We start from the raw sequence: 121,896 nt of genomic DNA, 5'->3' as shown, positions 1-121,896 counted from the left end.
GTTATGGTTAGGGACTACAAAAATCCTAACAAAGCAAGCTGGACTCAGGCAACTGTAAAACAACAACTGGGCCCGCGTTCGTATTGTTGTATGTTGGCGAACAATAACAGAGAAATAAAACGTCACCTGGATCAAATTAGAAACCAAAGCACTAACAATCATACATCGCCTAATGCGAAAACACCTGATGTCGAAAGCAATTGTTCAGTAGATGACAATTCCAAAACCAACAATGAACAAATAGTTTCTCAACCAACACCCACCAGGAGAGAGTTGAGACCACGTGAGGCAGGGAAGGTAGTAAAGCGTATTTAACAATAAAATAATATAAAGAAAGGAATTATGAAATCAAATTATGTACAAATTAAACACTGAAACAAATACTAAACAGATTAAGAAGAAAGAAAAATACGAAATCACATAAATTTTATATACGCTAATTAGATTAAGTACACAAATCAAATTGTTATAAGAAAATAGATTTGTAAATGACATGTATATTAAACATCTAAGGAGAGGCGTGTTAGGTATTATATTAATATCTATATACGGTCACACCATCCAAGGGATATAGAATAAAAGAGAATCTTGAAGACAACGCGTGCTTAAGTCTGAGTGTCAATACACTACACTTATAAAATACACGATGGGTATGTCCTAGGCATACGGTACGCCTGGCTATACAGGTGATTATCAATAAGGGTTAGTTATAATACATAGAATAGCAATCAATAGCATAGGCAATAGATAAGGCCTCCTCTCTCTGGTTCGCTCTCCTCCATGGGAGTGCGATTAAACATTACAAATTTCGGTTTAAACAGTCTTTGTTCATTTTGGTGTGTGGCGGGTCACGGTGGGGCAGCCACAGGCCACTTGTTTTGTTTTTATACCCGATACTCAAAATGAGTATTGGGGTATATTAGATTTGTGGTAAAAGTGGATGTGTGTAACGTCCAGAAGGAATCGTTTCCGACCCCATAAAGTATATATATTCTTGATCAGCATCAATAGCCGAGTCGATTGAGCCATGTCTGTCTGTCCGTCTGTCCGTCCCCTTCAGCGCCTAGTGCTCAAAGACTATAAGAGCTAGAGCAACGATGTTTTGGATCCAGACTTCTGTGATAGACTTCTGTGATCGCCCCCACAAAGGACGAAAATCTGTGGCATCCACATTTTTAAAGATACGATAAAACCAAAAACGCAGAATCGTAGAGGATGACTATATGTTCTAGAGTGTAAAATCTCAACCAGATCGTATAATTATTACAGCCAGAATCAAGATAACAATTTCATTCTTTCTCGCTCTGTCTCTATCTAACACAGGTTTCATGGTCGGCTTTGCCAATTGCAAAATATGAGTTCAAGGATCTCAGAACCTATAAGAGCCAGAGCAACCAAATTTGGTATCCACACTCCTGTGATATCGGACCTTGACCGTTTCGTGTCCAAATTTCGCCACACCCCCTTCCGCCCCCGCAAAGGACGAAAATCTGGGGCATCCACAAATCTCAGAGACTATTAAGGCTAGAGTAACCAAATTTGGTATCCGCACTTCTGTTAGATCTCACTACAAAACGTATATCTCAGAATTTCGCCCCACCCCCTTCCGCCCCCACAAGGGACGAAAATCTGTTGCATCCACAATATTGCACATTTGAGAAAACTAAAAACGCAGAATCATAGATAACGACCATATCTATCAGATTGCTGAATCTGGACCAGATCAGATAATTTTTATAGCCAAAAGGAACAAATAAATTTGCACTGGCTACGCAGCGCCCGACGTCACGCTCAGACTGATTTTCTGTCTCTCTCGCACGCACTCTTTGTCGTGTCGTTTAATATTAGCAGCGTCTGCCGGAGGAGAGCCATACTGACTTAGTATCGGGTATAACTGTAGAGTTGCGGTGTCCGCAGCAACTCACAACGTTCCCCCTCGTTTTGGTATATATTTTGCTGCTTTCTTAATTTGGTTTAGCCTTCTCTTAGATGTCCACTGTGGTGGCCTGCTGAATGGCGTTGTAACTGCTGGCAGCACTTCCACTGACACCGGCACCAGCACCGGCGCTGCATTTACGTGGAAGCACTTTAGGTGCTGCACCTGCCACACCACCACCACCCGCACCTGCACCACCGCCCCCATCGTAGTTGTGATTGTTGTTTTGCAGGAAATGCTGCTGATCGGCGTCGGCCACCGAATGAGTCAGCTCATACAACTCCAAGTCGTCGTACTCTGAGATGCCCAGAGCTCGTGTGGGAGCATATTGCAGATCATTGTCTCCATCTTCTTCGTCATCTGTGTGCGGGTGATTCTTATGCCTGGTGCTCATGGCCACGGCAAAGTCCTCCAGGCTGCGCTTGACTGCCGCATCCGAGCCAGTACCCGAATCCTTGCTGGACAGATGATCCTGCTGTGCCTCTAAGTCGGTTTGCTGCAGATAGCTGAGCGTCAGACCCTGCTCCAGGCAGCGTTGCTCATACGAAGGCGTTGTGGTCACAATAAGTCGACTGTGAGCCCCCCCCTGGCTATCGCCGCATCCCAGATCGAGACTGCGCGGTCGCAGTTGCGCTGGCTGCTGCTGGGAAGGAATACCATCTAGAACAAGCTGGGACTGGTGGGGCCTCAGCATGGTGCGATTCAACGTTGTCAAATTGGTTTGATCCTTGTCCAGAGTGGAGTGCTGACTGGCGTGGGTGCGCGCTGCCAGCCGTTCGGCAGCAAGGCTCAGCAGGAACTTTCGCTTCTGGTAGCGCAGGGTGCACCAAATGATGCAGCAATCGACCAGGACGCAGGTCACAGTCAGCAGGACTATACCCAGCAGCAGAACATCCCAATTGAGATTCTCCTTGACCACCACCAGCTCCGACTGCAGGGTGAGAGTGCGCGAATTGTCCGTAATCTCGCAGCGATAGTGTCCCGCATCATTCGATTGGGCGTTCAGAATCACGAGCAGTTCCTTGCTGCTCGTAAAGTAGTAGCGCTCTCCTTCCGCCGTCGTTGGTGAGATGTCGATCGGCTTGTTCTCCTTAAACCATTCGCGGTGGGGATGCTCCAGCTCCAGCTCTGCGTTCGCTGCCTCACTGAGGCACTCAAGCACACACGTGCGCCCGACAACCACCTCCTGATGCACCAGGGGAATGGAATGCTGTGGCTTGTCTATAGTAGGGAAAGAAACATCACTAGGAGCCCCAAAAGCAGATGCTTTGCCACATGTACCATTCACCATCAGCGTGGCGTTCACCTTGATCTCGCCAGCAGCGCTCTCCGCCGTGCACGTGTAAATGCTCGAGTCGCTGGGCTTGGCGTTGGTTATGAGAAAGGCGTTTTCCTCGCGTATAACTTGAAGGCGACGCTCGGTAGCCGCTGGGAAATCAGTGGCCCCAAACTTTTGCAGAGCTATCTCCGGCATAGGGTCTCCACTGGCGGAGCACACAAGTCTGGCTGTTTCGCCGGCGTCCAGTGTGAGGTTAGAAGGCACGTGCATGAAACTGGGATGAACTTTTAAAGAGAGAACATTACGATTATTGTGAGTGAAACCGATACGATTATGTGGCATGTGGTACTTACTTCCTATGGATATCTTGAACTTTTGCGCATAGGTCGTCCCAAAGGCATTGGAGACCACACACTGAAAGCGTCCTGCACTCTCGTAGGTCACATTGGTCAGCCGTAGATATCCATAGATGCTGGTCTGATTGGTGCTCTGGTCGTGATGGATTTGAGTCTCTGTGCTGGCTCCATCGTGCAGGGCCCCTGGACGCTCCTGAATGTGCTGATTGTCGTGGCGCCACTTGATCTTTAGCTCATCGGCGGCCGCCAGTGAGGCGGCTGTGGGAGAGCTGGCAATGCATTCCAATGTGATGTTGGCACCCTTCACGGCCAACATATTGTCCGGCTCCTGTTTAAGCTTTGGTTTCGGCGAGTCAGCTAGGGAAATTTTAGCTTTAGATTATTGGATTCGGTGAAGAGGCATTGGGTTTAGGCATCTACTCACCACATATCAGCTCCGAGTTGGTCAGTGTGAGCAGCTGACGATCCAGCAGATGCTCGGGATAGCCACAGACCACGGTGGCCAGTAACTGGGGGGCCTGCATGGCAAAGTGACTCTGTAGCCACTGGCGGAACCAAATGAGCTCGCAGTCGCAAATGAAGTTCAGGGACTTGAAGATCAACTTCTGCAGTCGGCTCGAACGCATTCGGCTGGATGCTGGCGAGAGCATTCGAGCCTAGATTCAGCAGCTCCAAGTTATTAAGGCCACTGAGGGCTTTGCCACTGATCTGTTTCAAATTATTGCCGTGCAGATCGAGGCGTCGCAGCTTGCGCAGGGCCTTGAACGGTGCAACGGCACTCTGATCCTCAATGATCCAGGTCAGACGATTGCGACGTAAATTTAATTCCTCTAGATTCTTAACGCAATCGAAGGTGTTTTCCTGTAGATACTGCAGTTTGTTGTGGGCCAAATTGAGCTGCTTCAATCGCTGCAAGCAGTCCAAATGCTGCGGCTTGAACTCGCTGATGGAGTTGTGCGACAGATCGAGGGACTCTAGAGACTGAGTAAACTCCCAAGTGTCCAGCTCGATGCGGGAGATAGAGTTGTTCGACATCGAGAGGTAGTGCAGCTTTGTCAGGTTGAAAAGGCCCTGCCGGGAGAGCGAACTGATTTGGTTGTGATCCAGCTCGATGCTCTCAATGTTCCGCATGACATAGAAGACGCCGTCCTGCAGCGATCGGATTTGGTTTGACTTTAGCTGAAGCCTCTGCAGCGATAGAAGACCCCGAAACGTGGACCAGTTAATCTCCAGATGATTGTAGCTAAGTGCGCTATCCCTTCTAGCCGCCTATAGCGATAGCTCAGAGGATTCCACCTGACACAGCATTTTACTGATCTTGTTTTTACCAATTCCAATAAAAACAAGCGTCCTGCATCCTTTTGCCAGTAAAAACTGATAAAATCTATATAGTATTTATGTTTTTATATACTTTGAATAATGCATCATTTAATTAACATCCGGCTTCAATTTAATCCAATTGTAATCCAATGATTTCGTCAAAGCCAATTAATCATAAGTCAAATAAATTTCAATTTCAAACAAATAGTACGAGTAGATTATCCATTATCAAAATATCCATCGATGGTACCTGTGGAGATAATGTTTTTTATCCCCAATCGGCCGACTAATTATTTCGAATTAAATAAAACTCTGCGCAGAAATAAAATTACGATATGTTCTTTAACGACATCCAAATTGCAAGTGTGGCTTGCCTGCCCTTTACATTGCCGCTCCGATCGCTAAGCGCAGCTTCGCTCGGCCGACGTCGGTAGGCAGACGCAAAGCGGTGATAGCGAAGAGCGAGCTGGCAGAGAGCGTTTAGCAGGGCAAGCAAGCGCAAAGCTTTAACAAACAAATGAGTGACATAGACATAAGTAACAAACAAAATAAGCGGCTGAGGGCTAAGAATTAGGTGCTATTTGGCAAGCAGCTAATCGGCTGGGTTCTGCCCCGAACAGTACCCACTCCCACCCCACTCTACAGAAGTCCATTTCGTGGATCGTAGTGTTGGGTGTGGATAGACTTACAAAATTACTTGTGGTTTAGTTAGAGCTAAACTATGGGCTATTTACAGAATGAATAATGTGAGAGTGTGTGTGTGTGTTTTATGTTACGCTTAAAACTCGGGCAATCAAAATAATAAATAATATCACAAGCGAAACAAAATTATAAAATACACGATGGGTATGTCCTAGGCATACGGTACGGCTGGCTATACAGGTGATTATCAATAAGGGTTAGTTATAATAGGTATAATAGTTAATCCATTTAAATGATTTATTTCATAAATTACGAAGACACTGGTATGTTTCTATAGCTGTCATACATAGAATAGCAATCAATAGCATAGGCAATAGATAAGGCCTCCTCTCTCTGGTTCGCTCTCCTCCATGGGAGTGCGATTAAACATTACAAATTTCGGTTTAAACAGTCTTTGTTCATTTTGGGGTGTGGCGGGTCACGGTGGGGCAGCCACAGGCCACTTGTTTTGTTTTTATACCCGATACTCAAAATGAGTATTGGGGTATATTAGATTTGTGGTAAAAGTGGATGTGTGTAACGTCCAGAAGGAATCGTTTCCGACCCCATAAAGTATATATATTCTTGATCAGCATCAATAGCCGAGTCGATTGAGCCATGTCTGTCTGTCCGTCTGTCCGTCCCCTTCAGCGCCTAGTGCTCAAAGACTATAAGAGCTAGAGCAACGATGTTTTGGATCCAGACTTCTGTGATAGACTTCTGTGATCGCCCCCACAAAGGACGAAAATCTGTGGCATCCACATTTTTAAAGATACGATAAAACCAAAAACGCAGAATCGTAGAGGATGACTATATGTTCTAGAGTGTAAAATCTCAACCAGATCGTATAATTATTACAGCCAGAATCAAGAAAACAATTTCATTCTTTCTCGCTCTGTCTCTCTCTAACACAGGTTTCATGGTCGGCTTTGCCAATTGCAAAATATGAGTTCAAGGATCTCAGAACCTATAAGAGCCAGAGCAACCAAATTTGGTATCCACACTCCTGTGATATCGGACCTTGACCGTTTCGTGTCCAAATTTCGCCACACCCCCTTCCGCCCCCGCAAAGGACGAAAATCTGGGGCATCCACAAATCTCAGCGACTATTAAGGCTAGAGTAACCAAATTTGGTATCCGCACTTCTGTTAGATCTCACTACAAAACGTATATCTCAGAATTTCGCCCCACCCCCTTCCGCCCCCACAAGGGACGAAAATCTGTTGCATCCACAATATTGCACATTTGAGAAAACTAAAAACGCAGAATCATAGATAACGACCATATCTATCAGATTGCTGAATCTGGACCAGATCAGATAATTTTTATAGCCAAAAGGAACAAATAAATTTGCACTGGCTACGCAGCGCCCGACGTCACGCTCAGACTGATTTTCTGTCTCTCTCGCACGCACTCTTTGTCGTGTCGTTTAATATTAGCAGCGTCTGCCGGAGGAGAGCCATACTGACTTAGTATCGGGTATAACTGTAGAGTTGCGGTGTCCGCAGCAACTCACAACGTTCCCCCTCGTTTTGGTATATATTTTGCTGCTTTCTTAATTTGGTTTAGCCTTCTCTTAGATGTCCACTGTGGTGGCCTGCTGAATGGCGTTGTAACTGCTGGCAGCACTTCCACTGACACCGGCACCAGCACCGGAGCTGCATTTACGTGGAAGCACTTTAGGTGCTGCACCTGCCACACCACCACCACCCGCACCTGCACCACCGCCCCCATCGTAGTTGTGATTGTTGTTTTGCAGGAAATGCTGCTGATCGGCGTCGGCCACCGAATGAGTCAGCTCATACAACTCCAAGTCGTCGTACTCTGAGATGCCCAGAGCTCGTGTGGGAGCATATTGCAGATCATTGTCTCCATCTTCTTCGTCATCTGTGTGCGGGTGATTCTTATGCCTGGTGCTCATGGCCACGGCAAAGTCCTCCAGGCTGCGCTTGACTGCCGCATCCGAGCCAGTACCCGAATCCTTGCTGGACAGATGATCCTGCTGTGCCTCTAAGTCGGTTTGCTGCAGATAGCTGAGCGTCAGACCCTGCTCCAGGCAGCGTTGCTCCTGGAGCCCCCCCCTCGCTATCGCCGCATCCCAGATCGAGACTGCGCGGTCGCAGTTGCGCTGGCTGCTGCTGGGAAGGAATACCATCTAGAACAAGCTGGGACTGGTGGGGCCTCAGCATGGTGCGATTCAACGTTGTCAAATGGGTTTGATCCTTGTCCAGAGTGGAGTGCTGACTGGCGTGGGTGCGCGCTGCCAGCCGTTCGGCAGCAAGGCTCAGCAGGAACTTTCGCTTCTGGTAGCGCAGGGTGCACCAAATGATGCAGCAATCGACCAGGACGCAGGTCACAGTCAGCAGGACTATACCCAGCAGCAGAACATCCCAATTGAGATTCTCCTTGACCACCACCAGCTCCGACTGCAGGGTGAGAGTGCGCGAATTGTCCGTAATCTCGCAGCGATAGTGTCCCGCATCATTCGATTGGGCGTTCAGAATCACGAGCAGTTCCTTGCTGCTCGTAAAGTAGTAGCGCTCTCCTTCCGTGGTCGTTGGTGAGATGTCGATCGGCTTGTTCTCCTTAAACCATTCGCGGTGGGGATGCTCCAGCTCCAGCTCTGCGTTCGCTGCCTCACTGAGGCACTCAAGCACACACGTGCGCCCGACAACTACCTCCTGATGCACCAGGGGAATGGAATGCTGTGGCTTGTCTATAGTAGGGAAAGAAACATCACTAGGAGCCCCAAAAGCAGATGCTTTGCCACATGTACCATTCACCATCAGCGTGGCGTTCACCTTGATCTCGCCAGCAGCGCTCTCCGCCGTGCACGTGTAAATGCCCGAGTCGCTGGGCTTGGCGTTGGTTATGAGAAAGGCGTTTTCCTCGCGTATAACTTGAAGGCGACGCTCGGTAGCCGCTGGGAAATCAGTGGCCCCAAACTTTTGCAGAGCTATCTCCGGCATAGGGTCTCCACTGGCGGAGCACACAAGTCTGGCTGTTTCGCCGGCGTCCAGTGTGAGGTTAGAAGGCACGTGCATGAAACTGGGATGAACTTTTAAAGAGAGAACATTACGATTATTGTGAGTGAAACCGATACGATTATGTGGCATGTGGTACTTACTTCCTATGGATATCTTGAACTTTTGCGCATAGGTCGTCCCAAAGGCATTGGAGACCACACACTGAAAGCGTCCTGCACTCTCGTAGGTCACATTGGTCAGCCGTAGATATCCATAGATGCTGGTCTGATTGGTGCTCTGGTCGTGATGGATTTGAGTCTCTGTGCTGGCTCCATCGTGCAGGGCCCCTGGACGCTCCTGAATGTGCTGATTGTCGTGGCGCCACTTGATCTTTAGCTCATCGGCGGCCGCCAGTGAGGCGGCTGTGGGAGAGCTGGCAATGCATTCCAATGTGATGTTGGCACCCTTCACGGCCAACATATTGTCCGGCTCCCGTTTAAGCTTTGGTTTCGGCGAGTCAGCTAGGGAAATTTTAGCTTTAGATTATTGGATTCGGTGAAGAGGCATTGGGTCTAGGCATCTACTCACCACATATCAGCTCCGAGTTGGTCAGTGTGAGCAGCTGACGATCCAGCAGATGCTCGGGATAGCCACAGACCACGGTGGCCAGTAACTGGGGGGCCTGCATGGCAAAGTGACTCTGTAGCCACTGGCGGAACCAAATGAGCTCGCAGTCGCAAATGAAGTTCAGGGACTTGAAGATCAACTTCTGCAGTCGGAGCATGTGCTCGAACGCATTCGGCTGGATGCTGGCGAGAGCATTCGAGCCTAGATTCAGCAGCTCCAAGTTATTAAGGCCACTGAGGGCTTTGCCACTGATCTGTTTCAAATTATTGCCGTGCAGATCGAGGCGTCGCAGCTTGCGCAGGGCCTTGAACGGTGCAACGGCACTCTGATCCTCAATGATCCAGGTCAGACGATTGCGACGTAAATTTAATTCCTCTAGATTCTTAACGCAATCGAAGGTGTTTTCCTGTAGATACTGCAGTTTGTTGTGGGCCAAATTGAGCTGCTGCAATCGCTGCAAGCAGTCCAAATGCTGCGGCTTGAACTCGCTGATGGAGTTGTGCGACAGATCGAGGGACTCTAGAGACTGAGTAAACTCCCAAGTGTCCAGCTCGATGCGGGAGATAGAGTTGTTCGACAGCGAGAGGTGGTGCAGCTTTGTCAGGTTGAAAAGGCCCTGCCGGGAGAGCGAACTGATTTGGTTGTGATCCAGCTCGATGCTCTCAATGTTCCGCATGACATAGAAGACGCCGTCCTGCAGCGATCGGATTTGGTTTGACTTTAGCTGAAGCCTCTGCAGCGATAGAAGACCCCGAAACGTGGACCAGTTAATCTCCAGATGATTGTAGCTAAGTGCGCTATCCCTTCTAGCCGCCTATAGCGATAGCTCAGAGGATTCCACCTGACACAGCATTTTACTGATCTTGTTTTTACCAATTCCAATAAAAACAAGCGTCCTGCATCCTTTTGCCAGTAAAAACTGATAAAATCTATATAGTATTTATGTTTTTATATACTTTGAATAATGCATCATTTAATTAACATCCGGCTTCAATTTAATCCAATTGTAATCCAATGATTTCGTCAAAGCCAATTAATCATAAGTCAAATAAATTTCAATTTCAAACAAATAGTACGAGTAGATTATCCATTATCAAAATATCCATCGATGGTACCTGTGGAGATAATGTTTTTTATCCCCAATCGGCCGACTAATTATTTCGAATTAAATAAAACTCTGCGCAGAAATAAAATTACGATATGTTCTTTAATGCGTGACATCCAAATTGCAAGTGTGGCTTGCCTGCCCTTTACATTGCCGCTCCGATCGCTAAGCGCAGCTTCGCTCGGCCGACGTCCGTAGGCAGACGCAAAGCGGTGATAGCGAAGAGCGAGCTGGCAGAGAGCGTTTAGCAGGGCAAGCAAGCGCAAAGCTTTAACAAACAAATGAGTGACATAGACATAAGTAACAAACAAAATAAGCGGCTGAGGGCTAAGAATTAGGTGCTATTTGGCAAGCAGCTAATCGGCTGGGTTCTGCCCCGAACAGTACCCACTCCCACCCCACTCTACAGAAGTCCATTTCGTGGATCGTAGTGTTGGGTGTGGATAGACTTACAAAATTACTTGTGGTTTAGTTAGAGCTAAACTATGGGCTATTTACAGAATGAATAATGTGAGAGTGTGTGTGTGTGTTTTATGTTACGCTTAAAACTCGGGCAATCAAAATAATAAATAATATCACAAGCGAAACAAAATTATAAAATACACGATGGGTATGTCCTAGGCATACGGTACGGCTGGCTATACAGGTGATTATCAATAAGGGTTAGTTATAATAGGTATAATAGTAAATCCATTTAAATGATTTATTTCATAAATTACGAAGACACTGGTATGTTTATATAGCTGTCATACATAGAATAGCAATCAATAGCATAGGCAATAGATAAGGCCTCCTCTCTCTGGTTCGCTCTCCTTCATGGGAGTGCGATTAAACATTACAAATTTCGGTTTAAACAGTCTTTGTTCATTTTGGGGTGTGACGGGTCACGGTGGGGCAGCCACAGGCCACTTGTTTTGTTTTTATACCCGATACTCAAAATGAGTATTGGGGTATATTAGATTTGTGGTAAAAGTGGATGTGTGTAACGTCCAGAAGGAATCGTTTCCGACCCCATAAAGTATATATATTCTTGATCAGCATCAATAGCCGAGTCGATTGAGCCATGTCTGTCTGTCCGTCTGTCCGTCCCCTTCAGCGCCTAGTGCTCAAAGACTATAAGAGCTAGAGCAACGATGTTTTGGATCCAGACTTCTGTGATATGTCACTGCTACAAAAATATTTCAAAACTTTGCCCCTCCCACTTCCGCCCCCACAAAGGACGAAAATCTGTGGCATCCACATTTTTAAAGATACGATAAAGCCAAAAACGCAGAATCGTAGAGGATGACTATATGTTCTAGAGTGTAAAATCTCAACCAGATCGTATAATTATTATAGCCAGAATCAAGAAAACAATTTCATTCTTTCTTGCTCTGTCTCTCTCTAACACACAGGTTTCATGGTCGGTTTTGCCAATTGCAAAATATGAGTTCAAGGATCTCAGAACCTATAAAAGCCAGAGCAACCAAATTTGGTATCCACACTCCTGTGATATCGGACCTTGACAGTTTCGTGTCCAAATTTCGCCACACCCCCTTCCGCCCCCGCAAAGGACGAAAATCTGGGGCATCCACAAATCTCAGCGACTATTAAGGCTAGAGTAACCAAATTTGGTATCCGCACTTCTGTTAGATCTCACTACAAAACGTATATCTCAGAACTTCGCCCCACCCCCTTCCGCCCCCACAAGGGACGAAAATCTGTTGCATCCACAATATTGCACATTTGAGAAAACTAAAAACGCAGAATCATAGATAACGACCATATCTATCAGATTGCTGAATCTGGACCAGATCAGATAATTTTTATAGCCAAAAGGAACAAATAAATTTGCACTGGCTACGCAGCGCCCGACGTCACGCTCAGACTGATTTTCTGTCTCTCTCGCACGCACTCTTTGTCGTGTCGTTTAATATTAGCAGCGTCTGCCGGAGGAGAGCCATACTGACTTAGTATCGGGTATAACTGTAGAGTTGCGGTGTCCGCAGCAACTCACAACGTTCCCCCTCGTTTTGGTATATATTTTGCTGCTTTCTTAATTTGGTTTAGCCTTCTCTTAGATGTCCACTGTGGTGGCCTGCTGAATGGCGTTGTAACTGCTGGCAGCACTTCCACTGACACCGGCACCAGCACCGGCGCTGCATTTACGTGGAAGCACTTTAGGTGCTGCACCTGCCACACCACCACCACCCGCACCTGCACCACCGCCCCCATCGTAGTTGTGATTGTTGTTTTGCAGGAAATGCTGCTGATCGGCGTCGGCCACTCGGTACTCTGAGATGCCCAGAGCTCGTGTGGGAGCATATTGCAGATCATTGTCTCCATCTTCTTCGTCATCTGTGTGCGGGTGATTCTTATGCCTGGTGCTCATGGCCACGGCAAAGTCCTCCAGGCTGCGCTTGACTGCCGCATCCGAGCCAGTACCCGAATCCTTGCTGGACAGATGATCCTGCTGTGCCTCTAAGTCGGTTTGCTGCAGATAGCTGAGCGTCAGACCCTGCTCCAGGCAGCGTTGCTCATACGAAGGCGTTGTGGTCACAATAAGTCGACTGTGAGCCCCCCCCTGGCTATCGCCGCATCCCAGATCGAGACTGCGCGGTCGCAGTTGCGCTGGCTGCTGCTGGGAAGGAATACCATCTAGAACAAGCTGGGACTGGTGGGGCCTCAGCATGGTGGGATTCAACGTTGTCAAATGGGTTTGATCCTTGTCCAGAGTGGAATGCTGACTGGCGTGGGTGCGCGCTGCCAGCCGTTCGGCAGCAAGGCTCAGCAGGAACTTTCGCTTCTGGTAGCGCAGGGTGCACCAAATGATGCAGCAATCGACCAGGACGCAGGTCACAGTCAGCAGGACTATACCCAGCAGCAGAACATCCCAATTGAGATTCTCCTTGACCACCACCAGCTCCGACTGCAGGGTAAGAGTGCGCGAATTGTCCGTAATCTCGCAGCGATAGTGTCCCGCATCATTCGATTGGGCGTTCAGAATCACGAGCAGTTCCTTGCTGCTCGTAAAGTAGTAGCGCTCTCCTTCCGCCGTCGTTGGTGAGATGTGGATCGGCTTGTTCTCCTTAAACCATTCGCGGTGGGGATGCTCCAGCTCCAGCTCTGCGTTCGCTGCCTCACTGAGGCACTCAAGCACACACGTGCGCCCGACAACCACCTCCTGATGCACCAGGGGAATGGAATGCTGTGGCTTGTCTATAGTAGGGAAAGAAACATCACTAGGAGCCCCAAAAGCAGATGCTTTGCCACACGTACCATTCACCATCAGCGTGGCGTTCACCTTGATCTCGCCAGCAGCGCTCTCCGCCGTGCACGTGTAAATGCCCGAGTCGCTGGGCTTGGCGTTGGTTATGAGAAAGGCGTTTTCCTCGCGTATAACTTGAAGGCGACGCTCGGTAGCCGCTGGGAAATCAGTGGCCCCAAACTTTTGCAGAGCTATCTCCGGCATAGGGTCTCCACTGGCGGAGCACACAAGTCTGGCTGTTTCGCCGGCGTCCAGTGTGAGGTTAGAAGGCACGTGCATGAAACTGGGATGAACTTTTAAAGAGAGAACATTACGATTATTGTGAGTGAAACCGATACGATTATGTGGCATGTGGTACTTACTTCCTATGGATATCTTGAACTTTTGCGCATAGGTCGTCCCAAAGGCATTGGAGACCACACACTGAAAGCGTCCTGCACTCTCGTAGGTCACATTGGTCAGCCGTAGATATCCATAGATGCTGGTCTGATTGGTGCTCTGGTCGTGATGGATTTGAGTCTCTGTGCTGGCTCCATCGTGCAGGGCCCCTGGACGCTCCTGAATGTGCTGATTGTCGTGGCGCCACTTGATCTTTAGCTCATCGGCGGCCGCCAGTGAGGCGGCTGTGGGAGAGCTGGCAATGCATTCCAATGTGATGTTGGCACCCTTCACGGCCAACATATTGTCCGGCTCCCGTTTAAGCTTTGGTTTCGGCGAGTCAGCTAGGGAAATTTTAGCTTTAGATTATTGGATTCGGTGAAGAGGCATTGGGTCTAGGCATCTACTCACCACATATCAGCTCCGAGTTGGTCAGTGTGAGCAGCTGACGATCCAGCAGATGCTCGGGATAGCCACAGACCACGGTGGCCAGTAACTGGGGGGCCTGCATGGCAAAGTGACTCTGTAGCCACTGGTGGAACCAAATGAGCTCGCAGTCGCAAATGAAGTTCAGGGACTTGAAGATCAACTTCTGCAGTCGGAGCATGTGCTCGAACGCATTCGGCTGGATGCTGGCGAGAGCATTCGAGCCTAGATTCAGCAGCTCCAAGTTATTAAGGCCACTGAGGGCTTTGCCACTGATCTGTTTCAAATTATTGCCGTGCAGATCGAGGCGTCGCAGCTTGCGCAGGGCCTTGAACGGTGCAACGGCACTCTGATCCTCAATGATCCAGGTCAGACGATTGCGACGTAAATTTAATTCCTCTAGATTCTTAACGCAATCGAAGGTGTTTTCCTGTAGATACTGCAGTTTGTTGTGGGCCAAATTGAGCTGCTTCAATCGCTGCAAGCAGTCCAAATGCTGCGGCTTGAACTCGCTGATGGAGTTGTGCGACAGATCGAGGGACTCTAGAGACTGAGTAAACTCCCAAGTGTCCAGCTCGATGCGGGAGATAGAGTTGTTCGACAGCGAGAGGTGGTGCAGCTTTGTCAGGTTGAAAAGGCCCTGCCGGGAGAGCGAACTGATTTGGTTGTGATCCAGCTCGATGCTCTCAATGTTCCGCATGACATAGAAGACGCCGTCCTGCAGCGATCGGATTTGGTTTGACTTTAGCTGAAGCCTCTGCAGCGATAGAAGACCCCGAAACGTGGACCAGTTAATCTCCAGATGATTGTAGCTAAGTGCGCTGAAAAATACGTGAATCAGATAGTTAAGATCTTGGGAAAATCATAATTCATCAGCGACATCAGCTTACAGCTTCTTCAAACGGTTAAGATTCTTGAACACGCCCACCGGCAAGCTGTTCAAGCGATTGTTGTTCAGCTCAAGGTCCGTCAGGTTGTTCAGTGCCGCAAACGAGTGCTCATCCACATTGGCTATCTCATTCCAGTTCAGTATTCTACAAAAGGAAATGAGTTACGGACTGCTTTCACTGCTGGTACACTCCTTGGACACTCACAAGTGCGCTAGGCGCGTTGACTTGGGAAAAGAGTTGACCTCGATGCTGTGCAGCTGATTCCTGGACAAATCCAGGGTCTTGAGCATGGGCAGTACTGCCAGAGCCTCGCTGGAGATGCTTCGTATTCGATTGTTGGCCAATATCAAGTGCTTGAGTCCAGTCAGCCCCGTGAACTTGGGTATCACCTCCAGCAAGTTGCGTTTCAGTGTTCTGAACGAGAGAGCGATTAAGGTTAGTGAACACTCTAATAAATGGAGAGTAATTGCGAGAGTAAACACTTACACCTTCACCAGATTGGACAGATTTCGCATATCCAGGACGGTCGTGTCGTTCAGCTTGTTATTCGCCAGATGCCTGGGAAGCGGGAATAGAGATATAACTTAATTGATTGCATTTTTGCGAAAATCCCCGGCTTGACGAATGCACTTCAATAACGCCATAATTATCGACGCGTGGCAGCCGATAAGAAACGAACGAAACAGCTTTTGCATAATTTTGCCATGCATTAAATTGATTAAAAGCGCGACGATAAAATCGCAGCCCCCACCCGAAAAAATGTGAAAAATGGGAACAAATTTCGTGGCGAGGGTTGTTCCACACACTCCAATTTATGCTGTTGGGGGTGGTGTTTGTCATTTCATCCCCCCTACGTGGCATAGATAATAATACTAACAGAGTCTGAACATGGTTGGGAAGGGCGGGCACCCTCTCCAGATGCAGCTTATCACAGTCGAACAGGATATTCTGGCACTTGCACTCCTTGGGGCAGTTGATGTTGTTGTGGTTCGCATTGGACGCTGCCGCGGCGGCTGCCAGTTCCTTCTCCGCCTGCTCGTACTGATCGCCATCGTCCGCCACGAATCCGTTGGTCTCCAGCGAAGCGAATTGAATGGACGAGAGCTGCTGGGGAGATGTGGCTGATGCGGCCAGTGGGACATGCAGTGCGGCCAGATCATCATCATCCATGTCCACTTCTCCATCGGATTCGTCCTCGTGCAGCGAGAGGAAGTGCTGGCGGGACGAGGCGAGGCCGAGATTGGTGTAGTCCCCACCTCCTCCTCTCGCTCCTGCGCCTGCACCATTCTTGGCCAGCATGGCAAAGAGCTGTTGCTGCGGCAACTGGTTATTGTAGGAGGCTCCGCCCGACTTCAGGAAGGCCGCGCCCAATCCACCAGCGGATGCTGTCGAAGGCGGCCCCGACGCCGATGCTGGCGCCTGTGCGGAGCTTTGACAAATTGTGCTCGCTGTTATCAGTAGAATGTACGTAATTAGCAGTAATTTAGTGATTTTATTGAAATCATTGGTTGTAGAATAATTGCAATTATCATTATTGCGACTCGTTGTTGCTGCTTCCCTTGCTCTTTCTGCTGTTGCTTCTGCTTCAACGTCGTCATTGGCATTGTCGTTGTGTTTGCGTCGTCTGCGTCGTCGTCGCCACTTCGTGCCCAGCAGCAGCGAAGCAAGGCCTGACAATACCAGCAGCTTTCCACTGCCACTGCCTCGGCCACTGCTTGTAGCATTGTTGTCGAATATACTCCAGTTCTCCTGCTGCTGTTCTACTCCATATTTTATGGCCGAAACGTCCATTTTGCTGTGGTTTTTATTAAATTCGTCAATTTCCAAATGGGAGGCCACATTCAAAGAGCCGTTATTCCTGCGAATGTCACTCGGCGACGCTGGCACGGACCAGTGTTGCGAAGCATCGTCGGTTGTCCGAGTGCTGCCGAGTTATCCCTCGCATGATGTCGTCGCTGCAAGGAGAAAGGAAGGAAAGGAGCACATTGAGCGTCAATTAAAAAAATAACAGAAATTTAAATGGTGCAAGGTCTCTGGCACTCTCTGGAAAAGGGTGGGGCGAAATTCTGAGATATACGTATTATAGTGAGATCTAACAGAAGTGCGGATACCAAATTTGGTTACTCTAGCCTTAATAGTCTCTGAGATTTGTGGATGCCCCAGATTTTCGTCCTTTGCGGGGGCGGAAGGGGGGGTGGCGAAATTTGGACACGAAACGGTCAAGGTCCGATATCACAGGAGTGTGGATACCAAATTTGGTTGCTCTGGCTCTTATAGGTTCTGAGATCCTTGAACTCATATTTTGCAATTGGCAAAACCGACCATGAAACCTGTGTGTTAGAGAGAGACAGAGCAAGAAAGAATGAAATTGTTTTCTTGATTCTGGCTATAATAATTATACGATCTGGTTGAGATTTTACACTCTAGAACATATAGTCATCCTCTACGATTCTGCGTTTTTGGCTTTATCGTATCTTTAAAAATGTGGATGCCACAGATTTTCGTCCTTTGTGGGGGCGGAAGTGGGAGGGGCAAAGTTTTGAAATATTTTTGTAGCAGTGACATATCACAGAAGTCTGGATCCAAAACATCGTTGCTCTAGCTCTTATAGTCTTTGAGCACTAGGCGCTGAAGGGGACGGACAGACGGACAGACAGACATGGCTCAATCGACTCGGCTATTGATGCTGATCAAGAATATATATACTTTATGGGGTCGGAAACGATTCCTTCTGGACGTTACACACATCCACTTTTACCACAAATCTAATATACCCCAATACTCATTTTGAGTACCGGGTATAAAAAGAGAAAAGGAGAAGAGGAATGTATATGCAACAAAATATATACATACATATAGTGACATGTCCATAATTCCCCACATCCCATACACATTATGTTTATGTACAATTCATCCACCCCATCCACACAAGTAACAGGACCCCACTAAAGAATCAATAACTGTTTCTTCCCATACTCCAAGCTAGGGCCCCCCATAATATAAACAATGGACCACATTGTTTCATCAACATTAGAACCACGCCACTCTCGAGAAATCGATTCTTTAGAATCACGCCACTCATGAGGACCAATCAAAGCAAGACATAAAACCAAGGAGTATCACATTCCTAGCTCCGTCATGTAATGCAACACCGATCGCCAGCAGTGGATGCCTTTCATCAAAGCCGACGCATCCCCAAATATCGATCCAGGCACGTACGCCACCGACACGAAGATGCAGCCGAGGACAGCAACGCCCGAAGCCAGAGTCGGGAGTTCCAAGAGAAGGGCTCATGGAAACTAGCCAGCAGCAGAGAGATCAGTTCCGTTTGAGACAAGCAGACCCAAAGTCAAGTCGGGGAATTCATTTAAATCTTGTGACATAAAGATATTTAAGTTGTAAAATAAAAGTCTTTTTTAAAAAACTTAAAATCGAGTTGCGGATATTTAACTGGCGCAGTCGGTAGGATTTCGTTTAAAATTAACTCCTATATTTCGGTAATGGTCAGCTTGTGTAATTTCTAATTACTGTGATCACGTAATCCCGGAATCGTTAATAAAATTGTGAAATCCGCCAAAGAACCTATGTGTTACGAGCACATACGATTTGCAAAACTAAAATTAAGTGAACTGAAGTAAGCGGAGATAGTGATCCACCAAGAACAGTGAAACACTAAATACAAAATCAAAAAACTTACAAGTGAACCAAAATAAAGTTAAAAACTACTGAAAACAAAACAAAACCCAATCAACACCAAAAACATGGCGTTACCACCACTATCATTGAGCGAAATCCACTTGAACCAGGCACTGCTGTCGATCAGACAAATACCTGCCTATGACGGTTCATCTGGACAGCTAAGCTCATTTATCAAACGAATCGAATATGTATGCGGATTATATCCAACTGAAGATCTTCGCCAACAAAGGATCCTATTTGGAGCGACCGAGATCCAACTGTCAGGAGAGGCACAACGCATATCGCAAATGATACAACCCAACACGTGGCTCGAACTGAAGACGGCGCTGATCAACGAGTTCAAAAATCACACACCATATGAAGAACTCTTACGACAACTATACACCACCAGATTCAACGGCAGTCTTCGTAAGTTTATAGAAGAATTATAGATAAAAGCATTATTAATAAACAATAAGCTAAACTTAGAAAACATACCAGAAAATAATGTCATTTATAAAAACGCTTTGAACAACACAATTAAAGATGTCATTACTCGAAAACTTCCTGACAGAATGTTCATGACCTTAGCAAGAAAAGATATTACCACATTGTCTAATCTTAAGAAGGCAGCACAAGAAGAAGGATTGTACGAAGCTAGTACAACAGATTCAGGTACAAATAAAGATCAATCGAAATCGTCTCAATCAAATCGAAAGAATGTTGGAAACTATTATCCAAATTATAATACTACTAACTATCACAATCAAACTCAGAGTTCATCTGGAACAAATCAGACTAATCGAACAAATCAAAATCAAAATTCCCAAAATCCTGGATTATACAATGAGTTCAAAAATTCCTTGAATCAAGGTAGGGCTCAGAATCCATTCAATCAGCAAATATCTCAAAACCAAGCTAGTGGGAGTGGACCCAACCAACCTACTAAAAGAGGGAGGGAGAGCCAGAGTGGCCAAACGAAGATGGACGTAAATTTTCATCAAGCCGCCTCGGAAGAAACCGAGGAGGACCCTATATAAACATTACCATTAATAAAAGAATATTAAGGTGTATCGCTGACTCGGGATCATCGATCAACATCATGAAAGAAAATTATACAGATTCCGAGATAAAAGACATACCATCAATGGACCTGTCCGTTTAACTAAGAGTATAATGAGGAATGCGAACAAAAAAAGTCCGTCCGAACAAAAGTTCTACATACATAACTTTTCCGAAAATTATGATATTTTATTAGGAAGAGAATACTTGATGGCAAGTAAAGCCGTCATCGATTACAGAAATGACACTGTAACACTAGGAGCTAGGTCGTACCCAATCATTCAGAGTGGAGAAGCTATTGAAGCCGGCAAGACCGCACAGAAGTGCACTGATCCCTCTACAAAAGAAGAGAAGATCGCACCTAAGTGCCTTGACCCATCTCCAGAGGGAGATCAATACTTCGCTTCCGCTCTAGACAGTGAATTAAGGGAATGTAATCAATTAAGATTGGAACACTTAAACGACGAAGAGAGGGAAGAGTTAAAGAAGGTCTTATATGAGTTTAAGGATGTGCAGTACAGAGAAGGTGACAATTTGACTTTCACAAGTACAATCAAGCACGAGATCAAAACTCAACATGAAGACCCGGTCTACAGACGACCATACAAATATGCCCAGATACATGATCAGGAGGTAAACCAGCAAATCAAAGATATGATCAGGCAGGCAATAATTCGAAAGTCGAATTCTCCTTACTGCTCGCCCATATCTATGATTCCGAAGAAGATAGATGCTTCAGGAAAGCAAAAATATCGAATGGTAGTAGACTATAGAAGTCTAAATGAAATAACAGTTAAGGACAAATTCCCAACTCCACGAATGGATGAAATCCTAGACAAACTAGGTAAATGTCAGTATTTTACGACAATCGATTTAGCAAAAGATTTCCATCAAATACCCATGGAACCTAGCTCAATCCCCAAAACTGCGTTCTCCACTAAGCATGGACATTACGAGTTCACTCGTATGCCTTTTGGGCTAACCACTGCCCCAGCTACCTTCCAAAGATGTATGAACCATCTGCTAGAAGAGTTAATCTTCAAAGATTGCTTTGTATACTGAGATGACATCATTATATTTTCCACTTCATTGGAAGAACACTTGTTGTCACTAAGGAGAGTATTTGGAAAGTTGAGAGACGCCAACTTGAAGCTACAAATGGATAAATGTGAATTCATGAAAAAGGAAACTGAATTCCTAGGTCATGTAGTCACTACTGAAGGAATAGTACCAAATCCAGGCAAAATCTCTGCCATTGTCAAATTTCCAATACCAGAAACGACTAAACAAATAAAGTCATTCTTAGGTTTGTGCGGGTTCTACAGGAAATTCATTCCTAATTTTGCAAACATAGCAAAACCCATGACACTCAAACTAAAGAAAGGAGCTGTCATAGACCCCAAGGAAGAGGCATTTGAGAGACTAAAAGTACTCATCACCTCAGACCCTATCCATGCGTCCCCAGACTTTGACAAAATGTTCACGGTAACAACCGACGCTAGTAACATAGCATTGGGAGCGGTTTTGTCACAAGAACACAAACCGATCTGCTACGCTAGCAGAACCGTAAATGAACATGAAATAAACTATTCAGCCATCGAAAAGGAATTATTAGCGATCGTATGGGAAACCAAGTATTTCCGTTCATACCTGTTCGGTAGAACATTCGAGATACAAAGCGATCATAAACCCTTGATTTGGTTGAACAACCTCAAGTAGCCAAATATGAAATTACAAAGGTGGAAAATAAAACTGAATAAGTTTGATTTTAAAATGAAATATCTACCAGGCAAAGAAAATCATGTAGCTGATGCCTTATCAAGGGTAAAGATTAATGAAAATCTCCTTGGAGAAGCTTCCAATAGCGTTGGTGCAACTGTACATAGCGCACAGGAAGACAATCTAAATCACATTGCTATCACGGAAAGACCAATTAACTATTACAATCGGCAAATTGAGCTAATAAAAAGCAATGAAGATAAGGTAGAAACAATTCGTTATTTTCACAAGCTAATCATCAAGATCACGTATAAGGAAATGACTAACACCTTAGCGAAGGATATAATAAAGGAATATCTATGCACCAAAAAGAGCGCATTATATTTCCATAACGAAATAGATTTTCCTCCATTCCAAAAAGCCTATTTAGAAATCATTAATTCTAACAATATAACCAAAGCTATTAAATCAAGCACGAAACTCCTAGATATTCAGAATTACGCTGAATTTAAAGAAACCATATTAAAGAATCATAAAGGCTTACTCCATCCAGGGATAGAGAAAACCGTCAATTGGTTTAGGGGAAAATACTATTACCCGGATTATCAAAAACTAATCCAAAACATCATAAACGAATGTCCTACTTGTAATATTGCCAAAACAGAGCATAGAAATACGAAGTTGGCATTCGAAACTACACCGGAAATACTGAACATCAGAGAGAAATACGTCATAGATTTCTATATGGTTGGTAACCAACAGTTCTTATCATGTATTGACGTATACTCGAAGTTTGCCACTCTTGTAGAAGTAAAAAGTCGTGACTGGTAAGAAGCAAAAAGAGCCATCATGAAAGTTTTTAACGAGATGGGCAAACCAATTGAAATCAAAGCCGATAAAGATTCAGCTTTTATGTGCACAGCATTGCAAGCATGGCTGAATACGGAAAACGTCAAAATAGAGATCACTTCCAGCAAAAATGGAATATCTGACGTAGAAAGATTTCATAAAACAGTAAATGAAAAATTAAGAATAATATCTAGCGAGGATAACCCAGAAGATAGATTCACGAAGTTTGAATTAATTCTTTATACTTATAATCATAAAACCAAACATAATACCACAAATAGGACACCAGCTGATATATTCATTTATGCAGGCTCACCTGATTATGACACCCAACTAAATAAAGTGAATAAAATCACTCAATTAAATAAAAACCGCATAGAGTATGAAGTAGATACCCGCTATAAACTATCACCTCTAGTTAAGTCTAAGGTAACAAATCCTTTCAAAAGGACGGGCGAAATTAGACAGGTAGACGAAAAACATTATGAAGAAAAGAATAGGGGTAGGAAAATAACTCATTATAAATCAAAATTCAAGAAAAAGAAGAAATCTAATAGAAGCATATATAATAATTCCAGAGAAACCGAGGAAGTTAATGGAATCGGCGAACTTCAACACAATTAAAATCCTCATCTTCCTCATAATTACCATCGTAATGGCACAGGGCCAAAACATAGAAATAAATCCTATAAAATCCCAAAACGGATATATGATATTCAAAACTGGATCGATTAACATACCTATCAATTACGAATACCATTATCTAACTGTTAATGTAACTAAAACCGAAGAACTATACCAAAATTTATTAATGCAAGCCACTAAATTCCAGGACATAATCCAAATAAAATATCTAGTAGACAAATTGCAAAGAGAAATGAACGGGCTAAAAATAACCAAAAGAAATAAAAGAGGCCTAATCAATATAGTAGGAACAGCCTACAAATATCTCTTTGGAACACTAGATCAGGAAGATAAAGTCGATTTGGAACAAAAAATAGAAAATTTAGCCAGCCATAGTATTCAAATGAATGAACTAAATTTGGTAATAGATGCAGTTAATAGCGGAATAAACGTTATAAACAAACTAAATGAAGAAAAAGACAGGAATCAACAAACAGAAATTTTGATATTCAATCTACAACATTTCACAGAATATATCGAAGATATAGAACTAGGTATGCAATTAACTAGGCTCGGTATATTTAATCCAAAATTATTAAAACAAGACTACCTGAAACAAATAAATTCTGAGAAAATACTAAATATAAAAACCTCCACATGGCTAAAATCCGATACCAACGAAATTCTAATAATTTCCAACATTCCCAAGGACATTACAAAAGTACCAATCTATAAAATCGTTCCGTATCCAGACGAATTAAATAACATGTTAACAGATATGACATACGACAAGTACTACATAAAAAATGAAGAAGTATTTGTTAAAGAAACTAGATTGAAAACCAATGACAATTGTATAAAAGGAATTTTAATGCAAATTCCCACTAAATGTCCATATTCCAAAACTTTTCAAAACTTTCAAATAAACTTTATTGAACCCAATATACTAATCACATGGAATCTTCCAAAAACAACGCTAAACCAGAATTGTGTAAACCAAGAAATAATAGCGGAAGGAAATACCATTATAAAAATCTACAACTGTTCAATCCAATTAAATGAATTTACAATATCAAACACAATGTTAGATTTTGCCCAGAATGTTTATGTCAACAACAACATAACTAAAATAAAACCACTGTCGTATGTCCAAACTAATGAAATAATTATGCAATACACCAAATATAGTAACCTATTACAAATAAGTCTACTAATTTCATTTGTCATAATTATATTAGTACTACTAAGTTATGTAGCTGTTAAATTTAAGAAAACTTCTAAAAGAGTCACGGTTAAATGTATTAACCCTATAATAGAAGCAGAAGAGGAACCAACCTCAGCCACCGCACTTGACACCCCGTCACTATACCCGAGGGTAATCGCCTAGGGACAGGCTAATAACAAACGTTGGGGGAGTGACATATCCATAATTCCCCACATCCCATACACATTATGTTTATGTACAATTCATCCACCCCATCCACACAAGTAACAGGACCCCACTCAAGAATCAAGAACTGTTTCTTCCCATACTCCAAGCTAGGGCCCCCCATAATATAAACAATGGACCACATTGTTTCATCAACATTAGAATCACGCTACTCTCGAGAAATCGATTCTTTAGAATCACGCCACTCATGAGGACCAATCAAAGCTAGACATAAAACCAAGGAGTATCACATTCCTAGCTCCGTCATGTAATGCAACACCGATCGCCAGCAGTGGATGCCTTTCATCAAATCCGACGCATCCCCAAATATCGATCCAGGCACGTACGCCACCGACACGAAGATGCAGCCGAGGAAAGCAACGCCCGAAGCCAGAGTCGGGAGTTCCAAGAGAAGGGCTCATGGAAACTAGCCAGCAGCAGAGAGATCAGTTCCGTTTGAGACAAGCAGACCCAAAGTCAAGTCGGGGAATTCATTTAAATCTTGTGACATAAAGATAATTAAGTTGTAAAATAAAAGTCTTTTTTAAAAAACTTAAAATCGAGTTGCGGATATTTAACTATATACATGTGTCGCTGTGTATAGTAATAATAAAAATTAAAAAGAATCTACAAACACAGCCAGAGCGGCGCAATATATGAAATAAGAGACTTCAAGTTGAAGTCAACCCCAGCGTCCGTCCCATATGTAGGAACGAGTGGCGGATACAAAATATCCACCACTCATTTGTTTTCTTTTTCCTATTTTCAAGGTACATAGTGGAGGGATCAAGTTACACGTTCCTCCACAGCTGCCACAATAAAGACCAACAAATAAACGAATAAACAAAACTGCTAATAAAATAAAAAAAGAGAAGGAAAAGAGAAAAAAAAAACACAGCATATCACTTTATATCAAAACAACATTGCGCACCACAAAAATCGGTGGCGAAAAAAAAAACTTTTCTATACCCTTTATTAACATGCCACTGGGTCCACGCAAATATACATTATAAACGATACACTAACCACATATATTACAGACTTCAACAATTTTAAACAAATTCCCTCAAAAAGGGGAACGACAAACAAGTAAAATAAATTGTTGTACACATTTTACCACTTTACACTTTTACTCTATTTAAGAATTCATATACAAAAAAAACGAGGGGGAACGTTGTGAGTTGCTGCGGACACCGCAACTCTACGGTTATACCCGATACTAAGTCAGTATGGCTCTCCTCCGGCAGACGCCGCTAATATTAAACGACACGACAAAGAGTGCGTGCGAGAGAGACAGAAAATCAGTCTGAGCGTGACGTCGGGCGCTGCGTAGCCACTGCAAATTGATTTGTTCCTATTGGCTATAAAAATGATCTGATCTGATCCAGATTCAGCAATCTGATAGATATGGTCATTATCTATGATTCTGCGTTTTTAGTTTTCTCGAGTGTGCAATATTCTGGATGCAACAGATTTTCGTCCTTTGTGTGGGCGGAAGGGGGTGGGGCGAAATTTTGAGATACACGTTTTATAGTAAGATCTAACAGGAGTGCGGATACCAAATTTGGTTACTCTAGCCTTAATAGTCTCTGAGATTTTTGAATATCCCCAGATTTTCGTCCTTTGCGGGAGCGGAAGGGGGTGTGGCGAAATTTTGAAACAAACTCGTCTCGGTCCGATATATTAGGAGTGTGGATACCAAATTTGGTTGCTCTAGCTTTTGTAGTCTTTGAGATCTAGGCGCTAATGTTTTACTCTAAGCAAAGCCGCCTATGCTACGTGTGTGTTAGAGAGAGACAGGGCGAGAAAAAATAAAATTGTTTTCTTGATGCTGGCTATAATAATAATACGATCCAATTCAGATTCCGCAGTCTTAAAGATATGGTCATTCTCTACAACTCTACGTTTTTGGTTTTCTCATATCTTTAAAATTGTGGATGCCACAGATTTTCGTCCTTTGTGGGGGCGGAAGTGGGCGGGGCGAAGTTTTGAAATATTTTTGTAGCAGTGACATATCACAGAAGTCTGGATCCAAAACATCGTTGCTCTAGCTCTTATAGTCTTTGAGCACTAGGCGCTGAAGGGGACGGACAGACGGACGGACGGACAGACAGACAGGGCTCAATCGACTCGGCTATTGATGCTGATCAAGAATATATATACTTTATGGGGTCGGAAACGATTCCTTCTGGACGTTACACACATCCACTTTTACCACAAATCTAATATACCCCAATACTCATTTTGAGTATCGGGTATAAAAATAATATAATAATAGAATATATATTAATATACATACAGAATAATATATACACAATACACACAATATATATACACAATACAAACAGTAATATACACACAGTACACACATTAATATATACATAAATAAGTTAAGTTCCCATTTCCCATTTGAACTAATGCTAAGTAAAGGAAAGTCAAATTTTTAATACTAGTAGTCTCTTCTGCAAATGTCTAAGGGTAACATAGTCAGCAAGACCAAGTCTAGACTAGGCCTTAGGAGCAGCACAAGCTTACCAGAAATAAGGGAAGAAGCAGAACCCCCACGGACAGTAACAATGACGGACTCTGGTAACGTAACCAACCAGTCTAGAAGCAGTAGCCCTGAAGTGGGGTTAGCGGCTAACCTAGAAACTGCTAGCACGTCCCTCAACACTTCCATCAGCATGACCCTTAACCCGACCGATATACTGGCTTTCGTGAAGCAACTACCGACTTTCGACGGAACCCCCGGTACCCTAGACAGGTTCATCACCAGCGTAGAGGAGGTCATTATGCTAATTAGGGGGACAGACCAGACACCGTATGGGTAATTGCTACTACGGACAATTCGGAACAAAATTTCAGGGAGAGCGGACCAAGCGCTAAGCAATCTTGGTACCAAACTCGAATGGGACAATATCAAACTGAATCTAAACCGCATGTACGGTTGCAAGAAAACAGAACCCATAATCATCCGAGAAATCCAAAATCTTCCTAATAACTTGCCATTGGGGAAACTTTTCTTCGAAATCACGAAGCTAAGGAGCCAACTGTTGAACCTTGCCCCCACTAATGGCCACCAGTTGGAAGGCACAAGTGCGGCGGATAAGAAAACCTTTTACGACGGGATATGTCTCCACGCATTCTTAGTGGGGCTCCGTGACCCCCTCAAAATCATGATCAGAACTAGGAACCCAGCTACCATCGAGGAGGCATACGAATGGTGCCAAGCCGAAAGAAGCTTCTATTATCAGGGGTAGATCAGGGCACAAAGTACCGGTAACAACGTAAATAGAACTAGACCATATGAAAGAAACCCCAACCAAACTTATAACACACCCAATCCTAGATGAAACAATAATTCCTCCAACTCCCCGAACTCTAACCCATTTAGACAGCAGCAGAACCAAAATCAGAATCGCCAACAGACCAGGCAAAACCCACAAAACTACCAAAATCGTAACAATTCCGGGCAGCAGCAACGCCCCAACTTCCATAACATAGATAACGACGAACAAAACAACATTAATGACGACCCAAATTTTCGGCAAGAAGCCTCGACAAACCGGTCGGTTACGTAAATAGGAAGACCCATGGGTCCACACTTCCGTATATTCTCCTAAACCCGTTCAACACCAAATCTCCCTTAAAATTCATGATAGACAGCGGCTCTACCTTTTCATTTATTGACCCAAGTTTTGCCAAGGAGCACAGTATCCTGGAATTAGGTGAGAAAATCACCATTACAACAGTTCTACAGAGCTACACTATAGAGAATAAAATTGTTCTCCCCATGCCGGCCGAATTAAACGAACCTGACAACCTAAGCCTACTACTTTTTAAATTCCACCCATATTTCAATGGCCTCTTGGGCATGGACTTTTTAACAGCCCACAAAGTAAAAATAAACATGGAAACATTTAAATTTGAAACACCACACGCTACCCTCGACATCTTCACCGAGATTAATCGGGCATCGGACTTCCTTCTAATACAACCACAAACCATAACCCGGGTCAACCTTCCAGTTGACCTCAATAAGGGAGACTTTTTCTGCAATTCGGCAGAAATAGACCCTAACCTTTCCATTTCGGGAGGCCTATACACAGCCACGGACAGTACTAGTTTTCTCGAGATAACCAATAACTCGGACACGGAACAAACTTTCCACTTGGACCAGCCGTTAGAGGTAACCCCCTTTGATGAAGAACATTATGACCAAGTACGTAGCACTGCGTTACGGTCGAAACCTCTCTGCGAAAACGCACAGTTTCTTGAATTTATTCAAACCAGCCACCTAAATACGGAGGAAACGAAAGGATTACGGAAAGTTTGCATAAACTTCCGTGATCTTTTCTTCGCCTTTGACCTTCTCTAACACAGTCAAGCACTGTATTCCCACTACGGACAACTTACCAATTCATGTCAAGACATATAGATATCCATATATTCATAAAGAGGAAGTTCGAGAACAATTCACGAAAATGTTAGAACAAAACATTATAAAAAATAGTTATTCCCCTTGGGGAGCACCTGTCTGGGTGGTCCCAAAGAAGTCCGATTCCCCGGATAAAAAGAAATGGAGATTGGTAATCGATTTTAGAAAGCTAAACGATAAAACCATTGCGGACAAATATCCCATACCCAACATAAATGACATCCTAGATAACATAGGCAGGGCCAAATACTTCTCCACCTTGGATTTGGCAAGTGGATTTCATCAAATTGAAATGAACCCCAAAGACATGTCCAAAACGGCATTCTCAGTCGAAGGAGGGCATTACGAATTTACAAGAATGCCCTTCGGATTGAGAAATGCCCCTGCCACCTTCCAAAGAGTAATGGACAATGTATTGGCAGAGTTAATAGGGGATATCTGTCTAGTATATCTTGACGATATCATCATTTTCTCTGCTTCCCTTCAAAAACACTTGGCGGACCTGAAATCTGTCTTCCAAAAATTGCGGGATGCTAACCTAAAACGAGGGGGAACGTTGTGAGTTGCTGCGGAGACCGCAACTCTACAGTTATACCCGATACTAAGTCAGTATGGCTCTCCTCCGGCAGACGCCGCTAATATTAAACGACACGACAAGGAGTGCGTGCGAGAGAGACAGAAAATCAGTCTGAGCGTGACGTCGGGTGCTGCGTAGCCAGTGCAAATTGATTTGTTCCTTTTGGCTATAAAAATGATCTGATCTGATCCAGATTCAGCAATCTGATATATATGATCATTATCTATGATTCTGCGTTTTTAGTTTTCTCGTATCCTCAATATTGTGGATGCAACAGATTTTCGTCCTTTGTGGGGGCGGAAGGGGGTGGGGCGAAATTTTGAGATATACGTTTTATAGTGGTTTTGGTTACTCTAGCCTTAATAGTCTCTGAGATTTGTGAATATCCCCAGATTTTCATCCTTTGCGGGGGCGGAAGGGGGTGTGGCGAAATTTTGAAACAAACTCGTCTCGGTCCGATATATTAGGAGTGTGGATACCAAATTTGGTTGCTCTAGCTTTTATAGTCTCTGAGCAAAGCCGGCTATGCTACGTGTGTGTTAGAGAGAGACAGGGCGAGAAAAAATGAAATTGTTTTCTTGATTCTGGCTATAATAATTATACGATCTGGTTCAGATTTTCAGTCTAGAAGATATAGTCATCTTCTACGATTCTGCGTTTTTAGTTTTCTCGTATCGTCGAAATTGTGGATGCCACAGATTTTCGCACTTTGTTGGGGCGGAAGTGGGCGGGGCAAAGTTTTGAAATATTCTTGTAGCAGTGACATATCACAGAAGTCTGGATCCAAAACATCGTTGCTCTCGCTCTTATAGTCTTTGAGCACTAGGCGCTGAAGGGGACGGACAGACGGACGGACGGACAGACGGACAGACAGACATGGCTCAATCGACTCGGCTATTGATGCTGATCAAGAATATATATACTTTATGGGGTCGGAAACGATTCCTTTTGGACGTTACACACATCCACTTTTACCACAAATCTAATATACCCCAATACTCATTTTGAGTATCGGGTATAAATACAACTAACCAAGTCGAACTTTCTTAGGAAAGAAATAGACTTTTTAGGACACATAGTTACCCAAGAAGGCGTGAGACCAAACCCGGACAAGATAAAAGCCAGAAAAGACTTTCCCTGTCCCAAAACCACCAGACAAAACAAATCCTTTTTAGGGTTGCTAGGGTATTACAGGAAATTCATCAGGGACTTCGCTAAGCTTACGAAACCAATAACAAAACAGCTCAAAGGGGGCAAATCGGTCGTAATCGATTCGGAGTTCCGACAAGCGTTTGAACTTTGCAAAAAGCTACTAACTAACGACCCTATATTACAGTACCCGGATTTCGAAAAAACATTCACCCTTACAACTGACGCGAGTAACTTCGCTATAGGGGCCGTGCTCTCCCAAGGCCCAGATAACGCAGATAAACCAGTTTGTTTTGCTAGTAGGACCTTGACAGACGCAGAAACCCGGTATTCCACGATAGAAAAGGAAATGCTGGCTATAGTTTGGGCGGTAAAGTACTTCCGCCCATACCTATATGGGAAGAAGTTCAGAATTGTCACAGATCACAAGCCCCTAGTTTGGTTAGGCAATTTCAAGGGTCAGAACCCAAAGCTCCTTCGCTGGAAAATAACACTTTCCGAGTATGACTACGAAATAGGCTACAGGAAAGGTTCACAGAACGTTGTAGCAGATGCACTAAGTAGAATAGAGCCAAATATCTGCGTAAATGATACCAGCCCCACAGTAACCCCTAGTATACCAACAACCAATAGCCCGTTGAACCAGTTCTCTATTCAAGCGATATTTAAAATCAACCCGATAGCTTCATGCGTGAAAACGGTTCCGTTCACCCACAAAGTTCGTAGAGTTATCTCCGAACCTTCTTTTACGTTAGAAAAAACCTCTACTATATTGAAAACCTTACTCATACCCAACAAGACTTTGGCAATCCACACTACCGACGAAATATTCAACAGTATAGAGATATCGTATTCTAAATATTTTTCGGATAGCAACATTTACAAGATTTGTAGATGCTTAATTTTCCTTGCGGAACCAGCAAACCCAGGCGAGACTAAAGAATTAATCAAAACGTACCACACGAAAAATAACCACAGGGGGATCGATGAGACATACGAACACCTGAAAAGGGAGTTCTACATACCTCAATTGAAAAACGAAATTTCCGAAATAATCCGAAATTGCGAGGTATGCCTCACCCTTAAATATGATAGGCAACCACAAAAACCGCCTTTCGTTTTACCCGAAATACCGAACGGACCATTAGATATCATTCACACAGACATCTATACGATCAACAATAATTACAACCTGACAATTATTGATAAATTGTCTAAATTTGCACAAGCCTACCCACTAACAAACAGAAACTCTGTTGGCGTCACAAAAGCATTCAAAGACTTAATGAGCCATTTCGGCTTACCCAAAAAGATAATACTCGACCAAGGTGCCGAATTTGCGGGAGCTGTTTTCAAAGACTTTCTTCAACAGTACAGTATCCAGCTGCATATAACTTCCTTCCAACAATCAAGCAGCAATTCGACAGTCGAACGCTTACACTCAACACTAACAGAAATCTATAGAATAATCCTCAATAAGAGGAAAGAATTGAAATTGACACAAGACCATAACGAAATCCTCGACGAAACCATAATAACTTACAACAATGCCATCCACAGCAGTACCAACTTGACACCTTTCGAACTATTCAGTGGACGAACACACATTTTCGATAAAACAATCCAATTTAATAACGAACATGAATACTTGACAAAACTTAACGAATTCCAAACTACACTTTACCCAGCAGTCAAGCTAAACATGGAAAACCAGACCTATAAAAGAACAGAAAAAGCGAATGAATCTAGGATAGAGGCCCCCACCGTACCAACGGGTAATCTAATATTTAGGAAGGAAAATAGGAGAAACAAATTAACACCGCGTTTCAGCACACATAAAGCCTTAGTAGACAACGGGATAACCTTACGAACAGCAAAGAAACAGAAATTACACAAACAAAAGATAAGAAAATTAACCAAAACAATCACAAACACATAAAAAAAAAAAAAAACAAACAAAAAAATAATACAAACAAAAAAATAATACAAAAAAAAAACACAAACACTAAAGTAAAAGTTTACACCATGCATTAACTACCCCTTAAACTAAACTCTTACAGACTAACGCTAGGGCATGCACAACGACTTTTGCTCGACGTTTTGGATAAGGACCAGCCGTTAATAAAGGTCAACCTGGGACCGGCTAGAGTAGTAAATTAATTTAAAAATATAAACCACGTCATCCACTTAAACGACTACGAAGTAACAGCAGAAAAACTTATCAAAGTAATCGATAACTTACCTAACGACAACGAATTCTCTGACCTAAAACTAACATTGTATGAAAAGATTCAGCAGGTGTTAGAAAGATTGAGCACCTTACTCCCGCATAACAGACCGAGGAGGGGATTGATTAACGGACTAGGTAGCATAGTAAAGATCGTTTCAGGCAATATGGATGCCGACGATGAGACAAAAATAACCAACAATTTCGCAAATATTAACAAAAATTTAGAGCTCAGCCAGAAATTTAGGAAAGAGACACTAATTAGATTTAAAAATATTACGAACCATATCAACATCGAACAAGAAGCGATCAGTAATTTCATAAACACTTACCAAAATAAAATCTCTAAAGAACTAGATTCAGAACAACACACTATACAACTTATACAATATATCAATCGAATAACTTATAGTATAGACATATTATATAATCACCTAAGCAACATAGCGGAGAGCCTGCTATTCACCAAATTAAAATTAATCCCAAAATATATCTTAAATTCAGAGGAGATTCAAAAAATTAAACAATTACTGTCACAACAAAATATTACAATAGAATTAGACCATGAAATGTATAACGTACTTTCACTGGAATCAACAACAGTAAACAAAACTCTAACTTTTAATATTAAAATACCCATGCTATCACAGGAACAATACCAATTGTACCGATTAATACCCTTACCGTTCAACAACACAAAATTTGTAATTCTCACACAATACATTATTAGAAATAAGCTAGAAATTAAGATCTTAAATTCACCTTGTATTAAACTGGGCAAATTGCATGTATGTGAAACCCCGACAGCACCGACAAATCCAGACTGTCTAATCAGCCTACTCAACAATAGCAAAGCGACTTGCAATATCATCAACGGCGGAAACCAACCGCGAATATTCGTACCAATAAAGGGTCTACTACTAATCTTCAACGCCAAGAATGTAAATATTACGTCCGATTGCATGTCAAACAAGACGTTCAGCAGCTCCATGGTCATCCACTACGAGAACTGCTCAATCTCCGCGGACGGCATCAAATATGTCGACGCTGCCACCACCATAGCAGACAAAATTAAGATCAACATGCCGCATATTCAAAACTTAACGACATTAACCTCAAATAAGGAATTGAGCCTCCAAGACTTACACCTAAATGATCTGGAGAACAGCCTGGAGGTTATCCGACTAAGAGACCAAGCAACTGCACACTTGACAGCCGTTTATGTGCTCATCGGAATCCTGCTCATAGCCACAACCCTCGTATGGATCTTCAAACGCAGAACAATAACTTTCACACCCGCTAGCCTGGACTCCGTTGTAACTCCTGCCACGGCTTCGTTGGCAATACCCTCATTGTGGCCATCGTTCCAAGTTAAGGGGGTAGGAGTTACCGATAACGGTACCGCGGCACCCCCACCTAAAACCCCTCGGGCCATGGCAATGTCCCGTTGAACGACTATGTCATTCAACCCGGACATTGTAATGTCCAGCTCAACACTTCGAATACTTTGACTGTCGCAACATTCTACTTAACGCGGCACAAACAGCCGCCTACACATTTTAACATAAAAACAACATCGAAACTGGAACCCGACATCCGGCGTAGTGCGGACTCGGCGGTTTCACATACGCTAGCCCGTTGCAACATTTTATACTTATGTATGCCTTATGTACTAAACTCAAAGCCTCTGCGAAGGCTTCCTAAGAACATAATTAATAAACTCAGAACACTTCAATTTTGAACTCAAAACCAAACAGTCATACTTTATTCAAACTCAAACACCAATCTTTGGAAAAGACAGAAATATAAACCCATACAAGAACAACCAGGACCATCTACAAGAAGGAGAAGGACGAACTGGTAACTCGCGCGGTGTTTCAATTCCCTTTTCGCCTGTACTTCGTCTCTACCGCTACCCCGCTGCCCATCGGTTTCGTCTGTTCGGCAATGCCTTCACCAGCAACGAAATAATTCTAGACTCTCGAGCCTCAGCACCGTCGAAGCGGTGGTCGCGGATCGCCGATGTCTTTGGAGCGGCACAGTGGGACCTTTGGCCGTCTCAGCTTGGTAAATTAGTTAGTGAATATGAGTTCAATAAATATTTGCACACTGAAAAAATGTTAAACTTTGAGTGCTTATATCTCCTAAACTAAAATTATCTTGAAAATTCGAATGGAAAATTCTCTATTAGATGCGTACATTAAATTTATCTAAAGCACTCATACAATTTTTTGACTATTTCGGCTGAGTCCCCACTGTGCCGCGCCAAAGACATCAGCGACCACGCTGCCCTACGGTTTCGGCACGCACACACTGACATGCTTTCACACCGACTCGACGCTGACCTAGGCATTGACGAAGCCGAGTAGCATTTCGGAGGCGAAGGTAGCGTAAAAGAGAATTGAAGTTCTAGCCCCGCGCGCCCGTACCATGAAGCGTCAAACGAAAATTTAAAAAGCATTTGTTCCTCATGCAACATCTTGATATTGTATAGTCTTCGGTTCAATGTATCTGATGGATGTTTTGTCAAGGACAACCCTTGAAACCTACACATACATACGATCCCTATAACATAACCCATACGTTCTCTTCAGTAAAAAACATATGTATCTTCGGACTCACAATACAATGAACAATTTCCCCCATGACTACTAGTCCGTTGCAAACGCTCTTTTAAAATCCAGACTCTGCAGATCCACAAGCTGCAGAGCCAAATATTGGCACACCAATTGCCATGACTTCAAGGCCCTCAGTCGATGATTCCACTAGATATAGAGGCAAAATATATATTGAGACACAAACTGCAGTGTCTTCCGCACTGGAAGCACAGAAGAAATCAAAAATCAAATCAAAAGCGCCTGCATCTGGAAGGAATAAAATGTAGTTCCCATTTGAATTTCTCCAAAGACAAGACCCTTTTTATACCCGATACTCAAAATGAGTATTGGGGTATATTAGATTTGTGGTAAAAGTGGATGTGTGTAACGTCCAGAAGGATTCGTTTCCGACCCCATAAAGTATATATATTCTTGATCAGCATCAATAGCCGAGTCGATTGAGCCCTGTCTGTCTGTCCGTCCGTCCGTCTGTCCACTTCATTGAAGACAAATACACCACTACAAAGGCAGTGAAAAAAAATACATTGTTCATTTATCAAGCGCCTAACATAAATTCTTAGGTACATTTCAATCATAACCACAAGCATATGTATGTTTTTTGTTATTGCCGAGATTTTATGCTCACACGCTCTCCTGCCTTTTTCCCGAGAGTACGACGCAATCGCACTTCGAATTATCGCTATCTTTGATCCTCGCACACCGAAGCTTTTTCTCTCGAATATAGGTTACTTTATGTTTATTTTTATTTAAATTATTTTTCCGATTTTTTGATTTATTATTTCGAGCACCGACGCGGGTTCGGCCGTTGTGTCGCGGTCTGAGACGTCAGTGTGACCGCACTTATCGATACAATATACCCGTCCCACCCAGTGTTGCCATTTCAACTTATTTTAAGCTAGATTTGGCTTATTTTAAAACCAAATAGCTTTAAATCTAGCTTATTTCCAATTTCATTTAGCTTATTTTGGCTTAAAAAAAATGTGGTACAAAACAATTTTGTTTTTAGATTTTATTGTAATATTTGTCAATCTTTATTAAGAAATAGGACAAAATTCATATTTTTTGTTGCTATTATACAAAATATAATTAAGGAGTGCAAAGTTTAAAAAAGAATAATAATTGAAAACAAAATATCAATAAAATTCAATTCTTCATTATTTTGATGTGTTTTTGTATAATTAGCTTATTTTTAAGTTTTTTTTTTTAATTTTTAGCTTAGTCTAGCTTATTTTTTTCGTCAATTTAGCTTATGGTGACTCTCAAAATCTGGCAGCACTGCTCCGACCCTCCGAAATATACCATCTTATTTAAAAAATATACCGTAAATATACTGACGAATTTTTTGTATGCAAATTGCATCATATTCCTCATTTTCTATATTCCGTGGAATATTACTAGCTATCTAGATCTTTCAGCCCTGCCCACATAGTCTTATCACATTAATGAACCTATTTTCTACTTGACTGGCTTGTTTGAAATACTTGCTTTTATTGGATTTTGCCTGAAAAAAGGTGTTAGCGAAAAAGATTTGATCATAAAACGTAAGTGGGAATGAAATGATTATTTTGATTATTCGTAGATAAACAGGGTATCTGTATTTTAGTGCGGTAAGTGTAAGTTAAATACGGCGGCATCATACATTATTTTGAATATACCAATATTAGAGCCAATCGGCGATTTTGTGATCGTTTTCCAATTTTTTATTGCATTTAGAATGAAAAATTTATTGATTCTAGAGAGCGGCAGTTAAATCCGTTGATCTCCAATTCGTTTGCGGGATAAATATCATTTGAAAAAGTGTAGTTCCAGTGTTGGAAACAACATAAAATGTAGCACAGAAGAAATCAAAAATCAAATCAAAAGCGCCTGCATCTGGAAGGAATAAAATGTAGTTCCCATTTGAATTTCTCCAAAGACAAGACCCTTTTTATACCCGATACTCAAAATGAGTATTGGGGTATATTAGATTTGTGGTAAAAGTGGATGTGTGTAACGTCCAGAAGGATTCGTTTCCGACCCCATAAAGTATATATATTCTTGATCAGCATCAATAGCCGAGTCGATTGAGCCCTGTCTGTCTGTCCGTCCGTCCGTCTGTCCGTCTGTCCGTCCCCTTCAGCGCCTAGTGCTCAAAGACTATAAGAGCTAGAGCAACGATGTTTTGGATCCAGACTTCTGTGATATGTCACTGCTACAAAAATATTTCAAAACTTCGCCCGCCCACTTACGCCCACTTACTTAAGGACGAAAATCTGTGGCATCCACAATTTAAAAGATACGAGAAAACCAAAAACGCAGAATCGTAGAGAATGACCATATCTTTTAGACTGCAGAATCTGAATTGGATCGTGTTATTATTATAGCCAGCATCAAGAAAACAATTTCATTTTTTCTCGCCCTGTCTCTCTCTAGAGTAAAACATTAGCGCCTAGATCTCAGAGACTACAAAAGCTAGAGCAACCAAATTTGGTATGCACACTCCTAATATATCGGACCGAGACGAGTTTGTTTCAAAATTTCGCCACACCCCCTTCCGCCCCTGCAAAGGACGAAAATCTGGGGATATTCAAAAATCTCAGAGACTATTAAGGCTAGAGTAACCAAATTTGGTATCCGCACTCCTGTTAGATCTTGCTATAAAACGTGTAACTCAAAATTTCGCCCCACCCCCTTCCGCCCACACAAAGGACGAAAATCTGTTGCATCCACAATATTGCACATTCGAGAAAACTAAAAACGCAGAATCATAGATAATGACCATATCTATCAGATTGCTGAATCTGGATCAGATCAGATCATTTTTATAGCCAATAGGAACAAATCAATTTGCAGTGGCTACGCAGCGCCCGACGTCACGCTCAGACTGATTTTCTGTCTCTCTCGCACGCACTCTTTGTCGTGTCGTTTAATATTAGCGGCGTCTGCCGGAGGAGAGCAATACTGACTTAGTATCGGGTATAACCGTAGAGTTGCGGTGTCCGCAGCAACTCACAACGTTCCCCCTCGTTTTTTGTTCTTTAAATGAACTCTAACATGTTTTATATTTTGTGTAATTTGTTAAGCTAGATCCCTCGAACCCTAAGTTAACCCAAAGTTACAGGCACATGCACATACACAATGCCTTGAAGGAGCGATAAAGATATCCCGCATACACACACACACATACATATAATATATATTGTACAGAATTCAAAACAACAACAAAACTATTCAACTTCGAACCGAATCTGATTTCTGAAACCGATTGTGTGTATGCCTTCGTTTTTTTGTTGTTGTTGTTGTTGTTGGTTCGGGACGTCAGTCCAAGAGTCTCGCTTAAACGAAAGCCGACAAGAAGGCAAGCCTACAGAGGTATCCTACACACTCCACACTCGACGATCCACACACTTCAAAAGACGTTGCTTGGTCGTCGGCTTAAATTGGTTTTTATTGTTGTTGCACACTATGTCCATTGTTGGTGGTGGTGGTGTTGGCCTGGGCCCGGCCTGGGCCCGGGATCGGCCCCGACCCCCGACACTCGCACCATAGCTTCGTTTTGACCATATTTCTTGTCCGTGTGCCCGCTTTTCTGTGCCTTTCTTTGAAGTCGCATTTAATTCTTCGAGTTTGGGTTTCGTTTCGTTTCCTTCATTCTTTTTCAAGCCCCCACTCCAACTCAAACTTTAGCCCCAGCCCCAGCTGCCGAGACCTTTCCGAAACGTCCACGTTGGGCTGTCTGGCCGAGGTGTGAAGAAAAGAATTTTTCTGTGTAATAATCTTGTTGCCTTTTTAAGATTTGTTGCTGCTGTGGAGCTGTGCCCGTGCCGTGCCCCCTACCCTCCCCATCTCCATCTCCTTTTTAGTGGGGACTTACCTGCAGACGTTATATTGTTGCCGTTCTTTAGCTTGCGCGATTCGTTTCAGCTGAAAAGTGGCTGGGTTTAAGGAAATTTACGCCATAAAATGCTGAAATAATTGGATACACTCGATCTCCCGATCTCCGCTTTACCCACACCCCACTGCATCCCGCTTTGAATGCATTTCAAATTGCTAATAATGAGGAGCTGCTTCTGCTGTTGCTTTTTTGGAGCTGCGACTCGACTCCATCATTGGAAGATGCTTTCGTGAGACAAGGGACATGCCATGGTCAAGTTTGGTTTGGTTCATTGCAAAAGGTATGTACAAACATATGTACCTCTGGCCATCTGCAGCAATTGCAGCAACACACCAGCACCACACCAGACACCCATCCCCACTCGGCGGCCAACGAAGCATTAAATGCATTTATTTATGAGACCACCACCTGATATGATCTCCTCCTGGCCGAGTCTGAAATGGTAGGCCAGGCAGGCCCTTGCTCGTATGCATATGATGTGGAGGTGGTACTGAATTTAGCTAGAATTCACACCTTAAGGCAAGGAACAATATATTATATGCTCAGGTAAACACAATCGTAGCTCTGGAACCATTTGGCCTTCAACCATTTCTGATGGTTCTGTTTGGCATACCTCGTCACATGTTGGATATGCTCAAAAATGTTCCCAGAGCTACAATTATGTTAGAAATAGACGATATACATACGTACGTAGAAGAAGTATCAGAAGTTGCCTTTTCCTTGGAATAAACAGAGTATGAGTTACATACATATGTACAAAAAATTACCAGTTTTCTGGGAAAAAATAGCTACATGCATTAACTTTTTAAAACTTTTTTTGGTATTGCCTCGGAACGGGACTCACTTATCGGCCAAGAGTAAAATCGTACAACTACAAAATGCATTCAACGCCTGCTGTCTGAAGGGGCTTTCACCCACTCCCGCCCCCTTCCTCTCTATCGGTTCTCCCGATTCCCCCTTCTGGTTTCGAAATCAGTCAAATGCATCGAAAAGCGGCAGCCGCAGCAGCACGGAAAAAAAACTTTGCACTAATCATAAAATCCGACATCAATGTTAAATGTATAAATGCAAAAATGGAAACGGCATGAACATCGGGGCTGAGGCTGAGGCACTCACGAATGTGGGGCCCAGAAACAGAGCCTCATAACTAAATTGCATTAAGTGTAATTATAGCTAATTAGAAAACAGAAAAACAGCGGAAAACCGAAGAAGACTGAAGACCGAAGGGGAGAGTCGGAGGAATAACTGGCACACGGCGAAAACGGTGGAGGAGAAAGGGTGAAAACGCTTTTCAGAATCGCTGCTTTTCTGGAAAGTTATTAAAATCAATGGAAATAATGCTTATGGGTTTGCGATTAGTTCCGAGAAATTCAACGCAAAAATAATTTCCGAAATACATACATAGTTGTTGAATCAGCATGGGATTTGCTGAGGCAATGGAACCGAAACGATCAATGGGGAAACCCGGAAAAATTGATTTGTGACTATATCATTCATCTTTTGTATTTGTCCAACCACACCGCTGGGTGCCTCAGGAGTTGGTAGAGGCATAGAAACAGAATCATAGACGATCGTTAAAAAGTTGGGAAAAAAAGAGAATGTATAGGATAGTCCGAGACTGCCAGAGAGAGATAGAGAGAGAGAAAGACTAATGTTTGGCAAAAGTGAATTTCCAACTTAATTAGGCAGCAGAATGTGGCATTTACTTACCTATTCACAATATCAGCACAACGGGGGTCGGGGGTTGGTGATGGTTCTGATGGTGTGTGGATGTGGGCGTTTGTGTAAACAAGAGCGCGAGTGGGATAGACAGGCCCGAGCAGAGCCTTAATGTCTGCGGCGGCAACTATTACGTCGGGGTATGCATATGCATACGAGTGGGTCGGGTCGGTGCATGTGTGAAAGATTTGTACAAATGTTCGGCTGTCTGTACCGTTCTGTTTGTCTATCTCCTGCTTTAGCGCGATGTGATTCTTCGGTTGTTTATTCGTCACTTTAACACGTTCGATGCTGAAGCTGACGCTGGCGTTGCGCGCTGCCCCGCCGACTTCTGCTGCGACGTCACTGAGCTCACCGACACACACAGCTACACAATGTATTTTTTTTCACTGCCTTTGTAGTGGTGTATTTGTCTTCAATTGCGGTGGCGGCATGCACATACACACACACAAACGCAGCCACACTCATTGACAACAACACTGCACGTAACGAGAATGAATTTGTGATTTGACGATATTTGTAGCTTTTTGTTTGTTTTCATGGATGTTGTAGTTTTAGTTTTGTTCTAAACAATCAATTTGTTCATTTATCAAGCGCCTAACATAAATTCTTAGGTACATTTCAATCATAACCACAAGCATATGTATGTTTTTTGTTATTGCCGAGATTTTATGCTCACACGCTCTCCTGCCTTTTTCCCGAGAGTACGACGCAATCGCACTTCGAATTATCGCTATCTTTGATCCTCGCACACCGAAGCTTTTTCTCTCGAATATAGGTTACTTTATGTTTATTTTTATTTAAATTATTTTTCCGATTTTTTCATTTATTATTTCGAGCACCGACGCGGGTTCGGCCGTTGTGTCGCGGTCTGAGACGTCAGTGTGACCGCACTTATCGATACAATATACCCGTCCCACCCAGTGTTGCCATTTCAACTTATTTTAAGCTAGATTTGGCTTATTTTAAAACCAAATAGCTTTAAATCTAGCTTATTTCCAATTTCATTTAGCTTATTTTGGCTTAAAAAAAATGTGGTACAAAACAATTTTGTTTTTAGATTTTATTGTAATATTTGTCAATCTTTATTAAGAAATAGGACAAAATTCATATTTTTTGTTGCTATTATACAAAATATAATTAAGGAGTGCAAAGTTTAAAAAAGAATTATAATTGAAAACAAAATATCAATAAAATTCAATTCTTCATTATTTTGATGTGTTTTTGTATAATTAGCTTATTTTTAAGTTTTTTTTTTTAATTTTTAGCTTAGTCTAGCTTATTTTTTTCGTCAATTTAGCTTATGGTGACTCTCAAAATCTGGCAGCACTGCTCCGACCCTCCGAAATATACCATCTTATTTAAAAAATATACCGTAAATATACTGACGAATTTTTTGTATGCAAATTGCATCATATTCCTCATTTTCTATATTCCGTGGAATATTACTAGCTATCTAGATCTTTCAGCCCTGCCCACATAGTCTTATCACATTAATGAACCTATTTTCTACTTGACTGGCTTGTTTGAAATACTTGCTTTTATTGGATTTTGCCTGAAAAAAGGTGTTAGCGAAAAAGATTTGATCATAAAACGTAAGTGGGAATGAAATGATTATTTTGATTATTCGTAGATAAACAGGGTATCTGTATTTTAGTGCGGTAAGTGTAAGTTAAATACGGCGGCATCATACATTATTTTGAATATACCAATATTAGAGCCAATCGGCGATTTTGTGATCGTTTTCCAATTTTTTATTGCATTTAGAATGAAAAATTTATTGATTCTAGAGAGCGGCAGTTAAATCCGTTGATCTCCAATTCGTTTGCGGGATAAATATCATTTGAAAAAGTGTAGTTCCAGTGTTGGAAACAACATAAAATGTAGTCGGCTTTGTAAGATGCAAAATGACAAACATAAGAATCAACAAAATAATGAAGCGCTTGAACTGGAGTTTACTATTAAATTTAAAAAAAATGACTAAAAATTGTAACATACAAATTTTCAACGCAACCTTCTAAACAGTGCTGAGTAATGTACGACGTCTACAGCTGTTCTTGCAATGTCTGTATTAAACTGGATTCCTAAAACGTTAACAAAAGTGGTAAAACAGTTCAGAACATCGAAATGCCTGCCACAGGCTTCAAATCCAATATATGGGGCTATGTGGCAGTCGCCTTCAACCAAGTGGATGCGGAGCGTCTCGCCAAGGTGGGTCCAAATCGACTTTGTGCCGAATGGATTGTGAAGAATGGAGGCGGTGTGAGGTTTGTGGACAACCCGACTAAGTTGTGGAAGGACTACAACTCGCTGCCGGCAGAGACGATTAAGTTTGCCATCAAAGTCGTGGATGCCACTAACGCATCCATAATGAAAATTGGACTGGCTCATTTCAAGGGATGTAATTCAATTGACACGGTCATCTTTCACAACTGCAAGCCTCTGGAAAACGATGGATTGGAAGGATTGCGGCACATCAGAAGTTCGCTGGAGCGGCTTCAAGTTTCCGGCTGCTATGACATCAGAGATTCTGGTTTGGGCGTAATAGGCGAACTCAAAAACTTGAAGCAACTGCTCATATTTGATATGCTTTACGTAAAGAACATGGATCAAGTGGCTCTTGAGCTGAAGAAGCAGCTGCCAGATTGCGACATCAAGGCCACTAAATTGGGCGTTCAGTTGACAGAGAAGTAATAAATATTGATACAACAAAATGTATGGTCGGCCTCCTTGCAAGTCGTTATGTCTCTGTGATCGAAGAGTCTAGATAAATATATTATATATTATAAATATATAATAGGTAAAGAGGTAGAGACGGCCGCCAAGCTCGCTCGGAGCCCAGCACACTTAGGCCGGTTTCGGCCCGTTGTGATAATTATATAATAATATATATATTATATATTGGTTTTGTGTAATTTTTTTGTTGGCTCCCTGGCCACTGGCGACACTGTTAGTGCTGGAAAATACTCAGCTGTAACATGGTATCGACAGCATTTTCGCCCGTCTGTCAAACGGTCATACCAATCTAGAAAACAGGACAAGTTTTGACCCCATTTTTCCAACAAAATGTTAAAAAAGGAGTGCAGTCCGAGCTAAAATGAATAAGTTGAAGTATTTATTAAGCCTGGTGACCCAGCCACGGACCATATCGAGCAGCAGTCCGAAGGAGCAGTTGCTGAACTGCCTTACCTATGGCTTATTTACAATTGTCGCTCTCTGTGCGGGCTTCCTGCTGTGGGACCTTTCGAGCAGCCAACGAGATGGATTCTTCTATGGGAAAAGGGACTCGCACACTCTGGTGCTGGACCTCTCGCACAGTCAGGAGGTGATCCTACACTCAGATGCAGACCAGCGGAAGCGCAATGGGAACTGCACATTCTGTGACTGCCTGAACATCTACAAGTGCGAGCATGATAGACTCAAGGTTTACATTTCTCCGTTGCAAGAGTTTGTGGATCAAAAGACCGATAAGGTTGCCACCCCATTGTCCAGCGAGTATTTTCAAATCCTGGAGGCAGTGCTCAAGAGTCGCTACTATACGTCGAATCCCAATGAGGCTTGCTTGTTCCTCCCAAGCTTGGATCTGTTGAGCCAGAATGTGTTTGACAAACACTTGGCGGGGGCGGCCTTGGCTTCGTTGGACTTCTGGGAACGCGGAGATTACCACATAATCTTCAATATGCTGCCAGGAAGTGCCCCAGCCCACAATTCGGTTCTGGACGTGAACACGGATAATGCCATCATATTTGGCGGAGGCTTCGATACTTGGACGTATCGGCCGGGCTTTGATGTCGCTATACCCGTGTGGAGTCCCCGCGTAGGGCATCAACATCCGCATGCTGCGGCCCAAAGAAAGTTTCTCTTGGTTGTGGCACAACTTAATGTCCTTCCTCGCTTTCTGAGAACCCTACGCGACCTGTCCTCTGCTCATGCCGAACAGCTGCTGCTACTGGGACCCTGTAATGGCATGGATCTCTCCACCCGCTGCTCGTTCTCGCAGCATCACAAACTCCTGGAGTATCCCCGTCTTCTGTCGCATGGAAAATTCTGTTTTGTGGGCAGAAGCCTTCGTCTGGGTCAGCCCGATCTGGTAGAGATAATGTCCGAGAGCTGTATTCCCGTGATTGCTATTGACAACTATGTGCTGCCCTTTGAGGACGTTATTGATTGGTCTCTGGCGTCTGTACGCATACGCGAATTTGAACTGCATTCCATAATGCAGAAGCTAAAAGCTATTTCAAATGTCAAAATTGTTGAAATGCAGAAACAGGTCCAGTGGCTCTATTCCAAATACTCAAGGATCTGAAGACGGTGACGTTGGCGGCTCTTGAGGTACTCGAGAGTCGTATATTCCCTCTTCGCGCCCGCAGCAGCCGACAGTGGAATGCAATTGCCAACAATCCCCGCGCCACCTTCAATCCGCTGTTCCTTCCTTCGTTGGCGCCCAAATCTCAGGGCTTCACAGCCGTCATTCTCACTTATGACCGTGTGGAGAGCCTCTTCCTGTTGATCCAAAAACTGGCCGTCGTGCCCTCGCTGCAAAGTATTTTGGTCATTTGGAACAACCAGAAGAAGTCACCGCCACACTGTAAGCACGGACTGAATATTTCAATGTTGATCCTTGGTATTAAATACGGACTTGTTCCACTGCAGTATCGACATTCCCATCCATCTCGAAGCCGCTGAAGATGAGACAAACCAAGGAGAACAAGCTATCGAACCGATTCTATCCTTATCCGGAAATCGAGACTGAAGCCATTTTAACCATAGACGACGACATTATCATGCTAACGACTGACGAGCTTGATTTTGGGTAAGAAAGAGCTGAACTATGATATCCTATGAATTCCAGTTAAAATCTTACGTTTCTTAAAGCTACGAGGTTTGGCGAGAGTTTCCCGACCACATTGTCGGATTCCCCAGCCGGATCCATGTGTGGGATAATGTGACAATGCGCTGGCACTACGAATCGGAGTGGACTAACCAGATATCTATGGTGCTCACCGGCGCCGCCTTCCATCACAAGTACTGGGGCCACATGTACACATATGCCATGCCAGGGGACATCAAGGACTGGGTGGACGAGCACATGAACTGTGAGGATATTGCCATGAACTTTCTGGTGGCGAATATTACCAACAATCCGTCTATAAAGGTGACGCCGCGAAAGATATTCAAGTGCCCCGAGTGCACCAACACCGAGATGCTATCGGCCGATCTGAATCACATGCGAGAGCGATCCGCCTGCATCGATCGATTCTCCAAGATCTATGGTCGCAAGCCGCTGCGCACGGTGGAGTTTCGAGCGGATCCAGTTCTCTTCAGAGACAATTTCCCGGACAAGTTGAAACGTTACAATGACATTGGCAGCTTGTAAATGCCGCAGACGCACTGATATTCCGGTAGAATAATTATGGAAATACCAAAGACTTATGGGAATAGCGCTCAAATTTAGAAAGAATCTTTTCTGTTGCATTCGAATATATCAAGGAACAATCCTAAGTTAAAACCAGCGCTAGTTGGTGCGCACTCACTGGATAGAAAACTCACATAGAAAACTGTTTTAGTTTGGAGTGATGAATCCTGGACTGGAGGACAAAATGACAAACATAAGAATCATCAAAATAATGAAGCGCTTGAACTGGAGTTTACTATTAAATTTAAAAAAAACGAGGGGGAACGTTGTGAGTTGCAGCGGACACCGCAACTCTACAGTTATACCCGATACTAAGTCAGTATGGCTCTCCTCCGGCAGACGCCGCTAATATTGAACGACACGACAAAGAGTGCGTGCGAGAGAGACAGAAAATCAGTCTGAGCGTGACGTCGGGCGCTGCGTAGCCACTGCAAATTGATTTGTTCCTATTGGCTATAAAAATGATCTGATCTGATCCAGATTCAGCAATCTGATAGATATGGTCATTATCTATGATTCTGCGTTTTTAGTTTTCTCGAATGTGCAATATTGTGGATGCAACAGATTTTCGTCCTTTGTGGGGGCGGAAGGGGGTAGGGCGAAATTCTGAGATATACGTTTTATAGTGAGATCTAACAGAAGTGCGGATACCAAATTTGGTTACTCTAGCCTTAATAGTCTCTGAGATTTGTGAATATCCCCAGATTTTCATCCTTTGCGGGGGCGGAAGGGGGTGTGGCGAAATTTTGAAACAAACTCGTCTCGGTCCGATATATAAGGAGTGTGGATACCAAATTTGGTTGCTCTAGCTTTTATAGTCTATGAGATCTAGGCGCTAATGTTTTACTCTAAGCAAAGCCGGCTATGCTACGTGTGTGTTAGAGATAGACAGGGCGAGAAAAAATGAAATTGTTTTCCTGATGCTGGCTATAATAATAATACGATCTAATTCGAATTCTGCAGTCTAAAAGATATGGTCATTCTCTACGATTCTGCGTTTTTGGTTTTCTCATATGTTTAAAATTGTGGATGCCACAGATTTTCGTCCTTTGTGGGGGCGGAAGTGGGCGGGGCGAAGTTTTGAAATATTTTTGTAGCAGTGACATATCACAGAAGTCTGGATCCAAAACATCGTTGCTCTAGCTCTTATAGTCTTTGAGCATTAGGCGATGAAGGGGTCGGACAGACGGACGGGCGGACGGACGGACGGACAGACAGACATGGCTCAATCGACTCGGCTATTGATGCTGATCAAGAATATATACTTTATGGGGTCGGAAACGATTCCTTCTGGACGTTACACACATCCACTTTTACCACAAATCTAATATACCCCGATACTCAAAATGAGTACAAAAATGACTACAAATTGTAACATACAAATTTTCAACGCAACCTTCTAAACAGTGCTGAATAATGTACGACGTCTACAGCTGTTCTTCCTAAAACGTTAACAAAAGTGGTAAAACAGTTCAGAACATCGAAATGCCTGCCACAGGCTTCAAATCCAATATATGGGGCTATGTGGCAGTCGCCTTCAACCAAGTGGATGCGGAGCGTCTCGCCAAGGTGGGTCCAAATCGACTTTGTGCCGAATGGATTGTGAAGAATGGAGGCGGTGTGAGGTTTGTGGACAACCCGACTAAGTTGTGGAAGGACTACAACTCGCTGCCGGCAGAGACGATTAAGTTTGCCATCAAAGTCGTGGATGCCACTAACGCATCCATAATGAAAATTGGACTGGCTCATTTCAAGGGATGTAATTCAATTGACACGGTCATCTTTCACAACTGCAAGCCTCTGGAAAACGATGGATTGGAAGGATTGCGGCACATCAGAAGTTCGCTGGAGCGGCTTCAAGTTTCCGGCTGCTATGACATCAGAGATTCTGGTTTGGGCGTAATAGGCGAACTCAAAAACTTGAAGCAACTGCTCATATTTGATATGCTTTACGTAAAGAACATGGATCAAGTGGCTCTTGAGCTGAAGAAGCAGCTGCCAGATTGCGACATCAAGGCCACTAAATTGGGCGTTCAGTCGAAAGAGAAGTAATAAATATTGATACAACAAAATGCCGTCTATGGTCGGCCTCCTTGCAAGTCGTTATGTCTCTGTAATCGAAGAGTCTAGATAAATATATTATATATTATAATTATATAATAATATATATATTATATATTGGTTTTGTGTAATTTTTTTGTTGGCTCCCTGGCCACTGTCGACACTGTTAAAGCTGGAAAATACTCAGCTGTAACATGGTATCGACAGCATTTTCGCGCGTCTGTCAAACGGTCATACCAATCTAGAAAACAGGACAAGTTTTGACCCCATTTTTCCAACAAAATGTAAATAAAGGAGTGCAGTCCGAGCTAAAATGAATAAGTTGAAGTATTTATTAAGCCTGGTGACCCAGCCACGGACCATATCGAGCAGCAGTCCGAAGGAGCAGTTGCTGAACTGCCTTACCTATGGCTTATTTACAATTGTCGCTCTCTGTGCGGGCTTCCTGCTGTGGGACCTTTCGAGCAGCCAACGAGATGGATTCTTCTATGGGAAAAGGGACTCGCACACTCTGGTGCTGGACCTCTCGCACAGTCAGGAGGTGATCCTACACTCAGATGCAGACCAGCGGAAGCGCAATGGGAACTGCACATTCTGGGACTGCCTGAACATCTACAAGTGCGAGCATGATAGACTCAAGGTTTACATTTCTCCGTTGCAAGAGTTTGTGGATCAAAAGACCGATAAGGTTGCCACCACATTGTCCAGCGAGTATTTTCAAATCCTGGAGGCAGTGCTCAAGAGTCGCTACTATAAGTCGAATCCCAATGAGGCTTGCTTGTTCCTCCCAAGCTGGGATCTGTTGAGCCAGAATGTCTTTGACAAACACTTGGCGGGGGCGGCCTTGGCTTCGTTGGACTTCTGGGAACTCGGAGATAACCACATAATCTTCAATATGCTGCCAGGAAACGCCCCAGCCCACAATTCGGTTCTGGACGTGAACTCGGATAATGCCATCATATTTGGCGGAGGCTTCGATACTTGGACGTATCGGCCGGGTGTCGCTATACCCGTGTAGAGTCCCCGCGTAGGGCATCAACATCCGCATGCTGCGGCCCAAAGAAAGTTTCTCTTGGTTGTGGCACAACTTAATGTCCTTCCTCGCTTTCTGAGAACCCTACGCGACCTGTCCTCTGCTCATGCCGAACAGCTGCTGCTACTGGGACCCTGTAATGGCATGGATCTCATCACAAACTCCTGGAGTATCCCCGTCTTCTGTCGCATGGAAAATTCTGTTTTGTGGGCAGAAGCCTTCGTCTGGGTCAGCCCGATCTGGTAGAGATAATGTCCGAGAGCTGTATTCCCGTGATTGCTATTGACAACTATGAGCTGCCCTTTGAGGACGTTATTGATTGGTCTCTGGCGTCTGTACGCATACGCGAATTTGAACTGCATTCCATAATGCAGAAGCTAAAAGCTATTTCAAATGTCAAAATTGTTGAAATGCAGAAACAGGTCCAGTGGCTCTATTCCAAATACTTCAAGGATCTGAAGACGCTGACGTTGGCGGCTCTTGAGGTACTCGAGAGTCGTATATTCCCTCTTCGCGCCCGCAGCAGCCGACAGTGGAATGCAATTGCCAACAATCCCCGCGCCACCTTCAATCCGCTGTTCCTTCCTTCGTTGGCGCCCAAATCTCAGGGCTTCACAGCCGTCATTCTCACTTATGACCGTGTGGAGAGCCTCTTCCTGTTGATCCAAAAACTGGCCGTCGTGCCCTCGCTGCAAAGTATTTTGGTCATTTGGAACAACCAGAAGAAGTCACCGCCACACTGTAAGCACGGACTGAATATTTCAATGTTGATCCTTGGTATTAAATACGGACTTGTTCCACTGCAGTATCGACATTCCCAGACAAACCAAGGAGAACAAGCTATCGAACCGATTCTATCCTTATCCGGAAATCGAGACTAAAGCCATTTTAACCATAGACGACGACATTATCATGCTAACGACTGACGAGCTTGATTTTGGGTAAGAAAGAGCTGAACTATGATATCCTATGAATTCCAGTTAAAATCTTACGTTTCTTAAAGCTACGAGGTTTGGCGAGAGTTTCCCGACCACATTGTCGGATTCCCCAGCCGGATCCATGTGTGGGATAATGTGACAATGCGCTGGCACTACGAATCGGAGTGGACTAACCAGATATCTATGGTGCTCACCGGCGCCGCCTTCCATCACAAGTACTGGGGCCACATGTACACATATGCCATGCCAGGGGAGATCAAGGACTGAGTGGGCGAGCACATGAACTGTGAGGATATTGCCATGAACTTTCTGGTGGCGCATATTACCAACAATCCGCGTATAAAGGTGACGCCGCGAAAGAAATTCAAGTGCCCCGAGTGCACCAACACCGAGATGCTATCGGCCGATCTGAATCACATGCGAGAGCGATCCGCCTGCATCGATCGATTCTCCAAGATCTATGGTCGCAAGCCGCTGCGCACGGTGGAGTTTCGAGCGGATCCAGTTCTCTTCAGAGACAATTTCCCGGACAAGTTGAAACGTTACAATGACATTGGCAGCTTGTAAATGCCGCAGACGCACTGATATTCCGGTAGAATAATTATGGAAATACCAAAGACTTATGGGAATAGCGCTCAAATTTAGAAAGAATCTTTTCTGTTGCACTCGAATATATCAATGAACAATCCTAAGTCAAGACCAGCGCTAGTTGGTGCGCACTCACTGGATAGAAAACTCACATAGAAAACTGTTTTAGTTTGGAGTGATGAATCCTGGACTGGAGGACACACCTACAAATATCCATATTAAAAGTTGATATTATCGTAGAAAAGAGTTTAATTTTAATGATGATTAGCCCAAGGCTAGCACGACTGCACGAATGGGATTCGTTTTAAGCGGACTTTCGAAATTATTAGGCGTGGAAACAGTGATGAGAATATTTTAAATGCTAAGCTAATATCAATACGATACTTTTGATGCTCTGTTTTTATAGACTAGGCTTCGTTTATGGATGCCAAATACTCTTTGTAGCGTTGTTCCTGTTGCTGCTGCAGTTTTTGAAGCTTTTTCACTTGTCCTTTGCTAATCTCTTTGCCTTCCTTGTCGAGAGTCGGCAGGCCCTTGGATCAGATTTGAGTTAATTAGAGAATGCAAATTCCAGCTTTGATTCATGTTTAACTTACATTCTCATCGAAGGCCGAGTACTTTTCCGTTTCGCCAAGGAACATCTGCTTGGGATTGACGCGACGCTGCGCATTCTTGGCTGCTGCGGCTGCGGCAACTGCCTGCTTCTTTCGTTTCTTCTCAGCTGCTTTCTCTGCTTCGGCGGCCAGTTTTGCCTCCCGTTTGCGCAAAAGCGAGTCGCGATCAACCAGCTTGACGGCAAACTTGCCACCATCTTTGTCCTCGAGTCGGACTCCCAAACTGGGCAATATATTGTCACGCAGGTCGTCGCACAGCTTTAAGATATCGAATGCCTTTAATGCCTTCGCCTGCTCACGCACCAAATTGCGAAATTCAGCTAGAGTTTGGACATAGGGAAGCACTGTCGTCTCCAGATCGCCACCAGCTGCCTGAGGCCCGACTCCGCCGCTCACTGGGAATCCGATGCCACCTCGTGATCCAGCAATGGCGCCAAACACATGCAACAAGTCGGTTATGTACGTGGCCACATTGCGCAGCAGCAGGCTATTTAGTCTCGACTTGTTGTCCCGTATGTAGACATTGGAGGCGGGAACAAGCTCCCGAATGGCATCGAGAGCACTGCGCGTGTCTACGTTGTCTATATTAGTGTTGTGTTGCTCATGAGTGAGTGAACAAAAAAGAGTTGTTCACTTAAGTGAGCAACTGAACATGTTCCTTCCAAGCTGTTCTTTTTTGTTCACTTGTTCTTTGTTGTTCACTTGTTCTTTTTTGCTCACTTGTTCTTTGTTGTTCACTTGTTCATTTTTGTTCACTTGTTCTTTACTCACTTTTTGCGCAATTTTGCTCCTCAAAGGGCATTTTGCGATCTGTCAGCTGTTGCTCATATTTGCGTTTACTTCACACTTTTTGTATAAGCGGCAAAGCTGTTTACTCTTTCAAATATTCTGTATGTCGCTAATTCGAAAGTATAGTGAAATTTGGAACCATCTGTGCATGAATAGTGAACAACTGAGTGAGCAAGTGAGCAACTGAGCAAGTGAGTAACTGAGCAATCTAAGAGAGAAAGTGAGCAATATGAGTGAGTTGACTCACTTACTAAAAAAGAACAAGTGAACATGTTCACCAAAATGAGCAATGTTTACCCAACACTGGTCTATATCATGAAAGAATTCATTAGTAAATTTAATGTATGAACAAACGTTTCCTCAAACGAGCACTAACCACAAAGGGCCGCATGCACTTGCACCTGGGAGCTGGAAAACTTCTTCTGCAATGCAGCCTCAACATCGGTCCAGGCATCAAACTGCCGTCGCGGCTCTTCAGACAGCACGTGACGGGTCAGGTCTTTCACATTCAGGAAAAACTCCTGCAGGGGACAAGCTAGGTCTAGCTAGCTAGGTGACTTTCATTATATCAAAGATGATGGTGCTTACGTTGAGGAACTTCTCGTATTGCGTGGCCATTTCCATGGTGTTCTCCGAGTAGTCGAGCGTATCCTTCCACGAGTGGAGGAACGCCAGACGCAGCTGGGTTGCCGAATGCTTTTTCAACTTCTGGGAACTCGAAGATAACCACATAATCTTCAATATGCTGCCAGGAAACGCCCCAGCCCACAATTCGGTTCTGGACGTGAACTCGGATAATGCCATCATATTTGGCGGAGGCTTCGATACTTGGACGTATCGGCCGGGTGTCGCTATACCCGTGTAGAGTCCCCGCGTAGGGCATCAACATCCGCATGCTGCGGCCCAAAGAAAGTTTCTCTTGGTTGTGGCACAACTTAATGTCCTTCCTCGCTTTCTGAGAACCCCACGCGACCTGTCCTCTGCTCATGCCGAACAGCTGCTGCTACTGGGACCCTGTAATGGCATGGATCTCATCACAAACTCCTGGAGTATCCCCGTCTTCTGTCGCATGGAAAATTCTGTTTTGTGGGCAGAAGCCTTCGTCTGGGTCAGCCCGATCTGGTAGAGATAATGTCCGAGAGCTGTATTCCCGTGATTGATATTGACAACTATGAGCTGCCCTTTGAGGACGTTATTGATTGGTCTCTGGCGTCTGTACGCATACGCGAATTTGAACTGCATTCCATAATGCAGAAGCTAAAAGCTATTTCAAATGTCAAAATTGTTGAAATGCAGAAACAGGTCCAGTGGCTCTATTCCAAATACTTCAAGGATCTGAAGACGGTGACGTTGGCGGCTCTTGAGGTACTCGAGAGTCGTATATTCCCTCTTCGCGCCCGCAGCAGCCGACAGTGGAATGCAATTGCCAACAATCCCCGCGCCACCTTCAATCCGCTGTTCCTTCCTTCGTTGGCGCCCAAATCTCAGGGCTTCACAGCCGTCATTCTCACTTATGACCGTGTGGAGAGCCTCTTCCTGTTGATCCAAAAACTGGCCGTCGTGCCCTCGCTGCAAAGTATTTTGGTCATTTGGAACAACCAGAAGAAGTCACCGCCACACTGTAAGCACGGACTGAATATTTCAATGTTGATCCTTGGTATTAAATACGGACTTGTTCCACTGCAGTATCGACATTCCCAGACAAACCAAGGAGAACAAGCTATCGAACCGATTCTATCCTTATCCGGAAATCGAGACTAAAGCCATTTTAACCATAGACGACGACATTATCATGCTAACGACTGACGAGCTTGATTTTGGGTAAGAAAGAGCTGAACTATGATATCCTATGAATTCCAGTTAAAATCTTACGTTTCTTAAAGCTACGAGGTTTGGCGAGAGTTTCCCGACCACATTGTCGGATTCCCCAGCCGGATCCATGTGTGGGATAATGTGACAATGCGCTGGCACTACGAATCGGAGTGGACTAACCAGATATCTATGGTGCTCACCGGCGCCGCCTTCCATCACAAGTACTGGGGCCACATGTACACATATGCCATGCCAGGGGACATCAAGGACTGGGTGGACGAGCACATGAACTGTGAGGATATTGCCATGAACTTTCTGGTGGCGAATATTACCAACAATCCGTCTATAAAGGTGACGCCGCGAAAGATATTCAAGTGCCCCGAGTGCACCAACACCGAGATGCTATCGGCCGATCTGAATCACATGCGAGAGCGATCCGCCTGCATCGATCGATTCTCCAAGATCTATGGTCGCAAGCCGCTGCGCACGGTGGAGTTTCGAGCGGATCCAGTTCTCTTCAGAGACAATTTCCCGGACAAGTTGAAACGTTACAATGACATTGGCAGCTTGTAAATGCCGCAGACGCACTGATATTCCGGTAGAATAATTATGGAAATACCAAAGACTTATGGGAATAGCGCTCAAATTTAGAAAGAATCTTTTCTGTTGCATTCGAATATATCAATGAACAATCCTAAGTTAAAACCAGCGCTAGTTGGTGCGCACTCACTGGATAGAAAACTCACATAGAAAACTGTTTTAGTTTGGAGTGATGAATCCTGGACTGGAGGACACACCTACAAATATCCATATTAAAAGTTGATATTATCGTAGAAAAGAGTTTAATTTTAATGATGATTAGCCCAAGGCTAGCACGACTGCACGAATGGGATTCGTTTTAAGCGGACTTTCGAAATTATTAGGCGTGGAAACAGTGATGAGAATATTTTAAATGCTAAGCTAATATCAATACGATACTTTTGATGCTCTGTTTTTATAGACTAGGCTTCGTTTATGGATGCCAAATACTCTTTGTAGCGTTGTTCCTGTTGCTGCTTCAGTTTTTGAAGCTTTTTCACTTGTCCTTTGCTAATCTCTTTGCCTTCCTTGTCGAGAGTCGGCAGGCCCTAGGATCAGATTTGAGTTAATTAGAGAATGCAAATTCCAGCTTTGATTCATGTTTAACTTACATTCTCATCGAAGGCCGAGTACTTTTCCGTTTCGCCAAGGAACATCTGCTTGGGATTGACGCGACGCTGCGCATTCTTGGCTGCTGCGGCTGCGGCAACTGCCTGCTTCTTTCGTTTCTTCTCAGCTGCTTTCTCTGCTTCGGCGGCCAGTTTTGCCTCCCGTTTGCGCAAAAGCGAGTCGCGATCAACCAGCTTGACGGCAAACTTGCCACCATCTTTGTCCTCGAGTCGGACTCCCAAACTGGGCAATATATTGTCACGCAGGTCGTCGCACAGCTTTAAGATATCGAATGCCTTTAATGCCTTCGCCTGCTCACGCACCAAATTGCGAAATTCAGCTAGAGTTTGGACATAGGGAAGCACTGTCGTCTCCAGATCGCCACCAGCTGCCTGAGGCCCGACTCCGCCGCTCACTGGGAATCCGATGCCACCTCGTGATCCAGCAATGGCGCCAAACACATGCAACAAGTCGGTTATGTACGTGGCCACATTGCGCAGCAGCAGGCTATTTAGTCTCGACTTGTTGTCCCGTATGTAGACATTGGAGGCGGGAACAAGCTCCCGAATGGCATCGAGAGCACTGCGCGTCTACGTTGTCTATATTAGTGTTGTGTTGCTCATGAGTGAGTGAACAAAAAAGAGTTGTTCACTTAAGTGAGCAACTGAACATGTTCCTTCCAAGCTGTTCTTTTTTGTTCACTTGTTCTTTGTTGTTCACTTGTTCTTTTTTGCTCACTTGTTCTTTGTTGTTCACTTGTTCATTTTTGTTCACTTGTTCTTTACTCACTTTTTGCGCAATTTTGCTCCTCAAAGGGCATTTTGCGATCTGTCAGCTGTTGCTCATATTTGCGTTTACTTCACACTTTTTGTATTACCGGCAAAGCTGTTTACTCTTTCAAATATTCTGTATGTCGCTAATTCGAAAGTATAGTGAAATTTGGAACCATCTGTGCATGAATAGTGAACAACTGAGTGAGCAAGTCAGCAACTGAGCAAGTGAGCAACTGAGCAAGTGAGTAACTGAGCAATCTAAGAGAGAAAGTGAGCAATATGAGTGAGTTGACTCACTTACTAAAAAAGAACAAGTGAACATGTTCACCAAAATGAGCAATGTTTACCCAACACTGGTCTATATCATGAAAGAATTCATTAGTAAATTTAATGTATGAACAAACGTTTCCTCAAACGAGCACTAACCACAAAGGGCCGCATGCACTTGCACCTGGGAGCTGGAAAACTTCTTCTGCAATGCAGCCTCAACATCGGTCCAGGCATCAAACTGCCGTCGCGGCTCTTCAGACAGCACGTGACGGGTCAGGTCTTTCACATTCAGGAAAAACTCCTGCAGGGGACAAGCTAGGTCTAGCTAGCGAGGTGACTTTCATTATAGCAAAGATGATGGTGCTTACGTTGAGGAACTTCTCGTATTGCGTGGCCATTTCCATGGTGTTCTCCGAGTAGTCGAGCGTATCCTTCCACGAGTGGAGGAACGCCAGACGCAGCTGGGTTGCCGAATGCTTTTTCAGCGCCTCTTGAATGGTGACGAAATTCTTGAGAGACTTGGACATCTTGCAGCCGGCAATTGTGAGATGGCCAGTGTGTAGGAAGTATTTGACCCACTCGGACTCGTTGAATGCCGCCTCCGACTGGGCCAACTCATTGTCGTGGTGTGGGAACTTTAGATCCACGCCCCCTGTGTGTATGTCGAATGTTGAACCGAAGATGTCCGAGGCCATGGCGGAGCACTCGATGTGCCATCCGGGACGACCTCGTCCTTAGGGACTGTCCCACCAGGGCTCGCTGGCCTTGCTGGCCTTCCACAGGGCAAAATCGTTGGCCGAACGCTTCTCTGAGAGTCGATCCTCGGCCACAGACAACTCCCCTTCACCCTCCTGCAGTGTCTTGGTGTCGCCATACGCCTCTGGCACCAGCTTGACGTAGTGATGCTTCTCTTTCCTGTCGAAGCCGTTTACATCAAAGTAGACGGAATTGTTGGCTGCATAGGCGAGGCCGTTGTCGATGATCTTTTGAATAAAGGCCACAATCTGTGGCACGCGTGAGCACATCTGGTGGGAGAATCTGGAATTTCCCAAGAGATACAATAGGGTAAAGTTCTGGAACTCATTTTTCACGACTCACGTTTAGTGACTTCATGTCGTTGTGAAACTGGTCTTCCCAGCAGCGGGGCAGAGATTCAAAAACAGCATTGTCATTGATCCCAGCTCCCTTCTTGCCATCCAACCACTCGGCAATCGGGTCCTTGGCTTCGTTTAGGTAGAGTTGTCGCTTCTCAGCGATGCCCTTTTCGTCTCCTTGGCTAACCGCCGTTGTGAGTGCAACAACGGCATCGTTCATACGCTGCAGAGTCTTGTCCAGCATCACCTTCTTATCGAGATCCGTGTTCTTTGCGCACGTTTCCTGAAATCGGAAAAGCACTTCCTTCTGATGATCCAACAACTGGTCGAGGGGTAAATTCGCTGATTCGCCGGCATATTCTTCAAAGAAATGGTTCTGACGAGCGCGCTTGATGCCTTTGTCAGTGGATGTCGTACCCAAAGTAGTCGGCCAGAATGCGTCTCAGAATATCGAAGGAAATGTAAGACCTAAGAACGGAATAGATAAGATACCCACTCCGCGATGGTGATGTGGCGCTTACCGTGCGTGTCCCATGTGCGAGGCATCGTAGACAGTCGGCCCGCAGCTATACCAGGTTACATTGTTCCCATCCAGCGGCACGAAATCCTCCTTTTGTCTCGTCAGGCTGTTGTACAGCCGTAGCTTTGGCCGCTCCGCTGGCTTCGGTGCTTGCCACGCAGGTTGTACACGCTTAGACATTATTCTTTATATTGGTAAATAAATCTCTTGCACTTGTTCTTGCATTGCGGCAAATATTTCGTCAGCAGAGAAACAGTTCTGTCGCACTGGCAACGCCGCTCGGCCACCTGGCGTTGCCGGACCGATGAAGCGGACAGGACAATGTTTGAACTATATATTATTGAACAAGAATTAAAGGATACGCAGAGTTTTGCGAGCTTGTGACCCGGCTTGGTCATTTGATAAATTTAGTTGTCTCTATAAGCTATACAAATATAATTTATAAATTTTTCTGACTAGCTAAAATTGTGATATTGGATTCTAGGTACAATTTCTCTTGTACCGTAGTAACTATATTTTGAATTTAAGCCGAAGAGAGTGGTTTACAGGCGATCATGTAAACTGGATAAAGGTCCTTTGGAAAGTTTTGCTGGCGCACTTTCCGCACAATCCGAAATCCAGCCGCCTCTAACGAGATATCGTAGTGCTCCAGAGGTCGAGTAACTGAGGAATCCTCGTCGTCAACGATTATCTCCTTTGATTTGGTTACGTTCTCCTTAAGGACAAAGAAAGCGCCCGGCGCCAGTCCCTGCCGGACGCGTCGAAAGAAGTCGATCAAGTCCGGCTCAGTGAGATGTCCTAAGACCCATTGACTCCAGATGAGGTCGTATTTCTTTGTGGGAGTGAATTTCTGTAGTCCAACGTTGTAGATCTTCCCCAAGCTGCCGACTGGCGTGTTTTCAGTTGTACAGTACTCCCGGGCCTTGTTGGCAAAAGCTGGGTCCTGCTCCACAAGATCCACGCAATGGAAGCGAGGTATTAGGTGTCGAGTAATGCGGCCAATACCGGCTCCGCAGTCCAACGCCAGGTTGTTTCCAGGTATCCTTATTTCGCGTAGAAAGTTGTTGGAACCCTGTATATCGGTGGCGCTGATGTATCCCATGCCTTCCAGCATCCCGTTGACTGTGGCTGGCACTCCCGACCAATATTTTTGGCTTCTGAGCATTGCTTGCAGTGGAACTGTTTGCGACCGCATCGGCTACCTTTGCTTCCGGTCCATTTCTGTTTTCCTCCGTGCACTCCTTGTCCTCGCTGCTGTCCATTTCGTCTTTTAAAGCATTCACACACTTTTCGGGAGCCGGTCCTTCAGTCAATGGCATCTTTTTTTTGCTTTGAGTTGTGTCTCAAATAAACAAAAATGTAAACAAAAAATTAAACCAGTGTGTAAATCAAACGTACGATGAAAAATCGAACTTAACCCACTTAAGCCCCCGTTATTTAAGCAGGATAGCAACTTGAGTTAAACCGCAGAAAATAGTACTAATAATAATAATTCATCTTGTAGAATTATCCGATCCTTCATCTTTCCTTATAACAAAGACCAAGACATCTTTCACCAGAACGGTGAATATTTAACTACCCCCTGGTCTACAATGGGTTAATCGATCTATGCCCATGCTCAGAAATAATATTCCTTGATTTTAATATTCGGCTTAATATTACTGGCTAGCTAAGACACTCAGCCTTAATCAAATAGTTGTATCCGATTGATGATTCGATTTTCCACAAGATTGGTTTATTTAAGGAACTACCCTTTTTTGGATTGTGTCTAAAATGAGGTTTGAACAAAAAAGGTAACAAAAAAGGTTACAGCTAAACGTAAGTGTAAGCGAAATGATTCAGCCATGAATATGGACGTTTTTACACCCTATTTCATTTGACTGATAGTACAATTCTGTTTTTTTAGCTTTCAACCTTAAATTATAATTACCTTTTCTTAGATTGAGTTTGTTTAGACCTATTTATGCATGTGATAAGTTTCCTGTATCTCGATCCCGGGATACCCATTTTTAGTCTCTGTAAGAAGACATTAACTCTGCCATAGTTTTTACTACTGTGAACTTCATGGTTAATCTAATCTTTATATAATTTAATGATCGTCATATTTGTCACCAACCTCATGGGACACATGAGCTGTGCTCGAATCAGTTTTCCTTGACAGTCGCAAACAGAAGAACACTTAATAAATATGTGGAAGAAATTGATTTTTGCTGTGGTGCTTGTAGCCCTTGTGGGCGTGCGATTCGGTAAGAAAATTTAGTTTGATTCTGATGATCGGTTAAGATAATTAGCCAGCTCGCTGACCTGCTACAGCTGCAATGATGCCACTTCTTGCAAGAACCCCACGGTCCAGACTTGCTCCAACGCCACGGCTAATGCCACCAGCGACTGGCTTTCGACGTACCACAACGATGTGCCCGAAGTAGGTGGCAGCCAGAGCTTCTTGTGTGCAAATCTCACCTACTACACAGGTCCGCAAATCCCTCCCACAACACCTCTTGGCCCTAACAACACGCTTACGAGTGAGTTCCTTGGCCCATCCGGATATCAGGATCTGTGCTCGTAATCTGACCGATCCTGATGCCAGGGCCAACTGGAAGTCGCACTGTGGCGTCTGCTATACTGACAACTGCAATTACGAGGAACCTTCAGTGGTAGTGCGTACACCATAATTGGCTCTATCTCTGCGCTGCTATTGACCAAGGTTCTCAGTTAAATTTTAATAAAGCGCTTCAACGTTGTACGGAATATTAATGATCACCTGATCGCATGTCTCTCTCTATACAAAAACTGAACGGTGAAGAGAACTTCAGCTTAAACCAAAAAGCCGTTGAGTAGTTGTACCTTGGCCAAGCAATATGTGTGGTCACACTGGATATAATTTGAAGCATTTTAACAGTCTAACAGCACATTCGTGCGTGCCAAATTTAAATTTAATAGGATAATCGCAATTTCTGTATATATATTAACGCAAAAATGGTATGAGTGCAATAAAGTTCCCTTTTCGATGGTTTCCTGGGCTCTCGAGCTTCCATATTTTGCTTCCTTCTCTACAAAAGCTTACCTCAATCAAGAGCTTTCCATTTCGCACCTAATGTGCGTTATAGCCCTTCGGCAAATTATATTTAATTGAATTAAAGTCATGAAAACCCAACAAACGACAATCAATGAGTGAAATTATATTTTTTTGTTTTTCCCAATAGGTGAAATAGGTGAGTCAAATAACTTGCCTTTTTAATCGCTAGCAATTCTGAGGTTTATGGTTGGTGGTTTCGATTTTCAAGCTAAAGTGAGTGATTGTGGGGTAGGTAAAGGTAAAGATAAGTAACGATAAGATAAAAGAAAATAGTTGTGAGTTGTGAGAGTTTACAATTTTAAAATAACACCTATGCATTAATATGTGTATGTATGTCCCCATCGGCTCTTTTAACGATAATCTAATCGTATTTCGTCCGTGGTCTCTCTCTCGTAAATATCGGATCGTTAAAGAGTACAAACAAACCTGTAATTTGAAAAGCCGTTGAAGCTGGCCAACATTAAACTTCAGTATTTTTGGTATTTTACGGTACTCCAGTAGTCTGGCAGCACAAAAGACTAACTTTATATATATATACTTTTTTTTATAGGGCTACCTTTTCAGGCTCCTAATCAGTTTCTGTGCTCAAAACGACTCCCGAGTTACAATATATCAGTTTTTTCATATCTGTGGTCCAATTTCATTTGAAACTGCTTGATTAAATTTGGCAACTCAGAGACGAAGGAATCATCAAATATGAATGCAACTGTGGAGGAAATAGAGAACGGCAAAACCAGAAATCATAAAGACAGACACGTGCCCTAGTCATTCTTAGAGGTCGACTCCATCTCCGCCGCCCCAAACCGTCATAGTTCAGCTTTGTAAGGCATAAATTATGAGCAACTTAAGCAGCAGCGGTGTTGGCCCGTCAAATTTGGCACCTGGCCCCAACCGTAGGGCTAACCTTCGTACCGGAGGGCGCGTACAACAATTTTACAGCTCCTTCCCCATGCCCACCCCGTTCTCAATGGTGTAATGAAAGTGTTTGAGCGGAGCTGCTCTATATATCCAACATAGTTGTCGTATATTTGTGTAAACAGCTTGTACTATGACAGAGCGCGGCGGGGTTCTGGCTGTAATTGAAATTGCGCGGCGTACGCGGCGTTAAGTCATAAAAACAACAACTATAGGCTCACTATATAGCGACAGCTACACACCGTATACACTATGCTACCCAGCAACCAGTTTGTCACACTCTGGGGCCAGGCACGTACGCGGCAAGAGGTCAAAACGCACTCTGGACATGAACTTACACATAAAACGGGGGAGGGATGGGTATGGAGATGCGATGGGATGTGCTGGGGACAGGCAAATTGTGAAACTTGTCCGTTTCTGCCCATCATCATCATCGTCGTCGTCATCTTGCGAGGCCCAAAACTGTGCGGGTCATAAAAGAAGTCACAAGAAGCGTACTTAGAACAAGCCAACACACAGAAACCGAACCACAATTCCTGTTCAGGCCACAAAAATTTAATTAAGGTCTGTGTCTCAGTCTGGGCTTCTACAGAAACGTTTACCCAGGCGATGCATGGGGGACAGCAGCATCTGATTATGTAATGCTTAAACAAATAAAAAACACTGTCAACCGATCCATGTATATGGGGAGCATTGACTCTCTTCGCTTCTCGCAATTTTTTTTAAGAGGTGAAGTAACATTTAATGCTTGGACCATGCATTAAGATGACCCAGTCTGATGGATCTTTTGGTTTCTCAAAAGTTGTAATTGAAATGTAATTAATTCTCAGCATTTAAGACTGTCTTGGGGACTGTTATGCAATCTCCTTGTGACTCCTGTCCGCCCTCGATGGCTCCTGAAAAGAGTCGCACAGACTGGGATACATCCTTTGGCACATCCTTTCCCAGCGGTTCCTTTTCTCTGTCTATCTGTCCGTCGCTCTCCTCGTCTGGCTCCCTCTCGAAATTTGATCTTTTTGCCGTGATAAGAAATTGAGGGATAAGAAGGCGCAAAGCATAAACACGCACAAGGAAATGCTTGGGTTGGGTCGGGCAATTGCTATGCCGAAGGTACTTTGTCTTTAAGGACCTTTTATGTCTTATCAAGGCGAGCAAACTTGGGACGCTCTACGGATCCTGCTGCTGCTTGCTCCTCGCTACTGGTAATACAATACTTTTGCTCTCCGAATGTGCTCTGCAGGAGTACAGGACCTCAATCCACAGCTCCTTTTTAATTTAATTCGCGAGAATTTAAGGCGGAGGTGCCACGCGGTGATGTGATCCTCGGTCCTGCTCCTGCTGCTGCTGCTGCTGATCCTGGCATATTCCGATCTGGACTGGCTCCCATTATTGTGTCAGCAACTTTATAAATTGCGCATAGAAAACAAACCGCCCGCAAATACTGCAGAAGAAAGACCCCAAGCCATCCTTTGTCCTCCATGATTGCTGTTTATATTTGGTGCTGCCTGCCCTGAATGGCAATCAATCAATCAATCAAACGGTCTGGCGATCATCTCGCATATCGATATCCATTTACATAACGCAAATAGCGGCACGTTCACCACGTTCTAATAAGGATAAATATCTATTACTAATCGTGTATTGAGTGAGTATGCCACGGGTGGAAGGAAGCGGACCCTTGAGAAGGTTGAGGCTGTTGGAGGAGTATAATGCGTTCTTCAAAAGAAACACCGTATTTATCAGAGGAGAAGATAATTTGCTGAAAATGTGAGTTAATTTGAGGAACTGAAATTAATTAATACCTCTGGAAATTAAATGAAATATTAAGTTTAAACCTTTCTTCTGCCACAAAAACACTCGCCTGTACCTGCTGGATATGTATGGCAGATGTGTATCCTGTCCCACCCATGCCACGCCCCAAACGACCGACTCCCTATGCGGCATATGTATCCGGCTTGGCGAACGAATTCTTGTACATAAACACCTACAGGCGCACAGGAACACAGACACACACACAGTTAACTTTCCTCCAGCCAATGGGAAAGGCCTTTCGCTCGCATATGTGTATCTGAAAGATTATGTGTCCGTAATTGTATCTGTATCTGCAAATGTTCTTGGTTTCGGTTTCTGTTTGGGGTTTCGGCACCTCAGCTCGTGCCCTGCCTCTGCCTCTGCCTCGAGCCGAAGGAGGATACGAATATCAGAAAAATTAACCAAACTAAAGAAAAATTGTATAATAATTGCATAATTAAGTTCGAAGTGGATGGGAGGGGGGGAGTGAGGGGAGATCTGTTTAGTTTTAATTTGTGTAAATTGTTGGTCCGATAAACATCGCGCGTGTCGTGTCCCCCTTCGAGTGTCGGCCAGCGAGGGATTATTAATTGAATTAGCGCCTCGACAGCGGCCTCTGAAGAGGATACTCTCTGTTTGATCTGATCTCTGTCTCTCTGATCTGGTCAGCCCTGCTTATTAGTGGATGCCCCTGCCACAGACCGCCGTTTGCAGTCCCCAGTTCCCACTGTAATGGTACAATTGCAGACAGGAAGTTGACAGCTAATTGATGAAACCCTCTTCTCGAGGCGATCCATTAAGCTATGAACGTTGTTTCATATCAGGCTAAACCCAAATCATGATTTGCATATGACAGAGCCATCGATTGGGGGAAATATAGAGAGAGAGACGGGAGGGGGAGGCGTAAAGAGCTTAGGGAGCTTCCTGTTTTACAGCCATCCATCAAGAAATTCGCACGGTATTATTGAGAAACGGATATGGGATATGGCGCTTTCAGAGTCATTTTCCCAGGCATTAACCATCCTCCTGCCGAGCATCGTCACGAACATCCTTAAACATTCTTTTTCCCATCCGCATCCTCATCCTCAGCCTCATCCACATCCTCAACGCATACCGCATCACTCCCCAAATCGGTAAATCACGCTAATAAGCCGGTAATGAATATAATGTATGTAAGTGTAGCCCTTGCTCTCGAATGCTTCCCTTTGCAAAAATCGCATGTTTGGCCCACATTCCGTGTCCTTAGCGTTGTCCTTTCCCCCTTCAGGCCGGAAGAGGAAGCATTTGCCGAGCAAGGGGGTTGCAAACGGAAAGATTTTTCACTTTTGTTTTTGTTTAATAAGGCATGCGAAAATATTATACTGCCATCACTTACCCCTCATGATGTGGCGGACCTGCCACTGTCAAGGACCTGTAAGGCCCTTCCTTTCGCCTCACCGCAACTCGCCTTTGGTATTCTGTTTCCTCCATTATTTTCACCAATCCACGCTGATCATCATTTGTATCCATTTGCCACTTGGTTTTGGGTGTTTTGTGGGCATGGCATCACCATCCGCGCCAGTCTAGAACCACTCTTACTCCCTGTCCGTCCGTCTGTCTGTCTCTCAGTTCCTTCGCTGACTGATGGGAGCTTCTTCATTTGTCAATGTAACGCTGTCTTGGCTCAAAAATGCTTTTCTCGCATGCCAGCCCCACATGGAGCTGGACACACGAACACAACACTCAGTGGGCTCAGTGAGGAGCTCGGGCGAATGGATGGCTATCTAGCCCACCAAAGGCCATGTGGATGTGGACGTGCAGAGGGGATGTGGGGCTTTCAGGTTGTCGGGGATTCAAATCGCCTTGTCAGTCAGTCAGTCAGCTAGTTAGTTAGTTAGTCAGTCACTCAGCAGACTTTCAAACGGCGCACATTGGTGCCAGTGAAAGATGAAACACAATTAAAAGCAAAATAATGAAAACCTGAGTAAATCTGGGGCTAGTGGGGAACAACTTTATAGAATGGGATACATTCATTGAGTAAGACCCTCATATCCCTGCACGAGGTATTACTCAATATTTTCCCTTGGGGAAACCATCATCTTTCGACCACTGTGATCTTCTTTTTAATGGAAGCGTGTAAAAACCCGTCAAATACCTAAAATACCAAAAATAAAGCGATGCGAATCGAAGCGATCCGCGTGGACTTGATACGAGTACGTTGGAGGTTTTGATTTAAAGAGCCATCGACATCGACATAGCCCTCTCCATCTCCATCAGCATTCAACATTCAGCCTTCGACATACTGGTGACGCTAAAAGCGGTAGAAAGAGACAGAGAGTGAGAGACAGCGGGGGTCTGGAGGATCGAGCGGATGACGCGCCTGGCGGTCTGGCCTGGAGCGTGGTGCATGAGGCATGCAGCATGGAGTGCGTGGAGTTCGTGGTGTGGGGGGCCAAAACGATCAATGAAGTCACCTCGACGGGCTTTCGATTGCGTTCGCCCCGTTCGAGGGCAATTCCGATTGTCAATGGCCCAACGAGTTTTTCCTTTTGCTGTGTCGCTGTTTTGCTGTTTTCCACCGGCATGTGTGGCATAGCGCTAATTAACAACTGCCGGTGCTTTGTGTCCACTTGGCGAGTGGAGTGCCGCACAGGAGAGTTGTACGAGTACTGCAACTGGAATTGGAGCTGGAGCAGAAGCTTGAGCTAGAGCTGGAACTGGACCTGGAGCTGGAGTTGGACCAATTGTTTCGATGATAAACATTTTTATTGATTTGTGATGATTGCCGACAGGAACAGGTGCAGGCCGCTCTAGCCGCGGTCGGTGCCTTTTGCCGCTGCAATTTATTAAATGCGATTTATTTGCAATTGCTTCCAAGAAGCAGGAGGTGCTGCAGATTAGACGACGGCCGACCAGAATCGAGACTAAGTTCAAGCCTGGAGTCACCACTGCACCACCACTGGCAGTCCAGTCAAACCAACTCCAAATCCGAGTCGGGCATTCTGCTGCATTTCATTCCAAGAAACAGAAGCGTTGTGGCCTTGGTAATCTGTTGGCGGGTAATTGCCACCGGTCTTCAAGATACAGATAGAGATCACCCAACTGAGATGCCAATTTGTTGTTGCGCTGCCCCTCGGCAGTGCCTTATGCGAAACTCCATAAACCCCGAACGGGTCGCCGGTTACCCTGTTGCGCACCTTTTTTATTGCCATTACGTGTCGCGCTTGCCGAAATAAACCAGAAACGAAAAATTCGCCATAAAATTTGGTCTTGGAGGAGCCCTCGAGGCGGAGGAGACCTCGCCTTGTCTCGTCACGCGGCGCATGTTGTCAGCTTCCATAAAAAATACGGGTATAAACGGGTATACCTACGGCTAGGAGCCGCACAACGAGATTTTCTTATCAGATTTTCCCCACCACACCGCCCCAAACCGAATAAAGCTTCTAGGGAAACACATAAAGTATTTTGGATCGTTTTCTTTTTCTTTTTGGTTTCAACTTGTGTTTGTTTTATTCACTAAATCATTTTCTGTTGTTTGCTTTTTCTTTTTAGTTCTTTTTATGCTACACATTAAAAATGTTTTTGGTGCTTATGTAATACATACATAACTATATAATACCATAATATGTATGTGTATAATAAATTGTAGTTACATCGTTAATCAATTATTGTTGGATGGGGGCTACTTAATAATGTAGATCTATATAAATACTGAAATACGAAGGCAAGGCCCTATAACATACAAAAATGAAATCGCCAATCGCTCTATAAACTATAAAATAGCTTGGGTATAAATAAACGCGATGAATCTTTGAAAAACTATCACACACAAAGGTTTTTGTCAAGAATTTCTACGAGTAAACTAGGCGTATGTGTAATATTTTATGTGTCATGATATTTAAGAGGGCGGCATTAGATCTACGGAGTGTGTATATGCATATCGGATACATCTATCTGATTAATACTAAACTGTTCCATTTACTGTATGATTTTAAGTGGCAAGATCTAAGATTTGAAAGGAGAATACTCCGGCAATACTCGTACTTCTGCGAGCTCCAAGATAGGTAGGATACCCGAATCATGAAACAGTCTTATGAATACTACGGGCTCTTTCCCTCTTCTGAATATGTGTCCTTGATACCTTTCCCCTCTCTCATTCGCTACATAAACGCTTTCCTCAGGCGCTGTTTGTGGCTCTTTCCATCTGTGACATGACATCCCTTGGCCGCGTCTCGTGCGGAATCTGCTCCACCTCTATGTACTCCTCCTCATCCAGGGCGGGCTCTGGCTCAGCATCGCCGCCCCCAGAGTGACCCGTATCCGTGTCGTACAGCTCCTGCTTCACGGTCGTGGGACTTCGAACCGGACTTGGACTGGGCGATGCACTGCCCCGCATCGGGGGCTCCGGTTTGGCTAGCGTTGGACGAACCGTTGGCCTCAGCTCGTGTGCCCGCTGGTGGTGTTCCAGCTCGGCGCGGAAGTAGAACTTCTCCGGGCAAAGATTGCAGTCGTAGGGACGCGAGTGGGCGCCGTGCTCGGCCATGTGGCCAAGGAGGCCGCCAGGGGCCGTGAATACGGCCGAACAGATGTAGCAATTAAAGCTTCGCTGCTCGGTGCCGGCGAAGGTGTGCTCGACCAGGTGCTCCTGCAGTTTCTGGGAATGCGGCAAGATCATCTTGCACATGTTGCAGCGGTTCTCCAGGTAGGGAGTCGGCTGGGCCTGGACCACGGGGGCTACGCTGGCCTTGCTCCGCTTGCCGTTGAGGTTGTGCTTTCGGCAGCACTTTTCGCAGAGCTTGGCCGGAGTGGTGGGACCCTCCACTGCCCCTGGCAGGGGCTCCAGGCACAGGGCGCAAGCTGGTTCTTGGAGGCAGCCGCCACTGGACGAGGACTTCGTATGGAACTTGGCATGGAGGCTCAGCTCGAACTCCGAGTGAAGGGTCTGGCGACAACAAATGCAGGCCAAGGGCAGGGAGGCTCCATCGCTGCCATGCTCGCTGAGATGGGCTCGGAATGCGACCACATCCTCCAACGGGTGGCTGCAGTTGGCGCACTTGCCCGATTGACCCACCTTCAAGTGCTGGAGCTTGTGCTCGGCCAGGATGGCCGGAGATGGGAAGATCTCGTCGCAGATGAGGCACTTGTGCTTGCCCGTCGAGTTGTGGCAGTTCTTCATGTGCTGCTCGAGCTCCGCCCGCGACTTGAGGTTGCCCGCACAGTAGGCGCACCGCAGACTCACGCCCGTCTTCAGGTTGTGGGCCAGCTTCCGGTGTGAGTGGAGTTCGGCCTCGCTGCGCAGATCCTGACGCTCGCACATCCCACAGCTGAAAGTGACAGCTGGTGCGGGAGGTGGCGGCGCCTGTGGTGCTGGCGGGGCATTGATGGAGGAGGTTCCTCCTCCTGCTGATTCGTTGGCGGCACTGTTGGCCGGTGACGTGGACTTGGCAGCGTACATCTCCATCAGATAGCGCTGGCTGAGGCCGTACATCAGGGCGGGATGGGGCGAGGTCTGTGTCTTCAGGGCATTCGTTTCCACCTGCAAGGGGCTGTAGAACTTGCCGGCCGCCGAGGGTCCTGTGGGTGCATTTCCTCCTGTTGATCCTCCACCAAACAACCCCTTGAAGGCCACGTTGTAGTCGATGATGCTACTGTTGTTGTTGGTGGCTGCTGCGGCAGCGGCAGCTGCGGCGAGGGGAGGCAGCAGGGCGTTCACATAGAGACTACATATGTTGGGGGAGCGTAGTGGCGGCAGCTCTTTGTCCTTGACGCCGCCGTGCTGGCTCTGCATGTGCCTGTCGAGCAGGAACTCCACGTGGAAGGTCTCCGGACAGGATGGACAGCGGAACTGTCGCGCATGGGCCGCCAGATGGAAGTGCATCTCCAGCTCAGAGGAGCACACGGCCCGGCAGAACATGCACTGCAGCGGATTGGCCGGGCTGCTGTTGCCGCCCATCGGGTGGTGATGATTCCCCAGCTGATGGCGCGTCTTGACGTGCACATGGAAGTCGCCATCGGAACGGAAGACCTCCATGCAGGCGGTGCAGCGCAGCAGCTTCGTCTCCTGGCTGTGGGCGCAGGCCAGGTGGAGCTGCATGGCCATCCGTGTCTCGCACATCTCCGAACAGAGGGCGCACTTCAGCAGGGTGAGTACGTGCTCGGTGATGAGGTGCTGCTGCAGCTCCTCGGCCTTGCCGAAGCTCTTGCCACAGCTGGAGCTGCAGTTAAACTCGGAGTTGGCGATCAGGAAGTGTCCCACCACGTGCCGCTCAAACTCGGACTGCTCCGGGAGGCTCAGGCCACAGTGGGGACAGATCAACTGAATTCCTTCGGCAATGTGGCTCTTCAGGTGGTTGCGAAAGCTCTCAAAGTCGGGAAGTCCAGCGTTGCACTGGTTGCAGAAGAAGATGCCGGGTGGTGCTGTTGCGTGCGGAGGATTGGGCGGAGCACTGGGTGTCTGTGGTCGACGCTTGTTGCAGCTCAGATCCGTGGGAAGGTCGTCCTCGGAGAGTCGGTTCTCACGCTCGGGACTGCCCAGATCCGTCTTAATCTTGGGTATATCCAGAGCCAGCCGTGGACTGAATGTTCCGGCCGTGGCTAGGCGATTGAAGTGCTCGTAGTAGGAGTTGGGGCTGCTCAGACGATCCAGATGGGTGGCGCGCATGTGCTGGAATAGTCCGGCAATGTTGCCAAACTTCATGGTGCAATACTCGCAGCACAGCTGGAAGCACTCTCCCTCCTGGACGGGGGTCTTCGCCGACTGCTGCTGCTGTGACTGCTGTGGCTGCTGGGGTTGCTGCGGCTGCTCATGGACATTCTGGAGATGGGCCCTCAGTTGCTCCAGGCTGCTGAACTCTGTCGCCTTGGGACAGTAGCTGCATCTGAGCAGAGGGGTTGGGGTGGGCGTGCTTCCCACATGACTGCTGCGCGATCTCTTGGGGAAGTCCAGGCGACTGGGACTGCTGTCGGTGGCCAGGGCCAGGGCATAGCGCCGCTTGTGCAGGCTCCCATTGCTGGACACTGAGGCCGAGGCGGAACCGGTGGACCGGGGACTGTAGTTAAGGGCATTGGGATTGCCGCCGGCGGCCAGGATGGCGGCGTTCTTCTTGTGCTTCTGCATGTGTGAGGTGAGAGCCGCGGCCGTGTTGTATCCCCTGTTACACATGCTGCACTGGAATGGCTTCTGGATATCATGCGTCTTCATGTGGATCTTCAGGTGATCGCTAATGAAGAGAGGGAAGATAGGGAAGAGATATGGTCAGATTAGAATGAAGTTATAGTTGAAGTGCGTGTCCCTTTTCGTGGTCTCTCACTTACCTCCTGGAGAAGGCCGCCTCGCAGTGCGGACACTTGTAGTTCCGCTCGTTCGTGTGCAGCTTCTTATGGCGATCCCGGGAGCGCTTGTGCTTGAACAACTTGGCGCAGTACTCGCACTTGAAGGGCAGATGCTCCGCATGGCTCTGCAAATAGATTCAGGGTAACTCCATTAGTATTTCCCCTGGCACAGGTGCAATCTTAACTTTGATATGTTCGGTATCCATTCACTTATATCCATGATTAGCCCAGACACAGGCCCAGACTTGGGGGGACTTGGGCCGAGAGCTATTTGAAATTCTTAGAAGACAACCAGGCAGCGACAACTGTCCGTCTACCCCAGTTAAATGTTGACGATGACGATGACGACGACAACGACGACAACGACGACAACGACGACGGCTCCTCGCTTGAATTTATAGATGCGTCAATCTGAATCTGAATCTGCATACCGACTGAATCGGACTTGGACGCCAGCTCTGACTCGGCCTCTGGTTCTGAGTCTGGTTCTGACTGCGAGAGAGACTGACGGGAACCGTAGGTGTTTCACTTGCGACTTGCGACTTGTGGCTTGTGGACAAAAATTCATCTAAATGCGCGACTCCTCTCGTTGTGGTGTGGGGACAGGTGCTGGAAGGGGATTGGGGACTACACCCGCAACCGGTTTACTTTTGGGGTTCTTTGGCGGCTGCCAAAGCGTCGGTGGAGCGCTTTGAACTCGCTGAGGAGTAGCCGCAAAAAATAAGCCCATTTGTATGCAGGCCCCCAGTCCGGGATTTGCGTATATTGCACAATATACTCACTCGTATACCCTAACCCATATAACCGAAAACTTAGCCGAGTTAGTCGCATCCACTCAGAGAGAGAGAGAGATAGAGAGAGAGAGAGGGGAGGAGAGCGAGAGTGATCCCGTGTTGGTTATGGTTTTTTAAACTGTCGCTCCAATCATCATCGCCATCAACATCCCATAAGCCGCGCCCCACTACCTCCCTTTCGGGGGGAGAACCAGAACGTGCGAGAATGGCCCAAAGACCGAACTGTTAATATCTGCCCCATTCTCTGCTTTGTCCAGGCGCTAGGATCAAAGCGAGCGCTACATGTTAGACCCTGGCCGGTGATAAAGATCGGCGGTAGTAGTCCTCCTAAACAGCAGTTGCAATTGGGTTAACAAGTTGCTGATGTCATGGGCGGTGTTGTTCGCAGTCCGAAAAGCGTTTAAGCCGAATCAGAGCCGCAACCCCAGGAGGGGTGAGGGCGTGTGGGTGAGAGGCGGCAGCCACAAAGGCCACAGCCTAAAGATTCGGTCTTAGATGATATGTTAGATGGCTGCATGGTATGGATCTAACTGAAGGCTAACCGAATGGATCTGGCATGATGAAAGCTTTATCCTAAGATATATTTATTATCTTAAGATGTAGAGATTATTGAAGGTCTGATCGCGAAATAAAACCAGACTAGATATTTTTCTATAACAAGATTCCTTTCCTTAAATTCTTTATATTCAACACCTTGAATGGAATAAAAGGGAGCCCTTTAATACCTTCATCCTTCTTCCACTTCTACTTTCAATTCAATTTCAATTAGCAAAGTTTGGAATGGTGTATCAAGGTTCAACAGTGACACGCGAAAAGCTCAAAGGAGTCTGTCACCTAAGTGTCAATCAAGTGGATTCACGTTCACCCAACCCCAACCGCAACCCGAACAAGCGCGAAATACTAAGCGCCTTATGGCGATGCCAAGGTGGTAATTAAGCAACCCACCCAGACACCCAGCCACCCATTTTAAGCGGGTAACCCACCCACCAAAGAAGGAACCCTTTTTAGAGGGAGACTCACCTGCACGTGATGCTTCAAGTATCCGAGACGCGGAAACGTCTTATCACAGAACTGGCACTGATAGGAGCCGTCGCCGCGACTCTTAATGCCTTCGCCTGTCAACTTATCAAACTTTGCGGCTGCTCCACCGCCACCGCCAGCGCCGGTTCCGGCTCCTGCTCCTCCGGCAGCTGCCATCTTGGCCTCCTTATTGATTTTGCGCAGCTTGTTGGCAATCTTCAGGGCCTGCTGGTGATGGTAGTGATGGTGGTGGTGGAAGTGCGGCTGTCGCTTTGGCTTGGCAGGCTCCTCTCCTGGGACTCCGTTCGACTTGCCTTCAGCGGTCAGGTGGGGATCCTCCTGGCCGGCACTCGCCGAGGTAGCGGCCAGATGATGGGAGTTGGGTGTCAGGGTACCATCGGAGATGCTCGGTGTGTAGCTGGACGAGGTGTGGGTACTGTACATGTCTGGAAATGTACAAGAGCGGGAAGAGTTTCTCAATTAGAAGTTATGGTCGCACTGTGTGGGCGACTGCATCCTGATTAGCGGCTCTAAGGGATCGGCGCATGTGTGTGACTAAGCGCGACAGGAATTCAACGTCGGCTATCAAATGCTGGACACGGAAATAATTCAATTAGCACCACATCGTTTGGTGTCGGCCAGTCCCCAGTCCCACCACAAGTGGGGATCATCTTTCCACCTCCACCTCCAACTCCCCATCCCCATCTGACCCTCTCTGTAAGTGAGTCTCATGCAAACTAATTGCGCTTTGTTCTTGTCGTCGTTTTAATAACGAGTACACCATCCATTTATTCCACTGCCCCATGACGGTCTCAGTCTCCCGCTCTCATCATCTATCACCATATATCTTCACTAGGGAAAAAGCCTCTTACTCACTCGCTTAGATTCTGCGACAACCCCCGGCTCACTCGCTTTGCTCACTCACCTATATGAAAGGTATAAGGTTAATGAAATATATTTTCCGCATTATTGAAAGTCTCAAAACACCGTCGGAATATTAACAGTACTCGTAAAATCGAACACATTTATTTAATTTTTATACCCTATACTCAAAATGAGTATTGGGGTATATTAGATTTGTGGTAAAAGTGGATGTGTGTAACGTCCAGAAGGAATCGTTTCCGACCCCATAAAGTATATATATTCTTGATCAGCATCAATAGCCGAGTCGATTGAGCCCTGTCTGTCTGTCCGTCTGTCCGTCCGTCCGTCTGTCCGTCTGTCCGTCCCCTTCAGCGCCTAGTGCTCAAAGACTATAAGAGCGAGAGCAACGATGTTTTGGATCCAGACTTCTGTGATATGTCACTCCTACAAGAATATTTCAAAACTTTGCCCCGCCCACTTCCGCCCCCACAAAGGGCGAAAATCTGTGGCATCCACAATTTCGACGATACGAGAAAACTAAAAACGCAGAATCGTAGAAGATGACTATATCTTTTAGAGTGCAAAATCTGAACCAGATCGTATAATTATTATAGCCAATCAAGAAAACAATTTCATTCTTTCTCGCTCTGTCTCTCTCTAACACACAGGTTAGAGTAACCAAATTTAGTATCCGCACTCCTGTTAGATCTCACTATAAAACGTATATCTCAAAATTTCGCCCCACCCCCTTCCGCCTACACAAAGGACGAAAATCTGTTGCATGCACAATATTGCAGATTCGAGAAAACTAAAAACGCAGAATCATAATGACCATATATATCAGATTGCTGAATCTGGATCAGATCAGATCATTTTTATTGCCAAAAGGAACAAATCAATTTGCACTGGCTACGCAGCGGCCGACGTCACGCTCAGACTGATTTTCTGTCTCTCTCGCACGCACTCTTTGTCGTGTCGTTTAATATTAGCGGCGTCTGCCGGAGGAGAGCCATACTGACTTAGTATCGGGTATAACTGTAGAGTTGCGGTGTCCGCAGCAACTCACAACGTTCCCCCTCGTTATACCCGATACTCAAAATGAGTATTGGGGTATATTAGATTTGTGGTAAAAGTGGATGTGTGTAACGTCCAGAAGGAATCGTTTCCGACCCCATAAAGTATATATATTCTTGATCAGCATCAATAGCCGAGTCGATTGAGCCCTGTCTGTCTGTCCGTCTGTCCGTCCGTCCGTCCGTCCGTCCGTCCGTCCGTCCGTCCGTCCGTCCCCTTCAGCGCCTAGTGCTCAAAGACTATAAGAGCTAGAGCAACGATGTTTTGGATCCAGACTTCTGTGATATGTCACTGCTACAAAAATATTTCAAAACTTCGCCCCGCCCACTTCCGCCCCCACAAAGGACGAAAATCTGTGGCATCCACATTTTTAAAGATACGATAAAACCAAAAACGCAGAATCGGTGAGGATGACCATATCTTCTACAGTGCAAAATCTGAACCAGATCGTATAATGATTATAGCCAGAATCAAGAAAACAATTTCATTCTTTCTCGCTCTGTCTCTCTCTAACACACAGGTTTCATGGTCGGTTTTGTCAATTGCAAAATATGAGTTCAAGGATCTCAGAATCTATAAGAGCCAGAGCAACCAAATTTGGTATCCACACTCCTGTGATATCGGACCTTGACCGTTTCGTGTCCAAATTTCGCCACACCCCCTTCCGCCCCCGCAAAGGACGAAAATCTGGGGCATCCACAAATCTCAGAGACTATTAAGGTTAGAGTAACCAAATTTGGTATCCGCACTTCTGTTAGATCTCACTATAAAACGTATATCTCAGAATTTCGCCCCACCCTTTTCCGCCCCCACAAAGGACGAAAATCTGTTGCATCCACAATATTGCAGATTCGAGAAAACTAAAAACGCAGAATCATAGATAATGACCATATCTATCAGATTGCTGAATCTGGATCAGATCAGATCATTTTTATAGCCAATAGGAACAAATCAATTTGCAGTGGCTACGCAGCGCCCGACGTCACGCTCAGACTGATTTTCTGTCTCTCTCGCACGCACTCTTTGTCGTGTGGTTCAATATTAGCGGCGTCTGCCGCAGGAGAGCCATACTGACTTAGTATCGGGTATAACTGTAGAGTTGCGGTGTCCGCAGCAACTCACAACGTTCCACCTCGTTTTTTGTGTACTCTTGGCTATATAAATATTACCTAGAGGAAGCTGTCGAACCAAATCCATTAGAATAATCTAGTTAGCAGCTCTCCCTCTGGCCCAGATCTAGTCTTCGGAAGAATTCGGAGACACTCTCTCGTACGTTGACCGCAAATTTAGACTGGAAATGAATCTCAGGGAATACTGATGTATCCCTATTGACCTATGTCTGTATCTATCTTTCTCTCTTATATTTCTATCCAAAAAGTTCTCTTAATTTACCGTTGCTCGTGATCTCCTTGGTGGCCTGGATCTTCTCAATTAGATTCTCCAAACGCGAACTGGTAAAGCATTTTTAGGGCCATCATATCATGGCATAGTCTCGATAAATTTTCCAAATCAATTTTAAACAAAATTTCACTAAAAATTTTCACTAAGTCAACGCGTCACTTGGTCACTTTTCTGCTTCACTCGAGGCATTAAATGTTAATGACTTTTCCAACGACTAACGCTTTGGCTGGCACCAAAGGATCGCACTTTTTTGTTGTTTGGGGGGATTTTCTTGTTGTTGCTGTGGTTTTATTTACTCTGCTGTGCTGTTTTTGTCGCGCCGGCGCACCACGAAGGACGTCCAATTGCCGCGAGCACCAAAATTGTACTAAAATCAGAGCCGCCGCAGAGCGGCTGGGCCACCGAGCGACCAAAAGGCCGAGCCGAGAGCAGCGGGCGTCGTCGACGACGATGTCGAGACCAAAATGCCTATAAAAAGCGATAACTAGGCGAACTGGTTCTCGTGCGTGTCGGTGTGGCAGTGGGTTTGTGTGTGTCTGGGATGAGAATCCCAAAAGGCACACTATACACACACATAATCGGAGAAAAAAAGGCGTCGGCGTCGCTGTCGGCACGACAAATGAGAAGCAACAGAGAAAGCAATTTAAATGGCTCCCCCACCCCACCCCCACACAGACACACGCACAGCGAGAGGAGAGGCGTAATGTTTGAACAGGAGTGTGAGAGAGCAAGCTGATAAGCTCTTTACATAAGCACCACACACTGCTACCAGAGCGAGACGCAGCGAGCGTCATAGAGCGAGAGAGCGTGCGTGCATTGGTGTTGGTGCCGTGGCATATACTCGAACACTAATGAGGAGGGGGCTGGCAAAAGGCGGAGCATAGGTTCCCGCTGCTGTGGCGCAGTGGCTCATTTCACCTGGAGTTTTGGGGCGACTAATGGGAAGAAGACGGAACGAGGGAGGAGGTAGGGGTACAGAAAGCGCTGATACATTTTATATATGTATGTTTATATTTTATTTATTTGCGCATAAAAAATTTAATTTAACTAAAATATCAGGTGATGGGGCTTGTCAACTTTTTATACCCGATACTCAAAATGAGTATTGGGGTATATTAGATTTGTGGTAAAAGTGGATGTGTGTAACGTCCAGAAGGAATCGTTTCCGACCCCATAAAGTATATATATTCTTGATCAGCATCAATAGCCGAGTCGATTTGGCCCTGTCTGTCTGTCTGTCTGTCCGTCTGTCCGTCCGTCCGTCTGTCCGTCCCCTTCAGCGCCTAGTGCTCAAAGACTATAAGAGCTAGAGCAACGATGTTTTGGATCCAGACTTCTGTGATATGTCACTGCTACAAAAATATTTCAAAACTTCGCCCCGCCCACTTCCGCCCCCAAAAAGGACGAAAATCTGTGGCATCCACAATTTTAAAGATATGAGAAAACCAAAAACGTAGAATTGTAGAGAATGACCATATCTTTAAGACTGCGGAATCTGAATTGGATCGTATTATTATTATAGCCAGCATCCAGAAAACAATTTCATTCTTTCTCGCTCTGTCTCTCTCTAACACACAGGTTTCATGGTCGGTTTTTTGCAAAATATGAGTTCAAGGATCTCAGAACCCATAAGAGCTAGAGCAACCAAATTTGGTATCCACACTCCTGTGATATCGGACCTTGACCGTTTTGTGTCAAAATTTCGCCACACCCCCTTCCGCCCCCGCAAAGGACGAAAATCTGGGGCATCCACAAATCTCAGAGACTATTAACGCTAGAGTAACCAAATTTAGTATCCGCACTCCTGTTAGATCTCACTATAAAACGTATATCTCAAAATTTCGTCCCACCCCCTTCCACCCACACAAAGGACGAAAATCTGTTGCATCCACAATATTGCAGATTCGAGAAAACTAAAAACGCAGAATCATAGATAACGACCATATTACTGAATCTGGATCAGATCGGATCATTTTTGTAGCCATAAGCAAGAAATCAATTTGCAGTGGCTACGCAGCGCCCGACGTCACGCTCAGACTGATTTTCTGTCTCTCTCGCACGCACTCTTTGTCGTGTCGTTCAATATTAGCGGCGTCTGCCGGAGGAGAGCCATACTGACTAAGTATCGGGTATAACTGTAGAGTTGCGGTGTCCGCAGCAACTCACAACGTTCCCCCTCGTCTTTTATTTGTAATCGCTTGTTTTTCACTGTTTATTCAATATTTATGATATTTTCCAGGAAAGGTTAGGTTGACCCGGACGGGGGGGGGGGGGGGGGGGGGGGGGGGGGGGGGGGGGGGGGGGGGTATGAACCGTCGCGGCAGTGTTTAGTGGGTTTTGAAGTCCTCGAGGTATTTTTCGCATAGGCCAGTAGTTGCTGTGGCGTCCTCTTGGAGGCATCTTCCAGTGATGCCAGCACTGGGGCGCCCAGGTATCTCGTCCTTGCCCTTAAGAGAGCAGGACAGTTGCAGATGAGATGTTCTAGGGTTTCGGTTGCCCCAGGTTCGTCACATTTCCTACAACTGTCTCTGTTTGTGATTCCCAGCTTTGTCGCATGCGCCGCAGCCAGGCAGTGTCCCGTTAATATTCCCACTAATAATCTGCAGTCCTTCCGTGGTAGGTGCAGCAGGTAGTGGCTGAGTTTGTCATTGCGTTCCTTGCACATGATTTTCGAGGTTCTGCAGGCGGTGGTACTCCTCCACCTACATTCGGTTTGTGATCCGGCCTGCTTTTCTAGATCGCTTTGCAGCGTTCTGAGGGAGACAGGCACGTTCTCGGTTCTCGTATTCGCCAGCCCGACGCCTTCCTTAGCTAGTACGTCCGCCGTCTCGTTCCCTTCGATGCCCTGGTGGCTGGGAATCCAGTAGATCCGCACTGACTTTGTCGTGCTTAGGGTATCTAGTGCCTCCCTGCTCGCCAAGACATTTCTGGAACTGACTGCGGACGACTGCATGGATCTTATCGCCGCTTGGCTGTCGACGAATAGGTTGACCGCATCGTGTGCTCTTTCAGTGAGAAGAGCGACTTCTGCTGCTTTCCTGATGGCAAAAACCTCTGCCTGGAATATGCTACAATGGTCCGGTAGCTTATATGACAGCCTTATCTCAGGGTCTGTACAGTATAGGCCCGCTCCTACTCCTCCGTCCATCTTGGAGCCGTCCGTATATATATTGAGGTGCTCCGTTTGGTCTCTTCCGATTTTCCAGTCTTCAGGTCCCAAGGATGCAGTTGTTTTTACGTCGAGGCATGTTTGGGGGGTCATGTAATCAGTTGATCTGTTCATTTCCCGTCCAATTGAACTATGCCCGTATTCTTGTGGCGGCATATTTCCTGAAGCGATGAGGCGTTGTGCTGCCTTTCCTGCAGTCAGACGGGCGTGGATGTCTAGGGGTTCGATTCCAAGTAGGGTTTCGAGTGCTTTTGTTGGGGTTGACCTCAGCGCCCCTGTAATACAGAGCAAAGCCTGTCGCTGAGTCCTTTCCATAAGCTTATGATACGTTTTCTTTCCAGTAGCTTGCCACCACACTAAGACTCCATACAGCAGAGTTGGTCGCACCACCGAGATGTAAATCAAATGCATCAGAGCCGGAGATAGGCCCCATGTGCTGCTGAGCATCTTCTTGGATGCATAAAGAGCAATGGTGGCCTTCTTCACCCTTTCCAATACATTGGGTTTCCATGCCAGTTTACTATCCAGTACTGTGCCCAGGTATTTGACTTGTGTTTTTGGGGTTAGCCTAGTTTGATTGATCTTCGGGGGGTCCATATCGGTACCTTGTACCTCTTGGTAAAGAGGATGAGGTCCGTCTTGTCCGCGTTGATACTGAGTCCTACTTCTTCCGCCCACTCGCGTATCTCCCTGAGTGTTCGTTGCATTAGTGAGCTGAGGGTCGATGGGCAAACACCCGTAATAAGTATGCTTATGTCGTCCGCATAAGCTGTTATTATTGGGGCCTTCCTTTCGTATCTCTTGATGAGGTCGTCGACCACCAGATTCCACAGGAGGGGCGACAGGACTCCACCCTGGGGTGTGCCTCTGTGTGCCTCTTTCACCATGGAAGCGGTGCCCCACTCTGATTGCACCCGTCTGCAACCTAGGAGGTTCCTTATCCACAGGTTGATTGCTGGGTGTGTATTAGTTGCTACCAGGCAATTTGTTATTGCTTCCGTAGCCACGTTGTTGAATGCTCCGGAGATGTCCACGAATACTCCCAGTGCATACTTTTTATTGTGAAGGGCTTTCTCAATGGTAGCTACTACCGAATGTAGTGCGGTCTCCACCGATTTCCCTTTAGTATAGGCATGCTGGTTGGTTGACATCAGTCCCCCTACCTCATTCCTGATGTGTAGGTCCAGCAGCTTTTCTAGCGTTTTTAATATAAAGGAGGTAAGGCTTATCGGTCTATAGTCCTTGTGACTCGCATGGCTGCACTTTCCTGCCTTTGGGAGGAAGACAACTCTCGAGGTTCTCCATTGGATAGGGATATAGCCAGTACTTATACAAGCTGTGAATATTGCGGAGAGCCATGGGGTAATCGGCTCTTTGGTCACCTGCATCATGGCTGGGAATATCCCGTCAAGTCCTGGTGCTTTTGTGCCCGCAAAGGAGTCTATTGCCCAGTGGATTCGCTTGGTGGTTAACAAATCTGTTGGGGGGTGTTGTTCCTCGGTTGCTAGGTCCTGGTGCTCTTTGGCATCAGCGACCTCGGTGCAACCAGGGAAATGTTCCTCCATTAGTGCTGTTAGGGCTTCGTCACTGCCCTCTGTCCACTGTCCGTCATCTAGCTTTAATTGGCTTTGTATGGTAGGCTGCTTAGAGAGCAGCTTCCGTAGCCGTGCGGTTTCTGGTACTTTCTCGATGTTGGAGCAGAAGGTCCTCCACGAGTTCCGTTGTTGTAGCTCCTGAGTAGGAGTCTGTATTCCTCATAGACGATCCCTTCGTTCGCTTGTTTGGCGATCTTAAAGAATTCCTTGAGGTTGTCCCTTTGAAGAGAGAGATCCCGGCTCCACCAGAGTGGCTTGGACCTCTTCTTCGTCTTCGAGGGTTTGCACGATGTGTGGTAGGCGTCCAGCAACGCGTTGGATAGGGTCTCTAGAGACTTCTCTATGTCCTCCGCGGATTTCACTGTGCCCGGACTCGCGAGCTTCGAAGTAACTGTCTTTTTAAACTTTTCCCAGTTTGTATTCCGGGGGTTTCTATAGACTATTACCTTCGAAGAATGTTTGAAGTCGCACTTAAACTGAATGTACTTGTGATCTGAGAAGGAGGGTCTTTCAAGGACCCTCCAGCTAGATACCGTAGTACTGTTTCCCGTTGCTAGTGTTAGGTCTAGCACGTTGGATGAAGTCGGACCCACGAAGGTGTGCTCCTCCCCGACGTTTGCTATATATAGATTAGTATAAAGTATAAAGTCTAAGAGTGACTCACCTCTATCATTGATGTCGGTGCTTCCCCACACATTGTGGTGGGCATTGGCATCCGTCCCGATGACGAGTTGATAGTTTTTGGTGCCGGCTTCTGTCACCAGGCTCCTGAGTTCGTCGGGTGGTGCGGGTCTGTCGTGAGCCATGTAGCAGGAAGCCACCAGAAGGCGCTTTTCCTCGCTTTCCAGCATCACAACCGTCAGGTCATCCGTGCTGTAATGAGACATAAGGTAAGCATGGATTCCCTTTCGTACGAGTACGACGGTTCTGTTCCTCTCTTACCGAAGTTGCGTAGAACAGGTTGTGATTTGAGGACTTTAGTCCGGCCACTGAATTGCCTGTCGCAATCCAGGGCTCCTGGACTAGAGCTATGTCGGCGAGCCCTTGCTCCATGGCGATGAGGAGCTCCGCCGACGCTACCTTGCTTTTATGCAAGTTTAGCTGCAGCACACTCAGCATGGGTGGCTGGCTCACTTGCATCCGACGGGTTGACTACTAACGTCAGGTCACCGTCTTCCTCGTCTTCGTCCTCAAGCGCAAGACCCTGGGCGGCCTCCACGATGGACTCGAGACCTAAGTCCTTTTCCACCTCGCCTACCTGCAGGGTATGCGCGTCCTTGTCCTCAGGGTGGCGCTTTTTGAGGAGCAGGTAGACGCTACCCATGCCCACGCCATCTTCCCGAACTTGGGATACAGCAGATCCTCTGCCTCCTTGTTTATTTGGAGGATCACACATTGGCCCCCCTCGTTGGGTAGTGGGCTACCAATGTGTAGGATCCTCCAATCGGTCGTTGGCACGTCCGCGTTTTGCCGCTAAAGGAGCTTCAGCGCTCGGTCTCCCTGGATTGTGATGGGGAAGAGTACCTTCGCCTTAGGCTTGGACGGGATAAGCTCCCGGTCCACAACCTCCGGCTTGGCCCCCTCCCACATCGCCTCCAGTTGGCAGACCGTACGCGTCAGCCACCTTAGGGTTGGATCGTCGTTGCACTTTAGGATCTTAACCCCATTTAGCCACCCAGCACCATCGAACGTGGGCATAGGGGCCGCGGGGTCTTCTTCCATGTGTGCAAACAGTGCGTCGACGAGACGCGCGTGCACAAGCTTCCACTGTGCCGCTGACATCTTGCCGTTTTCCTCGCTCCGGTCGATGAGTGCCACGATCAAATGTCGTTTGGTCACATCGCTGACCTTCGCGTTCGATTTCGATGGCTTCTTGGCCACTTTCGGTGGAGGGGCTGCACTCTTGGGCCCGCGTTGCCGCTTGCTCGCCGGAGTGTCTTTAATGGCACTCTCAGTCGAGCGTTGCCTCTTGGTGGCCATCATCTCCTCCACCTTATTGGCATATTCGCCATTCGACGCCCTCATCTGTGGCATCTGGGCGTAATGTAGTCGGCCCTCCTCTACTCGCTGCTCGGCCCAGGCTAGCTTGACCTTCTCCTCCTGGGAGATGTCTTCTTTACCTTGCAGCCGGCTTTTGATATTGAGGGCCGCTTTGTATTGTGCTTTGGCCTTCATCCCCTCCTTGGTACGCTTCGGCCCTTCCCTACGCAGGGAGCTGGTGCCTGGTTCCGGTGAGCGGAGAAGGCTCTCTTCCTCCGTCCTGCTCATAGAGAGCACGCTCTCCAGATCCGTGTCTTTGTCGACTACGGCATCTGTGCGGCTCAACTTGCAGGCTGCGGAGTGAGTTGTTTTTGTTGTTGTTGTTGTGGCAGTAGCTTTACAACTGACTTGGCCTGCTCCCGCCAAGTCTGAGGAGAAACCGCTGGCGACACGCAGAGAGGATTGCTCCTCCCCGTGCCCGCCGGTGGTAGCAGTCACGCTTCCCACCGACGTTTGGGTTGACATCCCAACCCGTGCTTTATCCTTCTTCGCCTCCATATTTGGCCCGTGGGTCCATACTGGTTAATATTTTTCGGGGGGACCACCCCCTAGCGTTTTAGGCCTGACCGCCAGGCACCTCTAGCCATGGCCCTGGTTCGGTTCCCCCGACTTTGAATCGGGAAGACGCCGGACCATAGCCTTAGCTAGACACTGCATTACCCCGGACAGATCAAGCGACAGTGCATTACCCTTGTCCCGGGTAATGCAGTGTCCATTGCCCAGCCGGCACCCTCGTGGAGGGTTCAGCTAGAGAATTTTCGCCAGCCATTTTCCAGGAAAAGTATTCAGGAATTATTTCAGGTAATATAGGGACTTGGAAATTACGACAATGACAAGGCATTCTGTGCACGTTCCTCTAGAAAACCTTCTTGGTTTCAATTAAATACTTGAACAAAATATAAACGAGGGGGAACGTTGTGAGTTGCTGCGGACACCGCAACTCTACAGTTATACCCGATACTAAGTCAGTATGGCTCTCCTCCAGCAGACGCCGCTAATATTAAACGACACGACAAAGAGTGCGTGCGAGAGAGACAGAAAATCAGTCTGAGCGTGACGTCGGGCGCTGCGTAGCCACTGCAAATTGATTTGTTCCTATTGGCTATAAAAATGATCTGATCTGATCCAGATTCAGCAATCTGATAGATATGGTCATTATCTATGATTCTGCGTTTTTAGTTTTCTCGAATGTGCAATATTGTGGATGCAACAGATTTTCGTCCTTTGTGGGGGCGGAAGGGGGTGGGGTGAAATTTTGAGATACACGTTTTATAGTAAGATCTAACAGGAGTGCGGATACCAAATTTGGTTACTCTAGCCTTAATAGTCTCTGAGATTTTTGAATATCCCCAGATTTTCGTCCTTTGCGGGGGCGGAAGGGGGTGTGGCGAAATTTTGAAACAAACTCGTCTCGGTCCGATATATTAGGAGTGTGGATACCAAATTTGGTTGCTCTAGCTTTTGTAGTCTCTGAGATCTAGGCGATAATGTTTTACTCTAAGCAAAGCCGCCGATGCTACGTGTGTGTTAGAGAGAGACAGGGCGAGAAAAAATGAAATTGTTTTCTTGATGCTGGCTATAATAATAATACGATCCAATTCAAATCCTGCAGTCTAAAAGATATGGTCATTCTCTACGATTCTGCGGTTTTGGTTTTCTCATATGTTTAAAATTGTGGATGCCACAGATTTTCGTCCTTTGTGGGGGCGGAAGTGGGCGGGGCGAATTTTTGAAATATTTTTGTAGCAGTGACATATCACAGAAGTCTGGGTTCAAGACATCGTTGCTTTAGCTCTTATAGTCTTTGAGCACTAGGCGCTGAAGGGGACGGACAGACGGACGGACGGACAGACGGACAGACAGACATGGCTCAATCGACTCGGCTATTGATGCTGATCAAGAATATATATACTTTATGGGGTCGGAAACGATTCCTTCTGGACGTTACACACATCCACTTTTACCACAAATCTAATATACCCCAATACTCATTTTGAGTATCGGGTATAAAATGTGTTAATGGAACATCTTGCTAATTCAATCTACCAAAAATTAATAAAACATTATGTCCACATTTAAGATAGTGTTCAAGAAAAAGGCCTTCCGCTATATTGGCTTGAAGTTATTTCAAAATCAATTAAAAACCAGTCTTAAATCTATAAAAGAAGGGGTAAAACGTAGCTATCTTTCCCCTTTCCATAAGAAGACAATAAAAACATCCCAATCAAAGGTTTTCTATTTTTATTTTCGCAGGATATGTTTGGGATCAATTCAAGGCTCTACGAGCTCTTTACCTCTTCCAACCTATTTTCGTGTAAATGTCAATTGCCAACGGGGAAAAACATGAACACAGTCGAAACAACCATACAAGAAACAATTGCGGAAAAAAGTTAAATGACACAAAATGTAACGAAGGAAGCAAAAAAAAACGAGGGGGAACGTTGTGAGTTGCTGCGGACACCGCAACTCTACGGTTATACCCGATACTAAGTCAGTATGGCTCTCCTCCGGCAGACGCCGCTAATATTAAACGACACGACAAAGAGTGCGTGCGAGAGAGACAGAAAATCAGTCTGAGCGTGACGTCGGGCGCTGCGTAGCCACTGCAAATTGATTTGTTCCGATTGGCTATAAAAATGATCTGATCTGATCCAGATTCAGCAATCTGATAGATATGGTCATTATCTATGATTCTGCGTTTTTAGTTTTCTCGAATGTGCAATATTGTGGATGCAACAGATTTTCGTCCTTTGTGTGGGCGGAAGGGGGTGGGGCGAAATTTTGAGATACACGTTTTATAGTAAAATCTAACAGGAGTGCGGATACCAAATTTGGTTACTCTAGCCTTAATAGTCTCTGAGATTTTTGAATATCCCCAGATTTTCGTCCTTTGCGGGGGCGGAAGGGGGTGTGGCGAAATTTTGAAACAAACTCGTCTCGGTCCGATATATTTGGAGTGTGGATACCAAATTTGGTTGCTCTAGCTTTTGTAGTCTCTGAGATCTAGGCGCTAATGTTTTACTCGTAGCAAAGCCGCCTATGCTATGTGTGTGTTAGCTCTCTAGACAGGGCGAGAAAAAATGAAATTGTTTTCTTGTTGCAGGCTATAATAATGATACGATCCAATTCAGATTCCGCAGTCTTAAAGATATTGTCATTTTCTACAATTCTACGTTTTTGGTTTTCTCATATCTTTAAAATTGTGGATGCCACAGATTTTCGTTCTTTGTGGGGGCGGAAGTGGGCGGGGCGAAGTTTTGAAATATTTTTGTGGCAGTGACATATCACAGAAGTCTGGATCCAAGACATCGTTGCTCTAGCTCTTATAGTCTTTGAGCACTAGGCGCTGAAGGGGACGGACAGACGGACAGACGGACGGACGGACAGACGGACAGACAGACATGGCTCAATCGACTCGGCTATTGATGCTGATCAAGAATATATATACTTTATGGGGTCGGAAACGATTCCTTCTGGACGTTACACACATCCACTTTTACCACAAATCTAATATACCCCAATACTCATTTTGAGTATCGGGTATAAAAAAAGCCAAATGATGGAAAACATGTATAAGCCATTAGCGCGGCCACGTCTATGTGGCAAACGGAAATGTTGCTCAAATGAATCCGTACACATGCAGTTTCTGACAGCAGAGGATATCACAGTAGAGTAAAGGAAAGGAAAGGACAGGACAGGAAAGCACAACAATGGACCGGGACACAACGGGAAAGGACTGGGCCAAGGAGAGAGCTGCAGCAAACGCGTCACTAAAAGCCAAATTAATTATGCATGCAACGACAGCCTGTGATATTGGGGGCAGGCTATTCCCCATTCCCCAGCCCCCCAGCAAAGTGCAGCAAAAAAAGTTTTGAGGTTTGGATGGAACTGTCAGCAGCAGAGAGTGCCGTGCTGTCTCCTCCTGCACTCCCTCTCCTTCTGAATCCCCCATAAAACTATCAAGGCAATTAAAAAATCACTTTTCACTAGTTTGCCCTCAACGCTACTTCTGTTGCTCTCCCTTCCCCCGCTACCCGTCCACGTTACACTGGTGGCTTTTAGTTTTGTTTCGGTTTTTTCTTGTGGCTGTCGTAGTGCTTCTCTCCCATTGGTCTCTGCTTTCGCCAGCCAATGCGCATGCCTCGCACGAAAGTATATAGAAAGAGATGGCTATCGACGAAGCTGTCAATTCGTGTTTCTCGACATTGGGTTTGGGTTTGTTTGTGTCTTTATTTGCTAATTGTTTTACGATGTGGTTGTTGTTTGTGTCTTAAAGTTCGTTGTTTCAGTCTTTGGTTTGAGGTTGGAACTGCCATGAGTTTCCATGGGTTTCTCTGGAGTTAGTTCGCAGTCTAGTTTAGGATGGTATTTTTAAAAGATATAACACACATTTAAACAAACATTTTAGTTGAGATTCTTTTAATTGAGTTTTCAAACTTCAATTGCATAAAAAATTAAATTTTCAATTTCATTATTTTGAATCTTTTTGTAGATTGCGACTTTGCTGGGTAGATAATTCTTTATGGATATATTAATGAATAAAGATATTTTAAGTGGTTGGAATATAGACGGACTTGTTGCCTAAAAGCTTGTGTTTTTATCTTTGGCATTTATGTACATTTTATAATGGATTTCTAGTTCAAAATCAGATGAGGCCCACTTCCAAACATGGAAAATTCCATGTCCCACTGAAAAGTTCAATTACAAATACATTCAATTAGCTGAAACCCTCGAAATCAAAAGACGACTTAACCTCTGACCTCTGTCAGTGAAAACTTTTCCTCAAATCGAAATGGAAGTCCCAACTCAAACAGAAACGAGGGGGAACGTTGTGAGTTGCTGTATGGCTCAGTATAGAGTCAGTATGGCTCTCCTCCGGCAGACGCCGCTAATATTAAACGACACGACAAAGAGTGCGTGCTAGAGAGACAGAAAATCAGTCTGAGCGTGACGTCGCGACGTCGCGCGCTGCGTAGCCAGTGCAAATTGATTTGTTCCTTTTGGCTATAAAAATTATATGATCTGATCCAGACTCAGCAATCGGATAGATATGGTCGTTATCTATGATTCTGCGTTTTTAGTTTTTTTGAATCTGCAATATTGTGGATGCAACAGATTTTTGTGTCCTTTGTGTGGGCGGAAGGGGGTGGGGCGAAATTTTAAGATATACATTTATAGTGAGATCTAACAGGAGTGCGGAGACTAAATTTGGTTACTCTAGCGTTAATAGTCTCTGAGATTTGTGGATGCCCCAGATTTTCGTCCTTTGCGGGGCCGGAAGGGGGTGTGGCGAAATTTTTGACACAAAACGGTCAAGGTCCGATATCACAGGAGTGTGGATACCAAATTTGGTTGCTCTAGCTCTTATGCGTTCTGAGATCCTTGAACTCATATTTTGCAATTGGCAAAACCGACCATGAAACCTGTGTGTTAGAGAGAGACAGAGCGAGAAAGAATGAAATTGTTTTCTTGATTCTGGCCATAATAATTATACGATCTGGTTTAGATTTATCACTCTAGAACATATAGTCAACCTCTCCGATTCTGCGTTTTTAGTTTTCTCGTATCTTTAAAATTGTGGATGCCACAGATTTTCGTCCTTTGTGGGGGCGGAAGTGGGCGGGGCTAAGTTTTGAAATATTCTTGTAGCAGCGACATATCACAGAAGTCTGGATCCAAAACATCGTTGCTCTAGCTCTTATAGTCTTTGAGCACTAGGCGCTGAAGGGGACGAATTTATCATCAACAATCCCAAAGATAATTATACCCGATACTCAAAATGAGTATTGGGGTATATTAGATTTGTGGTAAAAGTGGATGTGTGTAACGTCCAGAAGGAATCGTTTCCGCCCCCATAAAGTATATATATTCTTGATCAGCATCAATAGCCGAGTCGATTGAGCCATGTCTGTCTGTCCGTCTGTCCGTCTGTCCGTCCGTCCGTCTGTCCGTCCGTCCGTCTGTCCGACCCCTTCAGCGCCTAGTGCTCAAAGACTATAAGAGCTAGAGCAACGATATTTTGGATCCAGACTTCTGTGATATGTCACTGCTTTAAAAATATTTCAAAACTTCGCCCCGCCCACTTCCGCCCCCACAAAGGACGAAAATCTGTGGCATCTACATTTTTAAAGATAGTATAAAACTAAAAACTCAGAATCGTAGAAGATGACTATATCTTCTAGAGTGCAAAATCTGAACCAGATCGTATAATTTTTATAGCCAAAATCAAGAAAAGAATTTCATTCTTTCTCGCTCTGTCTCTCTCTCTAACACACAGGTTTCATGGTCGGTTTTGTCAATTGCAAAATATGAGTTCAAGGATCTCAGAACCTATAAGAGCCAGAGCAACCAAATTTGGTATCCACACTCCTGTGATATCGGACCTTGACCGTTTCGTGTCCAAATTTCGCCACACCCCCTTCCGCCCCCGCAAAGGACGAAAATCTGGGGCATCCACAAATCTCAGAGACTATTAAGGCTAGAGTAACCAAATTTGGTATCCGCACTTCTGTTAGATCTCACTATAAAACGTATATCTCAGAATTTCGCCCCACCCCCTTCCGCCCCCGCAAAGGACGAAAATCTGTTGCATCCACAATATTGCACATTCGAGAAAACTAAAAACGCAGAATCATAGGTAATGACCATATCTATCAGATTGCTGAATCTGGATCAGATCAGATCATTTTTATAGCCAATAGGAACAAATCAATTTGCAGTGGCTACGCAGCGCCCGACGTCACGCTCAGACTAATTTTCTGTCTCTCTCGCACGCACTCTTTGTCGTGTGGTTCAATATTAGCGGCGTCTGCCGCAGGAGAGCCATACTGACTTAGTATCGGGTATAACTGTAGAGTTGCGGTGTCCGCAGCAACTCACAACGTTCCACCTCGTTTTTTTATACCCGATACTCAAAATGAGTATTGGGGTATATTAGATTTGTGGTAAAAGTGGATGTGTGTAACGTCCAGAAGGAATCGTTTCCGACCCCATAAAGTATATATATTCTTGATCAGCATCAATAGCCGAGTCGATTGAGCCCTGTCTGTCTGTCCGTCTGTCCGTCCGTCCGTCCGTCCGTCCGTCCGTCCAGTTCAGCGCCTAGTGCTCAAAGACTATAAGAGCTAGAGCAACGATGTTTTGGATCCAGACTTCTGTGATATGTCACTGCTACAAAAATATTTCAAAACTTTGCCCCGCCCACTTCCGCCCCCACAAAGGACGAAAACCTGTGGCATCCACATTTTTAAAGATACGATAAAACCAAAAACGCAGAATCGGTGAGGATGACCATATCTTTTACAGTGCAAAATCTGAACCAGATCGAATAATGATTATAGCCAGAATCAAGAAAACAATTTCATTCTTTCTCGCTCTGTCTCTCTCTAACACACAGGTTTCATGGTCGGTTTTGTCAATTGCAAAATATGAGTTCAAGGATCTCAGAACCTATAAGAGCCAGAGCAACCAAATTTGGTATCCACACTCCTGTGATATCGGACCTTGACCGTTTCGTGTCCAAATTTCGCCACACCCCTTCCGCCCCCGCAAAGGACGAAAATCTGGGGCATCCACAAATCTCAGAGACTATTAAGGCTAGAGTAACCAAATTTGCTATCCGCACTTCTGTTAGATCTCACTATAAAACGTATATCTCAGAATTTCGCCCCACCCCCTTCCGCCCCCGCAAAGAACGAAAATCTGTTGCATCCACAATATTGCACATTCGAGAAAACTAAAAACGCAGAATCATAGATAATGACCATATCTATCAGATTGCTGAATCTGGATCAGATCAGGTCATTTTTATAGCCAATAGGAACAAATCAATTTGCAGTGGCTACGCAGCGCCCGACGTCACGCTCAGACTAATTTTCTGTCTCTCTCGCACGCACTCTTTGTCGTGTGGTTCAATATTAGCGGCGTCTGCCGCAGGAGAGCCATACTGACTTAGTATCGGGTATAACTGTAGAGTTGCGGTGTTCGCAGCAACTCACAACGTTCCACCTCGTTTTTTTATACCCGATACTCAAAATGAGTATTGGGGTATATTAGATTTGTGGTAAAAGTGGATGTGTGTAACGTCCAGAAGGAATCGTTTCCGACCCCATAAAGTATATATATTCTTGATCAGCATCAATAGCCGAGTCGATTGAGCCCTGTCTGTCTGTCCGTCTGTCCGTCCGTCCGTCCGTCCGTCCGTCCGTCCAGTTCAGCGCCTAGTGCTCAAAGACTATAAGAGCTAGAGCAACGATGTTTTGGATCCAGACTTCTGTGATATGTCACTGCTACAAAAATATTTCAAAACTTCGCCCCGCCCACTTCCGCCCCCACAAAGGACGAAAACCTGTGGCATCCACATTTTTAAAGATACGATAAAACCAAAAACGCAGAATCGGTGAGGATGACCATATCTTTTACAGTGCAAAATCTGAACCAGATCGAATAATGATTATAGCCAGAATCAAGAAAACAATTTCATTCTTTCTCGCTCTGTCTCTCTCTAACACACAGGTTTCATGGTCGGTTTTGTCAATTGCAAAATATGAGTTCAAGGATCTCAGAACCTATAAGAGCCAGAGCAACCAAATTTGGTATCCACACTCCTGTGATATCGGACCTTGACCGTTTCGTGTCCAAATTTCGCCACACCCCCTTCCGCCCCCGCAAAGGACGAAAATCTGGGGCATCCACAAATCTCAGAGACTATTAAGGTTAGAGTAACCAAATTTGGTATCCGCACTTCTGTTAGATCTCACTATAAAACGTATATCTCAGAATTTCGCCCCACCCCCTTCCGCCCCGCAAAGGACGAAAATCTGTTGCATCCACAATATTGCACATTCGAGAAAACTAAAAACGCAGAATCATAGATAATGACCATATCTATCAGATTGCTGAATCTGGATCAGATCAGATAATTTTTATAGCCAAAAGGAACAAATCAATTTGCACTGGCTATGCAGCCCCCGACGTCACGCTCAGACTGATTTTCTGTCTCTCTCGCACGCACTCTTTGTCGTGTCGTTTAATATTAGCGGCGTCTGCCGGAGGAGAGCCGTACTGACTTAGTATCGGGTATAAATTTAGAGTTGCGGTCTCCGCAGCAACTCACAACGTTCCCCCTCGTTTTTCAATTAAAGTTAGTCTTCGCCTTCTGCATAATTACTGCGCGAACACGAGGAAAGTTTTTCCGGCCGGCAACAATTTTCCTAATTGCAACAAGAAATAACACAAAACAGAATACAGATTTCCAATTTTGAAATTTTAATTGTTCTTAGATGTTCTTTTTTCAGCCTTGCTTTCAGGGGTGTGGGGTGGAGGGGCAGGGGATGGGGAAGAGACACGTTGAATCCTGTTGAAAAATTAACTTTCGGCTGAAAAATGATAAAAGGTCTCTCTGCTACTCATCCCACAGCCGGTGTTAATTACAATTGAGTGACAGTTTTCCGACAGGCCACGACAAGTGCTGGAAAATGGTGATGGATGGTGTTCGGGTGGTTGGGTGGTTGGACTCGGCTGCCAGGTTGCGTGGTGGGTTGAAAGGGTGTCCGCACAGGTAAGTTGTGTCGCCCAGCCTTGGTTCTTGATCCTTTTCCGTTTGGTCCCGTGCATTTTTAATGCGCGGCTAATGCAAAGTCAGCCAAAACTTTTCACTGAGATTTGCAGTTGGTCAACAGATTGTGGAGCGGACCAAAGGACCACAGCACTGAACGACCTCGCCTCATGTGTCACGTCACTCGTCCTTGATATGTGCTGACAGCCAAAGGGTTTCGGCTTGGCCGGCGCCCTCATGCATAATAGATAACGAGGGGGAACGTTGTGAGTTGCTGCGGGCACCGCAACTCTACAGTTATACCCGATACTTAGTCAGTATGGCTCTCCTCCGGCAGACGCCGCTAATATTAAACGACACGACAAAGAGTGCGTGCGAGAGAGACAGAAAATCAGTCTGAGCGTGACGTCGGGCGCTGCGTAGCCAGTGCAAATTGATTTGTTCCTTTTGGGTATAAAAATGATCCGATCTGATCCAGATTCAGCAGTCTGATAGATATGGTCATTATCTATGATTCTGCGTTTTTAGTTTTCTCGAATCTGCAATATTGTGGATGCAACAGATTTTCGTCCTTTGTGGGGGCGGAAGAGGGTGGTGCGAAATTCAGAGATATACGTTTTATAGTGAGATCTAACAGAAGTGCGGATATCAAATTTGGTTACTCTGGCCTTAATAGTCTCTGAGATTTGTGGATGCCCCAGATTTTCGTCCTTTGCGGTGGCGGAGGGGGTGTGGCGAAATTTGGACACGAAACGGTCAAGGTCCGATATCACAGGAGTGTGGATACCAAATTTGGTTGTTCTGGCTCTTATAGGTTCTGAGATCCTTGAACTCATATTTTGCAATTGGCAAAGCCGACCATGAAACCTGTGTGTTAGAGAGAGACAGAGCGAGAAAGAATGAAATTGTTTTCTTGATTCTGGCTATAATAATTATACGATCTGGTTGAGATTTTACACTCTAGAACATATAGTCATCCTCTACGATTCTGCGTTTTTGGTTTTATCGTATCTTTAAAAATGTGGATGCCACAGATTTTCGTCCTTTGTGGGGGCGGAAGTGGGCGGGGCGAAGTTTTGAAATATTTTTGTAGCAGTGACATATCACAGAAGTCTGGATCCAAAACATCGTTGCTCTAGCTCTTATAGTCTTTGAGCACTAGGCGCTGAAGGGGACGGACAGACGGACGGACGGACGGACGGACAGACAGACAGGGCTCGGCTATTGATGCTGATCAAGCATATATATACTTTAAGGGGTCGGAAACGATTCCTTCTGGACGTTACACACATCCACTTTTACCACAAATCTAATATACCCCAATACTCATTTTGAGTATCGGGTATAAAAAGGTTTACTCTTGTCAAAATATATTTATAATTTTTCTAATGAGCCTTGACACGATTTGTGGACTAGGTAGGGAGAGGCTGGACGCTGGACGTTTGTGGTTTCAATAAAGACAAATCTCGTAATCAAACTTTAATTTTCATGACGAAACCATAGCTAACTGTCCTTAAACTTGCTCTTAGTCTATCTAACCATTTGAGGGTCACTATTCAAAATGTATATATAGACAGACGAATGTAGCATCTCCTTTAAAACCCTCTCTTCCTTCCCGGTGGCCCTTCCACAATGTTCAGCTTATCAAGCACTCGGAACCCAACAGGGCATCACTCCCCAAACATTAGGGACAACTTTTAGACATATTTACCAAACAAATAATTATCCCGATAATCTGATTGCGATGCTGAACCCGTTATGCATTGTTGTCGATGTGATCTCGGCGAGGTTTCTCAATGAAAAATTTAGTCAAGTGGGATTCTCAATGGAGTGCTAGGGATTTGTCTCAATCGTGATCGAGGCGCTGACACAAATCAATCAACACACGGAGACAGCCAACAGGTAGAGACCCTGATCGGACTGGAACTGTCTCTGGACTACAGTCTGGGTCTGGCTCTGGCTCTGGCTCTGGCTCTGGCACTGTGATCTTGATCGACTGTCAGGGCTAATGATGGGTCTGGCGACGTGTCGGGTGCGTCCTGCGGTGGCTGACTCCACGCCTCCCTCTAAACATTGTATTGAAAAGGGTTTCAAATCGATTTTTGTGTGCCTTGATTGACGCTCTGCCTGACCGACCATAATTGACTTTCGCACCTGTTTTTCTCCATCTCTCTGTATCTAAAAACCCATTCAACCGCAGAGGCTCGGTGTGAGCTGTGGGGGTTTTATTAGGGGGATTTTGGGGGCAGCTCGACAGCGGCACGTGCTGCAAGTTTTGTGGCTTAGACTGGGGGCAAGACTGGGAGAACAATGCCCCACTCAGAGGCAGTCGGACAGCTGCCTCGGCTAAACGGTACTTGAGCATCGAGCGAGGTACGCGTGCCACAACCGCCATAAACAACCGCCATAAATGCATCGCAGTGGCAGTGGCAGTGGCAGTGGCAGAGTCTGAGGCAGAAAGAAACCCTGGAACCAGATTAACATGTCCGATTGCCACATCCGAGGTCTTTTGTGCTGGAGCCGCTGAATGCACTGATTCCCATTCCGGTTGCCGATGTCGATGTCTCTCTCTTCACTCGGAACGGAAGACGGAAACTAGAACTTCACGGCGATAACGGGGCACCTGAGGGCACATGGGGCAAGGGGTTCTCTTGGAATTGGGTTTACGACAGTATATTTTCCTCATCTGCTGCTGCTGCTACCGGTTTTTGTCTCGCCCGATTATGGCGATAATAAACATAAAATTATTTTATAACTGGAGTAGTTTGAGCGTTGCTTTTTGCATTTAACTTATTAGACAGAAGAGGCAGGGGACAGTTGGATGTCATAATCAATGAATAATGAATGAAATATCTCAAAGGAGCGAAGGGTTTCCACAAAGTCCAGTCGAGCATCAGGAACATGGATTGGACATGGCAAAAGCTTAGGAAATCATTTACATTTGGGTGTGGTTTTTAGGAGTATCATCACATATAGAAAGAGTGAATGAATTGCTGCCAAGTTAAGCATCAATAAAGTATTGGATCCCCAATAGAAGCTGGCACAGCTAGGGGAACATCATTAGCCACACATTCCACCTATTCCCCTCTGTAAAATCCAATTCCAACCCCCAAGCCAGGCAAAGATTTACAGGCAAAGATACCTGTTCGGAACAACCCATAACAATATGTCTAAATTAAATCCTTTAAGATCACATAACGAACCCAACCTTTTCGGACCATTTCGGAAACATGTAAGCATTTCAGCGCGTATTTCATTTAAATTACCCCAAATATATCTTCAAAAGGGAAACGAGTTGCGGCGAAATATTCACAATGTGGCTGGCAGGATACTCGTAGCAGCGTGGGCTGAAAGGGTTCCCCTGGGAGTATGGCACGCGGAATTGCGCCTTGGAGTCGCATCAGGACGAGGAGCAGAGCCCAGAACTATGCACATGGGAGTCACCAACAAAAAATTGTGGGCGTAGAGTGGCCAGGAGCCAGCGATTGGGTCGGGTATGCGGATGGGGATACACACACATTGCGTTGCTTTTATTTTTGCATCGTAAAACGGAATGAAAACGTCTTCGCGGAAAGTTTTCTTTTCGCAGCCAGGCATCTCCCCTCTGAGCCAGAAATCGGTGCGCTCGCCAATTCCCGGGAGGAGGAGGTGGTTGGATGGGTCCGAAAACTTAGCGAAAGGCGAGTGAGCGAGCGAGTGAGCGAGCAGCCACGGAACGCACATAAATCATCACCAGCCAAGGTGGCACCAGCAGCAACTTGGGCGTGACATAACTTTTGAGCCGGGGAGAAAGGAGCAAAAGCAGCACAAGAGAGAGCAGGAGCCTTGAGCCAGAGTTAGAGCCCAGTTGGCCAAGGCCCATGGGAATAAAAACAATGAGTATGGAGCAACCGATAAGACTGGCGAAAGTTTGGAAAAATTGCCAGGAGCATCGGCCAATGCGCCTATGGTGAGTGCACACAGAGCTGGGGGCCAGGCCCTGTCCGGGATGGCCACTGCAGCTGACAGAACGCCATCGGAGGAGTGCAGTCCAGCCAGGAGCCGCCGCAGCAGAAGGACCAACTTTTTTCTCTGTATTTCCGCTTATTTTGCTTTGGTGTCAAGGTGGCTTCACAACTGAGATTGCGATTACTTTTTTTCCCAGACAGCCATGCAGCCAAACAGCAAGCCAAGTTGGGTTAAAGTTTTTAAAACTCATAGATACCCTAAGGTAGAAGGGGTCTATTGGTTTCCTATATTATTTTGATGGAAAGGATGAACCCTTTGCAGTCTAAAAGTAAATCCAAATGATTGGAAGGGTCTAAATTTGCAGTGATGTTTCTTAAGTCCATTAACTTTATATTTATATGTAGGTACATAGGGTTCTTTAAACTTTTAATAACGCAGTCAATTCAAAGGCTGAAGGGTCTCTTGAAGGGTATGTATATACTAAATCCTCGTTTCCGATAGATATAAGCAGTTAGTCCCACCTCCTGAAGCACCAAAACTTTCTAATGACTGTATCTGTACTTTAGTTGAGGGCATTTTGCAGGTCTTGATGCAATTAAAAACAATTAGATTAGTACTTAGGATAACCCGTTGACCCAATTACGCGTCGGTGGCTGTGTCTCTCAGCTGGCGGCAATGTCAAACAATGTCCAAAAGAGTCAAAGAGTTCTCTACGTGATGTACGCGGAATCTATCTGGGCCTGCCTGTGGCCCTTTGACAGGCAGCGCAGCCCCATACGAGGTTCGAAAAGCTTCTGGTTCATTAACCGGGGCGATGTCGATGTCATCTCCGAACCGAACCAGTTTTCCCCAAAAAATCAGTACCAGATTTCTATCTCCGTGTGCGGCGCGGTGCGGTGCGGTGCGTAAAGCAATTTGCGATGATGATGACGACTTCTTGGGAAAGCAACGGTTCGAGTGCTGTGAGAATTTGGCACTTTAAGCAATCCCCAACTGGAACTACAACTCCAGCCCTGAAAGAAACTTTAGTCCCAGCCCCAGCCCCAGCACCAGCCACAAAACCCTTTGGACAGAGACGCACGGGGCACGGGGCAAGAGCAATTATTTATGGTCTCAAGACAGAGGTGTAGGCAGGGGCGGAGACCGACTCTGTGTTTGTCTTGTAAGACAAATGTGTAATTAATTGCCTCGCATCAAAAGGAAACTGTGAAACTATTTGCATACGAGCATGGTAAATTGTCTTGGCTGTCACTTGGTTCATGCACTGCGAGTACGGGTACACACGTGCAATTAATAAATCAGAAAGGACAGGCTAAGCCAAAGGACCTCTCCACGACCCATTCCAACACGCGGCGTACCGGCCGCGACAAAGAGTGCGTGCGAGAGAGACAGAAAATCAGTCTGAGCGTGACGTCGGGCGCTGCGTGGCCACTGCAAATTGATTTCTTGCTTTTGGCTACAAAAATGATCCGATCTGATCCAGATTCAGCAATCTGATAGATATGGTCATTATCTATGATTCTGCGTTTTTAGTTTTCTCGAATGTGCAATATTGTGGATGCAACAGATTTTCGTCCTTTGCGGGGGCGGAAGGGGGTGGGGCGAAATTCATAGATATACGTTTTATAGTGAGATCTAACAGAAGTGCGGATACCAAATTTGGTTACTCTAGCCTTAATAGTCTCTGAGATTTGTGGATGCCCCAGATTTTCGTCCTTTGCGGGGGCGGAGGGGGGTGTGGCGAAATTTGGACACGAAACGGTCAAGGTCCGATATCACAAGAGTATGGATACCAAATTTGGTTGCTCTGGCTCTTATAGGTTCTGAGATCCTTGAACTCATATTTTGCAATTGGCAAAACGGACCATGAAACCTGTGTGTTAGAGAGAGACAGAGAGAGAAAGAATGAAATTGTTTTCTTGATTCTGGCTATAATAATTATACGATCTGGTTAAGATTTTACACTCTAGAACATATAGTCATCCTCTACGATTCTGCGTTTTTGGTTTTATCGTATCTTTAAAAATGTGGATGCCACAGATTTTCGTCCTTTGTGGGGGCGGAAGTGGGCGGGGCGAAGTTTTGAAATATTTTTGTAGCAGTGACATATCACAGAAGTCTGAATCCAAAACATCGTTGCTCTAGCTTTTATAGTCTTTGAGCACTAGGCGCTGAAGGGGACGGACGGACGGACGGACGGACGGACGGACGGACGGACAGAAGGACAGACAGACAGGGCTCAATCGACTCGGCTATTGATGCTGATCAAGAATATATATACTTTATGGGGTCGGAAACGATTCCTTCTGGACGTTACACACATCCACTTTTACCACAAATCTAATATACCCCAATACTCATTTTGAGTATCGGGTATAAAAAAGGAAGTGACTTACTTGGCCCCAAGACTTGTGCAGCTTGATATTCTTTTTCTGGCAGGGGGCTCGGACTTCTGGCAGGAGGTTTCTCCGTTCTCCTTTCTCATAAGAGTGTATGGCAAGTCCAAATGCAACTAATTGCATTTCATTGCATACATTTAGGCGCTTCCCCCTACAGCTGCAATCACATCGCCTCACACTGCCCAAAACGTTTCAAATTTGTAGTCAAATAGCCGGAGAGAGAGATTTCCTTGGGGCTGTCAATGGGTTCGTGGGGAGGAAAGTCAACCACAAGTGCTTCAAGTCAATTTGTGGCAAAAGGGAAGGATGTACCGGGCAAGTGTTGAGTGCTGGCTACACTGTGAGAAATCGGAAAATAGTTGGAACTGATAATTGAAGACTATTACTGCAGATGAAACAAGTATCATTCGAAGATCTTAATCGAGGAAGAATATATGTAATATATGTAATAATAATATGTAAACTCAAAGACTTCTGCCATTGATTCTTCTCCAACTATTTCCCTCAGTGTAGTCGAAAGGAAAACACAGACAAGTCAGCAGCCAGGAAAAGTCTGATTCAGTCTCGGACTTAAGTGAGTGAGTGTGTGGGTGAGTGGGCATGAATGAATGAATGAATGAATGAAGCGAGCGGCAAATGGGCAACCCAGGGCAGGATGCGCCTGCTGGTTCTGCTGCTCGTGGCAAGGACGTTGTTGGGTAAAACAAAGAGCGCAAGAAGGAAGTCCTGAAAAAATGGTAGCGAAGGAAGAGGGGGAGCAAGAGGAGCAGCATGCCGACACCACAAAACGAAACAAATAACACAGAAAAAGCATTCGAAATGGCACTAGAGAGGAATGTGTCTAAAAGGAGAGAGGGAAAGAAGCAGCATGAATAGAGGGAGAGGCAGGGACAGGAGGTCATGTCGTGGCCGTAGCTCATGATGCTGCCAGTTCGGTCTCTTCCTCTCTGTTTCTCTCCGTCTGCCTCTCAGTATTTTCGACAGCTCGTAAATGGCAACGAGGATATGTGAAAGTGATGTGGCAAGAGAGTGGCAAGAGCTAGAGGTAGAGGTCCCCACTTGACTCCGACTGCTGCCGTCTCCGACCTGGCTCTGCGTCTATATCTACGGGAACGGGCACGGGCACTGTCGGCCCCGGCTTGGTGTTGATTGCTGTTTGGGGTTTTTAAAACGTAGTTAGGCTGCCCGGCAGCCCCGGACTGCAGAACATGGAAACGACACCCGCGGCACAGGTGGAGAGCACCCTGGAGTGTCGTGGCCAGCTGCCCGGATAACACCCTGTACGGCAATTTCAATGGTTATGGCTTGGGCACGCATGCTGTGCGCTGTGTGGAAAGGGAAGATGTGGGAGGATTGGGTGGGGGCCAGTGAATGGGGAGCATATGTGACAAACCGCTCACCTGAGTAGAAGCTGTCGAGACTCTGCAGCTCTTCATCATTGTAGTCCTCTTCGCCACTGAGACTCAGCAGGTCGCCATCCAAGTCCATGTCTTCTGGCTCCTCCTCCGCATTCTCAGCATCCGCCTCCGCGTCCTCCTCGTCATCAGGATTGTTCTTGTTGTGGGTTCGGACTGGAATGGAAAGACACACAAGCTCTTCTTAGCCAAGGATTGCAAGGAAAATGCAGCAGGGACTTGACCTCGACTGGGGCACGTCGCTGCCTGTGGATGGTTGCCAGGGCACCAGGAGCAGGAGCTGTAGCTGTAGCTGGAGCTGAAGCAGGGGCAGGATGCCCTGCTCGATACCCAAGTGAAAGGAATTTTGATTATGCTAAGCCCCAGGGTGCCATAATGCCATACCCAAGCAAGTAAGCACCCAAGCTAACCCCCGCGCTCTCCCTTCCCTCGACACCAACTCCACCTCCACCCCCTCACACACTTAAGAGTATATAAGAGCATGGGATAGCATTTCCTAGCACGGCGCATGTCCAGCGAAAAGAGAGAAAATGCGACTTAAGAGAGACACTTGTTTTGGTCACTCACTGCCAGAAGCTGAAGGAACAGCTGATAGCAGCACGTGCTGTGCCTCGTTGGCGGGAGGGGTCGGCGGCGAGACAGAAGGCGTCTGCACAAGCCACAAGACTAGAAGTTATTCATACGCACCGTTAGACGTGTCCCTTGCTGGGTGTCAGTGGGTGGATGTCTGCCTTGAGTTTGGGGAAGTAAGCCAAGAAGGTGCTCCGCAGGGATATGCTGATGGGGTTGGTTACCCCAACAGTTAGTTGGGATACAGATTTAGGTTCTGTGAATTGGTTTTTCTATCTTCATTCTCCACATTCCGATCTCTGTCCAACACGCTTCACACCATAAAACCCTTTGACATGAACTCATCAAGTCATTGACCAGCAACCATCCACCATCAGGCTTTCACTGCTTTTGCCACTTTTGCCACATTCGCGTTTTCGGCTTTTACTAGTTTCTAATGACAAAATGAAATATCCGGGTTCTCCACTATCCGAAACCCCCCCCCCCCCCTGCCTGTCCTGCAGCTGGGAATACTTCATCAGCGGAAACAAAATTTTACGAATTTCTCCGTGTGTATGTGTGAGAATGTGTTTCCGTGTGAGTGTTGCACGTGCTGGCAGCTCCATCTAGCCGTTGGACCCTGAACCCAGGACAAGTTTTTAACATGCCAAAAACGCATCACGCGCCCCATTGATGCCTCCCCCTCCTCTGTCTCCTCCTGTTGGAGAGAAGGCGGCGACTTTGACACGACTATGCCTCTGTTTTCCCTCTATCTCTGTGTGTCTCTCTTTCTCTCTGATGATGCTTGATGATTATTCAACATTCGCTCTATGGGGAGTCATATGCCACGCTCCCGGTCCCGCTCCTCCTCCTCCTACTTCCGCCACCTTCTTTTGCCACACATGCAACTCTTGTCTCTGCGCTCTTGACGTCGTATGACGCAAAATTGGCTTTCGTCGAATTGTTGCTTTGAGTTTTGCAAATTTTTCGACACAATCCCTCAATGGGGCACACACGGAGGATGGATGGTGTTAGTGGGATGGAGGAACATGGGGGATAGGTGGTCTGGATGCATCTGCACTGCATTCATCATCATCATCAGACATCCACGGGCGCCTGCCTGGCTAATTTTACGACTTTCTCGCATCTTTCGCGAATCATGATGTTAATGAAGCAGATTCCTCCTCCGTCTCTTGATCCATATGCACATTTATCGCCCATATGTGTGCGGCGTGATCCATAAATCGAACGAAATTTGCATATATGGAACTAGCTCCATCTTGTGGCCATTTTACGAGTTTCTGGATATTGTGGGTGAAGGGGGGAGTTGCTACTGATTATTGTGAAGCCACGCCCACCACACATGCACAGGGGGAACTGGGAACTGCACTGTGGAGACTGGCGCTGCAGGCCTGCACTCGCCCAGATTTCCCAGAGCGACGCCTACGATACAACAACGGACCAGGTCCAGAAGAGGCCAACAACAAAAAGGGAGTCAGGGGCGTAGTCATGAGAATTCACTTAAGAGAGGGGGTCAGCATTAACTTCGTCTAGCTTCAGCCTGTGTCTTATCTCTAACAAAAGGAAAGCAGCTTGATATACGAGGCTGCGTTGGAACCCCTTTTTGAGTACTCCCCCACCACCACTGCTGCTCGCAACAACAAAAGCAACAACAGCTCCCGCTGTCAGACAAAGAACGGAAGAAAGCGAAGGGGGGGGGCGACGAGTGCTGGAACTCTGAGTCCAACTCGGACTGCGCAAGGCCCCCTTGGGAACTTACTGAAGCGGGCGCTCTGCTCTGCTCCACTGCGAGGTGCTCCACTACCGTGTGGTGGCTCTTAATTCGATTCGTTGGCTCCACTTCCCCGCTCCCCCGCATACCCTCTCAACTCCTCTGTTGCCTTGGCTTCCTCGACATAGTCGTCGTCGTCGCCGTCGTCGTCGCATGATCCTTGGGGAACTGTTGCGCAAATGCTTTTTGTGTGTTTCTGTTTGAAAATTATTGCAAAAAAAAGGAAACAGAGGCGAAATAATAAAGGCAGCAGTCGACGTGCATGTAATCGAACAGGAGCCGAGGGGGTGGTGGGAGGCGGCAGGAGGAGTGTACCTACGGGAAAGTGGGACCCGATATGTCTCTGATGCAATTATGAAGTGATAAATGAATTATGTATGCAGGGGGAATTGGAATCATCATGGTTGCAATTTGCAAATTTATCGAACTGCCGTGGTAATCGATAAGCTGTTGGAGTGTGAGAAGCAGAGCTGCAACAGTACCAATATCGTTGCAGTTTCACTTCGTTTAGGGCTACCTTTGCATATCTGATACTCCAAACGAAAATAAACGAAGTTCATCTTCAAATTTAACGCACCTTTTATGCAGCTCGCCGAATCGCTCTTTCCAGCCTGCCACCACCCCGTGCCTGCCTCCATAGAACCGGCTGAGGTGTATGTGTGTTTCGTGTCCTCGACTTGCTTTCGTTTGCTGTGCACCTGATCATTTTATGGCCACCTTTCTGTTCGTATAAGTCCTCTAGACGGCTGATGTCTCTTCCCTTCCACTCTCTCTCTCTCTCTCTCTCTCTCTTTCCCTCTCTCTATTTTGGTCTCTCGGTCTCAAGATGCTCCCCAAAGAGCATACCAATAAACACGCTACCAAAAGTTAACACACACACACTGAGAGAGAGAGAGAGACAGAGATACAGTGTGAGACGGAGACACCTTCACTCCTTGAGGGAGTAGGAGACCTCCCCCCCTCGTCCCCCCTTTGTTGTCTACTTCGTCCCGGCTGCTTATATGGCAATGTATAATTATACCCGATACTCAAAATGAGTATTGGGGTATATTAGATTTGTGGTAAAAGTGGATGTGTGTAACGTCCAGAAGGAATCGTTTCCGACCCCATAAAGTATATATATTCTTGATCAGCATCAATAGCCGAGTCGATTGAGCCATGTCTGTCTGTCCGTCTGTACGTCCGTCCGTCTGTACGTCCGTCCGTCTGTCCGTCCGTCCGTCTGTCCGTCCCCTTCAGCGCCTAGTGCTCAAAGACTATAAGAGACTTTGTGACTCTGTGATATGTCACTGCTACAAAAATATTTCAAAACTTCGCCCCGCCCACTTCCGCCCCCACAAAGGACGAAAATCTGTGGCATCCACATTTTTAAAGATACAATAAAACCAAAAACGCAGAATCGTAGAGGATGACTATATGTTCTAGAGTGTAAGATCTCAACCAGATCGTATAATTATTATAGCCAGAATCAAGAAAACAGTTTCATTCTTTCTCGCTCTGTCTCTCTCTAACACACAGGTTTCATGGTCGGCTTTGCCAATTGCAAAATATGAGTTCAAGGATCTCAGAACCCAAAGGAGCTAGAGCAACCAAATTTGGTATCCACACTCCTGTGATATCGGACCTTGACCGTTTTGTGTCAAAATTTCGCCACACCCCCTTCCGCCCCCGCAAAGGACGAAAATCTGGGGCATCCACAAATCTCAGAGACTATTAACGCTAGAGTAACCAAATTTAGTATCCGCACTCCTGTTAGATCTCACTATAAAACGTATATCTCAAAATTTCGTCCCACCCCCTTTTGCCCACACAAAGGACGAAAATCTGTTGCATCCGCAATATTGCAGAATCAAGAAAACTAAAAACGCAGAATCGTAGAGGATGACTATATATGTTCTAGAGTGTAAAATCTCAACCAGATCGTATAATTATTATAGCCAGAATCAAGAAAACAATTTCATTCTTTCTCGCTCTGTCTCTCTCTAACACACAGGTTTCATGGTCGGTTTTGCCGATTGCAAAATATGAGTTCAAGGATCTCAGAACGCATAAGAGCTAGAGCAACCAAATTTGGTATCCACACTCCTGTGATATCGGACCTTGACCGTTTTGTGTCAAAATTTCGCCACACCCCCTTCCGCCCCGCAAAGGACGAAAATCTGGGGCATCCACGAATCTCAGAGACTATTAAGGCTAGAGTAACCAAATTTGGTATCCGCACTTCTGTTAGATCTCACTATAAAACGTATTTCTCTAAATTTCGCCCCACTTCCTTCCGCCCACACAAAGGACGAAAATCTGTTGCACCCACAATATTGCAGATTCGAGAAAACTAAAAACGCAGAATCATAGAAAATAGCCGTATCTATGAGATTGCTGAATCTGGATTAGATCAGATAATTTGTATAGCCAAAAGGAACAAATCAATTTGCAGTGGCTACGCAGCGCCCGACGTCACGCTCAGGCTGATTTTCTGTCTCTCTCGCACGCACTCTTTGTCGTGTCGTTTAATATTAGCGGCGCCTGCCGGAGGAGAGCCATACTGACTAAGTATCGGGTATAACTGTAGAGTTGCGGTGTCCGCAGCAACTCACAACGTTCCCCCTCGTTTTTATTCGCACCAAGGTTGCTCCCCAAGGACATGCCGTCGTCGTCGCCGGGGCTGCTCTGTCGTTTCTGCCCCCGCCTCGACTCTTCAGTCCTCCTCTTGTGCAGCGGCCTTCCCCGAAAATTGCAACATAAAACTTTACACAAATATAATCTATAAGCAGCAGAACTCATATTAATGTCGTGCGAGTGAGGGAGATGCCAGCTTTTAGAGCGAGTTGAAGGGGCTCCTGACATAGGGACACACGTGGGGGAGTGTGTGTGACATTTTTGGCGGGAGCTCAGCTGTACAGTGGTCTCACATTGGGGAAAGATAGAATATCAACGAATATCACACAAATGGTAAATATCACCATAAACTGGGAGAAAAATAGCATAGTAAAAAGAAACACACCCATATTCAATTGAAATATTCGGGTTTTAAGTATGAAAATAATGACATTAAATAGAATTCACTTTGATTTAAATATTAAGGTATTCAAAATTTTGTCTAAATATAAAACAATTGAAAATAAATACATATATTATATTAAATTAGTAGGAAATTAATTTGATTTAAATATCAAAATATTTATTTAAAAAATGATATATACATATTTGGATCAAATATTTGATATAATGATTCCATTATAGTATTTTAATATAATTTTGTGGTTTAGAGCAACCGCAACTCTACAGTTATACCCGATACTAAGTCAGTATGGCTCTCCTGCGGCAGACGCCGCTAATATTAAACGACAAGACAAAGAGTGCGTGCGAGAGAGACAGAAAATCAGTCTGAGCGTGACGTCGGGCGCTGCGTGGCCACTGCAAATTGATTTCTTGCTTTTGGCTACAAAAATGATCCGATCTGATCCAGATTCAGCAATCTGATAGATATGGTCATTATCTATGATTCTGCGTTTTTAGTTTTCTCGAATGTGCAATATTGTGGATGCAACAGATTTTCGTCCTTTGCGGGGGCGGAAGGGGGTGGGGCGAAATTCATAGATATACGTTTTATAGTGAGATCTAACAGAAGTGCGGATACCAAATTTGGTTACTCTAGCCTTAATAGTCTCTGAGATTTGTGGATGCCCCAGATTTTCGTCCTTTGCGGGGGCGGAGGGGGGTGTGGCGAAATTTGGACACGAAACGGTCAAGGTCCGATATCACAGGAGTGTGGATACCAAATTTGGTTGCTCTAGCTCCTTTGGGTTCTGAGATCCTTGAACTCATATTTTACAATTGGCAAAACGGACCATGAAACCTGTGTGTTAGAGAGAGACAGAGAGAGAAAGAATGAAATTGTTTTCTTGATTCTGGCTATAATAATTATACGATCTGGTTGAGATTTTACACTCTGGAACATATAGTCATCCTCTACGATTCTGCGTTTTTGATTTATCGTATCTTTAAAAATGTGGATGCCACAGATTTTCGTCCTTTGTGGGGGCGGAAGTGGGCGGGGCGAAGTTTTGAAATATTTTTGTAGCAGTGACATATCACAGAAGTCTGGATCCAAAACATCGTTGCTCTAGCTCTTATAGTCTCATCGTTGCTCTAGCTCTTATAGTCTTTGAGCACTAGGCGCTGAAGGGGACGGACGGACGGACGGACGGACAGACGGACAGACAGACAGGGCTCAATCGACTCGGCTATTGATGCTGATCAAGAATATATATACTTTATGGGGTCGGAAACGATTCCTTCTGGACGTTACACACATACACTTTTACCACAAATCTAATATACCCCAATACTCATTTTGAGTATCGGGTATAAAAACGAGGTGGAACGTTGTGAGTTGCTGCGGACACCGCAACTCTACAGTTATACCCGATACTAAGTCAGTATGGCTCTCTCCGGCAGACGCCGCTAATATTGAACGACACTACAAAGAGTGCGTGCGAGAGAGACAGAAAATCAGTCTGAGCGTGACGTCGGGGGCTGCGTAGCCACTGCATTGATTTGTTCCTTTTGGCTATAAAAATGATCTGATCTGATCCAGATTCAGCAATCTGATAGATATGGTCATTATCTATGATTCTGCGTTTTTAGTTTTCTCGAATCTGCAATATTGTGGATGCAACAGATTTTCGTCCTTTGTGGGGGCGGAAGGGGGTGGGGCGAAATTCTGAGATATACGTTTTATAGTGAGATCTAACAGGAGTGCGGATACTAAATTTGGTTACTCTAACCTGTGTGTTAGAGAGAGACAGAGCGAGAAAGAATGAAATTGTTTTCTCGATTCTGGCTATAATAACTATACGATCTGGTTCAGATTTTGCACTCTAAAAGATATAGGCATCTTCTACGATTCTGCGTTTTTAGTTTTCTCGTATCGTCGAAATTGTGGATGCCACAGATTTTCGCCCTTTGTGGGGGCGGAAGTGGGCGGGGCAAAGTTTTGAAATATTCTTGTAGGAGTGACATATCACAGAAGTCTGGATCCAAAATATCGTTGCTCTAGCTCCTATAGTCTTTGAGCACTAGGCGCTGAAGGGGACGGACGGACGGACGGACGGACGGACGGACGGACGGACGGACAGACGGACAGACAGACAGGGCTCAATCGACTCGGCTATTGATGCTGATCAAGAATATATATACTTTATGGGGTCGGAAACGATTCCTTCTGGACGTTACACACATCCACTTTTACCACAAATCTAATATACCCCAATACTCATTTTGAGTATCGGGTATAAAAAATGAAAGAGAGAGCCAAAGGTTTTGGTTTTTTCGTATTTAACTTTGAACTTGAACTTGTATCTCACGTTTCTTAGGTTTAATAACTTCTTTATGTATCAGAAATGCATGTCAATTTCTTAAACTCCATTAAAACACATGGAGGTAATACGTTTCACACGGCTTTATCGTTGTTTCCAATCGTCCCCAAGCTCTTCTTCTCCTCTCACAATCACCAGCCAATCCCTCAGACTTGTCCCACTGTGTGGGGCCCGTCATCTAGGGCCATGTTGCTACTACTACTACTGATACTGCTGGTACTGCTGCTGCCTCTGATGCGCACAAAAGGGGCAATTCATTCTCGCCGGGTTTCTCATTTCTGCCAGCGTCGCAGCATCGTCGACAGCAGCAACAACAGCAACATGAAGTAGAAAGACAATTTTCGGATCCCCAAACTTATCACAGCCTCTCGATTTTCCTTTAGAACATTATACAACACACCAGAGATTCCGACAGGACGAGGCCAGGACCAGCACCGAGCGACAGAACGGCAACAGCAGCCCCACCAGCAGCACCAGGCGGTGGTGCCACGACAGTAAACGGACGCAGTGCAGCGGCGTGTACTTGTCATATATTATGCGAGTGCGAGCGACAGAGATGGCGAGTGCAGGCGAACGCCGCGGCGGTGATAAAGTTCGGTCCTCCGTAGTGCCGTTAGTCGGGTCCGAAGTGTGCGCAGTGAGGTTAGGAGCGATTCTCGGCCAGCATCGCACATTCAGAAGCGGCAGAAGCAGCAAAAGCGTCAGCTCGGACTCCCAGGTACACCCGGCAACAATAATCCAGGGCACCCAGACCATGCAGATGGCAGGGGAGAGCATAGCCGGACGGTTATAGTTGATGATGATGATGCTCTCTATGCCGGGGAGGCTGGAGACGAGAGACATGGACTGCCGTCGCCTGGACTCGCGGGAATTCCGCCAGCAGAGCCCATTCCGACCCAGAGCCAGAGCCAGCCCAGAGCACGCAGCACAGAAAAGAGCAACAAATAATGAACAGACACATGGCTGTGTATGTATGTACATGAGTATATATGTACATATACAGAATGGTAAGAGTACGTGTGTATATATGGCTGTGTTCCATTTAAAACATGTAGCTTGTTTTATTATTGTCGGGCCATGCGGACGCAGCGGTGGCGACCGTAACGAGCAGCGCTTTGGTCATTGGAATCGATTGCTTTACACCCAAGTGCCATAATGCAATGACGCACAGGAATACCAAATACATGCCTCCCCCCACACACACACATATGCCCCAACTCAGATATGGGAGTGTGCGTGTTTGGGCCGCATGGAGACATCAAAGTTGATGTGACCAGGCAGCGGCACCAATGGGAATACGACAGACACACAGGGTGTCTATGCATCTCTCTCTCTCTGTCGTCCCAAAATGAGTTTCGGTACTTTAAAGCTGTGCTCGTGGAAAAGGTTTTAAGGCAGATTTCCCAGAGCACATGTCACAAATTCTTGCAAATTCCAATCTACCATCAAAGCGTTTAATGTGGATATCATTTCAAATTTAGGACATTTTTCCATAGTCCCCTATAGCACCCTGTGTCTTAGCCAGGCCGTGTGATGCATTAACCTTATCCAATTTACAAGAGCATTCCACACTTTAAAACCTTCACTATTTGGACACCAAAGCTGGGGGGCAGAGGTCCCACGTGTCCAGGACCAGAACCAGGACCAAGTGGATGCGGATGTGTCCTAGCTGGGTCAACAGCACCAGCAACAACAACAGGAGCTAAAACCGTACATTTGCTATTTATGAGACTGTCGAGAGTTATTAGCCGGACATGTGAAAGACCCAGGGGAAGTGCCCAAGACGGCCAAGACGACGAAGGACTTGCAACGGACTTGGGGCCAGCCCGGAATAGGTTGCTGCTGCTGTTGCTGCTGGCCTTGGGTTGGTTTACATATACATAGATATAGATATATCTTTCGGCTGGAGGCAATAAAATATGCAAATTGAAGTCAATTTTACCAGAGGACTTGCAGTGCCCGTTGGTATTGGCAGCTGCATCAGATGCACCACCAGCAGCAGGACCTTCCTTATCCCGTGGGTGTTGTACTTCTTCTGCTTCTTCTTTTGGCACAACCGAGCCCCTGCCCGGATCCTCATCAGCTGTTGTCCAGTGGCTTTGTGGCTGTGATTCATTAGGCTTGAGTGGCTTCTCCTCGGTAAGCAGCTCTCCCTCAGCATCCTCCTCCGCCTCGGGGTCCTCTTCCCCATCCTCCTCGTCCGCACTAAGCAGCTCCTCCTTGGGCTCCAGCAGGTCACCCACATTGGGCTGTGCCTCCTCCTCCTTTTCGCCAACTGCAAACAAAAATCGAGCAAATCGAGAAAATCGAGGTATAACTAGGTACAGGTACATATGTATGCATATAAATTAAAGCTAATCAATTGAAAACATTTCGAACACTCGCACAAATTGCTCCGGTGTCCTGGCAGACATTGTGGCGGATATGGCCACGGCTTCGGGTGCTACCTCTACTCATGCAGATTATGCCGAAGCACTCCCTGGGCGACCATCGTGCCAAAAATTCTATTTACACGTTCTGTGTTTTATTGTTGGGTCCCCCTCCCTGCCCCCACCCAGCCGCCTCCCTGCCTAGTCCTCGTCCAGTTGCTGTTCCGTTCCTGCTTCTGCTTTCGGGCCTTGGCAATAGCTCAAAACTCAAACTCCTCTAATGGCTACGGGGCAAAGCCGCCATCTGATCGATGGCCTCTCTCTGCCCAGTGCCTTGCGGGTGTCGTTTCCTCCCAAAAAAAAAGAGAAAACACACACACAGAAACAGGTAAAACACAGAGCTCTTCCTCAAAAGTAATTGCAACAAGGGTGCAACAACAGGAACAGTGACAAAAGTTGCTCCGGCAAATGGAAATGTGTAACATGTGTAAATGTGCAATTAAATTGAGTTTTTCATACATTTCTCCAACTGCTTCGGATGTGAGTGAGGGAAAGACGAATGCTTGCGGCTTCTGAGAGACGGCTGGACAGGGCTGAGGCTGGGCCAGCTACAGGTGGGGATATCATTTACACGTTGGGGGAGATTCATTCTCAGACTGAAGTCGGTAAGGAGTAGAACTTAGTTTAAATATGAATGAAACGACTTATAATCAATTTTGATTAGATTTGCTAATAGCCAGCTACGAGGAAATATTAAAGCTATGTATAGTTCCTTACTTAATCGTTTCCCAAAAGACCCTATGGTATTTAGATGATATTACATCGTTAGAATTATTTTACTTGGAAATTTCCACTTCAATGATATCTTGGAAATCCCTCATACAATCTCAATTCCTTTCCATAAATGCAATCCGTTGCCTCACAAAAGTGTGAATGATTTCGGCTGGCGAGAAATAAGTCACATCCTCACATGGTGGCAGCTTCAGCTTCAGCTTCGGCTTGAGTGCTGTGTGCGATGGAGCTGGTGTAGAGAGTCGGGAGGATGCGAGTGTCCATATCGTATTGGTGACCGCGAGGAAGGTAAGGACTTAAAATATATTGCCGAAAGGACAAGCCGGAATCACACCGCAAGGAATCGCCATGGAAATGAACATTATGGAAGGGTATTGGTGTGGGATGGGCATGGGGCAGGATGGGGCACGGCCTGGTGCTGGTCACCATAATGGAAGCCAACGAAGGGATGAGAGGTAAGAGGGAAACGGATGTGGAGACAAGAACATTTGGTTATTATTGCCATATAAAGAAGCCGAGTGTTGGAGGCACTTGAAAGTGGTTGCCGCTCCTCCTGCTCCTGCTACTGGTATTGGGTGCCGGCTGCAGAGGAACGGATTGTAGGAAGAGGCATGGGGTATGGGGATGTGGGCCAACTGTGTGCCGTTTGCGGCGGAAGTGCCGCGTATTTTAAAATAAATGCGCGTGGCAGACAGCGACGGGGCATAGGGTGGGGGATGGGGCAGGGGCATGGGGCAGCTCGCATGGGGAGCAGAGTGAGAACCAGTTATGGTCGTTAAAATTGTCGAAGCACCGCAACAACAACGACGACGACGTCGCCGTCAGCTTCTTTTTGTGCAAGCCAAAAAGGATACACATCCGCTGTGAGTCTGTGTGTATGTGTGTTTTTTTTTTTTATATTCATATACTTATTTATTTGCTCTATAATATATACTGGACAATTTATATTTAACTTAATTTAACGGACAAGAGTATGTTGGGACTAGGGGCCCCGCGGACTGCGGTACTGCCGCAAAGCATTGCTTCGCAGTGGCGTGGACACCTACTCCGTCTGCTCCTTCCGCCTTCTCTCCAAGGACCTAAGCGTTCGCATCACGCTAGAGGCGAACTCCGCGGCCGCTTCCCACACCTTCGGGTCTGCCAGCATCAGCGGCACCAGAGTCTCGGTGCTGACCCTAGACCCTGCTGCTGTCTCCAATGTCTGACGCTCGAGGTCAACCCTGTGGCAGTCGAAGAGGACGTGGCGAGCGTCCCCTTCTATGCCTGTGCCACACTCGGGGCACCAGTCCTCTGTCTCGTGGCCGAAGCGCTTGAGGTAGCCGCGGAAGCAGCCATGTCCGCTCAGTGCCTGGGTAAGGTAGAAATCCACCTGGCCGTGCTTCTTTCAACCCAGCATGCTATGCTTGGGATGAGGGTGTGGGTCCATCGGCCTTTGGGTGAGTGGTCCCATCGAGTCTGCCATCTGTCTATGCTGGTCCTTCTGGCGGCGTCCCTAATTTCTGCTTTGGAGCGTGCCTCGGCTGCACTGTCCGTCATGGCATCATGGATCTCCTTCCTCTCCCTTATCAGCTCCCTGAGCGGAACTTGCCCGGCAATGACTAACGCGGCTTCGTCTGAGATGGTCCGGAACGAGCACGCGATCCTAATGGCGCACAGTCTGTACGTTGCCTCAACTCCTCGCATGTAGCTCCTCACCTTCGCGGCTTCTGCCCACACCGGTGCGGCGTAGAGCATCTGCGACGTCACGACGCTCGTCAGCAGTTTCCTCGTTGCCTGCTTTGGCCCTCTGGTGTTTAGCAGCATCCTGGATAGCGCTCCTGCGGTCCCACCGGCCTTCGTGTGGACGTATTCCAGATGCTCTTTGAAGGACAGGCGCGTGTCGATGAGGACTCCAAGGTACTTGATGGACCTCTGCGATTCGATCGCGGTCCCACCGACCTGCACTCTGCCGGTCTCGACCACTTTACGGCTGGATATCAGGACCGCCTCCGTTTTTTGGGCCGCCAGCTCCAGCCCCGCGGCGGCTAGCCACGCCTCGACGGCTTGTATGGCGACGTTGGCAAGCTCCTCCACTGCGGAAAGTTCCTTCGCTACCGCCACTATTGCGACGTCGTCAGCGAAACCCACCAGGTTAGTGTTGGCTGGCATCGGGAGCCGTAGGACCCCGTCGTACATGGCGTTCCAGAGCAGAGGTCCCAAAACGGAGCCCTGCGGGACTCCGGCTGAGACTTCGTATGCCCTAGAGCCCTGACATGTGTCCATTGTCAGCACCCTATTGCTGAAATAGCTGCGCGCTATATTCAGTAGGTAGCCCGGGATGTTGAAGGACCTCAGTGCCTCCAGCGTCCGGGTCCAGTCGGCCGAGTTGAAGGCGTTCCTAGTGTCCAGTGTCACCACCAGACAATAGGACTTGGTTCCGCCTCTCCACCTAGTCCCAGCAATGGCTTCCTCCGCCGTTTGTACGACCCTCAAGATGGCGTCCAGCGTCGACCTCCCTTTCCTGAACCCGTATTGGTTCTGGGAGAGACCGCCTGCTACTTCGATGGCTGCGCTCAGCCTCGCACCGATCACCCTTTCGAAGACATTTCCCATGGAGTCCAGAAGGCAGATGGGCCTGTAGGAAGAGGCCACCCCTGGCGGCTTGCCCGGCTTGGTTAACAGTAGCAGCCGTTGCCTTTTCCACCTCTCGGGGAACGTCCCCTCCTGGAGGCATTTGTTGAAAAGGCCCGCAACTTCCCTCGGGAGTAGAAGAAGTGCCAGCTTCAACGCGCTGTTGGGGATCGCATCCGGACCCGGAGCCTTCCTAGGTATCAGGTTTCTGCCTGCCTGCAACACCTCGGCTTCCGTAACCTCGCAGATGTCGCTCGGGCTATGCTCGAACCGCAGGGAGCTAGGGATCTGCCGTCCTCGAGGAAACAGTGCCCTGACTATACCCTCCAGTGCCTTTGGATCTGTTGGAGCTTTACTGCCCGCGTTCAGCCTCTTCACCACCATCCTGTACGCGCCTCCCCAGGGGTCCTCTTCGGCGGCATCACACAGCTTAAGAAAGCATTCCCTCTTGCTGTTCCTTATGGCGGTCTTCAGATCCTTCATCGCCGCTTTGTAGGTCTCACTGCATCGGGCCAAGCGCGGTGTGCCTCTGGCTCGCTGGAGCAGCCTTCTGGCCCGGTGGCAGGTTCTACGGAGAACCGCAATCGCTTCGCTCCACCAGAAAACTGGATCCTTGTGCTTCCGGAACGTCCCTCTCGGTAGCATGCTCTGGTCGCAGGCGCCTTCAAGTGCGTCCGCCAATTTGGGCGCCATATCGTTGGCTCCGTCTGCATCGTTTGCAGAGTAGCTCTCAAGGGCGCTTGCGAAGGCTTGGGCCCTCAGCGTGTCCTGGCGGTACGCCTTCCCATGCCGGAACGGGGTACCTCTCGATCGGGCAAGGGTGCCCAGGGTGCATAGTATGGCCTCGTGGTCGCTGGCAGTATATACGCCGCTGATCCTCCATCGGGCGTTCCGGGCCAGCGTGCTGCTGGCATAGGTGAGATCGATGATCGACCCTACACCTGCCCTGCTGAAAAATTGCTGGGACCCTTCGTTCAGAAGGACGACGTCCAGAGAGGCAAAAGCCTCCAACACCGTGCGGCCTCTGGCGTTTGTACGGGAGGACCACCATTCCAGGGCCCAGGCGTTGAAGTCGCCTCCGACTACGACGTTGTTCCGTCCTCGCAGATCGCAGCTCAGCTCGTCCATAATGCGGCTGAAGGTCTCCAGTGAGAGGCTGGGTGCCAGGTAGCAGCTGTAGAACCATATGCCGCCTACATACCCTCGGACGAACCCGTCTGCCGACTTGGTGTCGCGCAATTGTGGCGCGTCGACGCCACAGAGCCACAGGGCCGCTTTGCCAGTACGGTCCGTGGCCCAATCGCTGCTGCTGCCCACCTTATGTGGTTCGCTGAGGAGTGCCACCTCAGAGCCAAGCTCGCGCACCGTCTGCGTCAGGAGATCCTGTGCGGCCCTGCAGTGATTCAGGTTGAGTTGAATCAACTGCATGTCGTCCTGGTTTTGCCGAACCCGCTTCGCGTGGCTGGGCAGTTTTTGTTTGCCGCCTGGTGCGTGACCTCCTTCTTTCCAGCTGCTGAGCAGATGAAGCACGCAGGCTCTTTTTTGCATTCGGCAACTTTGTGCCCTTTCTCCCCGCATTTGATGCAGCAGCCACTCCTGTCCACTGTACTCTTGCAGTTCCGTGCGATATGCCCGGGTTCCAGGCATCGGTAGCACCTTGGGAGTCCATCTCTTTCCCGGATCCTACATATGGTCCAGCCGATCCTCACCTTGCCGCCTTTCAGGACCGCTTGGCCCAGGACAAGCAGGACAAGGGCAAGCTGACCACCGCCAGCTGGGACTCCGCGTATCCGCGGCGCAGACTGCGGACTCTTACTCGACCCTCCTCAATGTTGAATTGGCGAGTTAGAGCGGCACAGATCTCCTGCTCTGTCGCGAGGGAGTCGATGTCCCGTATCTCCAATATGACCACCTTCGAGTCTTCCGTCATTGCGCGCACAGACGCTCCATCGCCGAGGACACATGCGATGCTGGCTTTCATGCCCTCAGCACTCTCCACGCTGTCTTTTGCCACCTCCAGCAGAAGGTTGCCGTTTATGGTGCGGCGTACCTTGGAGACGCAGCTTCCCAGGTCGGAAAGCTGGTTGTCTTGTCGTCTGGTGACCATTGCCAGAACCTCGCTGTACGACTTCCCGGGGGCCTGAACTATGACCGCGTCTGGGCGAGCGCGGCGTGCTGCTCTCGGCCTCTTGGCCACCACGCTCCATTCGCTGTCCGGGATTCCGGGGCTCTTGGGCTGCCTCATGGCGCTGGTCGTCGCCACGTCTCCGTGTGGCCGCAACGGGGCCTTTTTAAGGGTCCTCTTGGTTGCGATAGCTCCTTTTCGCTGCCATGGGTGCGTATGTGGGGTTCCCGGCTCCCCCATTGGACCTTCGCCCACGGATGGCTGGCTAAGTTTACGCCACGGTTCGGTTTGCGCTGCTGCATCTTTCCTCCAGACGGTCGTTGTCTGCTGCTCCTTGTCTGCGCTCCGCGTGCTCTGTGAGCATTTCGGGCACAGGCCTTGGGCGTCGGAGCCGTCCTGCAGCGCGCTTCTACCCGCTGCAGCCTCTTGGCTCGATTCGATGATGTTCGAGTGCAGCTCCTTCATGCGCACGAACAGTGCTCTGGTGGCCATGTTGATGTGGCGCGTATTTTTGTCCATCATCCTGGTCTAAACCTCATCAAGGATTTTTCCCAGCTCCGAGAGGTTCTCAAGGCAGGTAGCCTCCTGGTGGGCCTTGCTCTTCTTTGGCGGCGTTTGCCTCTGGGAACTTCCCGGGCTGGCTGGGTCCCGAACCCTCTTGGGGGTCTCCCTAGAGTCAAGGTCCCGACTCTGCGCCGCTGCTGCTGGAGATGGAGATGGCTCGCGTGCCGGCGATCGGGCGAGCATGCTACCCTTCCTGAAGGCGAGCTTTTCATCCTCCTCCATTTCTATTGTTTACTTTAGAATTTGAATTTCGAAATTAAAATCTCCCTCCGTTGGCGCGCAACTCCAGCTCTCTCCAACACTCTGGCAGCCCTGGGTCGATCGGGGCTGTCTGGCAACACCGTCCGTGTGGCAACTCTACGCGATCACCTGTCTGGCGGCGCGATCAGCTGCTGTGTGTGAAGCTCCGGACGAGAAGAAGAAGAAAGAAGAAAAGTTGAGTGAAAATTCCTTTTTTCCCTCCACCAACAATGTGGAAAGTGGAAGTGGAAGGCGCCAAAACAAGGGTTCACCCCCCCTTCCCCTGCTGCCTGGAGCGCACTGATTGTGCCCCTGCAACAGAGCGGGATGCCGGTGGGGCCGGTTTTTATACGCAGTACGTCCCGGTGCGACAGCAACCTGCTCTCATAAGCTTTTCTTCCAGGTAACACGCGCAGCGCGGATGCTAAAAACGGAGAATCAGGAGCCCGTGATTCAAAACAACCGCACTTGAAAACGCTCAACTCTGTGTGATGATGAGCGTGGTGTGTGGTGTATGCTCCTGTGTGTAAGTGTGTGTATGTATAAGCGCCCATATGTATGCAAGCGATTTTCATTTTTGTTTAAAGCCCCGCAGAGTGCATTTCACACTCGGTCGCTGGGTTGCCATGTCTCTCCGTATGTGTATTTTTTTTGTATTCTATTACTTTTATTATGCTTTAATACTAGTTCTTATATAAGGTTAGCAACTAGTTGTCGGGGTCTGGGACTGTGGTTTGTTGGTGGGGTAATGGGGCGTAGCTTTGCGGTACGGCCGCAAAGCATTGCACAGCCGTTCCTCCTTACTCCTCCGACACTTTGCTTTCCCTCTCCGCTCTCCGTAGTTCCCGCATTATAGTGGCGGCGAACCTAGTGGTGGCATCCCACGCCTTGGGACTCGCTACCATGAGCGGCACGATCCCTCCGACGCTAATGCTGGTGGCTAGCTCATCCTCTAGCTGGCGCCTCTCGTACTCGAAACGGTGGCATTCAAAGAAGACGTGGTGAGCGTCCTCCACGATACCTCGACCACATGATGCGCACCAGTCCTCCGTTTCGTGTCCAAGCCGCTTCAGGTACGATCTGAAGCATCCGTGGCCGCTTAGCATCTGAGTGAGGTGGAAGTCCACCTGTCCGTGCTTCCTCTCCAACCACAGCTTGATATCCGGAATCAGCTGGTGGGTCCAGCGTCCTTTAGTCGATGGATCCCACTTCATCTGCCACCTCCTGACAGTCTCGTGCCTGGGTGATTCTCTCTCGACTCCGGTGGGAGGATTGTGGGTGTCCCTGCGAGATAGCTCGTACACCTCGGCCCTTTCCCTCGCTTGCTCTGCTATTGGGACTAGTCCCGCGATGACCAGTGCTGCGTCGTCAGATATGGTTCTAAACGCGCAGGCAATCCTGATGGCACATAAGCGGTGCGTTGCTTCGACTCCTCGCATCTAGCTCGGCACCTTCGTCGCTTTGGACCACTCTGCGGCAGCATACAGGAGCTGAGAGGAGTCGACGCTGGTGATCAGCTTCCTCCTTGCTTGCTTTGGCCCCCTGGTGTTTAGCAGGATTCGCGAGAGTTCTCGGCAAGTCTGTGCGGCCTTTGTGTTGGCGTACTCCAAGTGCTCTCTAAATGAAAGCCTAGTGTCCAGCATTACTCCTAGGTATTTAAGAGCCCTTTGCGAAGTAATGTCGTGTCCGCCGACCGACACTCGGGCCGTCTCCACCTTCTTCCTGCTGCTAATCAGAACAGGCTCGGTCTTGTGGGCCGCCAGCTGTAATCCCGCTATGGCGAGCCACGTCTCCACGGCACGGATTGCCCCGTTTGCAGCTGCTTCAACTGCTGCAAGGTCCTTGGCTACCACTACGATGGCGACGTCATCGGCAAACCCGACGAATACATCGTATTCCACAGGAGCGGCCCCAGCACCGACCCCTGCGGGACTCCAGCAGTCACTCTATATGATCTCATCCGTTCGCTCGTCTCGTACAGCAGCACCCTCTCACTGAGGTAGCTGTCCACTATTCTCAGGAGGTATTCCGGGATCCGTAGCCTCCGTAGGGCTTCCATCGTTTTTTGCTTTTTTGCTGGGCAGGCTCCTACCGGCTTCCAGGATCTCCGCTTCCGTGATCATTTCGATGTCCGTGATCGGTGCGTCGCTTTCTAAGGGGCCTGGACGCCTCTGTTGCTCGCTGGGGAACAGGGTGTGCACTATGTCCTCGAGGGTGCTGGGGTCCGTTGGCGCCTTGCTCCCGGCACTTAGCCGCTTCATAACGATGTTGTAAGCCCTGCCCCAGGGGTCTTGTTCCGCTGTGTAGCAGAGCTGGAGAAAGCATTCCCGCTTGCTGCTCCGAATTGCATGCTTCAGTGCCTTCCTGGCGGTCCTATACTCCTCATGCGATGTGACGAGCCGAGTCGTGCGTCGCGCTCTCTGCATAGCTCGTCTGGCCCTTAGACACGTTGTCCGGAGCCTGTCGATGTCGGCGTTCCACCACACGATTGGCTCGTGATGCCGCATGAATGGCTTCCGCTGTCTCATGCTCATGTCACAGGCCTCCTCCATTCGCAAGGCGAGCTTGTTGGCCGATTCGTTGGCACTTGTGTCCCGAGGGCCTCCCACGTCTCGAGGCTTCTAGCCAGAGCGCTGGTGTTGAGCGTGTCCACGATGTAGGCTTTGCTCCTCGCGCTTGATCTGCTGGGTCTGGGGCGTTCGCCAATGGTGCATACTATGGCTTCGTGGTCGCTTCCGGTGTACACGTCTCCTATTCGCCACCTTGCATTGCGCAGCTGCGAAGGGCTCGCGAACGTTAGGTCAATGATTGACCCAGCGCTACCCCTGCAGAAGGTTTGCTGGGAGCCCTCGTTCAGCAGCGCTAGGTCTAGCGATGCTAAAGTTTCTAGCAGGATTCGGCCTCTTGCGTTGGTGACTTGACAGCCCCACTCGTGTGCCCACGCGTTGAAGTCCCCGGCGATTAGGACTGCCCCGCGGTTTCTTGCGTCTTCAGCTAGTTCCTCAATGATTCGGGCGAAGGACTCGAGGGGTAGACTGGGCGCTAGGTAGCAGCTGCGAATGCAGCACCCAGTTCGGTCCACCGCACTATGGCAGTTTGGCGCAATGTGCCCAATCTCCAAGCACTTGTAGCACCTAGGCTGCGAGTCCTTCTCCTTGATCTTACATACCGTCCATCCCACCTTGACCTTGCCCTTGCCGAGGACCACTTGAGCATCCTTGCTCGGCAGTCCAATTACGGCAGTCTGGGTGTGCCGGTATGATGGGCGTAGGCTTCTCACATTCACCGAGTCGGCTTTGATGGCAAATTGTTCCGCTAAGGCCTTGACAAGGTCCTCCGCGGTTACTAGCGGATCCAGGTCGCTGATCGCTAGCACCCTCGTCCTCGTGTCTTCGGAAAGGGCTCGTACCTCCGCTACTCCATCCAGTACCGATTCGAGGCTCTCCTTAATCCTTGTTGCGCTTTCTTTATCGCCTCTGTTCAGCTCAAGGAGCAGGTACCATTTGCGGTACGGCGGACCTTGTTGACGCTCGTACTCAGGTCCTGAAGCTGACCGTCTTCTCTCCGGATAACCAGGGCCAGCACCTCGCTGTAGGTTTTTCCTTTCGCCTCGACGACCACGGCGTCCGGGCGGTGAGGTTTCCTAGCCGGCTTCTTGGCTGCCCTCGTCTTCTTGGCCACCTCCCTCCATCCGCTGACCTGAATCTCGGGGCTCTTAGTCTGGCTCATAACGCTGGGCGTCGCCACGTCTTCTTGTGGCGGCATCGGGGCTTTCTTCTGCGGCCTCCTGGTTGCGTTGGCGTCTTTTGGCTGCCTTGGGCGCGTGGAGGGAGGGGGACCCGGATCCACCAGTGGCTGGCTTAGCCTACGCCACGGCTCCGTTTGCGCCGCGGCATCCTTCTTCCAGACTGTCGTTGTCTGCTGCTCTTTGTCCATGCTCATGCTCTTGGTGCTCTGTGAGCATTTTGAGCACAGGACTGCGGCGTTGAGGCCTTCCTGCCTGGCGCTTCTGCCCGCTGCTGATGCTTGGCTTGCTTCATTGATGCTCGTGTGAAGCTCCTTCATTCGCACGAACATGTTTCTCGTCGCCATGTTGATGTGGCGCGTATTCTTATCCATCATTCTGCTATGGACTTCATCCAAGATATTTCCCAGCTCTTGGAGGTTTTCGAGGCAGGTTGCCTCCTGGCAGGCCTTACTTCTCTTAGGCGGCGTTTTTCTTTGCAAACTCTCTGGGCTGGCTGGGTCCCGTACCCTCTTAGGGGTCTCCCAGGCGTCCGGGTCCATGCTCTGTAGCTCTGCTCCTGGAGCTGACGCAGCTGCTGGCGACGGGCGAGCTTGCTGCCCTTCATGAAAGCCAGGTTTTCGTCCTCTTCCATTCCTTTGCTCGATGTTCCAGTTAATTCTGGGTCGATTTTAATTTGAAATTTCAAATTTCGTTTGGCACGTAACTCTGCTCCGGCACTCCGGCAGCCCTGTTCCGTACGAGGCTGTCCGGCAGCACCGTCCGAGCTGCCACCCTGCGCGATCACCTGACTGGCAGCTCAGTGATCAGCTGCTGAGTGGGAGGCTCCCGGCGAGAACCGTAAACAGAAAAAGAAAGACAAATTTAAGTGAGAAAATTGTTTTGCTACAACTCCACCAACAATGTGTATAGCGGAAGGCGCCAAACAAGAGTTCACCCCTCTCCCCCTCCTGCACGGAGCGCACTGTATATGCCCCTGCAACAGAACGGGTGGTCGGCGAGGGCCGATTTCATACGCAGTACGTACCGGTGCTTCAGTGACCTGCTCTTAACAGCTTTCCTTTCAGTTGCCAGGCGTGGCGCGGATTTTTTTG

The 121,896-nt window shown here is 46.5% G+C and overlaps 6 protein-coding genes, 1 long non-coding RNA gene and 4 pseudogenes across 8 annotated transcripts; 5 read left to right on the top strand and 6 right to left on the bottom strand.

The window, feature by feature from the left end:
• Positions 1–1,939: 1,939 nt before the first annotated feature.
• LOC117191496 lies at positions 1,940–5,544 on the bottom strand (annotated as a pseudogene).
• A 1,558-nt stretch (positions 5,545–7,102) lies between these two features.
• Positions 7,103–42,063, bottom strand: LOC117191848 (leucine-rich repeats and immunoglobulin-like domains protein 1). Its single transcript, XM_033396614.1, has 10 exons — positions 41,166–42,063; positions 16,089–17,166; positions 15,698–15,769; positions 15,416–15,625; positions 15,212–15,355; positions 14,307–15,142; positions 13,880–14,239; positions 13,529–13,810; positions 12,767–13,468; positions 7,103–7,618 (listed from the first exon to the last, which is right to left on the bottom strand). The coding sequence occupies exons 2-10, from the start codon at positions 17,000–17,002 to the stop codon at positions 7,149–7,151; spliced, it is 3,990 nt and encodes a 1,329-aa protein (XP_033252505.1). The 5' UTR covers positions 17,003–17,166; positions 41,166–42,063; the 3' UTR covers positions 7,103–7,148.
• Positions 42,064–43,205: 1,142 nt separating this feature from the next.
• Positions 43,206–48,766, top strand: LOC117190593 (ATP synthase subunit s, mitochondrial-like). Its single transcript, XM_033395643.1, has 2 exons — positions 43,206–43,278; positions 48,053–48,766. Exon 2 carries the CDS (start codon positions 48,076–48,078, stop codon positions 48,640–48,642), a length of 567 nt encoding a protein of 188 aa, XP_033251534.1. The 5' UTR covers positions 43,206–43,278; positions 48,053–48,075; the 3' UTR covers positions 48,643–48,766.
• LOC117190592 (ATP synthase subunit s, mitochondrial-like) lies at positions 43,272–43,888 on the top strand. The gene has a single exon (XM_033395642.1). It carries the CDS (start codon positions 43,302–43,304, stop codon positions 43,866–43,868), a length of 567 nt encoding a protein of 188 aa, XP_033251533.1. The 5' UTR covers positions 43,272–43,301; the 3' UTR covers positions 43,869–43,888.
• Positions 44,212–46,635, top strand: LOC117190591 (annotated as a pseudogene).
• A 140-nt stretch (positions 48,767–48,906) lies between the features above and the next one.
• LOC117189925 lies at positions 48,907–51,319 on the top strand (annotated as a pseudogene).
• A 120-nt stretch (positions 51,320–51,439) lies between these two features.
• On the bottom strand, positions 51,440–58,526 carry LOC117189924 (cysteine--tRNA ligase, cytoplasmic-like). 2 transcript variants are annotated; one of them, XM_033394995.1, is made up of 7 exons: positions 58,272–58,526; positions 57,755–58,218; positions 57,088–57,694; positions 53,202–53,264; positions 52,990–53,134; positions 51,807–52,405; positions 51,445–51,743 (listed from the first exon to the last, which is right to left on the bottom strand). In XM_033394995.1, the coding sequence occupies exons 3-7, from the start codon at positions 57,349–57,351 to the stop codon at positions 51,618–51,620; spliced, it is 1,197 nt and encodes a 398-aa protein (XP_033250886.1). In that variant the 5' UTR covers positions 57,352–57,694; positions 57,755–58,218; positions 58,272–58,526; the 3' UTR covers positions 51,445–51,617. The 2 variants fall into 2 exon arrangements, with proteins under 2 accessions (XP_033250887.1, XP_033250886.1); XM_033394996.1 differs by lacking the exons at positions 57,088–57,694; positions 57,755–58,218; positions 58,272–58,526 and having other exon boundaries at positions 51,440–51,743; positions 52,990–53,148; positions 53,202–53,565.
• A 267-nt stretch (positions 58,527–58,793) lies between these two features.
• Positions 58,794–59,435, bottom strand: LOC117191495 (alpha N-terminal protein methyltransferase 1-like). Its single transcript, XM_033396347.1, has one exon. It carries the CDS (start codon positions 59,433–59,435, stop codon positions 58,794–58,796), a length of 642 nt encoding a protein of 213 aa, XP_033252238.1.
• Positions 59,436–60,430: 995 nt separating this feature from the next.
• On the top strand, positions 60,431–61,028 carry LOC117191940. Its single transcript, XR_004474116.1, has 2 exons — positions 60,431–60,516; positions 60,584–61,028. It is a non-coding gene; the product is annotated as an uncharacterized LOC117191940 (long non-coding RNA).
• Positions 61,029–67,525: 6,497 nt separating this feature from the next.
• LOC117185732 lies at positions 67,526–76,869 on the bottom strand (annotated as a pseudogene).
• Positions 76,870–100,262: 23,393 nt separating this feature from the next.
• LOC117191494 (retinitis pigmentosa 1-like 1 protein) lies at positions 100,263–110,814 on the bottom strand. The gene is made up of 4 exons (XM_033396346.1): positions 110,745–110,814; positions 110,300–110,632; positions 100,501–100,794; positions 100,263–100,375 (listed from the first exon to the last, which is right to left on the bottom strand). The coding sequence occupies exons 1-4, from the start codon at positions 110,812–110,814 to the stop codon at positions 100,263–100,265; spliced, it is 810 nt and encodes a 269-aa protein (XP_033252237.1).
• Positions 110,815–121,896: the final 11,082 nt, after the last annotated feature.

Source organism: Drosophila miranda (assembly GCF_003369915.1).
Source record: "Drosophila miranda strain MSH22 chromosome Y unlocalized genomic scaffold, D.miranda_PacBio2.1 Contig_Y1_pilon, whole genome shotgun sequence".
NCBI lineage: Eukaryota > Metazoa > Arthropoda > Insecta > Diptera > Drosophilidae > Drosophila > Drosophila miranda.
The sequence above is the reverse complement of the archived record's forward strand: the minus strand, read 5'-3'. Positions and strand labels throughout refer to the sequence as shown.

Bases quoted from the DNA above. Each gene is read 5' to 3' on its own strand.
- LOC117191848 (XM_033396614.1), bottom strand. From the start codon at position 17,002: ATGGACGTTTCGGCCATAAAATATGGAGTAGAACAGCAGCAGGAGAAC. The intron at 15,626-15,697 runs GTAAGTGTTTAC...TCTCTCGTTCAG, and splicing joins CTGTCCAATCTGGTGAAGGT to AACACTGAAACGCAACTTGC. The intron at 13,811-13,879 runs GTAAGTACCACA...TCTCTTTAAAAG, and splicing joins GTTCAAGATATCCATAGGAA to TTCATCCCAGTTTCATGCAC.
- LOC117190592 (XM_033395642.1), top strand. From the start codon at position 43,302: ATGCCTGCCACAGGCTTCAAATCCAATATATGGGGCTATGTGGCAGTC.
- LOC117190593 (XM_033395643.1), top strand. From the start codon at position 48,076: ATGCCTGCCACAGGCTTCAAATCCAATATATGGGGCTATGTGGCAGTC.
- LOC117189924 (XM_033394995.1), bottom strand. From the start codon at position 57,351: ATGGCCTCGGACATCTTCGGTTCAACATTCGACATACACACAGGGGGC. The intron at 53,265-57,087 runs GATACGCTCGAC...CACTCGTGGAAG, and splicing joins CGTTCCTCCACTCGTGGAAG to GATACGCTCGACTACTCGGA. The intron at 53,135-53,201 runs GTAAGCACCATC...TGTCCCCTGCAG, and splicing joins AATACGAGAAGTTCCTCAAC to GAGTTTTTCCTGAATGTGAA.
- LOC117191495 (XM_033396347.1), bottom strand. From the start codon at position 59,435: ATGCTCAGAAGCCAAAAATATTGGTCGGGAGTGCCAGCCACAGTCAAC.
- LOC117191494 (XM_033396346.1), bottom strand. From the start codon at position 110,814: ATGAGTAGAGGTAGCACCCGAAGCCGTGGCCATATCCGCCACAATGTC. The intron at 100,795-110,299 runs GTAAAATTGACT...TTTCCATTCCAG, and splicing joins CGGGCACTGCAAGTCCTCTG to TCCGAACCCACAACAAGAAC. The intron at 100,376-100,500 runs GTGTTATCCGGG...AACCCCAAACAG, and splicing joins CATTGAAATTGCCGTACAGG to CAATCAACACCAAGCCGGGG.